The 143634-nt window shown below is 43.2% G+C and overlaps 2 protein-coding genes and 2 long non-coding RNA genes across 14 annotated transcripts in view; all 4 read left to right on the plus strand.

Moving 5' to 3' along the window:
- Positions 1–15200, plus strand: part of LOC136293035 (uncharacterized) — a 21757-nt gene extending 6557 nt beyond the window's left edge. Inside the window, exon 3 of the long non-coding RNA XR_010722069.1 lies at positions 15097–15200. This is a non-coding gene — a long non-coding RNA (uncharacterized lncRNA). The remainder of the gene's footprint in view (positions 1–15096) is intronic.
- Positions 15201–40174: 24974 nt separating this feature from the next.
- On the plus strand, positions 40175–78803 carry MRAS (muscle RAS oncogene homolog). Of its 3 annotated transcripts, XM_066190221.1 has the most exons (8): positions 42954–43048; positions 44373–44500; positions 44850–44975; positions 61196–61409; positions 70036–70189; positions 73365–73464; positions 74769–74848; positions 77853–78803. In XM_066190221.1, the coding sequence occupies exons 4-8, from the start codon at positions 61217–61219 to the stop codon at positions 77950–77952; spliced, it is 627 nt and encodes a 208-aa protein (XP_066046318.1). In that variant the 5' UTR covers positions 42954–43048; positions 44373–44500; positions 44850–44975; positions 61196–61216; the 3' UTR covers positions 77953–78803. The 3 variants fall into 3 exon arrangements, with proteins under 3 accessions (XP_066046316.1, XP_066046317.1, XP_066046318.1); XM_066190219.1 differs by lacking the exons at positions 42954–43048; positions 44373–44500; positions 44850–44975 and adding exons at positions 40175–40238; positions 40470–40639; XM_066190220.1 differs by lacking the exons at positions 42954–43048; positions 44373–44500; positions 44850–44975 and adding an exon at positions 40287–40639 and having other exon boundaries at positions 61199–61409.
- Positions 78804–82077: 3274 nt separating this feature from the next.
- Positions 82078–84759, plus strand: LOC136293001 (uncharacterized). The gene is made up of 3 exons (XR_010722041.1): positions 82078–82176; positions 82794–82883; positions 83303–84759. It is a non-coding gene; the product is annotated as an uncharacterized lncRNA (long non-coding RNA).
- Positions 84760–113053: 28294 nt separating this feature from the next.
- On the plus strand, positions 113054–125341 carry TMEM177 (transmembrane protein 177). Of its 9 annotated transcripts, none has more exons than XR_010722153.1 (3): positions 113054–113183; positions 114473–114544; positions 120899–121080. XR_010722153.1 is itself a non-coding variant. In XM_066190225.1 (3 exons), the coding sequence occupies exon 3, from the start codon at positions 124230–124232 to the stop codon at positions 125178–125180; it is 951 nt and encodes a 316-aa protein (XP_066046322.1). In that variant the 5' UTR covers positions 113054–113183; positions 114473–114544; positions 124216–124229; the 3' UTR covers positions 125181–125341. The 9 variants fall into 9 exon arrangements, 7 of the variants coding, with proteins under 7 accessions (XP_066046322.1, XP_066046320.1, XP_066046323.1 ...); XR_010722152.1 differs by lacking the exon at positions 120899–121080 and adding an exon at positions 118895–118943; XM_066190225.1 differs by lacking the exon at positions 120899–121080 and adding an exon at positions 124216–125341.
- The last annotated feature ends 18293 nt before the right edge of the window (positions 125342–143634 follow it).

Raw genomic sequence — 143634 nt, forward strand, 5'->3', positions numbered from 1 at the left:
AACAGATTAAAACTACAAATTAACACCATGTTGCTGTATTCCTGTGGTCTCAGACTTCTCCCTCAATATACAACAGCTCCTGCAAGTGTGTATTGAACTTTTTGTCTTTGTGCTCTCTCACCAGGTTTCTTGGCGTTATGCTTTTGCAGTAGAAAAGGCTTTGAAATCAATTGCTGAAATGTAGTTCAGTTTATGGTTCATAAAGGGCTTTGAGGAACCATTTTGTATAGAATGTGTAACATAAATAAAGGCAGCATATTCATTCCCTTTTCTTAGTTCTGAAATTATCCTATTAAGCTGGCAAACCTGTCAAATATGTAACTTAACTTACTGAAGCCCTACCTACCAAGAGCACTTAAGTGGATGCTTAAAATTAAGCATGTGATTTAATCCTGCCTTATATAGTTCTTAACCACAGGCATAAGTCTCACTGGAGTCAAGGCAAGCACATTGAAGCTAAGTGTGTGCTAAGCACTTTGTTAAATCAAGGCCTAACTCTGGTTATTTTCATATTCCTTTCTAAATCTGAAAAACAACTACTATGCTACAAGAGGCAGTGACATCTCAACTTCTGCCCCCATTAAATGAGTTAAAAAATCATGAATCCTAAAGCAATTGCATTGCCATCATACTACTTTTCTTTTATGATTAATCCAGAGTTTGATATTTCTTTCTATAGGATTAATATCTTAACAGCAAGGTAATAGGTAGTGTGACATTTAATCTCTTTGATTAAATTCCATACTAAAAATGTCCCATAAATAAAAGAAACAATTGAGGCAATCATAAATTACCTTCATGGTTGCAAAGTGATGGATTTACTGGTTACAGAGGGTAAAATCTCATGAGCTCATTAAAAGCTATAAGGGCTTTTTCCTTCCACAGCCCTAAAAGACGTTGTGGCCCAGGGCAGGTTTTCTCACATTGCTTTAATTTAATCAGTTGAAACCTTAAGAGGAAATAGGAAATGCTTCATATGTGTCCATTTCATCTTCTAGTAGAGATCACCAAATCAAAATAGGGTTTTCTATTTCAGGTGCCTCCTGTGGCCTCAGTACTGTGTGCCTAATGAGAGAGGGTGTATTTTTGAGTTAACAGTCAGAAGGAAATTGTTTCAAAATCTGAGTCTGCATTTCAACTCTGGCACTGACCTCCACTGTGACCTTGGGCAAGTCACAGAAGGCCAAGTATTCAAGAGCTCAGTATCAACCACCAGAGCCAGATCAAAATGTATAAACCACCCATACTGCCAAATTAACATGGTTTGGATGCAGCCCAGCAAGCTGCTCTTTTGACTACTTGCCTAAAAGCATCACAAGGGAGATGCTTATCTGAGTGTATCTGAAAATTCACATGCAGGTGAAGGTCCCAAACTTTTCAAGGCCCCACTGTACTACTTAAATGCACCTAGAGGATTAATTTCTCTCTTTCCAAAATTAGCAAAAGGTTGTACCCAACCAGAAGGGCTTACACTTAGCATAATAAGACATCATTTTCCTGTTCAATTAGAAACTTTTTACCATGAATACTAAGACAGCTTTTGCCTTTCTGATTGACTATGGCGGGTAAAAAAGTCAAGGGAGAAAAGCAATAAAGTGAAAAAGATTTTCATCCAAGTTGCTGGGGGTTTCAAGGGCTCTCATAAGAACTTTGCTAGCTCCTGAAATCCATGCTGTCCCTTTAATTCCCCACAATGAACTGTCATGGCATGAAACCCATCCTCCAACAAGAAGCACACAAATGCACTGACTGCACTGTGATGTCTCTGTTGAGCTTCAAGGTTAGGTATGGACAAGAGGCTTCTATACTCTCTCACAGTGTTGCTAAAGAAAAAAATAATTAAATGGGATTAAGGATTCAAATGAAAGGCTTTCTGTAAAGACGCATTTCTAATATAAAAGGCTGACAGTAGAGAAGGCCCCCATGGTGCAGTTTGTAGGATCTTCTAAGAGTTTAGCAAGATTAAGTTAATGTAAATTACTTGAGGAGTATCTGCATAACCCACAATGAGGTTGGTTTTGCTGCACATTTCACCAGATGAAATGCTGCATTTCAGAGTTAAACCTCGTTCAAGTACCCATGAAAACAGCACAGCTGACAGTGCTGGGAGCAGCAGGTTTCCTACTGGGGAATTACTGTGGGAAGTCTCAGAGCCCATGTCATGGGTGTTCTGCACTGGTGGGCCATGAGTGGTTTTGCTGTAGGTCTTTACCGTGAGCAGAGAGTGGGAAACTCCTAATTCTGCCTCAAAAGCAAATAAAGCAACAACAAAAAACACACCAAAAACCCCTAAGGACTAAACAAAACAAAACAAAACAAAAAAAAAAAAAAAAAAAAAAAAAAAAAAAAAAAAAAAAAAACCACAAACACACACACACAAGAAAAAACCCCTGCCCATACTGACCAAGAAATTTCTCATTACTATCTCAAGAGCTGCCTACAGGCTGTCTCTTAAATTGTGGGAGGCCTCTTTTAGCAAAGATTCATGGAGGGCAGAAGCTTGCTGACAGGCCCTGATAAATCAATCAGGTCTTGGATTGATTTTTAAAAACTTCAGCCTGTTTTTCTGAAATCTGTTATTAAGCATGCCCTGTTCTGACCAGTTCCTTTCACAGTGACCTCCAACATTGTTTTGTTGGAGAAGCTATAAAAGGGGAATGGACTTATGGCCAGGGACCCTTAAAAATGTCTAGAGAGGATGGCAGGGCCTTCAGATAGTGGAGGACAAGAGTGGCCCAGGATTACATAAAAAATTCCTGTTAGTGGAGATTTAATAATGTTTAAGGTGGATTAGCAGGGGATGCATCCCAAAGGGTCCAAAAAGGGAGGAAAACATTACTTAGCATCCCTGTGCTTTGATTTCCTTGTCTTTCTTTGTGTACCGCGATATTTTGACTGGTTTATCACAGACTGGGCCAGTGCAATCCTGGATTACTGTAGAAATCTCACAGCCAACCAGTTCTCTTCCATCACCCATGTCAATCAAGGAGTCACAGGCTGTGGCTGGGGATGGAGATGTTCTGCATTCCTTACAAGAACGTTTTTTAGATTTTCACACAGAAAAACATTTTCCACTATGACTGAATTTGATTCAAAACTCAACTGTCCATTGGGAGGGGAAATTCAGATTTTTCCCACCTCCTTTGTTATTAAGCTGATTGTGCTCCAGGCAAGAACTAATAGGATTTAGAGGGAACTGGTTGCTACCAGGGCAATTTCAGAAGTTTGTGACATGACCTGAAGAATTGATTGATTTACACTATCCCTTGGCAAGGAAGATAAGTCATGTGCAGGGAAAGAAGCAGCCAGGCATCTGAGGTCAATTGACCAGCAATCCTGCAGTGCAGAGATGGGGTGCAGAGCAAATGAAGCAGTTTCTTTAATAACAGGAATTCAGCTGTATTTTCTTTGAAGCTGAAAGAATTGTTTTCAATGCATTCTGATTTATATTATAAAGAAAGTACCCATCTCAGGAAGATGAGTTCCTTAATTCGGACTGAAATAAAACATTTCTGACAGTGTTAGTATTTGTTTGGAAGATAATAGTTTAGAATGAAACAGGCAATTTTTTGATACAACTAAATCTTAATGATTGTTGTTGTTGTATTCAGTTTGCATTTGTTCTAGTTCCTTTTTCCCAAAAAGACCACTTCACCTTTTGCTGGTAATCACAAATTAGCTGTAAGTGTAGTCCTTGCAGATAACACAGTATTCCTTTTCCATTACTCACCTTCACCCTCCCAGTGTACCTTTTAGAACCTCATGCCATATGTGGCCACTTTTTTGCCTACATGCATTTTAACAACCGAATTTCCAAAGTTTGTGTGGATGAATATTTTCAGGAGCTTCCTTGTCTTCCCTCACTCTCTGTACATCTCTTGAGCCTGGTGCTCTATATGTAGATATTTGTTCCTATAACATATTTCACGGAAGAAAACTGCCATAGTCATAAGGACTATCACTAGGGTCACCCTAAAGCAGAGGGTTGGTACTTTTTCTGGTAGACTCTGAATTTGTATTCATATTTAGGATTGATTTATAGGTTATTCTCTGTGGAGTTTTAGGGATTGGGTTTGGTTTTTTTTCTTCCCTTAAATACTGCAAAATGTATCTCAGGTTGGCCTGAAGAGCTATTCAAGGGATCACCCTGCATATTTATTTGATTTTTCTTCTAGAAGTCCACAGTTTAACTGTAGCAGATTTAAAAAATGAGCTGTAAAACAGAAATCAAAACAGGGAGTTCTGGCACTGCAAGCAGTGTCCTGAAGGAGGGTGAAAGCTGCAGATATGCTGCCACATACATTGGACAACTACTATGCAGAATGAGAATTCAAAAGAGGGATTGAGCTAGGGAGAAAAGGGATTTACTGGATGTATTTCAGTGGACCAGGATATCGGATTTGATGGCATCCTAGGATCGACCCCAGCACTGTAGACAGCCTTGAAGACAAACACAGTGTTTCTGTCATGTATTTACAAATACCCTGGAGCATTAGGCTCCAGTCACAGCCAGAGAGGTTCTTTTAGGGTTGACAATACATATTGATAATACTTTGCATTTACCTGCCAAGTTGAGAATTACTGGTGAAGGAATCTTTCTCTCTATAGTTAAGGAGAGAACAGAAGTAACACAGTCTGATTTCCCCAGCCTTTCACACCTTCACAATGAAGCCTGAACTTCTAATGCTCCTGGTCCCATTGCTGTGTAGGCTTTCTCTAAACTATCAAGTTCATATGATAAATAGGTTTGAGGAAATCTCTTCATTTCAGTGGATCCCATGAGCAAAAAAGTAGGACTCTATATATGAAATAAAGTATTAATTCTGAATTATTTACTCAGCTCCACTTACTTGCTCTCATTTCCTTCTTTTTTTACTTAAGCTAGATCATTCATCTTCTCTTCCTCCCCTAAAGATATTTCAAAGGTTTTTTAATCACTTTGCACATATCAAATGCTGTTAGATACCATGATCATAGTTCTGTTTGGGATGTCTACAAATAATATTATATACATTGAAGTAAATAAACCTCATTACCTTTATTAACTCCATTAATCACAGTTAAAAATGTTAAGGAAGCCTATTTTAACGTCACTGTCAGACATTTAGGACTAATTGATCTCATTATTAACTTTTGTGGAATTACAATCCTCTTCAAATTTATCCCTCAGTACTATCAAATTTTATGTGAGGTCAACATTTTCCTATGCGATTTTGAAACATAAATTCAATGAAAAACATTGATTTTGGGAGCATTTTGAAAGGTTTTGAGTCTGACAGCAAAAGGCCCTAAGAATTAGAAAGTGAAGAGGACTGGAAAGTGAAAGTACTCAGAGTCAAAGTTCTTTTCTTCACTTGCTACACTCGACCCTCCAAGTGACAGAGGTGCCACCTGAACAGCAGTGTCCCAAATCCCAAACAGGACTCAGTCACCCAGGAGCCAAGTATGACATAAAGATAATGACTTAGAGGCATAAAGGCCACTCCAATGATCTCCAGTGCACATGGACTTTACCTCACTATTCCCTCACAGGTTTTCTTGCACACATTTATGCACTTGGATCTCCATATCTGGGGGGTTGTAGGGGGTGTTAGCAGACGATGTATTAGCCTATTTATAGGCTGCACTAAAACAGTTTTATTTAGCAAATTGTACAGGCTTGACCTGATACAGTTAATTCTGTACAGAGCCACAGAAAAGATGATTTTCATTAAAATGTTGTTCCTTTTTTTGGTGAAAAGTTGACAAAACCAATATATTGCATTTCCTGAGTATTTTAAAATTTAAAGCAACACCTCTAATGTTACACTAATACTATTTTCTTCTTTTAATGCTTGTTTTTCCCCCATATATCTTCCATTCTGTTTTCTGGCATGGATTAGAATTGGCCGTATCTGAAATACCTTGAAAAATATGTCTTCCAATAAATCTTTGCAGTTGAAAGTAGGAATAACCAGTGATATAAAAGAGCCGGTTTTGCAGTTAGACTTGATAAGCATCTGTTCATATTAATACATACCAGCCTTCTGTATGAGGTACCCAAATCTTTCTCAAGCACAACAGCCTTTTCTTAGAGTTTTTCCCATTCCCACAGCATGAAAACAGATCAGTTGCTCATTTCAAAAGTGCTATTCTTAAATAAACATAGTTTCTATATTTCAGTCTCCTGTTATAAAATGTTAAATGTCTATGTTGGGCTTGAGGTCAATCAGTTTGAATTTTTTAAGAACGAAAGCCTGAAGTATCTCCATTGTGGCATTCCCTCAGTCAGGCAGCCTTAAATCCCTTCCCCACTCCTCATGCTTCACAAAAGAAGACATTTGAATTCCTATATAATTACCAGGCAGAAAGATTCAGGGAAAAAAAGGGCAGGGGGGATTGGTAGGAAAGAAACTTTAGAGCTCTATCTAGTGAACTGTCTGAGCCTTTCCATCAGTTCCCTTTAACTGCTCTGTGGTTAACTTCCCAAGTTACTTTCAGTGACTAATGCTGGATATTAGTTTAATGGGTCATAGTTACTGACTGGATCATAAATACAAAAATCTCACCACTGAAGCTTAAAAAAATCCCTCAGAGCTATTCAAGAGGAAAGTAAAACTCAGCAGAGCAACCCAATATAGTATGCAACTGTTGGCTTTCCTTTACCAAGAGAGCCTTTCCTGACCTTGCTGAACTTCCCCTGTGTGAAAAGGGTGCTTATTTCCTCAAGGAATACAGATTTTATAATATCTTAGGCCAAATTCTATTTCCCTTTTCTTTGGAAGGAAGGGGGATCAAGACTGAGGCTATGAGCCCAGGTCACTGGAATGACCAAGAATTTGTTTAGAATTATGAAGACCATCAGTTTTGCCAGGAGTCAGTGGCATTTCTGTTCTAGGGCAGTCTGGTGCAACTTCATTATTGCAGTGCTTTATTGAAGTCTTTGAGGGGTAACTAAGGAGCTGTTTACATTGACCTTTACAACAGTGGCCTGAGGCTCAGAACAACATGGCAATATTCATTGCCAGTATAGCTCTGCAGAGATACCTCACACTGCAGGAGGTAGGAAGGAGGCAGACTGTTACAGCAATGGCCTGAAAGTTTTCCAGGTACAACGACTCAGATGATTGATGTGCACAAGTGACTGGGGGCTGTTTTCAGCCCTACTTGCACACCTCGCTCCTGCTCTGCATAGATGCTGGACTGCCACATGCTGCAATGGAGACACCTGCTCATTTAAAGTCTTAAGAGTGACATTGAGGACCTTTGCCACATCTCACAGTCTCCAGGACTGCATTTTACTTTGATTTGTAACTTTTAGGTAGTATTTGATCATATTCGTACATCTTCCCTATAGAGCTGTAAAAATGAACTTTAAAAAAAAGTGAATACTGAAGCTCACTGAGCTCAAGAGTGGAGTCTTTAAAAGTATTTCAAGACTCAAAATCCAGAATGTGAGTAGTACCATCTGAGTTGGATTGTCAATGCTCTTTTTCTTTCACTTTAGATTCATTTTATCAGCTGCTTGCATCTGAGTTCCACCTTCAAGGAAATATGAATCTCTTAATGAAATATAATTTCCAGGGATAGGTCCCCTGTCCAGCATGTGTCAGGAGGGACAAACCAGAATGTGTATATTTTTACCACAATAACTCTTCTCAGGACTTTCTGGGAAGGAAAAAAATCCTTGCCTTTCTGACCAAAATCCTTGCCTTTCAGTCAGGTATAGACGCACATTAGAGGGATGCAGTGTAAAAGAAGCATGCTATCCATTTCTTTTAACTTTATTTAAAGCTTTATTTTCAACACAAAGTTTCAGGATGCTTTCCCATTCAGAATCTGAGCCAGCCATATTAGCTTTCAGACAGGTTCAGATGAGTTTTCATCCTGTTTAATAGAATGAAAAACCTGAGTATGATGTGAAGGGCTCAAGAACTCAAAATTAGTTCATTGTACTTTGGATGAAGCAAATTTCAGATTCAGGATGAAGACGCAAGTCCAATATAGCTTGACAAAGATTTGTACTCTTAACAGAAATGGGAGAGTAAAAGAACTTCCTGGATGACAAAGTTTAGTCCCCTGTTAATAACTGCATTATATCATCCCTTTCTTAAAAATAAATAAAGTATTTACTTTAAATAGAGTTTTATTAAAAAATAGAGTGGTACTTAGTAAAAAGAAAAAGACTGCATGTTTTTCAGTCCAGGCACAAATAGGTAGACAAGCCTTAAAGCAGAAAACAGCAACCTTAGTGATCTGTGTGAAATCAAGGTCACTGAGGAATTTAAGGAGTGCAAGGTGAGAGGATCAGTCACATGCCCAGCAGAAGCAGATAGGAGCTTCTGCTCTCTTTTATTCTAACTGGAGAGGAATACAGGCAGTGGCATAGGAAAAGACTGTCTGCAGTGATAAAGCATCCTGTAAACCTTGTAATTCTGTGCCTCCTGTGAAGTATGCCAGAGCTGCGGCAGAAGCAGCACAATCCAGAACTGACTGACACTTTGCCAAGGAAAGGCGCAAGCGCAGGAATGAAAGGGTTGCCATCCTCTCCTCACAGCTCAAATGTCACACAGAGATAAAGGTTACCATGAGTAACAAGTCTCATTTCCCAGGGAGAGAGCATACAGCACCACAGCTCTTCACATATGGAAAGTGGTAGTGGAGCAGTGAGCTGGGTACATACACAGGCTTCGAGATTAGCAGCAACAACAGAGCTGACTTCCCTGCTGTCACAGTGCCAGCTGCAGAAGTTTCATGCTGTTCCTAACTGATCTCTCAGTAAATCTTCAGGAACATGGAAAGAAAACTACCCGCTGAAAAATTATGCTCCCTATAAACAGGAACCCTTGCTGTGTCATTTCACAGTGCTTTGAAAATGCAAAAAGAGTAGGTTATAGGATCAAAAATAGTATTGGCTTTGCTGGGGGCCTAGGAGAATTTCTGAAGTCATAAGGTCATAAGAGCTCCGGTTGTCATCAGAATTTGCTTCAATCCCTTGTATCCACTTAATTAGATTGAAATTATCGAGAAACCATTGATTCTGAATCCAAATTTAACTTCCTGATGGAACATGAGTCCTTCACAAAAATTAAGCATGAAGTAAAAGATGCACTTCATTAAATGTTTAGAAGCTTCAGGAATAGATTATTACACTAGGCAGAATAAACAATCCTGCATTTTACTTAGTATTAAACATTTCACCTTGAGCATCTTATAATAATTGATATCTCGCTAACAATTAGCCAGCAAGGCCATCTTTGATGTGCAGAACTTGTCTCTAAGAAGTCAAGAACACTGAAGGTGATTTGATCATGTCAGGATTAGTGGGGAGGTAGGTGAAATTACTCATGTTGTTGCCTGATGCCCAGATATAAATCTAGCTGATGGCAGATGCCCTCTGCCCTTGCTCTCCACAAGTTTTAAAAAATCCATGAGTAAAAGGAAGAGCATTTCAAGACTTCCTTGCTGAACATTCTACATCTTTTTCTAATTATTTTTCCATAATTAATTTTCCTCACAGTAAATACTCTGGGGCTTTTTGATTTGTGCTGGTAACAGTGTTGAAATTTCAGGGATGTTTTTGTTCTTGCTGAGCAGCACTTGCAGAGAGTCAAGGCCTTTTCTGCTCCACACCCCACCCCACCAGTGAGGAGGTTGGGGGTACACAAGAAGTTGGGAGGGGACACAGACAGGATGGCTGATCCCAGCTGACCATAGGGATATCCCATCCCATATGGCATCATGCTTAGCACATGGAGCTCAGCGATGAAGGACAGGGAGATGTCCAGAGTGATGGAATTTGTATTCCCAATTCATCATTACGTGTGATGGAGCCTGGCTGTCCTGGGGATGCTGAACACCTCCCTACCCATGGGAACTGGTGTGTGAATTCCTTGGTTTGGTGTCCTCATGTGCATGGCCTTTGCTTTGCCTATTAACCTGTCTTTACTTTGACCCCGGAGTTTCCTCTCTTTCATTCTTCCAGTTCTGTCCCCCACCCCACTTAATTGCTGACAGGGGTTAAACCATGACAAATACCTGCACTTTTCTTCCTTTTTCTTTCTGTCTTTTTGTCTGTGTACCTATTAATAGACTGACAGGATTAGTGTAATGCTTGATTGACTGCTTGTTGTCAATCAAGCCTCTCTGCCTTAACAACCAGTCATTTGGGTAGCAAATTCTCTCATAAATAGGGGGTGTAATGGAGGGAAGGCTCGATTTAGCCTCCCAAGATTTGTCCTTATAAAAGAGGGCACAAAAGTGCTGCTTCTGAATTCAGCTTTGTTTTTGTTTTTTTAAATCCAGAATATTCCTGTTGGCCATTTGCGATGTGCAGTATAGTAGCTGATGCTTCTCACCTCTCCAACAGGCTTAGTGGTATTCTTCCTTTACCAGTTAGGAAAATTCAATTTCTTTCTGGTTTTCACCAGTCTTATCCCCTCAGTAGCCTAATAAACTCTGCAGCTGCAGCAGGGGAGGGGAGCAGGCGGTTTCCTTCCCTGCCTTAGCCGCTCTGCAGGAGGGGGCATCGCATTCGTGTGTGCGTTGTGCCATCGCGCGGTGGTGCTGCTGCACTGCCACTGCATCCCGGGGACCTGCTCCGAGCCCAGCCCTGCTGCGCGGACAATCCCCCATCAGTGCTGCCTCCCAGCCTGCCTTCGTCCCTGGGAACGGCTGCAGCTCCAAGGCTTCCCACAGACCAGCGCATTAAAAGCTCCTACGGACAAATTAGTGCGTGGCCAAGGAAGCAGGTGATGGGATCTGCCCGAAGGAGGACTCGTGCCTGTCCTGACCCCCAGAAGAGGCAAAATGGGGATTACATTTTTGTTCTACAGAGCTGTCTTCACTTGGATTTGGGAAAGATACAGGGAAACGTTTGGTTTTTAAGCTATTCTTTACACTATCGAGTGATAAGCCCTTGTCAGGTCCATTGACAACATCAGAGACGTAGGGCACACAGTTGTCTCCTGCACTGTGTCTTGGCTGGCTTGTGCTAAATTCTGAAAAACTTTTTCTAGTGCTTCTTGCCCCGTAAGTAATGGCAACATTCATGAGAAATGGCAACATTAGTAGAAAATACGTGTCTAATGGCATTCTAGTATGTTTTCTAAATTGCATTGTATTTTCCAGTAGATTCTGACAGGGAATCTGTTTCATTATCCTGATTTTCTGTAGCAGCAAAGTTTGCAGGACTGCAAGTATCTCTACCATTCTTTCCTTCAGTTTGAATTTCTTGGACACAGTGGAAGTTTCAAAGACCTGAAATTCCCATACATTTTGCAAAAATAAGAAAAGATCAGAGAGACTCTAGTAGAGCTTTTACCCAGAATAAAGAGTGGAGCATAAACTGACCCTTGATTAGACATTAAGGTATGCACTTGAGAGCAGCTGGAAGGCATAAGTCCACAGAATCACCGTCTCCTTTTGATATGCTACTTGCAAAATAACATGATATTCTCCCCTATATATGCAGAGACAAAGCAACATAAAGTGAACATCACAAGTGGTTCTCACACTGCTGCAATTTCCTAACAAGTCATTTTATAAGGTCATGGCAGTACTCTGAAATTGTTAAAATGGCATCTGGGCTGCCTTTTGATCTAGAAGATTCCATTATCATTCCTTTTATACAGTTTATTGTAGCAATAAAGCACAGACCCTGAAAATCTATAATCCAATGTTTGTTTCTCGGGAATATTTATATTCTTATTAATATACAAAGAAAGAACTCTTCCAGATAAATTATTTGTACTATAAAATTATTTCATGTAAGGTCAAATACAGATATCCATGTTTCTAGTGAGGTACAGCCTTCTGAGTGACTTGTCATGGTAAAGCAAACAAAGCAATTTTAGAACAAAAATTTCTCTTACCTATAGACAGTAGGAAAATCCTTAAATCAGTTCAGAAGAAAGTGTTCAAAAAGAGGGCATGAACAAAACCACACACCAGAAAGAGGTGGCATATTACCAGAAGATGGAAAAGGAGCCAACTGTATCGAATACTTCTGCACTGTTTTGATTACTCGTTTTTATATTCAGCTCTTTCGAATCATGTTTCTGAGACCCATGATACAGGAAGAGCATGCCCATGCTACATGCAAGCCAAATTAAGTTACACCTATACAGCTATACCTGTTCCCCTTGGCTCCTTTAAACTCTTCCTTCCTGCACTGATTGTCTTCATGAAGTTTTTCTTAGAGTCTCTGTTCTCTCTTTATTTTTTCCAAGTGATGAGGGGCTAAGGAGTCCATGACAAATGGCAATTCAGGCAAATCTATCTTAACTACTTTTCACTTTTGGCTTTATTTCATCTTCTCAATTTCATCTGCTTTTGACTCCCTGAAACAATTCAGTTTAGCTTGAAGATTTTCTCTTATTATTAATGCAATGGCTCATTAGATTAATCTCTGCTTAAGATTCATGTCCTTCTCTCTCACCTCTGAGAGACAACCACTTAAAAGTGGCCTCCTCTGATGTATGTTTACTGGCTGTTGAAGGTCACTTTCTGAAAAACCTATTTCCTTCCCCAAAAGTGTAAAGATTCAGGATGGATGTATAATAATCCATATCCTGTCCTCTTCCTTTATCGCTTCTTGTTTTAGATTTGAGGGTTTGGGGTTTTTTTCAATCAAAGAAGATTTAGAAATGCTTGCAGGAATTCAGTATTTGTTATTCAAATTGTCTGTGCCACTGTCTTGACAAAGCAGCTGTGCTCTGAAAATGATGACATTTCTACCCCTCTGGGCTAGAAAAGGAAACTTCTGTCCAGGCTACACAGATCTCTAGCAACATTAAAAGAGATTTTCATGAAGTGGAAGGCAAACACCACTAAAAGCTGTAATTTTTGCTCTTAAGAAATTATGCATATTTAACCAGATGTCTTTGAACTCATGCCACCTACATAAAAAAAACAGCAGCTTTTTTGAGAATTTGAGGATTATTTTACATGAGAATTTAATTTGTTTTAAAGGAAATGAATATGGATGAGGATATTTGAATAGGTTTAGTGTGTTTGTCAGTCACAATAGCCAAGCCGGGACTAATCTTGGTGATTAGTAAGGGTAGTGATAAAAAATATGCTTCTACCCAATGTGCCTCCTGATTGGCAGTTTATTGCTCTTAGAGGACCAGATGTCAAAAGCCATATGCTAATACTCAGCATAGAACAATCCTCTGGTTTACGCTTTAAAATGCACCATCATCATATGTCAACATTCAGCAGAGAACAATCCTCTGGTTTATGCTGTAAAATGCACCGTGGTTGTCACTGCTGAGCAGTGAGCAAGCAGTAGCCCTGAAAGACAAGAGCCCTTTCAGGCAAAAGCAGCATTTGCTGCAGCAGTTGGCAGAGGGGGAGAGGGGGCTATAGGGGCTGCTCCAGGCTCTGCTGCCGACTCCTGGCATCTTATGGTGACCATCAGGGAAGGGGACATGAAATATTTTACCTAAACTGCACTTCATACTTATTTAAACCAGGAATTATTTTGTCTTTACACAGCATCTGGCATAGTGTGGTTCGGCCTCATTACTGGAGGTGCAGCAATGGAGTTACTAAATCAGAATTTAAAAGTGTGTTACGTGAGAAGTGCATTAAAAAGAAGAAAAAACCTTTGGATATCAATGACTTAAAATGTCTGGTGTTTGTATAGGATTTGAGTTCACGATCTTGAGCAGGGGAAGTTTATATTTCACTGGAATGATGAGTTTTGAATACAGATTTAATAATGGAAAAAAAAAAAAAACAATCCAAATTAACTGTTTTCTTTAAAAATAGAAGTGCAAGCATGCAAGCAAAAGAAAAAGAGAAAAAAAAAAAAAAAAAAAAAAGCATGGAGGGAAAAATACACCCTTGAAACATTTCACTTACATAAAACCAAAGCCAGCTTCTGCCTGCAGTTAAATGTTCCAGCCCCAAAAATCAGTGATACAAAGTTGCATTGAAGGCAGGATTAGGATAGGTTTTTCTGGTACCATTTTCCTTATGCCAAATATATTAACCATGACAGTTCCAGATAATATTAGCCATAATGCCAAGGAAATAATTGCCACAGCCATCAGCATTTGCTGTCCATCCATTTAAATCACAGGGACAGCAACGGGCAGGTCTCTCTCAGGACAAACCAGGCTGTAGAAATGCAGAGAACCAACAAGATTTCCAGCAATAAGCAAACCCACCAAGACGTTGGAAACTGCTGCAGTTTCCTTAGGATTATTCTGAAGCTTCATTCCTTCTGATTTGATAGTTGCTGGAGAAAAAACAAAGATCAGTTGAGTTGAACAGCACTCACAATAGCTGGTCTTACAGGTTGTTAACCTCATTTGACATCCCATTCTCTTGTACAGAGACTGAAATGAGCACAGTTCTGTACTTGCATAATTCCATCTCCAAATGCATCTACAGCCACAGCCTAAATAGAAAGCATCTCTTTAAAATATCTCCATTCCAGCCTGTATTCTGATGCAAGATGAGAATTACAAAAGCCTTAAAAAAAAAAGATCACTTAAATTTTTTTCTTTAAGGAGAATACTCAGGTTTCAGTGTGTCAGAGCCAGAATTTCAAACTTTTGGAAAGTTCATCTGGAGTACATTTAAATTGGAGGAGAAGATACTCATTGATAGTCCTATTCCTGTACAGCTGTATTACATCTGGCATTAGCTTCCCCTTCACTCTGAGCTTTGGAGAGCTCTGTCTCATTCTAAAGGAGAACTGACAATATGCTCTGGGTGAAGGAGATACTAATCCAGTTTTTATGCTCTTCCACTCTCTTTTTTTTTTCTCAAAGCAGCAATATGGTGAGGTTATATGCTTCTCCATAATAATTGTCTCATTTGCACCATTTAATGAAATTCTTTTCACGAGTTGTGTAATCCACACTAATTAAAGAGGGCTTAATAGACCATTACATCTCCATTAACATCACCTTGTGTTCCTCTTGGAAGATGTCATACACAGGGAGGACTGAAGAGGAAGGAGCTCAATGGAAGTAAATGAGCTTCTGGAGGCAAATGGTCCTGTGTATCTGTAGGAGACAATGTTTGAGGACAAAGGTGTATGTTACATGCTCCATAGTATGTAAATTATGCCTATCTTAATGTTATTCCCTCTGTTTTTAGCTTTGTTGGGAGAGGATCTTTGCAGAACATGCTGGAAGACCCCAGGCTCCAGAGGATGCTGTTGGAGCAAGAGCATCACTGTGACAGTCCTGTTGGGATTGTGATGGCTGAGGTAAAAAAAAAAAAAAAAAAAAAAAAAAAATTTAAAAAAAAAAAAAAGAGAGACTTATAATAGCATCTTCAGAGAGTGCACACAGTGAGTTTACCTACACAAGTAAGTTTTAGAAAGTTGTTGACTCTATGGGCAGGGAATGATGCACAGATGGAGATCTTCTACAGGGCTTTGAACCAGAGCTGGTCTGGAGCCTGCCAGGTGCGAAATGCAGGCAGAGTTGGTATGCAAACCCTGAGCCCCAAATTATTGATATGCCCTGTAACACCTTAGTTTTAATGTATTTCTTGAGAGCTGTTTTAATATTTCACTCAAGGCTTTGATAAGGTGAAGCTTCAATAAATTTCAGAAAGACTCATCTGCTGTCTTAGTCTGGTGAGCAGAATGTGCTCTGAGATGCTCTGATGATTTGTAAAAACTGGTCTGGGGCTCCCTGAATTTTCCCAGTGTTTTTCAGTCTGATAGTTTTATTAACTGCTTTTCTAGTACTGTATTATAAATCCATTCATTTATTTGGTTCAGGCTGTAATACTGACTTGGTGAGTGGTGTTCTACGGTCCTGGCTTTTAAGAATAGAATCTTAAGAGTTTATTGAAAAGACTAACAAAACTACAATGGTTTGTTTATGGGCAACCAAACTTCTGTAAAGGATGTAGGCTAAAAAAAGGGGGGGGGGGGGGGGTTTCTCAATAAGTAGAATCACTTGTAGTTTGTTTTTTGTTTTACAAAGGGGGAGAAAAATTAGCCAGGATGAAATTTCATTATGGTTTTCCTGTCACATAAATGAGAAATGCTGAAGCCTTCTCCTATGTATTACTACTTCCTTAACAAAATTATTTATGGTTAGGATGATCTCTACACAGACATAGATATTTTTCTCGTGCACTTTGGTAAGGTGATTAAAATCAGTGACTTAAAATGTCCAGAGCATTGCATCTCAGGAGAGCCCTGAAAGTGGTTTACAAAGTCACGCACAATCTTGCTGTGAATCATAATTGATTAGCTGCTTTAAACACCAAAATATTTATAAGAATCTAGCTGAAAATCAGGAGCTGTCAAGATCTAAAGGGCTGAGGGACTTCTGAATTGGGTGCTTTAGATTGGATCAAACTTTTTTAAGAGTTGGGAATACAGGGAACAATTACTGCACACAGATAATTATCTCTAGGGATGTTAATTAATTTCTGCCTACTAAAAATCACTTGACTTTGGACTTAAAGATGAAACTTCCCTTTCATTTGTTACAACACCATATATTCTGAAGCATTAGCACTAATATAATATACATGTTTTATTTTTTCAGCATAAACTCTAAAAGGTCATGTAATTTTAAAGTTTCTGGTTACTCCAAACTTAATGATTCTGGGTAGAAAAATCTCTCAAGTTTGATTCACTAAGTCTTAACAAGTAAGGCAGATGCTACAACTCATGGTCTTGTAAGCCCTTAATTTAAAATTCTTTTGAAGCACACATTTTATATCTGAGTCACCTTGCCAGCAAGTGCACTTGGTGGAGGGAGGATGGTGCTCTCAGGGGGGTTATTCAGGCTCTGTTTGTTAAGCTGACTTAGGATGACCCTGGTATATGGCTGGGACTTTCAATATTTATTTGAAACCCCATTCTTTATTCTATATTAAACCCAGAGCAAATTTCGTAGTAGCTCATAACAAGGCTATGTGACTTTGAGGAGCCCAAAGGAGATCACTTTTTCAGGGGAACTGGGGAATCCCTCTGTCTGGAAGAGGCTCTGGGCAGGACACCATCTCCAGGTGCTCCAGATATGCCCTTGGCTGTGTCGAGCTGCCCAGGCCCCTGTGTGAAACACAGGCAGTGAGTAAAGACAAATTACACTGGGCAGGAAGGATGCTCAGGTTTGTGTGCTTTCATAGTCTTGTTTTTGATACTGAAAACAGCATTCCAATGTCCTGAGGGATGCCTACCCAGGGTAAAACTGAGAGTATGCCTGGATGTTGCTAGACTTGCCTTCTGAATGGGTTGTCCTGAAAAATCAATGCAGGCTGGACAGGATGTGGTCTCACTGTTTTCCTGACAGTCTGGTGGATTTTCACCTGAAGGACTTATTTCCTGATCCTGACAATATTCCTAGTGGGGTCTTTTGAAAAGCAGCTGTCATCTTGGCCTATTTTATGCCCTCTCTCTGTCTCAGGAAGCAGATGGAAGCTTTGGGCTTCTTCTCATTTTAGATATAGTATGTTAAGAACATAATGGCTTCTGTAGTCAAGGGTGGCTCCTGGCCAGACCAGAGGACAAAACATTTGTTTGCACCATATGTGGCCCAAGTGCTGAGCTTTAAGGAATGTCCAGCTGCTCAAAGTATGGGCATATGAAGAGTTTGTGCTCTGTAAGACAGGTGTGATGAGATGTTCCAGCTGCAGGTAAGTTCTGCGTGTAAAGAGGAAGCGGCTGCTGTAGGTGTCTCTTCAGTGCTTACTTCTCTCCAGGTACTCCACAGGGACCCTTGGCAAACTTGGCAGCACTTCATAACCTCTCTTCTGTTAATTTAGATCCAAATGTGTCATAAACTCAAACTCTTTCTTTTATCTTCTTCTGCTGAATTTATCATTTAGCCTCATAGTTTGCATATCCTAATTGTAACAGCAATTTTTTTTAAAATTGGAGGAAGGAGGACAAAGTTTATCAGCATGTTCATTTTGATTTCCAGAGTGTAACTGTAGACAATATTCTTCCAATCATAGCTCTTTGGGGGCTAAAGAAGTTAGAAGCACAGAAATATCACTAGAGCTCAACTGAATTACTACAGTGCTAGAAGAACCCTATGCTCCTGCAGGGCTATGCAAATCATTACACTTGCAGCTTTAATTTAGCAGTGTAAGTACTTTCTTCATCTCTCAATCCCTGCAAAGCTGTTTCTAAGGCAATTCCTGGAACTTTTGGACAGTCCAAATTGATCCCAGACTCAGAGCAGTCCTGAAATCCTTTACCGGTCCCCTTGACATCTGCTGTTCCCAAAACGGCTGGAGTGGCCATCTGTCAATTTTATGTCTACAAGTGTCAAGTAGCCAGGATGAAAACAACCAGGAGAAGGCTGCAAATTCTTTCCAGCTGTGTCTGTTGTCTCAGCAAAAAAAAAAGCCTTTCCCTGTTTATCTCATCTGTGAACTATCACCTTTGGTGTCCCCGATGTCCCTGTTCTCCTGGCTCTTCTGCCTCTTGTCTGTTCCAGGTCTGCCCACAGCAGAGCTGCCTGCTCCTAGATTCTTCTCTCCTAGTAAGGAAACAACAAGGAACCGAGTAGACAAGGGATTAAATTTTAATGCTTTCTGATGCCAGAGGCTCTCTCTAGCTCCGCTTAGGCTGTTTCATCCTGGCCGTGCTGGGAAGTGCTTGAATGTGAAGCACTCACACATTAGGTGGTGCTAAACTCCAATAAATGCGGGCAAAGTGATTTCTGGAGCTGTTTCCCATCTCACTTGCTGCCACTTGCCAAGGCTCTGCACTCGTCCTCGTGCTCTGAATGCTGCCCTGCACAGAAGCGATTGCCAGTTCAGAAGCTTGCCAGTTTGCTGCTAAACTTGCCATCAAATAATTTGAGATTAGAAGTTTCTTGAGTACTTCTTTTTCTTTCCCAAAAATTACACCAAATATTACCAAGCTTAGGAGCCTGAACTTAATGTTCTGGGACTTTCCTGCTCCTAGCTACATCTCTGTTGCATTTGAGGGGCAACATAATAGTGAATCTGGAGTATGGTATCTGATAAAGCTTGAGACACGCTGCAAAGTATGAGGAGAGAACGTTGTCTGTGGTCTTCCCTGTACGCTGCTGAGCACAATTTTGTCATGCTCTGCACACACCTCCAGACTTCATGAAAGGTCATGGGATGCAGCGAGAATTGGCATGGAGTACATGGAACTTGCAGACACTTATCAGAGTTTGCTTGTAAAACGTTTAAGACATACAGAAAGGTTCCTTTGTGTTCTGTTGCATGGGGAAAGCTTTGCATTAGGAGATCAGGGCCTTACAGGATAATCATGGACAATATTAGAAATGAAGGCACGTAAAATAACTGAACAGGTGCTTTGAAACAAACTGCCGAGTAATGAATAATCACAGGGAACTTAAATGAGACTCACAGTACAGCCTTTTGTTTCTTAAGGCAAGCTATGTCTCCTAGACTTCTTTTCCTCTCTGAGAACAAAAGGCAGAATCAATAAGCCAGTCAAAGAGACTACTGGAAATTACTTTGAAGTTGGTGATGAAAGAGAATTTTCCTTCCTGTTTGAATTGCAGATTCCTTAACACAAAACATAGCTAGATCACTTCCACCTCAACAAATCCACCCGAGGAGTCTAAGTTCTCATACCAACCTAGCACCCAGCCCTCCTGAGCACCCCTCCACCAAAGAAGTTCAATCAGCTGTAGTCTCTACTGCAGACATTGCCTTTCAAAACAGGACCTGAATCTGCTGTTTCACCACCACAGCTCTCAGGAAGTTTTGCTGTGGCTATTTTCAAGTTGTTACATATTATAGGGCAGGGTAGGGGGAGGTTGCTTCTCAAGCAGTCCTAAGCTCTTTAGCTTTTTGGTTTTTGCCTTTAGTTTGTGTTCATGGGTTGAGCGCTGCAAAAGTACCATAATCATTACCAGTAAAATGAGAGTTAAGTTATATTAACACGTAAATTAGTACTCGATAGTTCCAAACAGTTAAAGAACTATTGGTTGGAAACTGGTTGGACAAAAACCCACATAATTCCTTAAGATGAACCAGTCTGAGTGCTACAAATCATATCAGTCTTGCTTTCACCTTTTAAACATGTAGCACAATGAAGTTGGATCTCTTGACTTTCTAGCTCATATGTGAAGGACAACACCACTTTTTCCTGGCTGATTCTGGCAGCCACAGGATGTTTGTTCACTACTTGACTCCTACTTTACGGACACTCAGTTTCTCTTCTGCGGTGTCAGAACTGCTCAAAGGCAGGGCACCAATGGAATAACTGGTCATGGCTATCCAGGGACTATTACATTTTAATTTTACCATGCTTCTTATTCTTTGCTGCCATTATGAGCTCATAACCGTGACAGGGACATGGGTGGTCTTTATTAGCATGCAGTCATGCAATACAAGATTGTCCTTGGCCAGGGCAGTTTTATTTCAAATGTATCCCTGACAGGGATGGCTTCTACACTCTGAATGTTTGTAGCACCTGGTAATTTCCCTTCCATTGAGTCCCATTAATTAATATTTTACTCCATTCAAAGACGAGACCTAAAACATTAGGATAGCAACTTCCAGAGAGATGAGTAATTGGTAAAGCAGAATTTATGTAAGCTTTCTTAACCATAAAAATTATCTTGCTGACACTGGATGGTCTGTAAATTCCTCTTGCATCTTACCGCACAATCACTCAGCCTTCAGTTGTTGAACTAGAGCCTTTCAAGCCACCAGGACCTGCTTTCTCTCTGCAGAGGTTCATGCTGCTCACCTAGTGGGTCCCAGGAGACCTGTCCACTCCCATGTGGCAGCTCCCTGTAGGACCCTCTTGGGTCCTTCAATTAATCTCCTTCTAGGAGGGGAAATACAGAATGACAAAACTTGGTGCCTCATCTTACTGATGGCAAGATGGAAAGCAGGATGAAAAGCATTTCAGAGGCACAAGAGAAGACATTTCCACCTTCACTCAGATTCTCCCAAACACATTTCAAAAGACTAGGTGTGCTACAGACTTCAGTTGAAGACTTTAATGTCCCTGCCACTGCTTCACTGCTCACAGAAATCCCTGCTATCCCAGTCATTTCTGAAGGAAGTTCACCCAACAGAAGTGTTTTCATACTGCACTTAAACACTTGGATTCCTTCTGAGCTAAGGTAAAGTTGCAGGGAGATTTCTTCAAGTGAAGGGTGGGGAAGAAAAGGTTAAGCAGCTGACTGCTAAACCATTCCCTTTAACTGCAGGCAGGGAGGCATGCTGCATTTTTTATAGCTTGGGACAGAAAAGTGCACAGTATGGCATGGATGCAGAATAAATGTTTCATGAGTCTCCTAAGAGACTCCTCCCTGAGAGGAAGGAGCTGGCATGGTGGTGGCAGCCTCAGGGCCTGCAGGAGCAAGCCATGAAGTCTCTGGTAGCTGAGGCAGCTTTCTTAGAGGATCTTCCCCCTTGGACTTCCATTGCTTTTCATTAGATAAAACTTGGGCCCTTTCTTAGCAGAAGGGTGCTGTGCATCCAGCACACTGCACTGGACATAGAGCCAGGCAGTACTGGAGATGTGTTTGATGCAGCTCTGTGAGCCTGCCTGCCCTGTACTTGTGAGCACATGAATAATTTAATGTTCTGTCAGACCATGCTCTTATTTTTAGTAGCATTGTTGCAAATGCCCTATGTGCTACAGAGATCTCTTTCTGCAAAAAGAATGTCATTTGCAATCTAATTTCAACATGGTTAGCAGAGTTTGCAAACATGATAATAGCCTTGGGAAAATTTGTTTCTGTGACAGAAGAACCTTTGGTTTAGTCTGAGACTGTTATTATTCTATCTCTCATGCTATCTCTGTTCTTTGGCAGAAAGATTGCAGGGAATTTGTTTTATATTTGCAGTGAAAACAGATGGTGTGACAAAGGAGTCAAAAAACAGGGATAAGAAAATAGATTGTTATTAGATTAGATTATGTATATATCATTATCTAAGATACTTTGGCCAGTTCCTTAAAAAATGTCAGGCATCAGCTTTCTGGTGTCAAATATAGATGTCAGGTAGGTTTTTTCATAATATTTAAGTAAATTACTGCACATTCTTCTACAAAATCCCTTTGCTCGAGTTACTAGGGAACAATCTTTTCCCCCCTGACTGTTACAAATCCCAAGGTACTTTCATAGTCCCACCACAAGAAGGTGTCAAAAAAACCAATTTTCCCCAGCAACAGCATAATGATCCTCACCACCCATAAATGATGACACTCCACAAGTAAAGCAAACTAAAAAGTTTGTTCATCACTTCCCATGGTCAAGTAGGTGTTCAGTCATCTCCAGTGTAACAGCAACTGAAGAAAACAAACAGCATCACAATGAACACCCCCCTTTCCTTCTCCCCACAGCTTTATGCTGAGCATGTCGCCATGCAGGATTATCCCTGTGGCCAGTTGATGTCCTGTGTCCCAGCACTGTCTCTTTCCATCTTCTTGTATCCCCGCCCCAGCCTCCTCACTGGTGGGGCGGGGAGCAGAAAAGGCCTTGACTCTATGTAAGCACTGCTCAAGAGTGACAAAAGAGGTGTCGAAAGGTGTTTAAGAGGCATCTGGTGCTGGAGCTAGGAGATAAGGTTTAGTGGTGTTGGAGTTGCGATGATAGCGCTGGCTTGACGGTAGGGCTTGATGATCTAAAGGTGTCTTCCAATCTTCATGATTCTACGATTCCACGATTCCAGGAAAACATCCTGGAATCAGGATGTTTAATTATCAACACTACTGGCAGCACAAATCAAAACCATAGCCCATACCAGCTACCATGAAAAAATTAACTCTCAGCCAAAGCCAGCAGAGTCACACTGAATAAACTAAAATAACTGTCTGGATCACCAAGTTGGCACAAAGAAACAAGTCTGAGAGCATGGAAGACCAAGGGTTGTGATGCTCACACTGCCTGGCACAGGGACGAGGCTGTGTCATTTATACTATATAAAACTTCAGCAGTATCTCAGTGTGCACGTCTGGAGGCCAGTGGTGCCACTGCTACGTGTGTTAACATTTTGCTATTTTGGTCTGGCCACAGACAGCTCCAGTGACCACTAAAACCTCGGGTTTGCCCTGGCCTCCCGGCATGGGGAGCTACCCTGCGCCGTGAGCCGGCTGCAAGATGCTGTTTCGGGACTCTCCACTTCGTGTCCTCGCTCGCCTGCTTTTGGATCAATTAGGAAAAGGGAGGGCTCTGTTCCGGGAAGGACAGAGGCTGAAAAGCAAGAAGACCTGAGTTTACCCGCATTTTTTACGACAATAATTCATCTGAAAAATTCATTCCTCCCCAGGCTCTGACCGAGCACTTTGAGGTTGCAGCGTCTCTCCTGATGCCTCTTGGGTTTGAATGGCTTCAGGATGGGACCCACACTGTGTAGACATTGTAATCCACATTCAGGGGCTTGTCTTAGCTCCTCGAAGCCTGTGGAGTATGGCAGACTGACCTGTAGGGTCTGATATAGAGCTGAAAATCCCCGGGAATCCCTTCTGATCCAGAGTGTATGTCTGCCTCATCGTCGACAAGCAAGTGTGAACACTTTCACACCGTGCCTGCTAATTAGTTACTGGACAGACTGTATTGGCCTCATTTTGAGTCCTGATTCTGTAAAGCATCAGTGTGTGCTTCATGCTGAAGGTAATTCTTCCCTTGCACGTTCACTGAAAACTAAACAATCCAACTGGGAAACATCCCATAGACCTCTGTGTGTATTTCAGACTGGAGGAAAAACCTGAGTTTTCACAACTATCCCTGTTAAGCTCATATTACTACCTCTAAAGTTCAACTACCTTGTTAACAAAATCTCCTTTCTTGGATGTCTCAAGCTGGGGAGAATAAAGTCTGTACAGACCAGCTCACGTATTGCAGTCACCTGCACCTCACAGGACATGTGGAATTGCAGGAGAATCTGCATTTCCGCATCACACTTCCTCTTTACCCAGTTCCTCAAACCTGAAATGGATCTCTTCATAATGGAAATTATATTAGTAAATGTAATTAAAGAATTTATAAATAATTTTATAACTTTAGTACGATAACTATTGCTCAGCTTAAAGAAATTTCTTTGCAGCTTTTATATTATGACAACAAGGAGTGCACAGAACAATGCACCTGCTCCAAAAGTTTTCACTAGCTTGGACAGAGGAGGATTGAACCACATTGCTGAGCGGCCCTGGACTTTGCCATAATAATTGTTTCAGGAATCTTTTTCTACTTGGGAGTCTGCAGCCCTGAAAGCTTTAATTCTGTAGCTGGTAGAAGACAAAAACCTATTTCAAAACTGACGTCTTTCATGAAGGAATAACACTGTATTTCATATTATCCTCCTTTTACCAAGTTTCCTATTTTAAGGTGAAAACCTGTGGGTTTTTTTCAAATCTTTTCTCCATACAAAAGCACAAATGTGAGACAATCCAGCCTTTCCACCGGGGATTTGTTACAATGATGAAAACTATCTTGCCCTATTTCTTTTCTGAAATATTTCTAGCTTAAGTTTGCAGCAGGTTGTTCCAGTACTGCAAATCACTGCTAGGATAAACTTCAGAGGGACAAAATTTCCTGTTAATGGTAAATATTCAGGGCATCAATTCATAAGTTGGACTTTCAACCAGTTATTCCATCAACAGTTTAGGAGCATAATAAGAGGATTATCTCCTTCAGTTCCCATTCCTGTTCCCCAAACTCAATGCTCATCAGTCCAAAGTCTCTTAATTATTTTCTAGGGCTTCTGACTTTTGTCCAATTGAGGATTAACTTGAACAATTGTATCTGGCAATATTTTACATCTGTTTAAATCCAGCATAATTCTCCTTTGCCATATAATTCTTGATTCCTTTTCTTTGTCCTGACAAATATCAGGATAAGGGCCTCTAACCTGATCCTTTTCCTTGTGAATTGTTAGGACCCACCTTGAGGCTATTAGGAGGTGGATGGCAGAGCTGGTTTTGTTCTCAAGATCAAGGATAAAACTGAAAAAACAGAAGCATTTTTTTCTCCAAGGTGTAGACCTAGAGCAGCTGGAAGGTTTGGGCTGTCACTGATGTATTAGGTGTGAAATACCCACTATCTTTAACAAGGTGAATCTCTGACAGCAAAGCCTTTTATTCATGGCACCAGAGAGAACTGCATCCATGGGCCAGCTTTCTGTGCAGCTGAAAATAACGCTGTATTTCTTTACAAAAAATGCACTTTCTTTAAAGGAACTGATTCTATTTGGGTGAGTTGTACTGAAGGAATACTGCTGTTTTAAAAATAACTGTTATTGGTTTTAGGTTGATGTGGAATACAATAGAAACTAGGAATACAATAAAAATTATGCAGGGTTACTATAATTATTTTGAAAGCTCAGCATGGAAAATTTGTAACTGCTCATGTGCTCACATCAGGGATCATTTCAATTTTACCCTCATGAACAGTTGTTCATTCATTGCTGATTGCAACAATCTTTTAATCAAGAAAACAGTGTGGATATTTTACTCCAGCTAGTAACAGGGATTGAGGGAAATGGTGAGATTAATTTTACAAAATGAATTTGAGAACCAAATTCTTCAAAGTAGTAATTCTCACTAAATAGAAAGAAGTGGCTTTAAAGCTTCTTTAAAAGGAAAGACAGTGTCAAATTCAGCCTTTAAGCAGTGTGTTGCAAATGTTCTTGGACCCAAGAAACAGCAGTGGGAAGGTCTGTGTCACAGTCAGGCTACAAAGGGAGTTTTTCTCCATTGCTCTCCATGTGGCAGCAATGGGCAGCAGCTCTGGTTTGCTTCACCAGCAACAAATTATAAATCACTAAATGAATGAGACAACACACAACAAAACAGCTGGAAGCAAGGATCTTCCCTTCCGTTCTCCTCGACACTCCAATTACCTCATGCAGCGTTTATTTACTCTTCAGTGTCCAATCTCAGCATCTTTCTGACTACCCTAGAGCTGGTGTTATCTGACAGCAGTAAGGTGGACAGACACTGCTGTGCTTCACGGAGAGGCAAATTTAGGGAGGGGATAAGATAACAAGTCTTTTCTCTGTTCAAATCCCATACTCCTTGCATATTAGTCACCATCACAGCTGTCTGGAAAGCACCTTTCAATATTTTCCCTTTCTTAATGTGAAAGAGAGAAGAAAGCCAGGGGGATCTCTTTAGATGTTGTTGTTGTCAACTTTTGTGGCTTTTTACCTCTGGAAAATGTTGAGGTTAAAAGTGCTAGAGGTATCTAGTGAAAGCAGGAGAATGTTTGATGAAACCTGGTTTGAGGGTTCCCACCCAAACACACACACACACACATACACACAAAACTACACTTTTTGAACAGAAAATGATACTTCTGCAGGAAAGAACCCAAGCTTTTCTGACCACTGTTTGATCAGCTCTAGGATGATGACAAATCCTTCAGATTATGGTTATAGTCTGATGGAGTCCTACATCATCATTTTTAAGTAGAGCCCATCCAGATATTGCACAAGCAACAGTACTTGCATTGCAGAGTTCCCTTGAAGAAGGACACATTTGGGCATCATTTGCACCAAAACTGTTCCACTTCCGGTTGTTGCAGGGCTCAGTCGCCTGCTCTTACTGTTCTGGCTTGTGTCTGCTCTGTCTCTGCTGTTGAATCCTTTGGATCCATTCTTCCCGACAGGACACTGCTCCGAGAGCAGGATGCTAATTAGACTTCTCAGATGGCCCATCTGAGGAGACAAGAGCAAAGGAGAGTTTACTCCACAGACCTCACAACTGTTCTCAATGACCAGGTTTGGAAACATGTGAAGCAGATTCCCAAGATACAAGAATTTAATCTCAATTCAAGCTTGAGCAAATAGGCAGATATGGAGCCAGACAAACATCTGTTTTGCGCTCAGGAGATATGACAAAGTAATCTATGGGACACACTGCTTTTATAAGTGATCTTGTATTCGAGTAAGCAGAGGAAAAACTGCATCAAAGATGTACATTTTTAACAGTGAAGTGACAGTGCAAAGCTATATACAAGTTAGGTATACACTGGTTAGGTGTGTTGTTAGTATATGTTTTCACAGATTGCTCTCCAGAGTGATTTGGTTTAGGGGGTTGTTTTTTCTACTGGCTCTTCTGGAATCCTAATAGGGACTGGGACACTTGAACCTATTCAAATTGATCTCTTGATATTTCTCATTCATTTATGTATTGAGATTATTCCATAATGAGAAAATGTTTGGATTTTTCATACAGAATCAAGCTGCTTTGATATGCCATACTTTACTCCAGCCACTATCATCTACATAGAGGGAGTATAGATTGATCTCTGTCATGGTGATATTTTCCTTATCTTTTTAGCGGCATGAAAACTGGCAAGTAAATCTTCTATAGAAGCTCCCAGCACAAAACTGAAAATGAAATATTTAATCCCCATGGAAACAGCTTATCATGAAGGGAGGATTTCCCCCAAAATCAGATTGTGAGCTTCCAAGAACACATCCTGAAAATGGTGATTTCACATCAAAGCTGAAAAGACAAGTGGGAGGAGAGAGATTTGCAGGAGGAGGAGGGTGAACCTGACTGCTGGTGTTCACCAGGACTGTGCAGTCTCACCCTCCAACACCTAATGCCTTTGGATTTAGTGTACAAGTGAGCACTTCCATAGATTTTAAGCACTGCTGGCAGAAGTGCCATTGTTAGGTATTTAATCTGAAAGTAAAGATGATCATCTTTCTTCCTTTCAAATCTAAATCCCTTGTTGGCTTAATTTCTTAAGAGATTTTTTTTTCCCCAGTGCAATTGAGAGTCAGGCTTCTTTTCCATCCTTACTCCCAAAGAAAAGTTACAAAGGAATGCTTACTTTTATTTGTAGCTTTTTTTCTGATCACTTAAGTGCACGTGATATGTCAGCCCCTTAAATCCCTTTATTCTGTGTCTGAGTCTCCACTCTTCCAAGTATTTTCTTTTCAGTCTGCTGTGTCGCTTTCGATTTTCCTCAGAAGTTCTCCTTTTAACTGCAGCATTTTAAAACTCAGTAACCACATATCATCACACAACCACACCATCTTCTCTTAAGTTTTAGATATTCTACTCTACTTCTAGGAAATGATCAATGCACTTGATTGCTCATGCCATCTACCAGTGGTGGAAGAAAGGAAAATCTCTCATGAGTGGCCCAGGTCACTTTTAACAATCCATGGTTGAACTAGGTCCTTCTGCTCTTGTGTCCTGGAATTTATTTTCTTTCTGGAAGTCACTGAATTGTCTTCATATGCTTTTATGTTAATTCCTTAAGTGTCTCAAGTCATGGCACTTGGATTTCTCTTCTCTGTGGCTTCTCTGCTTTAGAAACAGTGCTCAGGCATTCAAGTTACTTAACTGTTCAAGATCTTTGCACAGCTGAGGGAGAGCCGATGGTTCCCACCTAGTAGCCCACTTCAGAACATTTTATTCTAATCTTGCTGATTTGGATCTTGGCTGATGTCTGAGTTAAAACTGACATTACTTGACAGCTGGTTTTGAAATGAACTGGCAGTTTCTATTTTCTAAAGGTATGTGGTTGATATGGAATACTGGAAATTTTGGTGACACATTCTTAACAGAGAAGAAGCCAAGGACGGAATTAGCATGCAGTCTGAATTACTGCAGCATGATGAAACATCTCTTCAGATCAAATTAACCTCTTGTCAGTGCAAACCACCCCCATGTATTCAAACTGTTTCGATTATTCCTTTGGAACCTGGACTGTAGCAGAATTCAAAAGATTGTGTTGTTGGATATAAAGACATGTGCAAGCAACAGCATCCTTTATCCAAATGGACTGTGGAGTGGCAAGATACTGAGGGTGAGGTGGAAGCTCAACACTGCGATAAACTTTGCAAGTGTCCACCCAACCATATTCAAGCAGAGGCTCTTTGAGCATTAGCGGTCTTCATCATCCACTGAAAGCCTGAAATGAGCTTTGCTTCTTGCAGAGAAGCTATGGAAATGTCTGGCCTTCCACAAACACCACCCAGTCCTGGTGAGTGAGGGGATGTGGGGGTGAAGGGCTTAGTCCTTCCTCACTCTGTCAACATATCATTAATTTCTTTCTGAATAGAAATAGTTCACTTTTATTAAAACTTGGCAGCAAATAGAAGTCTAAAGAGCAGCACAATCCCAGCAGAACCCCCATGAGGTCTCCATGTGGGGCATGGATGCTGGGCAAGCAGTGTCTCTTCAGGTTGAAATCATTACTCTGGCTTTGAAGCTGTTCCAAACTCAACTTCTCTTGAGGAGGCACTGAAGAAGAGTGGACTTGTACCAACCATTACGGCAATTTTAGTGACTTTTCATTTCAAGAATTTCATTTCAATTCTTTGAGTACGAATTTTCAGTTTGTTTGTGACCTGATCTAATGCCTGCCACATTCACTGAGTTTTAAGGCTGTCTCCTCAAATTTGCTTTGCTTGAAGGTTTTCCATCAACTGCCTGTAAAACAGTGGGGCAAAGAGCCTGTTTTCCCATTTCTCAGTGAGGCTTGTTTCACTGATGTTTGTAAAGCACATGGTAGTTTCTGCTTCAAAGATTTGTACTTCTGCCTAGTCTAAGTATCCTGACTTCAGCAAAGCTATGAACCAGATGAATATCTCCATCTTGTGCTAGTAACTCCTAACTGATCTTATTAAATCCTTTCCCGACCCAGATCAATATCTGAAATGTACTCTGTCCTGTAATTAATCTGATGAGCCATGCTAGCCTTGTTTATAAGTCTCTTCAGATTTTTCTTTAGAGATTTTTATTTTAAAATTAAACTGGCTTAGTAGAAGCAGGGTCATGATCTCTGTTTCTCAGTAGCTTTTTCATGCTGTTATTAAATCTCCTGTACTGAGTGCCTTCAGTAATTCAGTGATTCTTCCTGGTGAACAGGGTTGGACACCAGGTTCTTAGAGACCCTGCACAGGAGCACATTTTGCAGTCTGATGGCTCATATATAAAGGAATCAATTAGAACAACCTGACAGATTTGTGGATTTGTTCCATGTGATGAAGTGTGTGGAACTACACGAGTTAGAGCAGTGTCAGCAGTCCTGGCTCCTACCTCATGCAGCCATGTGTCCTCACCAATGTTCGGTCAGCTTCAGCTCTTGAGAACAGAGTCCACCTCTTGGCAAGGATGGTTTCCTGACACCTGGCTCTTTCAGAGTGAAGGGCTATTCAACAATCAGTGATGAGCCACTAATCAGTGATTAGTGCTACTAATTGATTAGGACATCAAACCACCAGCCTTTAGCTGCATTGCCCTCCAGAAAATGATCTTAATTCATTAATAGTATAGATGACAGCAGGACTTAGAAGTGAGCTTAGGAACAGAAGGAATGAACGAAACAATATCTTGATCCAATTCTGCTGCCATTGACCAACAGTCACATAGCTCACGTACACGAGAGTGCAGGAGTCAGCAATTAACACACTACTGTTGTGTGCAGGCTCAAACCCACAGCTGCTGGCCTAGTGTTGGCAGTAACTTCCAGTCTGAGGAGGAGGTTGGACTGCAGACCTCCACAAGTCCTTCCCAACAAGCCTTTCCAGGAGTCTGTGACCCTGCCCGAGAGTTCTGTCCTGTTGCACGACACAAATATTCACATTCTAGTGAGAAAGAAGGGGTCTAAGGATGGGGAGAAGATATTGCATATACCCACAGGGAATCATTAGAGATCTGGAAACAATGTTACGGTGTTGGTCTCTTTTCCTTCATCAGTCTTTAGTATTCTTCTTTGGATGGGACTCAGCTAATTGAAGACATCAAGGAGGTGCTGAAGAGGCTTATGGCAACAGGGGCAACAAGCAGGGCAAGGCTGAGACAAAACACTGAGATACTGGGTGGAGAGCAAAGCCACAGATATTACCTAGTCCCTACAGCTTTCTGTGGAAGTCTGAAGTTTTTCCCATTTAAAGAGTGGGACACACAAAGATTTTTGGCCTTAGATTTAAGGTTTCTCCATGAGACACAAAGAATATTGCACATTTCAAAATGCAGTATGTGAAATCACTGAGAAAGTGTCAGCTCTTGGACATTGCTGTTGCCCCTAATGGTGCTCAAAGGCCCTGTGAGGAGGTCCATGCCAACCCTTTTTATTATTTGAAGCTTATGTCATCATAGAATTGTTTAGGTTGAAAAAGAGCTTTAAGATCATTGAGTCAAACCAGCACTACCAAGGCCACCGCTAAACTATGTCCCCAGGTGCCACATTTACACATTGTTTATAAACCTCCAGGGACAGTGATTTAACAAACTTTTTTGGGCAGCCTATTCCAATGCTCAACAGTCCCTCCAGTGAAGAAATTTGTCCTAATATCATCTAAACCCTCCCTGTTGCAATTTCAGGCCATTTCCTCTGTTCTGTCACTTGTTACCTGGGAATGGTAAGGAGAGAAATGGGCCTTTTTGTCCCTCCTGTAGAGACTTAAGGCACTTAGCAACAGTTCAGCTAATGATTCAAGTTCAGCACAAGTCTAGACTCTTCTTGTGCCCAGTTCATTCATGTATCTTGTAGCTGATACATGTGCTCGGTTGGATTCAGAGCCCATTTAAGAACATCTTCCTTATCTCTGAGGGAATTTGCATGCCTCACTGTTCCCCTTGCACAATAAGGAAAGCCTGACCCTCCAGCTTGTGAAAATCACCCCACAGTTTGTGAAAATTACTCCACTTTTGCCAATCAAAATTACTGTCTGGGTCTAGTCACCCAGCCCTGACTGGGAGAGATAACTTGACCAGCCAGAACCGTGCTGGGCTGACAGGAAATTGGCAAGCTCAGTTCTCCAAAGAGCTGCTCAGCTGGGCTGCTGCTGCGTGGGATGCGAGGATAAGAAACCCTTCCGGGATGAGATCTGGGACACAGCACGGCCCTGCGTGTGGGTTTCACTACCAGGGTCACACAAGACCCCTGCTCCTCCAACAAAATTTTAGAAGAGTGCTCAGCATAGTTTGAATATCCTGGCGTGGGGTGGGGGTAAGGGAGCAGCTCGGGAGCTCTTCTTCTCGCCCTTCTTCCTCATGGGAATTAAACATGAGAGCTAAGTGCTCGCTTTTTTGAAGCTATTATTGGCAACCAATGCAAAATGTCCCTTTTCATGACAAGTAAATGACCTGCTAAGTACAAGCTATAAAAATTCAGGTCATGTTTTCTGTTTCATTAATATGCTGCCTGACAAAGCCTTTGCCTGCTGGGGCTCTCTGCTGGGGAATGGGAGTTAGAAAACCCTTAAGGATTTCTCACTGTCATTATGAGATAGAAAGGCAAACAGGCTTCTGAAGGAAAGACGGCTCCCAAAAGACAGGCTTTGTGTCCTGATCTCATGAACAACCACAGGAGGAGGCAAGTAACGCCATTTACACACACAGTCCCAGTAGTGTGGGGTTCGAATGCTTTTATGTTTCACTAATAGCTGTGCCTGACTGTCCCAGAAGTCAATAAGAAGGTTCTTTTGATTGCAACAGGCAGTGGACCAAAAATGCTATTTAGACACAGAAATGTTTGTTAAGTTGGCAAGGAGGGGGAGAAGAACAATATTAGTCAGAAAGGGAATTCAAGGGAGAGTCGCTAAAATGTTTTTCCACAAAAATCATAGAAGCGTTTACATTGGAAAAGTTCCCTAAGTCATCAAGTCCAGCCATTAACCCAGCACTGCCAAGGCCATCACTAAACCGTGTTCCTGAGTGCCACATCTAAACCTCTTTTAAATACCCCCAGAGCTGATGACTCCACCACTTCACGGGCAACCACTTCCAAGGCCTGACCACACTAACAGTGAATAATTCTTTTCTAACAAATATCTAATCTTAACCTTCCCTGGTGCAGTTTGAGGGTATTTTCTCTCATCCTGTCCCAGGCTGCCTGGGAGAACAGACTGACCCCACCTGGCTACAGCCTCCTTTCAGGGGAGTTGTAGAGAGCAATAAGGTCACCCCGGAGCCTCCTGTTCTCCAGGCCAAAAATCCCCAGCTTCCTCAAATGCTTCTCATAGGGCTTGTGCTCCAGACCCTTCACCAGCTTCCATGGCTACTGCAGTCTTTGGGTGAGTAGCATCAAGAATTTACTGGAGATTTTTTTAATGTGGTTGTTCTTTCCACATAAAACTGTCTCTCAGAAATCAGAGAACTGTCTCCCTGCAGGAGACATTCGAGGTGGATTAAGAGGGTGCATCACTTCTAGCTATAATTACAGGGATTTCCCATAAAGGATGTAGTGAGGCTGGACTTTCATTCACATCCATGGCTCCAGCTGGCTTAATCTAAAGCTGGGTTCTGGATGTAAAACCTTTTCCTGGTGTAGGGAGTTTAAGCTTGAAGGAATTTAAAGAGCATTAGGCTTTGCTCTTGGCAATATTGAGTAGGATGTGTTCTGCCTTCCTGAGTGTGTTCTCTGCACTTGCAGGGTGGTAACTGATGTGCTGTCCTGCCTAGGGCTGAGGTTTGACTTTCCACCTCCAGGTCAATTCCCATCTTCTCATCTGTCCTGCTTCCTCAACTACAGCTAATAAAGTGAGTTTCACATGGAGAGCATGGAGGCTGATATGTTGCAGGGGAGATCCAAAATGTAAGCTGACTGTCATTCAGAGGGTTATAAACATATAATTTATAAATAAAAATCACTGCCATTCAGAGGGCTATAAATATTTTTTTGAACCATCAGGTATTTTCAGGTTTGGCATCCAGGTGTCCTGATGAATTACTTCTTGCCAAAGGTAGGTTTTAGGGATCTGGCTGCTTTGTGTCCTTTGTGTGGTTCACTACCATATATTTTATTCTCTTCGGTGCTCTTGCCCAGAATGCCAATGTTTTGGAGCAGCACTATCAGTCTTATTCCAGGGATACTCAGCCTGCAATGAATGCATTGATTCATAGCTTATTTTCAAAGCCAGAAGGAATTGCAATGCTGATCTGCTCTGACCTCGAGCATTCAGTGGGCACAGGAATATTTATAGCTCTGTTTACAGCATTCTGCTCTGTATACAAGCAAGCAGGGACAAGAGAAGGTTCCCCGTCCCAGTGTAGGTTTGACAGCCACTACAAGTTCAACAGCTTTATTAAGGTATTGCCCTCAGTAACTGGCAGGGCAGATTAGCCCTGCCGATTCCAGAGCACGTGGGCAGGTCACCCACACACAGCACTTGTGCATACAGTTATGGTCTGTGCAGCACAAGCAGAAATAAGCTCCAGGTGCAAGGACAGAGATCTGGGAAATCATGAGCCTGTATTTCTTAGTCACCTTGCTAAGCCTGTCTTGTGTCTTGGGGGATCATCTGTCCTATGTTCTAACCATATGGAAGCAGCCCCAAAGACGCATAAGATCGTTGGATAAGATAACTGAAATGAGCTTAGGAATAAAAAAATAGTTTGTAGGGAGGTTCTAGAGAACAGCAGGACAGAGCCACAACCAACTGCAGCTGTTACAGCTCTCCCAGTCCAACATTTCTCAGAGTGTGTTCCCTGCTTTGTATTTGGAGTCACAGGCTAAGACACAGCATGTTCCAGAGCACACCACACTGCTGCATTCCAGATGGGGTGATGAACTGACCTGCCCCAAGCTCAAGCAGCCTCAGAAGATAAACTTGCTTCTATGTATGGAACTGAGACCATTAAAATGGAAAGTGCTACAAGTTACCTCAGTTTCCACTTGCCATGTCCTGTCTTCATGCCTTGCAGCAAACAGCCAGTCTGTGTGGACATTTGTCTTTCTCCTGCACTTATAATTGTGTTGCCTGAGCTCCTGGTGTGTGGTCAATGTCCAGCCAGAAACCTAAGCAACAACCAAATATATTCATTAGACAGATTAGGTAGTTTTTCTTGCTGTCCAAGGTCAGATTTCTGCAGCTTAATGCCCTGGAACTGCCAGTGCAACATAAGTCACCCTTTTCACTTTTTTTTCCAGTAAAATGGAATTTACTACATTCCTTAGAACATGATTTTCACAGCTAAATTTGCTAGAGTTCTGATTGACATGTGTCCTGTCAGTTCAAATTCCCCTGAGAGCCTGCCTTTTTCACCAAACTATATTTGTGAGTGAACACATAATTGACTAACATTGTACATCCCTCAGATGAAATCCCTAAGAGGAAAAGTAATTGCTTTTTTACATGCACAAATGGTAAAATCAGCTGGAGCTAATGCTCTGATAGCTGAGAGAAGCAGTTATTAATATTTCTGTGTGGAGGCAGCACAGCCACCAAGGCCCTTGCAACTGTGAATCTCACAGTCTTGCTCTTGGGCAAAGTATATGCAGTCATCTCTAATCTGTTCCATCTCTCCCCAAGCAGCTCACCCAGCAGTGTGAACAAATTGCCTGGAAATGTCGTCATCGGGCTTCATCTGGCACTATCTCTCCTTCTGTCTGGGTCATTGATTTCCTCATCTCCTCTGCCTTGAAACTCACATCATACATTAATTTGTGGCTCTCCAGTACTGAAGCAGCTGCACTGTGCCTTCGCTGCTCAACACCAGCAGCTTTCAGCCTCTGAAGTGTCCTTCACTGCTGCCCGAATGAAGACCTCCCAAATGTGTCTCAAGTGGCCTCCCTGCCTGCCACATAACAACATGTGCTCTGCCAGCTTTTGTTTCATCTAAGAGAGCCTTCAGCTCTTCTGCTTTTGGAAATTGAGTACGATTCAGTCTCCTTCCTACAATGACTCAGTGTGCTGCAGAAATTGCTCCTGCCTTGTACGAGCAGCTACTGTGGATCTTTCAGAGCTGTGCCAGTCTCTGCTAGCCACCAGCTGCCCTCTGGAAAGCAGAGCAAAGACCTGGGGCTGCTCCACGCTCTAGTCTTATGATTGCTAAATATAGTCCATTGATAAATAACATAAATGCATGAAGAGCACAAGAATCAACAGTTGTTGCAGTTGCTAATGCAGCTTTTTCCTCTGTTCTTTCACCCATGTCACTGATGCCTTTCAACATCACCCTTTGCATTTTGAGTAGGTATTGCAGCTTTGCACAGCTATTTCCAAGGATCCAATCTGGCCAGCAGAAACTCACTTCCCTTGTGTTTTATTAGGAGTAATAAAAGTCGCACCTTCCCTCAACACTCGTAAACTGAGTGCCTCTGACATGGAAGTAAGTGCAAGATGGTGAGACCTCAAATGTGAAGCCCTTACTCCTAAATTAATGGTGATCTTAATGGGGGTAGTTCCACTCAAAGGAAGTGTCAGATAAAATAAGTCTATTTCCTTAGGGAAGTGTGTTCTTTTATAAAGCTCTGCCAATCCTTGCCTTTTTAGAAACCAAATTGGCAGTCTCTTTGTTTCACTGCCAAATTCCTCATCCTAGGCCTGGAGTATGTCTGGAAAAACATTTCTAGAGAATCCCCTGTTATAAATAACTGGGAGGAGGGACGTATTCTTTGTATCCTTCCTAGAACAAAGAGCAGTAGGCTGTAAAAGGGCATGGAGAAAGGGCTGATCTCTTGTACTAGAGAAAAAAAAATCTTGATATCGAGACTGATGTTTGCAGCGTGTGCTCAGGATGAGTCACATGAAAGGCAAATTGAGATAAGAGCAAAGACTCCTGAAAGAAAATGACTGATTTTAGTCTCTGCATCCCAGCTCACAGGGTCTTTGCAGTAGAAATAAAAGCTCTGCACTCTCCTATAATGTCTCCTTAAAAGGTGCAGCACCACCAGTTCCCCTGAGCTTTCTACCTGTGCCCTCAAGGTATGTTCCCTAAGCCTCTCAGGAGGTTTTTCCTTTGTGACCCATTTATAGAGGGTGCTCATGGTCAGCCTGTGCCAGCCCTCCTGCAGCTGTCAAAGCCACACCATGTCCCATCTTCAGCCAGGCTGACTCTGAGGCAGTCATATGAGAACTTTTATCACGTTTATGTAGTTGCACGTGAGTATCACTAGATGTCCTCTAATGCTAAGTAGCTTCACCATGGTCTGTGCCCAATGCCAGAGAAATTTGGTGAAATCAATCTCAGTTGTTTAAACTGTTATAGCTTCATTGTTCCTAGCCCATAGAAGCAGAGCAATATTGTTCATCCATAGCCCCAAGGTGTGATCTGCTATCTCTGACCAGCTGGACTCATAGGGGCAGCAAAGCTACTGCATTGGTTTCATGCAGATTTGGAGTCAACTGGCAGTGTAAGAACACCTCAACTTTTTCCTATGCAGCTCATTTGAGACTGAGCCATCAGACAGGGTTTAGGCTGTGGTCTCCGTGTGCTCTTCTCCAAATTCAACACTGAGGGTCAAGCTCGTAGGGCTCTGCTCTAGCAAGATCTGATCTGGTACAGGATGGTGCATTCATCTCTGGAGGGTGGAGGCAGGTACAGCTCCCTGCTCCAGCACAATCTACTTGTCCTCTAGACAGTGATGCCAGCAGCACCTTGAGTTATTTCTTGGGAGGGCCACTGCATCCCCTCAAACCCCATCTCCATCCTCTGACTTCACTGAAGTGACATCTTATCCCTGGCTATGTGGCACCAACAGAAATTTGTACTGAAAAAAAATCTTACCCATTGCACTGTTCCTGCAGGGAAAATGTGGTGGTTTTTTTGTTTGTTTTGTTATTGTTTTTGTGCAAACAGTCCCTGCCTTGCTGTGGTGCTGTGCAAACCCTCGTGTTTGCAACCTCCTGCTGCAGAGCTTGGGCAAGGGAAGTGTCCCCAGCAGCCCAAAAGGCAGCTGCCAACAAAACAAGCCAAGAGGCTCATGCTGCACTAACCCACTCAGCTTTAATATGGGACAATAAACAGCCACATTCATCTAGACCTAATACTGAAATATTATGCTACATCCATAATGCATCCTCTGATTTAGTGAGAGTTTGCCTTAAGTATAATCTGACTTGAGGAGTTCAGAGGTTGTACAGTCACTTTAATCTATTCACTGAAGCTGAAACAGACTGGAAATGTCATGTGCTTAAATCTGTATGGGGGAAATGTTGGCTGAAATTTTATGGCACTCTTTTCTTTTAGCTTTGTATTTCGTTCCAGGGTTTGAAGTGTTGCCCATCCTACACTCACATCCCCCCAGGGAGGGATGGTAAAGGGGAGGTTCTTTATGCCACTGCCTCTGCTGTCAAACTGAACGTGATGTTTTGTTTGAGGGCTCCTTGGGGTGACTCAGCAGGATACAAAAATGCACTTAAATAGGAGTTGTACTGTATAAGCGCTCAGCCACAGCAGCAATTCCCCTTTAGCAATGTTGATAACTAATATGCACTACAAGAAATCTAATGCTGCTCCACATACTGGATGGAATGGAAAGAGGACTTTATGGCTTTCCTCTGTCCATAATTTTAGTATTTTTTATGGGTAGGAAGGCTACTGAGAACTGAGCAATAACCCGGATACCTGACATACAGGAGCCAGGCCACAGGCTTTTCCTGTCAAATGTTACTGACTTTGGTATGAAATGCATCAGAGATTTTCAGGTTCAGGGTCTGAATATTGGGCTTGGTTGGCAGCTATCTCCACAGAAGCAGAAATGTGCAGCTCTGAAGGGTAATCTGTTTAAGATGCCCAAACAGAAAGCTGGATGCTCAGATTTAAAGATCTAAACCTGACATCTTTGGCCTACCAGTTCCAGGACTGCTGTGTCCCCAGCATTGAGTGACAGCATTTCCACACCTCTGAGGGTGTGGAAATGACCTGCCGTGTGTAGCTTTGCCAATTCTGCCCTCGCTGGTGGCAAGATGTGCTGACAGCAAAAACCAGATTCCTCACAGCCAGTCACCTCCATCACTGCACTGCAGTCTGCTCTGGGAAGATGAGGAGACAGTTTTGTCCTAGAAGGAAAATTTGTAACCAACAGAGAAGCTGTTTCACACCAAATTCATGGTGTAAACATGTGACTTCTTTTGACAAATGCATGTCTTACACACCCAGCTGTCGATTCACGTGAACAAAACACGTCTGTCCCACGGTTTGGTTGGGAAAGCCTGTGGGGATCTTACTGATCCTCTCACCTCTTCCATGCTGCCGGACCAATGCAGATTTTGAGGTAGATACTCACATATCTTGTATGTAAAATGGCACTAGCTTCTCTCTGCCTCTTATATATGTGGGAAAGATAGCACGGAGGCTGTCTTGTTCTGTGCGTGCCGCAGCGCTGTGCCAGACTCCTTGGGTAGATCTTTCTGGGAACTACTGCAGTGTACGTAATGTTAATTCAGCACAGGAGGAGAGCTGGAACTGTTCACTTGGGTTTAAGAACCATTTCGAGTTCCTCTGCTTTGCACACCACCAGGGAGGTAAGCCCTGACCCAGCAAGGTAATTTACCAGGTGCCCAAATGTAGCCCCCTGAGATGCTGTGGGCACTCGGTATGTCCCTGAGCACCCTGCAGGGTTGTGCCCAAGGTGCTCCTGTGGTAGGACACATCCTTCCTGCCATGGATTATTTTCACACAGCCATTGCCAGCATCCTCTGTGAAGGCAGCATGTGTCAGTAAGTGTGTGTAGGTGCGGGAGCAGAGCTTTTGCTGGTGTCAGGTGCAAGGTGTGAGGTGGCAAAGGAGCCCGCAGGTGGCACGGGAAGCACTGTTTCGGATCTGCCTCCCAGTGTCAGCCAAGGGCACAAATGGGAGGTGAAGAAAGTAACCACTGCCCATGTGCTCGCACCCCGAGTGCTATACAGGGTGAGCTCTGGCGTGCTAAACGCGAATTCTCTTATTGGGATTAAAGTTGATGAGGCTTCCTCGTATTAAGCATGAATATTAGGGGGGGAGGGGGAGAAGGGGGGTTGTGTGCGCATAGTAGCTGGCTCTCAAAGGCTCGGTGTGAGCCGTGTTCATGTGGCGTGAACGGCGCTCGTACCAGTCCGTGCCCTCCGGCTGCCCGCCTCGTCCATCAGACAGAACCGGCAGTTTACTGTCCTTCTCCTCCTCCTCGCTTGCTGGCGGCAGCACAAACCCCGCGGCCGGAGGGTCGGTCCGCTCCCGTCCAGCCACAGCTCCGTGGGGCCCGGGGTGCCGGGCGGGGAGAGCCGGCCCGAGCGGTTTAAGGTGCCGCCGCCGCTGCCGCCCCGCTCCACCTTAACGCGCGGCGGCGGCGGACGGGCCCATTGCCGCGCCGGGGGTCGGCGGGCCCGGGCCCCCGGGAGCCGCGCCGCGGCCGCGCCCGCCGGACAGCGGCACCCACGCGCGTCCCCAGCGGCAAACGCGGCCGAGCCGCCGAGCCGCAGGTGACGGCGGGTCCCCACACCGCCGCGAATCCCCCTCCGGCGGCGCCCGGCCCGGCCCCCGGCGGCGGGGCCGGGCTATTTATAGCAGCCGCCGCGGCGATATAAGGGATGGCCGGGCGCGGGCTGCGCTGCCGCGGCCGCGGGGCCAGAGCGCGCGGGGGCCGCCGGCGCTGCCCGGCCGCGGGCGCTGAGGGCGCGGCCCCGCAGTCCGGGTGAGCGGGCGGGGAGCGGTGCCGCCGCCTTCTGTGAGCGGGGCGGGGGGGCTCACGGCCAAGCAAACAACAACCCGGGTGTGTTCCGTCCGTCCCCCGCGGGGCGCGGGACAGCGCCGCGCACTTTCGGCGCTCCACGCGTGACAAGCCCGCGGGAGGGGCGGGACCGCCGTGACACCCGGCGGTAACCGCGGCGGGGCTTCCCCCTCTGCTTCTTTCCTCTCTCCGCAGCGATTCCTGCTGAAATGCGGCGCCCCACGCTGGCATGAGCCCCCTCGTCGGGAGCAGCGCGCCCTGGGCACCGCCGCTTTCCCTGGGCGCAGTTCGGTGTCGGGAAGAAAGCGCTGTCGGCGCGGAGCCGCCGCTCGCAGCAGCGCCGGACGCCGGGCGCGGGACGGACGGTACGGGGGCTCCGGGCGGCGGGCGGGCTGCGGGGGGCGCGGGGTCCCGGCCCCGCCGAGCGCCAGGAAAAGGGAATGTATGGCGCAGTGGTCGGAACGCCGTGCGGTCCGTGCCTTGTCCGGGGTGTGCGCTAAGGAAAGGGATCGCTCTGAGTTACGCGGTGTAATGGAAGATCTTTGTAAATTGAGGGTTTGTTGGATTTTGCTTGTGTCAGGGGTTATACCTCCGCCCCCCGCCACGGATTCAGAGTCGCGGTAGTGTTTAAGTTTCCTACTCCGGCTGTGTTTGGATGTGATCTGGGTATGGCGAGTTTCTTATCTTGCATTAAAATTGCTCTTGGATCACTGAGTACTTTGTATAAGCTTCCATAACTTTTAGAAGGATAGAGATGCTATCTTCAGTTACAAAGAGAGAAGGAGGTACGGGTTTGGGTTGGGTGGTTGTTTTGTGAGGTTTGTTTTGGGTTTTAGGGGGTTTTTCCTGGTTTTACTTTACTTTTACTTTGTTTTTGACTCTCTGCTTTAAGAAACCAAACTGAACCACAGATAGGACAAAGATTTTTCAGACCTTGTGATTTGGATTGCTGGGGATTACATAGAAAACTTGTAGGGTTTTTGTTTGTTCATTTATTTTAATCAATGGCTCAAGAGCCCTAGAAACAACGTATAAAGCTCTGTTTCCTAGACAGAGAAACTAAGATAAAGCCACGCTGGCTGTAAGCTGAGGAGCAAGTTAAGTGTCAGTCCTCGGGGGGATGAGTGTCAAGCATCCTGCACTCCTCTGCTCCAGTGACCCTCCCTGTCGAGCTGATCACGTCGTGCAGCAAACTGGGACTTCTCTCCAGCAGGTCGGAGTGGAGGCAGGGCTTTTCTCTGAAGAGCAAAGTGCACAGGGGAGCCCTGACCCCGGCGTGAGGCTTTTTCCCAGCACAGGGAACTGCAGCACTGTCAGCTGGCACCGTTTTCCAGTAATGCCATGAAAATATGGAAATCTAAGCCACCAACTCCTCAGGTAGCTTAAATCATCTAAGTTCAGATTTTGTTGGCAGGCTTAACGGGATGTTATTGACTGGAAATGTTTATGTACATCTTACCTGGAAACTATTGTTCATTCAAGAGTTGATATTAAGAAAAGTGAATCAACTTTATAGTGGTATCAGCTATAGATGTGCTTTCTGAATTTTTGCTCTGAAATTATCTGGTTAGCTCATGCTCTTTCCGCACAAGAGAGATGCATTTCAAAGGCCTAAAATTGTCATTTTTCTTCATGAAAGGTACTTGTCTCTTGCTCTGAATCTGTTAAAAACAGATTTGCACAAACAGGGTCTATTAATTTAAGAAAGGCTAGAAGAAAGATAAGAGAAAGAGCAAGGGGTGTGGCAAGGAAATTATGAAGTAATAGCTTTAAAGAAAAATACCTCTCTAGTAGAGCTGTGGGCTCCCTAAGAGAGGTAAGATTTCTTTCCAGATATTTGAGTGTGAAAATACCAAGCTGACGGCATCTCCTTAAAAATAATAATGTATTTAGAAAATAGGTATGACTAGCTTCGTATCATAGTTCTGCAGCAATTTGTCTTTGATTTTGCTCATCCATTCCAGGAGGAATTCCAATTTGATAGAGTGTATACCCAGATTGCAGAAGGCCAAACACCCACCAAGCGTCCCTCCTGAACCAGAGCAGCTGCACTAGGGTCAGAGCTGGCTCAGCACCTCTTTTCAGGAATTATGTGAGAAGCAGTTCTATTTACTGAAGTTTTTGGTGGGTATTTTTACAAGCTCAAAATTTTTTGGAGGTGCTGAGAACTGCAGAAACTTACCTTGACCTTGCCTTCTTCATGGGAGGAGCTTTTGGTATGTGTGGCATTGGATGTTTTTTTCTTAACCTGGGACTGAGGCTAACCCTAGGGAGGAATAACATTGTATCAGCAGGTGGTTAGAGAAGACTTTCTTCGCTCTCTCCACACATTTTTTTGGCACTGGCGAAGACATGGCATTTGGGGACTGGAAGGAGGAGCATGAGTCCTGCACATGAGCTGGTGTTGTCATTGGTAAAGGCAATGTATGGCAGATGGATATAAGAAAAATGGATGTGTTGATCCATTATTGTTGACCTTGTGCTGAGGTTTCTTAGGCTGTTCTTTAACCAGCAGTGTCCTGAGTCCTCCCTGGCCCATGAGCTGCACCATGTGCTCCTTGGGGTGTTTCAGGGCTGACAACATTGGAGCAGAAACTCTACTCCCTTCTCTTAATTCTGGAAGGCTCCTTGAGCAAAACTGTTCAGCTTCATTCATTTCTGCCCTTTGATTTTTATCTTCCTTCTTTGGATGTGAAGTCCTTTTTGTAGCTGGATTGAAGCCAAGAACCTCTACCCACAGCTGCCTGGCATTCCTACTGACCTGCTGGCTCCAGGTGAGTCAGTTCATTAGGATGAATCAGTATGCCCTGTAAAAATTTTAGGCTCCAGACTTCAGCTTGGCCACTCTTAATAATTTGGTTTTGCCTGGGTTATTTGTCACTCATTCAGTTAAGCTGTCACTTCTGGTGGCTTCTCGCTTCGGACTTGCTCAGCTTTTGGAGCCATGCAGGGCCTTCAGTGCAGTGCCCCTACACTTTGTGGAGCTGCTTTTGCCTCAGCATTGTAACTTCTCCATGGCTGCTCATCCCTTCACCTCTCTTACCTGCACAGGTGGAGCTAGGAGGGATTGCCCCTCAGCATGGGAATGTGCAGCTCTCAATGCAGGGAGTACTTCAGACCCTGGAGGTGGAGAATATTAACATGAATCCACCAGAATGAAGAGAGGAGTGTTTTGGTATGGTGGTGGTGTTTGCAAAAGCTTTTACTGCCATAAATAAGTAGATTGGGATTCAAGGGACAGATTCAATGTGAAAAATGGGGAATTAATTTTCAGGCTTCCAAGGCAGGGCTGAGGAAGAGAAGCGATGTTAAAAGATATGGAAATGTGCCTTGAAAGTGACCTTTCAAAGATGGATGACATTATTTTTGTTGTGTGAAGCACCCAAGTTTAATGAAGTACAAAGCAGAAGGGGCTGGGAGGATTTGGTCCAAGTGCAAACAGAATGAGCGTGGGACTGGCAGATGGGAGGAACATTAGCCCACTCCTTGGAGGAGTTGTTGCTTCTTTCTCCTGTTGTTGCTTACAGGAGTGCTTGAGAGAAGATACTTACTGGGGAGGGGAGATAAGCCTTCCTGTTCTACTTGAATGTCACTGGCTGTATTTTTCTCCATGGGCAAACAAAGTTCCAGCGCTCCAGTGGGTCACATCCTGAGTGTTTGTATCCATAGTAAATCTAGAGCAACACCATCTATTTCAATAACATCTGCAATAAGCCACAACTGGCTCTTTCTGAACAGAGAGGAGAAATGAACAGCTGTAACTTCAGATGCTGAATTTTTTGGCGTACTCATTTTTTTGAGGTTTATGGCTCTTTTATTCTCTGTTTGAGAATGTAGTGGAGTAATTGCTGATCCATGCATGGGTATGTGTGAGAAAATGTCAGCGGAGGAGTAATATATATGGAAATCTTGCATAGAGATAGAACAGGCAGCCAGTTTGCCATTAGATAATGAAATGATTGTACAAAAATTTGTCTCCTGAAATAACAATGGAGGGAATGGGTAGGGACAGGGTTGAGGGAGGTTAACAATATTTTTAAATAGTTTGCTCTACTTATAGTACTCGTGACTGACTCTCCTGCAATGTTACTGCTTCAGACACTGCTTTTCCAGTGAGTGGTGCTTAGTGTTGCATAGCAGATAAGTTTCATCTGAAAGACTAGCCCAATTGCTGGAGCTCGGTGAAGAGATGGAAAACTGCCCCCAAGGACTTTCTCTGGCCAAAGGTGGGTAGGCTATGGTCAGCAACTCTCACAGGTACCAATGAACCTGCCTCTCACTGAGGCCACTTTTCTTCTTTCTAAAATGGGGTAGTGGAAGTTACTTCTCTGTGGGATGTGTTGGGAGCATAAATATAGCTGAGATACTTTAGAAGGCATCTAAGTATCTGAGACAGTTTTGGATGGGATTCCCCTTCCTGGTACTTCTCTTCTGGCCAGAACTGACCAGCAGAAATGTTCAGTGTCTGCTCAATTTACATATTAATTTTTGGCTAAAATTTGTTAACCTTGGAATTTGTTTGATGTTGATAGGCTCAAGGGTAAAATCTTTAACTACTTTCTTCTTCTATTGTAGGGCAGCTTAAAAAGGTTCTGGCACTGCTTCACCTCCCAAATAACACAATGCCTGCCCTGTCTTCTCTTTGAGAAGGTCTACTTCTGCAAAGAATAATGTACCAAGTATATAACTTTATGCAGGGTGGTAAGAATGGCTTATTCTTTCTTCATCCCAGCTCTTGACTGCATCTGCCTAGTTCTTGGTCTAGAGATGAATGTCACTGAGGACTGTTTGGGGACAATTTTGCATCTGAACGGTGACTTGCAATGATTCAGGTAATAGGCCAGACCACTGTTTTATGTAGTGACTGGTGCTAGTCCACTGAAGTCCAAACAGCTGCTCCAAGTTTCCATCATCTCCAGTGAAAACAAGTACAACAGCATCAGCTTGCAGTGAGTTTACAGTAGACCTGCTCTCTGGGCTGTGGGTTAACCTCCTTAAATGTCCCTTGTGGTCAGGTCTGTTACTCTTGTATGTGAAAATAAGTCTTGGTGTGCTTTCTGATTTACTGGAGTGTAAATAAACCAAGAAGGTCTTTCACGTTCAAGGCTCTCTCATCAGCATATATTAGTAACGCTCATCAGCTTTTGACTGGAACTTTGATGGCATAATTACTCTGAAAGGGTAACATATTCAAAACTACCTGTGTGACTTTGGGAGTTAGATTCCTCAGAGTCTTAGTCATTATTTTAAATAGGAATTAGCTTTTCAAGCTACACACACTCCTGGAAGTTTTAAGCAAAGACTTCTGTTTAGCTTGTCTTTAAAATGCCAGTTTCTAGGATGAGAGTGGCAGCTCTGCCACTCCACTCATTTCAGATATGAAATAAGAATGTTAGAGAAACAATTAGATAAATACTGTGGTGAATAAATTCTCACGGGTAATCTTACTAGAGAGGGCCAAGAGGTAAAAATGTAGTTTTCAGTCACCTGACAGCAGGATGAATATGGGCATGCATTTTCAGCTATATCTTTAAGACAGCTGAGAGGATGACTGATGTTTCAGCTGTTGTTGTAGACAGAGCAAAGCATATATTTCTCAGATAGGATTTGGTGCACTTAAACAGCTTGTGACTAGAACAGTTCAAGTCGCTGGGGCAAACGTGGTTATCAGAAGAAACAGATAAACTAAGAAAACAGTCTTGCATACTCTAATGCCTGTTTAGGTAAGATTTTAATTTGCTATCAGTCCTAGGGTTCTTTTTGAGCAGTGATGGATTAGTCTTTATACTTATGCAAGTTTTAAACATTCCTGTAACACTTGTAATGCAAAATCTATTTATTTTGCAACATACCTGTGAGATAGGGACCTGCTCTTTATCTCATTTGTACAACTAGGAAACTGAAGTATTCAGTAAAGCTAAATACAGGATGAAGGATTGATTGCACAAGAAAGTCTGTAGCAGGACAGACAGGAGGGTGCTGAAACTGGGTCTCAATTCCCATGGAAATGAACAAGCTCTGGTCCATACTTTTCCCATCTGGTTCTTTCTCAGTGCTTCTGAAGCAGCTTGTGGCATTTGCTTGGCTAGACAATGTGGGTTTGGCTTTTCCAAGGAAGAAAGCTTAAGCCTGGTGATGGAGGGAGGGAGCTGATGTATGTCTGGGGAAAGATGAAGAGTGGGGAGCATCCCCCAGCTAGAGATGCCTCCACTGCCACTTCTTCAATGAGTGGCTTCCCCAAGGCTGGCAAAGGCTGCTTTTCAGCTACTGAAACTATGTTCTTCTCTGGAAAATCCCTGCTCTTCCTGTACCCAGAGCCAGCTCTGCTCTTCTTAATAAAGGTGATATGAGTGGCAGGGTTGATGATGGAGCTTTCTGCCCAGCTCCACTTCTGCTGCCACAGTGCTGAGTCCCTGTGCTGCCTGGGGTCCCTGATGGAGCAGAGCCTTCACTACTCCATCTCAGCTGTGTGAGGGTCACCATGTTTGGGGTTTGGTGGAGGCAGCAGTCCAAAGCTGGCAAGAGGAATTTTTCATTATGGTTGCATGATGAACAGTAACAATGTGAGTTTTATTGCTCAGAATGTATCCACGTTTATAGGATGCTATATTTAAAAAGGAGAAAAAATGAGTCACGGGGAGCTATGTTAGTGGTAAGTATTTATGTCTACCTCGTGTGAGGCTGAAGGCAGTGGGAGTTGGGCAGCATTCTTGTGAAGTGTCTAGAGGATTTACAGATCAAACTAAAGTCTGCTGAAGTCAGCTGCAAGTCATGCTGTGCCTTGCTTGGGGCCCATGTCATGTACAGTGTGTGGGTTACAGTGCAATATTCCTCTTGGGGAAACCCAGGAGTGCTCAGTGCTGCCAACTTCCCTGGGCTCAGGCAGGAGCTTGACTTGCCTCTGGAAAGTCACTCCAGGGTCGCTCCAAGGCAGGGATGTTGCTGTGCCTCCCAGGCCGTGCCTGCAGCACCACAGGAGTGGGTACCTGCACGCTGAGTGGGAGCAGGCAGAGCCTGGCATGTCCTGGCTTCTCCTGCTCCTCCGCAGGAGCTGCAGTCCCAAGGAGATGTAATGTTGGGGTCTGCTGTGGTACAAGCTGCTGGAGCTTTCCTTTCAGAGCTGCATAGGGACACAGGGATGCCAGGGCTTGGATACTTTCACTTATGGCATGTCTTGACACTAATTCAGTTGCCTTCCACTTAATTATGAAGTGCAAATGTTGGAGTTTGTTTTATTTAAAAGTTCTTTAATGAAATTGCGATCTGATTGAGAGCACCAGTGAATTCAGCTTTCCAAACGTCTGCTTGCCAGCATGCCTCAGCTCCTGTCACAGCTACAAGGAAGGACTGGGATCAGGATTTCACTGCTGGGTGAGCCAACAATGGAGTATAGAGAGGGACTCTGTGAACAAACCCTGACAGCACCATGTGCCCAAAAAATGCAGATTTGGCAACAGCAAGAGGCTCCACAGTTTCTCTGTTTTATCCACTTATTGGAAGGAGGAGGTTTTGAAGTGAGCAAAAAATAATTATTAAAGTGAAATCTTCTTTTTTTTATTTGTTTTCTTGTGATTTGCTTTGGGGTTTTTTTGTTGTTTGTTTGGTTTTTTGGGGTTTTTTTCTGGTTTTGTTTTTTTTGTTTGTTTGTTTTGGTGTGTTTTTTTGTTTTTTTTTTTTTTTAGAATTGGTCATATCAGTTTGAAAATAAATGTGTGTCAACTTCCTTCAATACAGTTTTGAGTGGTACACTATTGCAGCCTGTTCCATTTTCCAGTGCAAGGCATACTCTGGTTTATGGAATCAAATACTTGTTCATTTTGCAAATATAAGAGAGGTTGAAAAGCTTTTGAATAGGGTTCTGCCCTTTGCATTGCTGGAAGCACTAAGCCTCATGGTGAGTCTGATAGGCAACAGCTGGAACAAAGACCCACCCAGCCCAGATTAAAAGGATGTTAATGGACGTCAATGTAGTGGGAATGACATCCAATTTTTTTCTTGAACCGGCCTTCCCACTTAAAGAAGTACTAAAACGCCCACTGTAGCACATCTTCAGGTGACTTTGAAAAAGCATTTAAAGGGTTTTTTCCTATTAATCTGTGATCCTGTGATACAAGCTCTTTGCCAGTTGGTTGTTGAAACACAGACTCTGAAGGGGTACTGAATGACAAAAGTAACAGGATGGAGATGGAATTTAATCTCTTGGACACATCCAGACTGTTATCGGGTCTGTCATCTGTACTTAGCATACCCAGATAGCTCTTGAGTGGTCTGCATATACAGCTGGCAGTTTAGTGGAGATTGTGATCTTCAGAAAATATGTAGCTGATGTCTTGTGTAATACTTGCTATGGAAGTATTGGTGTCACCAACCAACACTTGCTGGGTGGGGAACATAGATTTATAAAGCAGGACTCTTTGGAAGAAGTTATTTAGTACCAAGCACTCAATCCCAGAAAGAGTCGTGAAGGGCATCCACAGAGCTTGTGCTGCAGGGTGATGAACTGGGAGTGGGGAGATCACTGAAGGAATCCCTTTGGCTCAATAGTGCTTGCTGAGCTTCAGTTGCAGACTGAGGCTGGTTTGGTGGCTGCTGATGTTTTGCGGGGACAAGAATCCCTAACTAACCTTGGAACAGGAGGAGACATGCCCCAGTGCTCTGGAAAAACCCTCAGCTGTTGTGAATTGTTTTTGTGCAACAGTGCAAGGTCAAACACTGCTGTTGTAGCTCTCAGAATAGTTCATGATCTCGCTGTTAAGGTGCCTGCCTGCATCTGACACAGCTGCCCTTGGAGAACAAGGCAGGTATTGCCTGAGCCCACTCTGTGCACTTCACTGCCACTTCAAGAGACCTTGGTGGTAGCTGGAAGGATCATAGCTTGGAACTAGCAAGTCCAGAGGTTGTGATCAGCTGTAGCAATGAGGTGGACTTGAAGGAGTACTTGCAGCACTTCCCCAAGAAAATATTCTGTAGCTCAAGGGCAGAGTGCTCTGAGAGACTTCTGTTTCCTCCACATGCTGTGGATGCTTTCAGATCTAATCTGCAGAGAATATGTCAGGCATGAGGAACTGTGCAGACCATTTGCTTTTCTTGAGCTTTGGGCAGGTCTGAAGAGATACTGAATGCTCTGTTAAGATCCTTGGCTGGGCATCGCTTCCTCTGTGCATCCTGCAAAAGAACTCCATGAAGCACGAAGATGCTGACAAGCTGCTGCATCACCCTAGTCCTGAGAGCAGCAAGAGTTTTGTTAGATGAGATTTACTTGTGGAGTATTAAGTCTGTGTTCAAAAGTTTGACTTGGACCAAATGCCTGTGGAGCATGAAAAGACTTTCATGTTAACCCACAAAGTTAGCTAAGAGAATATTTAATTCCTTATTCTTTTTGCAATGTAGCAAGCCTGTTTAATTAGGCAACTGGGATTTGAATTATTAAATAACAGAACACTTTCAGTCTACTTTTCTGTTGGTAAAGATCTCCAGCAACCCCGTTTTTATTCCGTGGATTTTTAAATTATGAGTTTCAGAAACTCTTTGAACCTCAGGGGGGTGACTTACTGGATCCAGGAGGACAGAGAAATAGGACTCTTATTTTAAGGTCTCCTGAGCACAGCAAGTTATTCTCTGTTGTTTACATACTAACCTCACAAGAATATGGAAATAAATGCTAGGCTGTCGAGGCAAAGCAGAAAAATTATGTTTTTGGGCATATCCTGTGTCAAAGCATCTGTTTGGTTTTGTGCAGCCTAAGAATAAATCCTTCTACTGCACAAAACACTGGGAGCAGTTCTCTGGTTTGGAGGAAAAGAGAATAGAGCAAAGTAACAGGAGCTGCTGCAGTTCACGTGGGCTTGGGAAGACTCGTGAAGGTGGACTGGCATGGCTGAGAGGTGGGAAGGGACAAAGAGGAGCTGCCTCAGCCAGAGCAATGAAGAATTGCTAAACTTGGACAGTGATTGGAGGTCTGCCACCTTCAAGACAATGACAGAAAGGCTGAGGAAATGCCTGCTAGTGTCCATGGTTGGGGCAGACATGCCAGCAGCCCTGGGCAGGGTGTCCTCATGGGCAGCAGGAGGTGAGGGACTTGCTAACAAAGCCACTTGGCCCCAAAAAACTCCTTAAATATCTCCCAACTTCAGGCTCCTCAAGCCCTCCTGACCCCAGGCTAATGTATTCTGGTTCCTGTTTGGGACTGGTGCACTTCAAAAGCCTTGTTGAGTGGAGGGGTGGGTGGACACCGTGGGTGGAACTGGTGACCCAAAATACCATTTCCCCTTCCTAAGGCTGGGCGTATACCAAACTTGTGTCTCTGTGTGGTAAAAGAATATGAACCAAAAGTGCTGAGAGATGCAGTGGTTAAATTGAAACATGCTGTGGCAGGATGAAAGTAATCTTGTCCCTTACAAGGCCTTAATGCTTTCAGGCTTTATTTATTTAATTTTTTTTCAAGTGGCTGTCATCCATGCTGTCTCTATCTGTGCTTTTAATAGATATTTTTATATGCAGAGATGGGTCAAGATGCCATCAGGGTAAATCACCCCATGTTGTATTATCACTCACTTTTGAGTTAAAGTAAGTGATAAAAAAAAACCCTTGATATAAAAAACAATATCTATAGTTGTGTTTTATTTAAAATTTTAAGTCTGAAATGTCATTGAAGATGCTGAATATAAGAGGATAACTCCATGTAAGGGTCTGTGTCCCTTGCAGAGAACCCTGCAGTACAAAGAAGGGTCAAATCCAAATTTTTTGCTGTTTACTGAGTCTAGTATGTAAAATATGATGCAAATGAGAGATTTACCTGGTTTGCCAAGATTAAGGCTAATCCATAATCTCTTTGCTTGGTGTTTAAAAATAATGGCACTGTACTTGCATAGGAACGGCATGAGATCTACCCTAAGGCTAGAGCAACATAATGCTGCCCACTGGTTTTGAGAAGGGACCTTGGTGTATTGACTTGGCTACAACTTTGCAGCAGGGTATCTGTACTTCAGAGCTGTGTGGTGGATGGAAGTTAAAAATGGGTCTTATTGCAGAACCCAAACATTTCTTTGGAATTTCTCAGCCAAGGTGTCTAGGAGATTGCACATCTTTCCTTGCTCAGATTCTTCTGAGTTTCAAATGGGAAAAGGAGAGCAGAGTAATTGAACCAAAGCAATGATCTGGAAGAGCTAATCAAAGACCAGGGATTCTTTGAAGGTAGCTCTCGATTTACCTGAATAGTCTAGACTCAGAAACTTTGTCCAGTTACTTTGCCTTATTTGATTCATGCATGGTCTTAGCTGTGAAGTGACCCTTCCCACTGCTCAGGTAAAGCACAAGTGCTGTACACTTGTAGGAGCTCTGTACCACTCAGGTACAGGTGCAGTGTACAGTGACACTGTAGTACCACCCACAGGTAAGGAAAGGTGAGTGTGGTCCCCAGAAAATGACAAGCAGTGTGGCAATACCTGTGTTTAACTGATGCTTTATCCTCTTGTCCCATCAAAGGGCCTTACCTGCCTCTGCCGAGACTCAGTGGTGTGTTCACTGCCTGTATTGCTCTGTAGCCCAGCGCATCTCATTCCCTCCGGGACAGCATCCTCTCAGGGAATCTGACTGTGCAATTTCTGCAAATCTGTCAGTGTCAGCCTGATGATAAGACAGAAGGAGGCATCACACTGGGTGTGGGGTGCTGCGTACCTTGAAAGCTGACTTCTGAAATGAGTATAACAAGTGTGGTGTGTTTCTCCCATGTGAAAACAGTTTATAGGGCAAAAGCAGATGTTACTGTTTGGTCTGTGTGAAAGATGCTTTGTGGCAGAAGCGGGTGTGCCTCTCTTTTCCTTTAACTGGCAAGAGAATCCGCTGTTGCTTTCTTCTTTTCTTTTTCTTTTTTTTTTTTTTTCCCCTCCAAATGGTAATTGAGTTTTGAAGGGGTTTATCTTCCCCAGAAGTTGTGGGTGAATTTCTGATGTGATTGCACAGTGTAGTGGTGGTTGGAGCCCTGCTGTTGCCTTGTTCATCGGAGCTGCTTCACGAGAGTGCAAAACACTTTTGAGGTATGATTTCCCATAGCATGCTAATCCAGTGAAGTGCTGTAGGTTTGCTTGCTGGCACTGTTTAAATCCATAATGCAGCACCACCTGCCAAACCACAGGGCATAATGGAAGTGTTAATGAATGTACATGTATACCCTCCCACACGGCTGCAAGTTGAATGATTTAAGAGTCAAGGCTAAGAATTTAGGCTGAGTGAAGAAGGAACCAGAATTAGGGTATCCTGATGCAGATCTCTGCTGAAGCTGGGGTTGAGGAGTGGCCACAGGGGTCTAAAGTTGGGTCAGCTGACTTAGAGGGTGCTTTTAAAGATGCTTGGATTTTCAGTTGCTGCTCTATGGATTCATTCACTCATGACACATGAGATGTAACTTGGGCACTTAACAACAAAGTGCAGGTACTGAGCAGCACCTGCTGGGGCCCTGGTACCTCTCTTCCGAGGGGATATTCTCAGGGGATGCTTCTCTCCAGTGCTGGCAGGGTGAAGGCACATGATAGGAGAGTGGACTTGAGTCATGCAAGGCTAAATTCTGTTCCTCAGGGGTGGTTTGACCAGTTGCCCACTGGTTTGAGTGTCAAGATGTGTGTTTGCCACCAGGCTGGCACAGAACAGAAGGAGCAGGGAAGGGAGTTGACAGCCAAGGGGTTTGCCAAAGAGAGGGGCCAGGAAGAGACAGCAGAGCTGGCCTGGGACATGGCTGGGATGCTGGCAGTGTACACGCACCCTGTTCTCAGGCAGGTTCAGTGGAATGCTGTGGCTTTGCAAAACCCTGCATCACCATGTGTGAGGCAGAGAAGGGGCCTGTGCATCCACCCCTCATCCCACTCCTCATCCCTGTACCCAGCCCCGAGTTCCGCCCACCCTCCTCTTTGAGACAAGCAGTTGGATTTGCCAAGTATGGAGTCACCTCTCCAGCATGCTGTACGTAAATAAGAGGCTTATGCTCTTGGCAGACACTGTAATGAGCCTGGAAAAAATTACTCTTATGGGTCCTGGCCCAGTGATGAGATCTTGGAGTCTTCGAAGTGACAGAGTAATGACATGGACCTGGGAAATGCCTGGAATAGCCTTCCACACAGTTCTGGGATTTAGCGTCATTAAATTCTAACTAAAATAGGCCATGTGCCTGTTTGGGTAAATTTGGAAGGTAGCTGTTCCTTCATCTTCTGAAGTCCATGCTGGTGAAGCTCTACTAAATCTCCAGCATTACAGACCAGCATACTCTCTGTTCTTCTGTACCTGTGAGTATTAGATGCGTTGTGGGGAACTGGGAGGGCTGTCCTGGATCCAAGACCCTGGGAAAATTTATAAAGAGCTCTACAAGCGTGCCCTGTGCCTTGGGGTGTAGAACTATTGCAGAAACATCAGTGCTGCCCCATAGCTCACAGATAATGTCACGGAACATTGTGATGCAAAGTGAACAGGCTATGTGTCTTTTTTTCCATAGGGTATGTACAACAATAGTCTTTTTACCTAGGAAGGACATATACATGAGTCAAGTTTTGGAAAAGATTTGCAGGTAGAGGACAGATTTTGGAAATACCCTCGCAATCCCCACTCTCCTCACCTTCCTTCATCTGTCCCTTGGACTTGATAGGATTCACCCATCCCCTATGCTATTACCAGGGAACTTTACAGCCTTCAGCTCTTTGCAGCTGTCTAAGAGATGCAAAGTGTGTTTGCCAGGAGGGAAGGGAGTCTTTAAAAAGCCATTTACATCCTGAAAGACATCCGGTAGCAACACTGGAGATGTAAAAAGCATTAAATACTGAATTGAGCCTGACTGGAAGACAAGCTTGGAGCCAAATGCATTGATTGATTTGCAGGAGGGTGACTGGAATGAGGTGGCCCTGTACCCTTTCTATCCATTAATCATCTCCAAAGCATCCATAGGTGCCATGAAGTCTGTGCCTTGGCTCAGCCATGTGTGGACAGCATGGTGCCCTTAAGGCAGCAGTGCAATGACCCATCAAGGAGCTGGGCAGAGGGGTGAATGCACCCCTTGTTTTGGCAGGGGCTTTGGGACTGATGTGGGGAAGGCAGGGTGGAGCTGTGAGGAGGTCCATGCCAGGCAGTCCTTGGTGCTGCTTAGGATCCTCTCACAGCTCCATGCTGCAGGACAGGAGTTCACTGCCTGGACCGCTTCCACCTGCCCAAGGTGATGCTGGTTGAGGCTGGAAGGGCTGTGCCATGCACATCTGGCTGTGCCGTGCATTGCTAGCATCAGGGCTGCATGCAGGCAGCAGAACATCTGGGCTGCAAACAGGGTGTTGCTGAAGCACTGGGCTGTTGCTTCAGAAACCTCACTGAGCAGTATTAAGAGCAGCAAAACCACACAGGGCAGTGAATTTGGGGTCTTTTCTATTGGTGTGTCAGCAGGCTGGGATGTGTAGGAGGGAAGCTGCCCATTTCCAGGGATTGTGTGAGCAGGAAGGGCAGCTATTGGAATTCGAAGCCGCTTCCTCCACTAAATTCTTGCTGTGTTATCTCTGCCTGGGCAGGGCAGGGGAACATCTTGGCTATCTGCTTTTTTGCTACAGTATGTTTAGGTCAGCTTCATTGGTTCCATGATAACATAGGAGAGGCCTTCCTGGCCTCATTAGCAAAGAATTTGCAAGGGTAATACAGGAATCTGCCATCCCCTGATGTCTCCTGAGAGCTTTGGAAATAAATGGGTAAGGAAAGGGATGATGGATTTAAACACACAAGAAGTAATGGAAGTAAGAATAGCTGAGCCTGGCCCCAGTTACTGAGTAGGGTGCTCTCATTTCATACCTTGGCAAAAGGCTTGGATCAGCCTCCAGTGGACACCCCTAAACTGGCAGTCATACAGTTTTATTTGAGGTCTTAGAGATACAGGAATGGATCCTGTGTAGCTGCTTTCTGGTCGCATAACTGTATTCTTCTACAGAACTGGTTGTGGCAGAGCTGTAACTACAAATGACCCAAATCTGACGGAAGTGCTGTTTTTAATAATAGTAATGAAAAAAACCAATTTGGATTCTGCACCTGACTGGTGGCTTGTCAGAGTGACAGAACTCTTCTTATTTTGAAAAGGGCACTACATCACCGAGGGAAACAGGCTGAAGATTAATGGAGTTGTTGTAGGAGGTGGAGGAGGAGTTGGGAGAGGGAGCAGAGTTGGTTTTGGATGACATTTGTCAGTATGATTGACTCATGCTGTGCTGCACTTACGTACAGACTGGGACACCGACAAGCACGTGCTTCCCAGTAAAAACAAGTGAGTCCCTGAAGCCAGCCTGGCCACAGGAAAGCTGCTGCTCAGTTCTACAGCAAGGGCTTCTCCTTACATCACTTAGGGATTCGCAGAGGGGGAAGGTGGGGGGGCCGCCTACTACCTAAGCCATTTCCAGTGACGTGGCTTTTTATTATTATTATTTGTTCAGGCTATAATTTCGTGTTTCCTGAAATAACTACCAAATATTCATCAGGTAGCTACTGCCTTTAGCTGCCTTTTGTGTGAATCTCAAGTGCTTCATTACTCCCCCGGTGCGTTTTCTTTCTCTTACAGTAAATCTGAGCAGCATCTGTGTGGTGGGGGAGGTGATGCAATTTTGGGTTGAAAGGGAGAAAAGGTCTGGCTGGCACAGGAAGCCAGTGAGCAGTTCAGGGAACACAACTCTTGGGGTTCAGCATCTTTTTGCACAGGAGGAGAATTGAAGAGGCCACTTTCAGGACCCACAGTTACATCCCCCCACATTCAAAGCCCAGGCAGTTTCAGCTCTTTATTGCTTGGTAGAGGATTTTATTTTAAATGACAGTTGGTTTTAGGCTTCCTTTTTTTTTTTTTTCTCCCTTTTAGTAGCAATCTGATATTGCTTTGATCACTGCTCCAAAAGGAAATCCCTGTAATTTCCTGTGTAGGTCTCACCAGGTGCTGGGCTCCATCAGATCCAGAAGCTGATGGGAGTTGGGAGCACCTGTTAGAATCCGCCTTCTTAGAAAACCTCAGAGACTTGAAATTTCACTTGTGTTTTGAAAAACTTAGTGCCAGAACTACAAAGGGCATCAGACTCTGGCTTCCCACATGACAGATCTGTTCCATGCTGACTTCCCACTGAAGACTGCAATACGGTCCAGCTTTTGTTCAGTGTGTCCTTTTGGAGGCATTGACTGGGAAGGTAATCTGACAGGCTGGAGAAAACTTGGCTAAGAGTTAATAATCTTTATTTAATAATAATTGGCAGTGGTTTTTCATACACCTACAAGTCCTTTGGCTCTTGAAGGCTTGGGACATGGTCATGCCTACTTGAGGGAGAAATTCCTGAAGTTCATTCAGTCCTGATCAGCATGACTCAAGGGAAGCAGCAGCCTCCTAAAAGGGCATGTCCTGTCTTTCAAGGATTCTTAGTAGTTCCCAGCCCAAGGGATTGCCTACAACACATTGGGCTATTTTGGTACCTGGCTGGCGTCTCTGGGTGTGTCATGATGATTCTGTGGCTGCAGCCAGCAGTCTGCAAGAGGAGCAGAGGGAAGTGTTCCGATTTTGCAGAGTTTCAGCCCTGCAGGCACTGCGTGGAGCTGCTAATGCTTACAAAGTGGCCAGGTAAAAGGGTGTAATCGAGTGAGCTGTGGGTAGAGTTCTTAATTGCAGCCGTGGGAGTAGTTGGCAGCCTCAGTGGCTGATAGTCGTCCTCAGGTGAGATTGGCGTCCTCAGCTATGCAGAGCTCTGGCAGGCCGTGGGTGAAGAGCCGTGGACCAAAACAAGCAGATGATAGGAAAATTGTCTTGGCCATGGGTTGATGGAATCATCAGCATCCATGCTTATACATTAGTGTGTGCTAAATCATACCCTATTGCTGAAGTGGACCTAGGCTCCCTGAAGTTGTCTGCTTTGGAGAGCTGCAGCAGAGGAGGAGGGAGCTTGGTAGTTCCTACACAGGCCCTGCTGTAGCTTTTTCTGGAGGTTTCATAACAGAATTAAGCAATTTGTGTTGCACGTTGCCATGGAGACTGTAAATCACTGTCATGCTGGTCTTTTCAGTCAGGGAGCCAGTGTCTTTAATTGCACTAACCTCTGCTACAAATCCAGGGCTTGGTTCTGAGCTTGCTGACCTTCTGTAAAGGCCTCGCCTGGGGAGCTCAGCCTCCAGGACAGCAGAGCAGGAACCAGGGAAAGGGATGCCAGCACATCAAATATAAACTATCTGGGGTCCATTTTATTTTTTATTAGGGTCTTATGTGGCCACAACTCTTCTCAGAAGCTGTGCTCAGACCCACTTGCATTCAGGGCAAGTTTTTTGTAATGAGAGTGGGGATTAGATACACTACCTACATTTTGTGGGGCAGTCATACAACCTAAGCTGAATTTGGTGGTTTGACATTACTTGGCTGCTCCAAGGGGATAGCTCAGCCCTTTCACTCCATCTCCATGTCCAGACAGGTAAATGGGGTTTTATGCAGTTTATTCTGCCTCCTAAAAAAAAAAAACAAAAAAACCTTTTTGCTGAGGAGGCTCAGCCTCAGTGATGGCCTTGGATCAATGTTTCTTTTTTCTTCCCATCCACCTACCCCAGAAGTAGCCACACTTTTGACTGTCTCGGCATTACTGGTATGTGCTGTCAGTCCACCAGTTTTGCCAGTGTGTATGAAGATGTTTGTATAAATCAGCCTCCTACCAGTGACTAAACCAGAGCCCTGACAGCATTTGTCAGTGTAGGGTATGGATCCTTCTCTTGGCTCCTTAAAAATAAATAACTATATAAATTGTAAGATGGTTATCATCAGAGCTTATTAGTGTATTACCACATGCCGCTTTGTATTCAGACAATAGATAAAAACATTTGTGCTTCACTTTTCCCAGTTAGATCTACAGCAGACATGCTTATTCTTGCTCCCATCTGAGGAGGACTGTGTCAGTACTCTTGCCAAAAACACATGAAAATCAGCCCAAGTGTTTTGCACTTGCCTGTAGCTCTGTGCACCTTTGGGAGTGTTTAGTCTTTTCCAGGAAATGATATATGTTGTTTTAAAGGTTTGACTCATGAGCCGGTTAAGTTTATAATCTTGTCAAGGCATGGGTTGTCTTCTTGCTTTGGTTATCAGGGCAGGTGGAGGGGTAGAGGGACTGAAGTGCTTGACTTTCGGAAGGTTTTATGTACGTGCGTGGCTGGAGCATGGGACCTGCCATTTCAGCAGCAAGAGGAGTGTTTCCATGAGCAGTAGAAACAATCCTGCATGAACATCTAAACTTGCTGCCTTTTGACACTCTGAAGTTTTCATCTGTTGTGCTAGGATCACCTAAAATTTGGGGACTTGTGCTCAACAAACCAGTCTACAGTTCTTGATGGGTTTTTTTCAATTTTTTTTTTCCAGTTCAGTTCTTGCTGTTTTCCCCAGGCTATGTAACACTTAGTCTGGTGGTTCAGACACACAGCATGACCAAACCGCTGGTCATGCCGATTCAGCTGATAAGCATGCTGGGCAGAGACACAGTTTGTACAATGGGCTAAACATTATCCTAGTACTTTGGGGAGCATTTCATGCAAGATAAGCTTGAGGCTTCTTAGGAGCGGGTTAAAGGGCTGGCACAAAATGTCAGTGAAAATGTAATGCTTGTTGCCAAGCAGCAGCTTGTGGTTTTGTGAGGAGGTCAGAAATCGTGCACAAACGGAGTATGTTTTTCACATCCACAGACTGTCCCCCACCATGTCAGTAACAATCAGTCTTTCATTCTGCCTGGCTGGAGCTGCTCTGCTGTGTAAAGAAGGATGGGGTGAAATCTTGGCCATGGGCAAAGCAAAAAATAGTCATTAAATGCGTTGGAAGGAGGAGCAGAGCTTTAGCCAGGGTCTGTGTCTCAAAAAGCCTGTGAGGATCATCTGTCCCAAGAAGGATTACACAGAAATAAAACCCGGTCTTTCAAGCAAAAATAAGGCATTTAGTTGAAATTCATAGGTTTTACTGCAGCCCAGCCTGCTCTGTATTGATGTGTGGTCTCACAAATATGAGAAAGGGGCTTACTCAAAAATAGGGCTAAGAAACTTTTCCTTGGGGTTGTTGTGAGGAAATGCAGTAAGACTGTTTGAAACCTCAGCTGGTTTAGTCTTCTCCCCATCCAGCAGCTGTTGCTTGCAGTGGAAATTCTTGCTGTTCTCAAGAATTTCCTCCAAGGGTGGTTTAGGAACAAGCAGACTTGATCATGCTTCTTCTTGCTCTGAAAATGTTGGTTTGTCTCAACTGTCGGCAGCAAAGGACAAAAGTCCTTTGCTGTTCTTAGACTCAGCAATCTCATCCTCTGTCTCTTTATGGGCTTTTCTTTTTAGAGGTGGTGTGGGGTCTCCAGGGTACTGAAAGAACATGAGACCCCCAAGTTTGCCAGGTGAAAAATGCTTTTATGGTTCAATATTTTGGATTAAATTGAAGTAATGATTTTGGAGAAAGGGACTAGAGAAATCAGAAACTAACCTGGATTAGGGGATTATGTGCTTGTGTTATGACAAGAACACAGTCAGTTTCTGTGGCACAGAGCATATCAGCCTTGCTTTATGGTTTCTGAGAATGAAAAAGTTAAAGTTGTCTTTTTAATGAAAAAGAATTCCCTAGGGTTATTGGGAAAGCCTCCAAAAGGTTGTGTGGGTTGGTAGGGATACAGGTTGGGAGCCAACAGTTTATGGAGGCTCCCTCAGAGCACTGGTCCCACCTCAGCTGAGCCCAGCCAGCACCTGCAGCCCAAAGGGCACCAGCAAAAACCAGAATGTTTGGGAGCAGGTGTCCGCAGAAAGTGTCACCACAACTGCTGCTGCACTGAACAGTATTTTCAAGAAAACCAATACCAAGAAAATCAACTGCCTTGTCTTCAGCCTTATCATTATGATGGATTTTTTAAAAAATTATTTTCTCTTTAAGTGTGTGAAAGACTTCCCAGAAAATGCAATGGTCATTCAGATCTGGGAGATAGCCACCTGTTTCCTCTGTGATCTGAGTCAGCATTACTACTGCCCATGGGTGGGTGGAGGGCACTTACAAGTACAGAACCTCCTGCCTGGCTTCTCCTTAAATGCACAGTCTTTGGTGCTGAGTGTTGAAATGGATCAGCCAGCAACAGTTGGCTCTTCTCCTTTCTCCACATACCTGTGCTGTTGCCCAGTTTCAGCCAGGGAATTTTTTAATCTTTCTTTTAGGAGGCAGCTCTGAAATGAGGGGAGTAGTGTGACCATACTGCCGGGAAGCTGCTCTCCTGGCTGGGTCACAGCCACAGGCACCAGCCTTCCTGCCACAGCAGGGTTGAGGGTTTGTTTTTTTTAAAAAAAAGCCAAAACAAAAACCACCTGTTGTTCCTGGCCTGCTGCCTTCTTGTTTTTTATTTCTCAGACTTGAAAGTGAGAGAGAAGAAAGCCGCTAAGTGCATTTTTGTCTGCTGGCAGAGCCAGGATTGGACCTTTAACTCCAGTTTCATCCATCACCATCAGTTCTGCCTGCAGATCTGGCCCTGGGATGTAACACAGCATTTAATGTTTGCTATACCTTGGGTTAAGCAGTGAGGAATAGCACAGCTCTGACTTATCAATGAGATTTGATCACTGGCAACGGGAAACTGTTGGGAGCCTGACAGGGGCACTGAGCCAGGGTCATTTTTGTCATTGCCATTCGGACCCAGCTCCTGTAGGAAAGCTATTAAATGACAAAGGTGTTTTGCATGTGCATTTGGTGACAATTAGCAATGCTTGTAGACAAGGCAGGAGTAAACAAGGCACAGTTGTCTGCACTTGCAAGTGCTGGGTCTGAGTGCTGTTGCTTCTGTCCAAAAGGATTTTGGATGCCAGAGCTGCTTTCATTCTCTCTTAGGCAGCAGGTAAAAGCTGCCTTGTGCATATTGCCCTCTTTTCATTGCTGCTGAGTGACTGGAGATGATCTCTTTCTCCAGCAGGTTCAGCACACTGGAAGCATGGCTACAAGTGCCGTTCCCAGCGAAAACCTCCCCACGTACAAGCTGGTGGTTGTTGGAGATGGTGGTGTGGGGAAGAGTGCTCTCACTATTCAGTTTTTCCAGAAGATTTTTGTGCCAGACTATGACCCAACTATTGAAGACTCCTACCTGAAGCACACGGAAATAGATGGGCAGTGGGCAATTCTTGATGGTAAGCAAGCTACTCTCACAATCCCCTTTCCCTTCTAGCTGAGCATAATTGTAAATAGACCTCAGTGCCCCCCACAGCATGTTGTGTCCCTCCTGCTCTGCTGTGGGCTGGCAGGAACTGGAGCTGCAGTGCATAGTCTGCAGCTGGTCTCCAGCAAAGCTTCTGCTTCCAGTTGCATGTTCCAGTTCTGCACAGAAATGTTTCTTGCAGGCCTGTGAAAAGCTACAGATTCTCATTGACATTTGGAGTAGGCTTCTGCAGCAGGTGAATTACAGCACTGCCAGGTGGCTATTGCTAATGATACTTCATTGTGGTTGAGCTCATCCCCTGGGAAATAACAGTGGGTGGGTAACTGAGCGAGGGTTGTAACCAGAAAGAACATTTAATCAGAATTGTTGTCCACTGATGGTGAAGAATTATTACAGCTCTTAACTCCAGTTATTCAGGTGTGATGTTTTTATATTTAATTACCTGTTTCATTTAAATATGGGAAGGATACCAGCCTGGAGAACTGTTGTAACCAAGAATTTTCAGTTCTTTGAAGAAAACCTGCTTTTTTAAAAAATAAAACAGCAAGCGTGAAACACACCGACTGAACGCCGCCCCCGCAAAAAAAAAAAAAAAAAAAAAAAAAAAATCCAAAAAACCCCCGAAAAAACCCACCCAAATGAAAGTGACTTGATTAGGAGGTGAGGAGAAAACCCTGTGTTACCTAAAGCTGCAGCTTGTTCATTTGTGCTGCATGAGGTAGACTAACCACAGCTACAAAGGGAATCTTGCTCTTAAATATAAGGTTTTGTTTTGCTTTATACAACAAATATGTAATGCATAAAAGCAAGCATTTTGTGCCTTAATTACCCAAGTTCATGTATGTGGCCACTAACATAACCCAACTAAATTTAGCTTCACTTGTGCTGAATTCTACCCTCACCCTCTTGTCAAGAAGGCTCAAGATCTTTGGTGTCTCTGCATAAGTATCATTGGTGTGTGGGAACAGAAAGCTGGGGGATTGTCATGAGTGGTGGAATGTGGATGCTGGTGGGGTTTGCTGTGAAGACTGTTAGCTTGGTCTGGAAACTGGAGATCCTTAGTTGCGCTCTTAAGGATTTATCAGGTATAATTTAATGAGTACAAGTGGCCACAAAGTCCTTAAAAGAACAGCTTTTATTCGGTATTAAAAAGTTAAAACCAGCAAACAACAAAACAAGTTAATCTTGCCAACATTTGTTCATTTGAATTTGTTAATTGTTGATATGAGGGAATATTTGTGAAATTGGTGCTGAAATGTCTCTTCTTGTCATCTGCATTAGAGATATCTGCTCCCACTTAATCATCTCATAATGTATACATGCACCCTTATTTTTAAAATGCCAGTCCTGTATAAAAGAAAATAAAGAGAATCCAGCCCTCTAAAATGAGCAACCTTTATCTTCACTGGTATGCCCCATGTTCTGCTATAACAGCTGCTGTAACCTGTTGGTGTTGGCTGAAACAGCCGTGGTTTTGCAAATTATTGAAAAGTAGAAATAGCATCTTTTACTGAATATTTGGAATTTTTGTTTAGGAAAACAAAAACAAAACAGCAATAAAAAACCCAACCAAACTGATCTGAGTGGGAGTGGTGAAAGAAATTGTTTTCCAACAAGCAGAAACTTAACCCTTTGTTTTAATGACAAAGCCTTTCTTTTGCTCAGATGGAGCTTAATGGCTGTACTTGGGTTGAACTGAATTCAGCTGTGGCCTTGAATGGCATGTTGGGAATCCCTGACTTCCAGGGCTTGTGTGCCCAGGGATGCTTCACTGCCAGAGGAGTGAAACTGCAGCTGCTTCTCTTTCCTACCACTTGAGATTTTGAACAATCACAATTTTGGAAGAAAGTCAATATTTTTTCCTGAAAAAGATGTGACCCTTTTCCGTCTGCCCAGCAGAAACAGGGCACCAAAACTGACTTACACTCATGTCATTTGCCTCAGCTCTCTGTCACAGGCTTTGGATCTAGGCCATTCTCAGAGGTCACCATATACTCGGACAGCTGCTCTTGTTGTGGCTACATGAATCACTTACAGTATAAAATTAGGGACAAACATGATAGGTAGGGTAAAGATGCCTCATGATAAATCCTGGACTTTCCAGTTGTTCTTTATGACCAAAGCCTTTACAAGCTGAGGTTTCACGCAGAGCTTGGTGGGCAGAAGCAGCTGCCCACCCCCAAAATAGGAACTAGTTTTGGAATGTGAACAACCAAGTGAGGATATAGTGTGAGGGGCTCTATAAGTTTTGAAATTTTCAAAACAGTCATTATTTTAAAAAAACCGAATATATAGACATCCAACAACTTAAAAAAAAAAAAGGGAAACAGCTCACCCTTTTCCAGGCTGTTGCCTGAGCAGTTCTGTACAAAGCATCTCAGGCATTTTCTAACTGCACCAGCATTATGTTGTAAAAAAAACCCTTCTGCTAGCCAGCTTGCATAGAACATTTGGCTTCCCTCCATGAAGACCTTCACCCACATTTATTCAACAGCACTAACTGGTTGCATGATGAAATGTTCGCATTCTTTTTCCTTTGCTGAAATCTCTCACTGAAAGTAGACTGAAAAGGAATAGGGCTTTATCTTAAATCTTAGAGCAAAAGCTACATTCAGTATCTTCTTTTACCTGTTTGTTCTTTGGCTTGGGCACATCTCTATTTTTCTCACCAGAGACTTGTCTGTGATAGTTCCCTGCCTTCCAGAAGATTGTGGGACCTGTGTTGGTAGTGCTCATATTCCACACTACACAAAACCACTTTATTGTTGACCTTATGCCAGCTTTAGAAGAGCATTGATGCGGTGTTTGGAAGACAAGTGTTATAGAGTGGAAGAGGGCACTTAACCTGAATCAAGGATGCACAGGCAATTTGTGGCTAGCCCATTTTTTGGTTGATGCCATTCTAATGAGGCTTTAGGATCAGCCTCCAATTTTCTCTGCATATGTTATCTTGGTTTATTCCCTGCTGATTGTGCTGAAATCAGCACAGCGCAGTGCTCAGTGAAATGCACTCACACACAGGTGCTGTACGGACATGAGGTCAGAATTAAGTGGGGGCCAGGGTTAATGTGCTTTGATTAGCTCTTCCTCCAATTGCATTGCTGTGATTAATTTTGCACACTCCTTTCTATGTGCAGGCTAACTTAGCAAGTAGCAGAGGATTTCTTTGGTGTGGCTGCAAAATGCCAGTCTGGAATTATTAATCTGGGCATGAAGCCAAAACTGTAATACCTTAATATGGCAAAAAATTCCCTATGGTTCAGAATTCCTTATGGCTCATACACCACACAGAGATAAAAAGCTGGCAAGCAAAGGGAGATGAAGAGATCACCACAAGTACATGGCTTGGTCTTGTTGGGGAATTGGGCTGAACTCTTAGCTGTCAGTAGGGTTGTGCCAGTTGGTACCGGCCAAACAAGGAATTGTGTTGGATGAAAGGAAGCTGTGGTCTCCCTTCTCTTCCCTTTCCTTTCTCTAATATGATTTTGATGAAATTCTCACAGCCTGGAAGTTGTCTCTCTGCTCCTGAGCTTCAGTTTCTCTTCTAGTTCTCTTCCCAAGACCTCCTCCCAATCCTGGGGTGCCCTTGTGCTGGGCTGGACCTGCAGAGCCTGCTGTGCACCCCTGTGAAGTCACACCATGCTCCATTCCTTCCCCAACACTCTCTCTGCCCTTCTCACCTGTGTATCCCTTGCAACCCTTTTGATGAGGGTTTTTGCTGCTAGTCATCCCCCGGGCACACTCTCTGCTTTTCTTCTTGGGAAACTTGAGATCAACTCAGCCATGAGGCCAGAGGGAGATCAAAGATCACTTCAGATTTGCAGGCAGAAGGGTTGGTTTGTGGCTCACTTTCCACTCATTTTTGTTAATTTAGACTTTCAGTAGCATCACTGAGAGCATTAAAATTCAAGTTAAATTTGTACTTTCATTTTTTTTATTTGTGTGTACAGTATTTCCCCTCCCTTAATTGCTGGGATTTTGCAACCATGAAAGAGGGGTTTTTGTCTTGGATTGTGGGGATTCTTTTCCTGCCAGGAAAATTTTGATGTTGCAAGATGGAAAACACAAGGCTTTGAATACTTGGCCTTTGTTAGAGAAAGAGCTCCTTTAAGGGCTTGCATCTTTATTCTGTTTATTGATGTGGAAGCCTTTCTCCTGAAGACTTCTCTCTTCTTTTTGCTTAAAGAAAGGGCAAGAATTCAAGTACTTGAGTTTTCCATGTTATAACATCTGTGTATTTAGCTAGGGCACAGTAGAAGGGCTCATAAAAGCCCCCAGTGTTTTCCTATCGTGTTTTTTTGTTGAAGAAAGCTGTCATGCTGGGGCAGCATGGCTGTGTCTGAGAAGGAGCAGAAGCATCAGAGTGACTGAGTGAAGCATCTGCCTTGCCTTGCACATGGCATGGGCACCTCATACCTCTTCAAGGTGACTTGGGGTGTGGATGTACAGAATAGGAGCTGTGACCCACAGCTGTGCCTACAGAATAGGCACCCCACCTGCGCAGTGCCCAGAATACCAATTCTCAGCTGAAGCCAGTGGCTGATAGGAGTGCCCTCTCCCACGGTGCTGCTGATGGGAGAAGTCAGAGTCTGTGGAAGTGGCTTTCCTCAGACTGAGGCTCGTTAGTTTGACTTGGCAATTCAAGTTAAATTTTCCCATGAGCTTAGGTACCAAGCTGCAGGGCAGTGAAACCCAAAGGCTGAAGGACAGAAAATGGGTTAATGTGCCTGTCAGTTCATCTTTATCCCCTCTAGATGCCACGGACAGTGGAGAAACTCTTGAGGTGACCTATACACTCAGCTGCATGTCAATGTAAAGGTAAAGATGCAGGAGGAAGTTTTGCCTGGATATGAAAAGAGAAGAACTCAGCTGCACAACCAGATCTGAGCTCCTCGAAGGTTGGGAATGCTGTGTTTGAACTGAATCCAGCCTAGGCTCCAGAAAAAGCAATGCCATGGTTGACTTAGAGTTCACAGTGTGTCTCTGCCCTTGGTTTAGATTCACGAAGTGCCTTGGTCTCTGGACGGGCACTCGGAGCACTGTCAGTTGCAGAGATACTGCCACATGATACACCTTGAAGCACTAAGGGCTTCTATTTTGGACCACAAATTCCCGTGTATTCCTGGGCTCCTGTGCCTGCTCAGAAGTGCTCTCTAGGCAGCTGCACTCTTGCATAACCCATCAGGATTCACTGGAAAATGGTGTGGAGAGCTCTAAAGGGGCAGGATTCAATTAGCAAGGAGTTCATCACAACAGCTGGGGGTCACATCCACTGGAAAGTGAAAAAGGCCATCTCTTCACTCAGCAACCTCTTACCTGCAAAGCGGGAGACCTCCCTGCTGGGCGCTCACAGCCTAATTGCTCTTAGTTTAGTCTCCAGCTGGTCTCATGATAGCTGAAAATGGCTTTGCCCTCTGGTCGTCTGTTCCTACATCAGACATCGTCCTCGGCTTCTCCCTCCTTCAGCTTAACCAAATGCTTTCATAATTGCTCCTCCATGCTTCTTTGGTCTAAATTGTGAGAACTTCACCAAGTTTTCTGTTGGAAGTCCCTGACAATGAATGCACTGTGCAGCCTATGAGTCTGATTTCAGTTCTTGGAAAAATGAGGTAGGAGAAACCCACTGTGCTTTGGTCCAGCCTTGTTTATATGCTGCCAGTGGCATACATAAACTGGTGGTTTAAAGTGTACCAGCTCACAGTTCTTAACTCACGGTTATTTCTGTCTTCTGGCATCCTGTCTGTAGAAACAGGAATTTTACATGCAGGTGAATGCTGGCTAACATGCTGAATCTCCTTATCCCTTTGGGAAGCCAGTCATCTTCTGAGTTCCCCCTTCCCAGGGTTTCTCCTTGCTACTTTCCCATTTCTGTAGGCAGGAATTTTCTTGAAGCTCTTATGTAACAAGATAACACCACAAGCAAAAGGCACTTAAATCTGGCCTGTTTTTGGTGCTGGTGCTTCTCAAGTGGTCCTGTCCTGCCTACAAAGGATCCAGATCACTCTCCTCTGTTGTTTACAGCCCACAGAGCACAGAAGTGTTAAGCTGGGGCTTTTACCTTGATGAAGAGCATGTTTAAAGTTAAGACAAGGACTTTCTCTGGCCGTCTACAAGATGGTTAACTTTGTATAAAACCCATCTGAGATTAATCTTAACATCCACTGCTCTGTGTCTTTTACTTGCACTTTCAAATTGCCATTTTAAATGCTGCCTGAACTTGCTCACCTTTTTATCAATGCTGCAAGTGAATTCCCTTTAAATAGCAGCTGCTGACACAGCAGCTCTGCCTGTGATTAATGTGATGGCCAAGATCCAGGCAAGGTAGGAGAGCCCCATGCAGTGGGGTATCCCCACAGCCCCCACCAGGGCTTGCCCCTCTCCCAGGGGATGCAGAGCTTTGGAGGGGCAACAGCTGGGGTTGGGTTGATAGGTGCAAAGGCAGAGCTGGATGCTTCTTATGTGTTTCATGGGAAGTTTGCAAATGTGCCAGAGCAAGGGGGAGTCCCTAAGCAAATTACCATGCAGGATATAGCACATTCATCTCCATCTTCCCGCTCAGAGCTTGTGCAGGGGCACCTGCCCTGTCTTGGGGAGGGAGGGCAGGAGGGCTTGGCTCTCCATGGAGAACTCTCCCACTCCACCCCAGGCTGGGTTTTTGTGCTGGTTGTCAGCTCTCAGCCCTGCCCTGACACTCTGTCTAGCTACTGCAGGAGTCAGATGAGGGCAGCCCAGCCTCTCCATACAGGTTGGGCAGGTAGGAGAGATTAATTTCCTCTTCTGTCCCAGCTCCAGAGTTCTGGGCTTATTCCATGGTAGCAGTTCTGCCCAGGGCATAGAAATTTACCAGCACATGCAGTCTCTTTGGGTTGTTTTTCTATTTCCTCTTTTTTTTTTTTTTCCTTTTTTTTTTTTTTTTTTGGTACAGTCCTTAAGAATAGCCTAGATGCCTTTGCGCTGAGACCCTTGTTTCTTAGATTTAGAGGGGAGAAGCAGGATACAAGGCTATGAAGGGACTCAGGTGACTTTCCAACAATCTTGGCAAATAAGCCTAAATCTCAGGGTCTTTGCAAGAGCCTAGAAGCTCTTTTTACCTTAAGAGGTAAAACAGACATTCAACACCAGTTAAGGCAGGAGAACGAATGAGGCTGAAGGTTTTAAAGGGCCTACCATCACCGAGGAAGGTCTCCGGGTCTTCCAGGGTAGCTGTCTCTCCTCCAGACATGCAGTGGAGGTGTGTGGCTGGCTCATGGGCTGTGCTGTGATGTGCAGCGTGTCCACCTGTGCCCACCTGTACTGATGCAGCAAAGTGGTCTTTATCATGGTCCCATCTGGAAACTGGGGCAGCCTGAGCTCTTACCCGTACAGGGAGCACCTTGCTGGGTCTGTGGGCCCGTTCAGACTAGACAAACCTGTATCAAGCCCTGCTGCTCTGTCAGCAGTATGTTCCTGCCACAGTCTCCATCCACAGCTGCCCTGGGCTTTCCCCATCACTTGTGGGCAGCAGATGTTTACTCCGTGGCTGTACAGCAGAGGCAAAGCAGTTTTCCCACTCAGCCCAGTTGACTGGGACTGTGAAAATGTTCCCAGTCATCATGAAGGTCCCACATTTGCCTCTGTGGTGCAATGATGCATTAGGACTAGTACTTCTGAGCAGCTGATGCACTTCGAGTGCACCCCATGTTTGTACTGGCACAGGCTAAACTGATGAACTGTTGTACTCTCCTCCTGCCAGTCAAAATCCTGGCTGTGCACAAAGCTGGGGCTCAGGAACTAGCATTGATGTGTGCATGTTTGTGGTATTTACCCAGAAGGCTGGGGTAGCTTGTTCCACAGGTGATGGGACCCCCTGTGAGACAGATCCATTGGAGAACCAGTGAGTTATGATGCCATTAAGTTTAATCTAGTGGGGAACAGCATCTGGGTGGCTGTCATAACTGAGGTGCTTTAGGGGATTTAAGCATGGATTTATTCACAGAAATGTGAACACTGTATTGGATATGCAATGCACTTAAAGCTTTTTCCTCTGTTTTAGTTACCTCCTTAGTATCAGAACACCATTTGGGACTGAATATTTAAGGGGAGTTCCCCAAGGCTCATTCTGAAAGGACAAAAATGTCTAGAAATAATATCCAGCTGTTGAGAAAAGGAAAGTGCTTGTAGCTATTACTTTGGGTTGTCTCCCAGCTCTGCTTCACCATGCTTTTTGTATGTTATCCCTGATATTTAAACTGGCTTTTAGCTAGTCTTCCAGTCTTGAGTTTTCTTTGCTGGGAGAGGGAAAAGTTGGGAGGGCTGTGAAATACTTTGAGCCATATTTGGCTAGAGGAGCAACTCCCCAAATTCAGTGATCAGTATTTGGCACTGGAAAATGAAAATGAAATCCACATAGTTATCTTCCCTTCCATCTGCTCCCAGCTTAGGCACACAAGGATGAGTGAGGCCTAGGACAGAAACCCCCTTGTCCATCCAACTTGATTTCATCAGATCTTAGTCTTAGAGCAAGCCCTGCAGAGGCAGAGAGGCCACAGGACACACAGTGGTGCCAGCAGCTACAGGCCCCTCACAATGACTAAAAGCCTTTGTCTCTTCTGTCCTAGTTCTGGATACAGCAGGCCAAGAGGAGTTCAGTGCAATGCGGGAGCAGTACATGAGGACTGGAGATGGATTCCTTATCGTCTACTCAGTGACAGACAAGGCCAGCTTCGAGCACGTGGACCGGTTCCACCAGCTGATCCTCAGGGTCAAGGACAGGTGGGTGTCACTGGCCGGGCACTGCCTGACCCGCCAGGCTCTCACCGTGCCCCGACTATCCCGGGGGCATGGTTGCCATCTCACCCCAGCTTCTGCCTTCTGGGGGTCCTGAGACAAACCCTTATGTGGGATTTGTGGACCTCAGTGTGGTGAATAAGAAGTGGTGTACTTCTTCTGATAAACATGAAGCACTTTCAGTGTGGAAAGGGTCAGTAGTGTTACAATGGAGTGAAAATGCGTGTGAAAGGGAGAAACTTCTGCCAGAGTGGTCTGGCAGAGCAGTGTGAGAAAGAGAGATCGGATACCTCTGAAGGTAACTAGCTCAGCTCTGAAGAGGGGGAAGGATGCTCTGTGCAGGCACTTTGGGATCACCAGCAGGGAGTCAGCCAAGGATTTGGCCCTAATTATTTTGTGTGTGCTGGCACCATCTTCCTTTCCCTGGCTTGTGCCAAACACAGCTTCAAAGGCCCTGCGTAATTTGGGGATGTGAGCAAGTGTCTTGAAGGGGAAAAAACTCGTGCTGGAAGGAACTGTATTTCTTACCACAGGTGTAATATAGTTAATGTACTTTGCTCTGCAGCAAAAAGTTGCACAGAATAAAACTTCTGTCTGTGCCTGGGGAGACAGCAAGACAGGTCGCCTCTCTCCTCCTTGCATGTGCAGGGGAGAAGGTAGCATGGGAGTTTAATCATGGTAAATAAATGTGTCCTGGCAGAGGGTGGGGAAGTTGCTGGTTTATCTCCAAGATAACTCCCTCCTCCCATCCTGGTTCAAGAGGCAATAGATCCATCCTCACTGAGTGGGGTGTGAATTAAGCCCTTATATGTCTGCAGCTTTGAAACACTTAGTTTTTCCGTTCATAATGGTTTTTAATTATGGAAGTCATCAAGAAAAGTCACCAGAGGGTTTGGGCCTCGTTGCTGGCTTCCTTTCACAGCTCTGAATAACTTCCCCACAGGAAGGGTGGACTCGTATCATGTGAGGTTCACAGCTGACAGCTCTTCCAGTAAAGCATCTGAAGTGTAGCCCACAAGAGTGAAAAGTAAAGGAAAAACCACCCTTTGATTTCATTTAAATGAAGAAGACTGTCAGTCAGCCTCTCAGATCACAGCAGTCTAAGCACTGCTGGCTTAGCTTGGGGCAAAGGAAATCTGTTTCTAAAAGCCGAAGGAGACAGGACAGAATTTCCTGTAACCTGCCCCAATCTGATGCTGATTTTATCTAATTTTACTTGGTGAAAATAAGATGTGGTGTTCACTGTTTGCTCTGGACTGAAACTTTTACCCTCCACACACCGTGCAAATGCTGCAGCAGCATGTGAGAGGCAGGAAGTGAAACAGGCTGCTGAGGTTGTTTGTGTTTCCCCGCTCAGCGCCACTCCGAGCGTGAGGAGCGTATCAATGCTTCATCCAAAACCTGAGCGTGGTCAGAAAATCACAGCAGTGGGAGCAGAACGAGTAAAAAAAACCTGCCAAACCCACAGGTAGCTGGGAGCAGAGCACCACTCTGGTTTTCAGTCTGGCAGGCAGTTTTGGCAACTTAAAATCCAAAAGAATTGCAGACTGCTGTGTTAGAAGGGCTGTTCAAAGCCTTCCTCCCATTTCTTTCCGCAACCTTCATTATAGTAAAATGTCCAACTGTAGCAGCTTTGTTCAGCTAGCAGTTGTACAGCTTACAATAGGGAACAAAGTCCCCATAGAGTTTTATGCCTGATGTAAACATGGCAAATGAAACACCATCCAAAAATAATCCCTTTCTAATCAATGTGGTGCAAGCCAAAAAGCAATCAAATAATCCAGACAAGGAAATATTTTGCTCCAGAAGGATCAGAGTCAAGATATATCAATGCTCAGGTATTAACATTAAATCACAGTCACATTATCAGAATGAATAACTCTAAGACTCATTTAAAATGCAGAGTGCAGTACAGTATTTTTCCAGCCAGAGCAATGGGGCAACATGCCAAAGGGAAGATGGAGCTCTTATCATCTCGATGAAAAATGACCCAGAAAGGCTGTTGAAAAATCCAGAGTTACCCAGAGAAGTGTTTTATATAGAAATGAGTATGGCCAGCTGCTCCTTACCCCAGTAAAATCAGTTCTGTTACAGCAGAGAACACTGGGATCGTTTAGGAGGGTTTAAAGTTAAATATAAGACAACAATACTGCTGTAACTGTCAGTGATCAGAAAGGACCTCCTCCCTCCCAGCAGTGGCTAAGAGGCCCTGCAGCAGCTGATGGCTCTGTTTCATGAAACCAGAGGAGAGAGTGGCACTGCCAACACTTCGCATTCCCACTTCCCACAAGGCTCCCAACCTTGGTTCTGATTATCACTGGAACAGTGGAGCTTTCTGCAGGGGGAGAGAGGGAGAGCCTTGCACAGGACATGCTGTGAATAGATGGATCTCTTCTTAGGTGGTGGCTGAAGACAGGCACTTACATGCCTGGTAGTTAAGGAAATACTGAGTATTATTACAGAGGGAGATGGGTTTGGTATTTTTTTCTGGGATTAGAAACAGGAGATGGTAGGAAATACTGGAGGCTTAGCAAATCTCTTTGGTTCCCTCCAGCCTCCTTCCAGCTACCACTGCCAAGTTCATTTTGTGTTGAGGTAACATCTGATGGGCATCTTTTTGCTCCACTCATTTTCTCCACCATTTGATGCCCCTCTAAGCACCAGCTCCCAGAGTCCATCTTTCCTTCCCCCACAGTTGCTCTCAGTGGATGACCAGGAATGAAATTACTCCAATTCTTCCATCATCCCTCAGTATCTTGCCAAGATATGCAGTTACTAGATGCCTTAACTGCTACAAAAGAGTCACAGTTTCCTGTCCAAGATCTGTCTTTATGTCTCAGTTGATTTTCTGGCTAATTCTCTAGATCTTTCTTCACCTAGTTGGGTCTTCAGGCTTAGTTATCATCAGGCATTGCAAAAATGGTGACCATAAGTTCCTGAAGTCCCTACAAATAACAATGAATGTGTGCATGCATTCAGCTTGTCAAGTAAATTTTTCCAATATGAACAGATGTATAGCACAGCCTGGGGGTTTTCTTTCTGTTTCTTTACACATGTGCGGTATGTCTGTAGCTGAAAATGTTAGATGATGTTAGCATCAAAAAGTGAAATTTATGTTGTAGTCTGCTAATAATTGGGTGGTGGTTTTGATTTTTTCCAGGGAGTCTTTTCCAATGATTTTGGTGGCAAACAAAGTTGATCTAATGCACTTACGGAAAATTACGAGAGAACAGGGGAGAGAAATGGCGACAAAACATAACGTAAGTTTGCGGGATTATTTAATAGGTTATTGAAAGTCCTGTTACAGGCATTCAGAATTGAAATCTGCGCTCATTAGGAGCTGAATTAAGGCTTACAATTAAACATTTGTAAATACATTTTTGACTACTATGAAGTAGCAACTATGCAGTTTCCTTTCAGTGGGGCCAATTCATCACTGAAACCAGAACTCTGCTGTTCAGGCTGTAGCAGAGCTGTGGCCATCACTAAGACTTACGTACAACATGTCTGAAAGTGGTGAGAAGTGTTCAGGATGAGGGAAGAAAGTGCACTTTCCTGGAGTGAAATGGCAGAGTCAGCCATTAGGAGGTACATCCAGGTGCCTGAGCTTGTTAAAGATAATGAAGTTAACAGAGTTGTTAAACCTATATAAATCTGGCCCACCATCTTAGCTCTGCATTATTCATGCTGTTAGTTTAGCCTGAGAAATTGGTCTTAGATGGGTGTATATCACATGCTGCTCCACTAATCACCTCTAAATGTCAGCAGCCTTGAATACCCAGAGTCGTCTCCCTTAGGAGGTGGAACTGAATAGAAAGGTTAAAGGCAAACAAACCTGAGACTTCTTGGCAGCTTGCTGTGCCTAAAGGACAAGCTGTGTGGTGGTTTCTGAGCAAACCACGATGGTAGTTTGGCAGGGCAGGTTCACTCCCCCCTTCCCCAAGGAATCTGGTTTCTGTCAGAGCCAGGACACCTAAAATGCAGCACAGCATGTTGTATCCATCTGCATACATACGCCTTGGAAAAGGCCCTGCATGAAAATACCTTATCAGAGGCAGTTTTATAAATCTGCCAGTGTGCTGGACAAGCACTCTAGGAGGCCCCATCTGGCTGTCAGACTTTGAAGGGGAAGATCATTTTACACTGAAGGGGAATTGTAGTCATGAAATATTCATGCAGTAGTCCCAATAAAATGTGGCAAACAAGAATTTTTGGCAAGTGCTGGTCTTTCAACAACCTTCGGCTATTTTCATGTCTGTGAGCACAGCTCAGGGGGGGAGAACATCTGACGACATAAAGTCTGGGATTATTCTCCCCCAAACCCAGAGCTCCAATAGCAGCTGTTTAGCCTAGTGCTTATTCCGGACCTTTTGTAAGCACTCGCTGACCTTGCTGCAAGCGTGAGGGTGTTGATAGCAGTGTCATGGCAACCTTTTATTTACCTGTATTTCCGTGGTATTAGCAGCCCATTTCTCCAGCCTTTAGACTTTTCATTTTGAAACTGGTGTTATCCCAACACGTAGGCTGTTACCGATCTCTTTTATGATAAACGTCTCTCCTCCAGATTCCCTATATAGAAACGAGTGCCAAGGACCCACCTCTGAACGTGGACAAGGCCTTCCACGATCTCGTGAGGGTAATAAGGTAAGCTGCAAAGTCCTCTCTTCCTTACTGCCCATGGATGGGACGTGCAGGAGTCTCTCTGTGGCCCAGAGAGTCAGGAGCCAATTTCTGGGCAGACAGGTTTTCTTGGGGGTGGGATATTTCTGGTATTTATTAACTTTCTTGTCCTGTATCTGCTTAGGTATGTTACTAGCACTTAGCTACCTGTGCAGGACATCAGTACCAGGCACAGTAAGAAGTAGCTGTTGCCATAATGAAATCTTTTTATTCAATGAACAGTGCTAAGCCTACTATAATGATCAGCTCTAAAAGGCTGGCATTGAAAGCTCCAGACCAGTAATTTGGGTTTTCATAGTTTTGTCCTCTCAGGGTCTTGCCTTGCCAGAAGTTACGAAGGACTGGCAAAAAAAATCTACAAAATTCTAATGTTGTAGGTGACTTCTAACATTTTCTGCTCGCTAAATGGAAAAAATTAGGCCATTTTGTATGAGAAACTGCATGACCTAATGGCTGAGCCCCAGGTTTCCTCAGACTGCAGAGGTTCATTCCCAGTTTTGGCAAATGCGCGCTCTTCAGGCAAGCCCTGCTCCGGCTGCCAGCAGGGAGGGACTGCCTTCCCAAACCCCAGCTCCCCTGCAGGAAAAGAGCTGCACACACATCCCAGCATCTCAGCTGATAACCTCAGTTCTCTCTGAGATTTGTTTTTCTGGCACTAGTCTGCCAGATTTTCTAGGCCCTCATTTTTCATGTTTTGGGAGGGCGCTGAGCTGAAATCGTGCTCCTCCCTGCCGTGCAGTCAAAGTGCCTCGCCCGGCAATTAAACCACAAGGCATTTATTCACAGCATATCTGTACTTGTGAATATCCTAGCACAGCCTCAAGCCAGCCTCCATCAAAAGCAGATGGTACTGCCCACTCTTCCCTCATGTCTCAAAAGCAGAGGGCAGAAAGTCTTTGGAGAACTGAGTTGGAAATGTCCCAAGCTCTTTCCCAACTGTTCTGTAACTCAGTATTAGCTGGCTAGATATTACTTTTGTGTTGCAGCAAGCTCCTACCACCATCTATTCTGCTCTGCAGGAAAGGAAAACAGCCAAAATAAGATGGAAAGGCTTTGTTTGCTTTTTCTACATAACACAACTCCAGACAGTCTGAAAGGAGTATTGTAATGAGGCATTACTAATATCGAGCCCTGAAAATGCTCTCCATAACCTCAAAAATAAGTGGTACACCTCAGTTTCCTGAGTAGCTACTGTGAAAGTCCTTGCCAGCCAGGTGAAACTCTCTATGATGTCAAGTCCACCAGAAATGTTCACAAGAGCTGGAACTCGGGTCAAGTCAGAGAACAGGGAGATGCTGTGTGATCTGGCTGGTCATTGGCCACAAAGCAGCTTTGGTGGTTTTTGGATGTCACAAACTGTCCACAGTCAAGGGTAGCATCACCCATCAGGTATTGTTTTCCTGGTTCTCAAGTGAGCTTTTTCAAATAAAATGTAAATTTCAGCTCCCTGATAACTGTCATTGACGGAGTGCTTTGCAAATGAAGGGCTTCCTCAGAGCCCTTGTGAGCTTTCAGGGTGAGGATGCTTGTTCAGGGTTGCACTGTTTGTGCTCCCTGCACTTGATTCCCAGTTTATTTAGCTTCATGCAAGAAACTGTTGTCTGGAAGTAATCCAGAAAGGAGTGGGGTGATTGAGTCCACCTGATAGATGTTTCAAATTTACCCTTTTATGCTGCAGCAGTGCACACACAGGAACTGTCACAGCAGAAGCCTTGAGCAGGCCCAGGGTGTGGTTTCTGGATCTCTAAAACAGATCCAGAAGAGTGTGAACAGCTTGTGGTCAGTGTTTATCCAGATATAAAGTATTTTCTGAATTTCATCTTTCTAGTTTTGAGCTTTAAAGTTTCATGTTTTTCATGCCTCCAGCTTTCATATTCACTGAGGAAAAGTCTTACTAGTCAAGACTGAGTTTTTCAGGTGGTTGCAAGAATTTGGAAGCTGAGGCTGTAAGAGAAACACCAGCTAAAGCCACAGTAATTTAGTAAGCCCAGTGATGTCTCATCCTGGTCCGGATTACTTGGTATGAACACTTAGTTTAATGCCTGGCATATTACATGACGAAGAGGCTGCTTTTGAACTGTTCAGACTCTCAGGTTTGAATCTACCGAAGCTGCCGATGTTTTTATGTTTTATCTTGCACTAAAATCTACATCTACAGGCTGCCTATGGGGTGTTTGAGCTGCAGAGCCTTCTGCTGGATTTGCACTGCTGGGCTGGCAGAGTAGCTGCTGCAGTTGGGTACAGTTGCAAACAGGCATTTGGGCCTCATCTTACTGGACAGGGAGAAGCCCTCAACAGAATGCTTGAGAGGCTGCTCACAGCTCCAGGGCACAGTGCAGCTGTGTGCTCCTGGTGGCTGTGACTTCAGACAGCCAGGGACATCTTTCTGGGGTCAGCTCATTCTCTGTTCTCAGGTGCTCTTCACAACTTCAGAGGACGCCAGATGCTGCCCCATCGGCAGCAAGCTCTGGGTTTGGATTATTATTTTTTAGCCTTCCTCCATCACCAAGTCTGCATCAGTGCAGCTGGCTAAGGGCACTGCCAGCTGAAAGGCAGAAGAGTGTATTTCTCTGTGCTTTCTGTATCTCTCTCATCCTCCTCCCTGCTCTGTCAGCAGCAGTGTAATGGATGACAGTTGCATTGCTTAGAGCACCCCTGTTTCCCAGAGCAGCCCCTGTGGCAGGGGAGGAGGCAGCAGTTCACCCTGGGCAACTGGAGGCATAGTGCCCTGGCAGGACATGCATCCCTGCCATTAGCCTTAATGGCTTCTTTCCTCCTTCCTGAAGGATGCAGGCAGTTCTCAGCTGTGTGGCATGAAAAGCCATGCAGTGCTGGAAGGGTGTATGGAGATGTGTATGCAAATATGCACATGCCCGCCAAGATGCTGCTCTGCAGGCTGCCCAGGGCTCCGGATCCAAGCCAGCCTTATGTCTCACCTGCCTGCTTTCTTCTCTGTCTCCCAAAACAGGCAACAGATCCCAGAGAAAAGCCAGAAGAAGAAGAAAAAGACCAAATGGCGAGGGGACAGAGCCACAGGCTCCCATAAACTCCAGTGTGTGATTTTGTGACGGGACACCCTGGGAGTGCCTGGGATGCCTCCCTCCTCCCCTCTTGACCCAGGGCCAGCCCAGGCCAGGATCCACAGCCCGATGCTGATGCCCACAGGCCCTGTGGCCCCTCGGGCTCCCTGCGGCGGCTCGGACTCAGAGGAGGCGGCTCAAAGGGTCGGGACCCCCGGAGAGGGGCTGCTCATCAGGGCCAGTGTGGGAGCTGTGCCAGTGGGAGGCAGAAGGGATCAGCAGGACCTCAACTCTCAAAAACCCCTAGCACCTTCCAGGGGCCTCCATGATGTTTATTAAAAAAACAAAAACAAACAAACAAACAAGGCAGAAGTTAAAAAGTGTTGGTTTTATCTGCAAACATTACTCTTTGTGACCCATTTCCGAACAGCCTTGAATAGCCCCCCTGTTTGGTACAGTTGTTTGTGTATGTGTGGGGGAAGGGAAAGGTTTTTCTTTCTCTTATTTTTTTTTTTTTTTTGTCCTCTTCTTCCTTTTTGTTGTTTGCTCAGCGAGTGTTGGGTTGCAAAGAAACAACGGCCAGGCTTAGATTTTTTGCACTGAACTCTCTCTTGGGCGGCAGTGCCAAAACGCAACTTCATATGAAAGTGCATAGATTTGGAGGAAGAAAATTAATTCCAGCTGCTCTGGGTGCTCCAGACATTGTGTCAGACTCTGGAGAGTCGCCAGCTCACAGACCATAAACTCCAGCTTAGGAAAGGAGGTTTGGGCTTGGATTTTTTTTTTTTTCTTACCCTTTGTCAAGAGGTTTTGTTTCTGTTTTGTAACTTTGGACGTGTCAAACTTAAGACATTTTGTTAACCTGGAAGTATTTAAATTAAAGTAATTTACAAATGGAAGGGTATGTCATTTTTGGGGAGAGGGGTGGAGGGGAAGGGAGAAAGGAAGTAAAATCTGATCTGAACTTGTTATTTGGGAGTTGAATTTCTCCCTCATAAATGCATGTAAAGTGGTGCGATCTAAATCACTCTCTGTTATTCCTTAACCTTTCCCTGCAAAGCCACTCATGGGTAGATTAATTGTTTTGCTTTTCCCAGGCTCATCTCACACACAGGAAAAAATCTGTTTATGGACTTTGGCTCAATGTTTCTACTTCTCCCTCCTTCACCAAGTTGGTGACTTGAAAGGAAGAGGTGTTTTTAAAATTATTCAAGTGGGATGTGTCTCTTCATAAGCTGACTCTATCTAAAATGTCTCCCTGAAAACAGCAAGGACTAAATATGCCTTATGAAAAGACAAGGCAAAAAACCTGCAAGCATTCAAACTGCCATCTGTAGCACCAGAAATATGGCTGTGCACATCCTGGAGGGTCCACGTGTTCTTTCACACCTTTCGTGGCAGTAAGAACTGCAGTGGCAAATTTGTCTTTAATGGAATGTCATCTGCTGGATTCAATCCATTGGCTCCATTCACATGGTCACTAAACCTGTTTAAAAGTAGCAACTTGCTTTTCATCAGCTTGAATCTTATTCAAATATGCTTTCTGGGCATGACTTAAAATATTGGCAGAGTACGAATGCCTGAGATTTATGTGTCTGAGCACAGAAAATCCTGGTATTGGATACTGAAGATCCATCCAAGAGGATGGATTATCACAACCTTAGTTGTCCATACTCATTTGCCACCAGATTTCATTTCTTGACCCTTTGCCAGGCCACTTTTTAGAAGTGAGTTGGCTACTGATTATTTTTCAGGTGAATGAATGAGGCTAATGGAAACATGTTCCTAATTTGTCCAGTCTTCAACACAGCCAGAAGATGGCAAAAGCCTGCGGCTGGCTCAGCAAGCTGCTTAGGGTAATGCTGGCTCTGCTGCCTCTGTCCCCTTTCGTGTGGTGACAGATGCTGGGGATGGATTAAGCAGGGGGATATTGGAAAGAAGTGTCTGTCACAGTCTCTTAGGTTGGATGTGGGCCATACACTTCAGAGAAGTAGCAACGTGCTGTGTCAGCTGAGATGTGACTCCCAACCATCACAACATTTCTCCAAGTACTGGCTGAACAGAACTGCAGCAACTGAAGCCATCCACTTCAAATTCTGGTCCTTGAGACTTGCCTCTGCCTTCTGGAGGAAGATCTCCCTGTAGGCATTTCATTTTCCTGCTTTGAAAACCTCTAGTAAATCAGAAATTATCTGACCTTTGCAACCACCCCATTTCACCCTCACCCCTGTAACCACTTCCCTACCAGAATCCCTGTCTAGCCTGACTGCTGGCTTAATAGTTTTAATTATACACTACTAATGCTATGGGATCCCACACACAAGAAGATGATGGCATTTTCAGGGAGCTCTTTTAATACCCCCTAGAGCCCTGCCACTTAAAAATAACTTGATTCCCGCTGAAACACCTCATCCTTATTATTTTTATCTAAACCCTTGGGAATGCTTGCCTGAAAACAGCGTGTGTGTCTCTTGAGTCACATCTGCTGCGTACTCAGCACTGCAGAAGAAATTATCTGCTTTTTCTAAAGCTTCTTAATTGTTTCTTCAGTTCCTTCAGCAACCAACAGCTATTGCAGAATAACAGAGGGGAGGAGGAGGGAAAAGGAGCAGATTAACAACAGAATATGGAGTAGTGGCCAATGGGGAAAACATGGCTGTTTTCTTCTACGGTCATCAACTTGTTTATAGCAAGGAGTGTTTTCCAGCAAGGACTGTGTGTCTCTGACATATCCTAGGGTGCTGAAAATAGCAAGGTATACAAAGCCTTCTGCTACCTAAGCCACCCTGTCATATTCAGGACTGTTGGGAAATGGAGAGCACCTTCCCTGTCATGTGCAGCACCTACAGACCTGGGTAGGAGACACCAGTTGGTGACAACAACTGCAGAGAGCAACACCTGTGCTGTGGGTGGCTTGTATTTTTCAATGGAGCATCCAGTGGATAGGGACATTTCTGCTGCGGTCAGGGGCAGTATGGAGAAGGATCCTGTAAGGGCATACATGGGACTCGTTTTCAAAGAGCACGTGGTGTAAATGACCTAACATCATCTTCAGCCCCTGGGTAAATCAGCATTTTCTTGTCTCAGAGCAATCTGGTTCCTCTTCTGTTAAACAGGAATTGGCAAGGTAGAGTTGGACATAGAGGTGACCTTGCTTTCAACACACAGTTTCAAATAAAATAAAAAGAGGGGCAAAACCTTGCAGATTTATAGGTATTAAATAGCCAAATAACCTCCTTTTTCTATTTTAGACACTGGATAATATTTGTAGAACAACAAACAAAAAGTATTAAGCCACCTAAGTTTTGGCTTTGCAAAGGTGCCATCACCTCCCCAACCTGGGATCACATAGCAGCAGTACCACTGCTTTCAGGTAAATCATGTTGCTGTTTCCTCTCTCTGGTCCTGCCTATAAGACAGCCACTGGTTTAGTTTTCTTACCAATTTCTGAGGTGCATGACATTTACTGTACGAGCCAAGTCACCTGTTTGCCTGTCGACCTCACATCTCTCAAAACGAGGGTGGGAAGGAAGAAAAGGAGAAGTACCTGGTTGAAATAAATACACGTTCCTTTGGCATGAGTAGAGTTTAATTGTCCCTCTCTGCCTGCCAGCTCTAAATGGCACAAAAGCCTGATAACAGCAAAACCAAACAATGCCACCCCACACCTGAGGAGGCCTGCTTGTGGTGGCCACCTACAAACCTGCTTTGTTGGCTAGCTAAGGCCAGTGCTGTCACTGGCAAAGCTGCTCTGTGATAGCTGGGGTACATTTGAATAAACCACGTTCAGATGATGGTGCTCAGCAGCAGAGCACTGGGGATGGTGAATAAGAGAAGCAAGTATTTAACAAGGGGCTGAAATTGCTTGGTTTGGATCAGATGTTTCAGTTTAACAAGAGCCCATTGGCGTATGTTGCTCGGTTCCTTAATCTGTAATAATTAATTTTGGCTGGCTCTTTTAACCTACAGCTGTACTAGAATTTGCAAATTAGGACAGGCTGAGGGGTTTAGACATAGATGGTGTGTCTTGTCTGGAGAGGAAATGAGCATTATTGGGCTCAGAGAGGACAGCATTGTAACACTGGTTCAGATTTTTTGTTTTAGCTTGTTACCATCCTCAGGCCAAAATGGACTGCCCAGAGCCTTATTCAGCTCCAGTGATTTCAAGGGATGGTCCCTAAATGCTGCCAAAGTGCTTGGGAAGGAGATGATCCCCCTCAAAGCTCTCCTAAAAGCAGAATATAAAGGGGAATACAGAGGATACTTTAAGAGGTGAAATTTACGGTCTACTCCAGATGTCAGAGTTCAGATATTTATTGATGAGGAAGAGAGAGGGCTTGAGAGAAGTTTGGCATTAGGGAAATAGACAAGGCTCTGTGACAACTGCCACATCAACCTGTGTACCTTGGAATGGACAGAAAAGCTCTGTATTTGGAAATCTGCTTTCTGTAAGGCAACCTATTTTATCTGCTGTAGGCTGGGCAGGAAGGGGGAGCTTTAGTGCATTTATTAAGGACTGCATTAGAGTGCACAGCAAACATGACAGTGAAAAGGAGAGGAAGGATGCTGTGGCATGGGAAGTGGATATTTCAAGTGTCTGTGGATACCCTAGTTCTTCTCCTACAAAGTGATGTCACCTGTGTTTTAGGGACTCACTGATGCATCTAGACAAAGTCGAAGTCACCAATTTTGTGAAATGTATTAATTGCCTTTTGCATCCTAGGCAATCTCATGAGCATCAGTTGCACAATTAGGCTGTAAATAATTCAATATTTGGCTATCAGGGATTCCATCAATATTATGCAGGCCTTTTGCTTCCTTTTCTCTTGCATGCAAGGGAAATAAATATTTCATAGATGATCTCACAGATGGTTTCTGGGATGACACAGGACTTGCTTGCAGCAGAAGAGAGCAGGGAGAGAGATGACTGCGTCTGCTGGATCCCATGATGGGGAGGCACAAGGAGTTACAGTACAGAGGTAGGCTCTGGTTTGAGGGGGTTTCCCACCACTGTGGCAAACCACTGCTGCTTCTCTCCAGCTCCAAGAAGTCACTCATGAGTGGCCAGCAGGTCAGGCAGGTCAAGATTTCCCGAGCTGTGCCAAAGGGAGGGGCCAGGCAAGGAAGGCTCACACCCAGCAGGTGAGACCTGCCAGCTGGGTGGGTGCAGGGGTTACTGCTAACGACAGGAGAGGGGTGTTCAGCAGTGCTGAATGTGGAGTAGAGACAGCCAAAATCCCCTAATCCTGGCAGTTCTGGGACAGCTTTTTTAATTCTTTTGAATTCAGGGTTCCCTTTGCCAAATCCTGGGGGAGCAGCAACATCATGCCAAGCCAAACACAGCAGTCTGACTTGCCACAAGCATTACTACTCCTCTGGTTTCCATCCCTCCTCCCAGGTCTCTCCCATGCAGACCAGGACATGTACAACACTGTCTGAGAGCTCAGACTGGGCATCGGGTCAGATCCAGGAGCCAGAGGGACTCGGGCAACACCCTGGATTTGGTCAAAAAGAGAGCAGGAGTAAGAGGCCAAGGAAGGAGCTTTGTGAATCAGGACCCTGTTCCATAAAGCCAAATCCTCTGCAAATCTGGGCAAGAGACATGGTACAGCTCGTGATTAAGACAATCTCTGCTGAGAAGTCAGCCCAGCCGAACAAGTCACGAGCTGCTCCTTGGGCTGCCGCACACAGAGGTGGTTATCATGTGGCTCCTGTGACAGCGGCTCCTCACTACAGAAGTCAAGCCAAACCAGCCCAGACCTGGACAGAGACTGGGCATGCCTCTTTGCAACTCAATAGCGCATCTCCCCATAAAGCAGGGAGTTCTTTCTGCAAGCTCCATAATAAGAGCTGTGTTTCAAACAACAGTCCCTGAGATGGAGCCAGACAGAAAGCAGGAAATGCGAAGTTAAGGCTGATGCTCCGGGCTTTGCTCACGCAATTGTTGAGGTCGAACAAAGCACAATGATGTGAGCTGGGGACAGGGTGCCACTCACCCTCCCCAGGGAGCTTCCTGCCTTGCCTTGTCTCATCCCAGTCTCCAAACTTTCATAAGAGCTTCTGCTGGTTTCTGGCATTGAGCTTCCCACAGAGCTGGTCACAAATTTTCATTCCCTTTTTTTTTTTTTTTTTTTTTTTTTTTTGCTTGCTTTTGTGAAGTCTCTTTATCTCCCCCAGCACCCTCTGGGCAGCAGGGTTAGTGTGGCAATGGGGGTGTCTGGGCAGCCTTTGGCAGAAGGTGTCTTGTGGGGAAGAGGAGGTTCAGCAGGAGATGGGGAAAACAAAGCAGTCACACCATCAGCATAGAACACTTAAAGGCAGAGGAGGCACTCTGCTAGGTTTTTGTTGGTTTTACTTTAGCATATAAAAATTATTCTGGGAAAATTCAGGTGACACCTTCTACCATAAAAGAATAAAGAATAGAGAACTAGAACTAATGAAAGAAGTAGAGAACTAATGATTTTTTACTTCAGGATCTTAAAGCATTCAAGAAACAATCCAATCTCTCTCAGTCAGGACACTTAGAAGTGTCAGATCCTGTTCCATTGGCTGAAGAAACAAGAGCACAGACATCTGAAATGTAGACAGAGAACAGGGGCTGGTGAGATGCCCAAACATCAAACACTGCTGGGACTTGTGACCAGTTTGCTTCAAGCTGTGAAACCGTAATTAACATAGACTTAGCTGAAGATAAATATTAAATGCAAAATGAAGAGGTCTAAGGCCAGCTATCCCGAGAGCTTCAGTCCCTGATAAAATCTGTAAATACCTACTAGATATAGGCTGCTTCCATAAGTGGCATTTTCTCAGGACTTTCAATTGATTTTTCCCCCTAAGCAATCTATCTCCTTCCTAATCTTATCACATCATACAGATAAACTAAAAATGGAAAAGGTCAGAAGTTCTATTTGATTTAGGGAAAAAATTACCCTTTGTTAAATGTCTTTGGACTTATTTACATGACTGCTTTTGTTTCTCTTAGATCACAAAAGCTTGACTCCTGCTTGTCCCATGGACTCAGTGACTGGATCAGGGATGGACTGACTGAGGAAATCAAACCTGTGAGCACCACGTGGAAGCCTTGTGAGCCCACAGATAAGTTGCTGGTTTAGGTTTCCAAGGGTTGGAGGCTAGTGCTTAATTTTAAAATGACAGGTCCTTTGGCAATGTTGTCCTAAGACAGCAACAAAGAAGTGGCACTATCTAATGCCAGTGACTGTTCCTCCCAGCACCCAGAGGGCCACCAGACCTGGCCATGTAAATAATGGCACTGATGCCTGTGTGGAAAAAACTGCCTCTGCTTCTTGAGACAGGTGTTAGCACCAGCCTGACCAATGCTCCGCACTGCTGCCTATTTGTTTATGTTTTATTGCCAACTAATGCCAAACTGCAGGCTTAATCAGGTCTACCAACAGTCTAAGTTGGATTTCCCCTTACTGTGACCAGTATGGGACTAGTAGCATTGCAAAGCCTGTCCAGCCACAGCACAACATTTTGTTACTACCCAGCTGCCTATTGTCTGCAACAGCCTTTTACCACAGGCTCTGTAAAGGTGGGACAGAGCTGCTGCTGCTCCCTGGAGAGAGGTAAGTGCTTTGAATTTGATTGTGTGGGCCTGGGCTTGTGTCTTAGCATCTCTTTGGGGCAATTTGGCTGTTTACAATGAATTATCTGCATTGACCAGCTGAGGGCAGGAACAATTTGTCTGTGTTTTCAGGTGGTATCAGAATTAGGTGGTTTATATATGGACTAAACCCCAGGAGAGCATCTGTGATGACAGATGACCTTACCTGCCATGTGGACTGGCCTTGTCCCAGCCCAGTCTCTGTCAGTCACGTGCCCCTTGCAAAAATGTCCAGCACCAAACACACATGGGGTGGGTGGCATCTGGCATGAGCAGGGAAGTCCATACAGCCCAGGACACCTCTGTGTGTGTGCAGGGCAGGTGCTCAGCACCACTGGGGATGCACTGGGGTTTTTAGTAAGGGCACATCATGTTTTTCCAGATCAGTCCTGCCCCCCTCCCTTGCCTATTGGTGCAGAAAACAACCCAAAGAGCAACTAAACAGCAGACAAAGCTCCTCTAACATCTTAGTCTTTGTGTCCCTTGAGGACAAAAAGGGACTGGGAGTAAAACTGTCCCAGAAGGAATGGTTAAAAAAATGCTGAAGGGGGAAAGTGTAAAAGGGAAACTACAATGTGCACTTGCACTGGTGGTGGATGGTTTTTATTACTGTTATTGGCTATTCAAACACTTACCCAAAGAAAGAAAAGAAGAAGTGGAGACAGCAGCCTCAAATCAAACAGATTTCAAACAGTTCACAAACTTTTTCTAAATATATTAATCTTCCAAAGACTCTTTAGCCTGTTAGTTAGATTTAAATAATCATGACCTAGTACTTACTAAATAACTAAAATCTTTTGAGAGTTCACATTTATAGTCCAGATCACTGTAAAACAAAGGGCAGAAAGAAATCCCATTTGGATGTGAATATTTAATACGGCATTTGGAAAGCTGCTGCACTGACACTAATTTGAGCAGATAATCAAGTAAGTATTAAAACAAACAATTATGCAGACATATAATTAGAACAGGAAAAGGTTCTAAGTTAAGCCAATAGAAAATGGTTTATAAAAACAATTTGATCATGGCCTTTCAAACAGAACTGGAACAAAACACCAAAGCTGTTACTTTATATTCAGGATTATAGATCAGTGGAGGTACCAGTAGTACCTGGTAGGTAAATACAGGATTGATACCCTGGGGTCTGTTCCTTAGGGACCCACTTCAGAGCCTGTCAGTGTTAACTGGAGCCTTTCTGTTATGTCAAACAGGCTTTGGGTCAGGATCCATCACCTTCTGATGAGGGAGTCCCACAATTCCTTTATTTGGCAGCTTGCAGGAGAAGCAGAAGTAAAACATATTGCAAAAGCCAAGCTCCAACAGGAGTTCTGTTCAATTATGTCTTAACATTAAACTGTAGCTAATGTGCTTTTACCAGATGTCCTGATGAAATACTATTACAAGCTGGTGCATTGCATTAATTAAAGTGAAATTTCATAATGAATTCTTTTTTCAAGGCAGCAGGGATGAATTGATGACCTACATAACCTCCCTTCCCTCTAAAATAGCTTTCCAAACTAATGAAATGAATCCCCCTGGTTGTGGCAGGGGAGCGGAGCAAGCTGTGCTTTGCATCCCAGCTACACACTGCGACAGGAAAAAATCTGGGCACTCTCCACAGAGATTATGGCTTGCCTTTCATTGTGTGCAGCAACAAGAGGGAACTTTCAGAGGCAGGAGGACTCTCCATTAAGGCACCTTGCATAACGGGAGGCTTTTGAAAGCTCCATTAAAATTCTTGGACAGTGCCCTCACAGAGAAGCTGGGGGATAAGCTGGCTGACCCTCTTCCTTATAAACTGGCACAAATGCACAGACAGTTAAATGTACATTTGTTCAAGTTTAAGAGGCTTAGGGTATGTCATTAAAATATAATCCACAACGGACAACAAACATGCCCACAGCTGGCAGGCTCAGACCCGTCTCTGCGGCGAGCGTGTCAGGAGAGAAGCGAGAGGATCAGCATCACACAGCCCGTGTGTGTGGGGAGCTGACAGGAGGAGGGGAGGCCTCTGTTCCCAGGCATATGTTTTTAAAAGAGAAAATATGCCAGTGAATTTTGATTATGCCCGTGTTAGTACATTTTGATCCATGGTGGTTTGAGATTAAAAGCGATTTATGGTGTTGCTAAGTCTCAGCAGTCTACATTTCACTAAGCTATTGCAGTGCAATCAAAACAGTGCCTGTACCAGTGCGGGATTGTGCCAGTGAGTCCTAATTGCCTGAAAGATAATGGTGTCATTAAAGTCTCTTGCCCCTGTGAGCCTTGTACTCCTCGACAGAAAAGATGCTTTTATTGTTGGTTTCAAAGGAGCCCTCAGTCACTGCTGAAGCACATTGTCCATTCAGAGGTACTGGGATGCTCTATTCTGTAGCTGCTTTATTTCTCAGCTTCTCCCTTCATAAGCAGTGGGCAGGCAAAAGCAATGGAGAGAAATGCAGAAAAAATATTGACTTTTCAACAAGCAAGACAAAATATAAATCAGATATAATTCAGTTAGATATCATAAGGGAAAGAAGTGTCTGAGACCTTGCACTGGTTTAGGCTTCTAGCAACAGAAATGCAGAATGCTTCTGTATAAGGAGACACACTGCACAAAAATGCCAACTTCTCCAATAATTTTCAAGTCAGTAATCATTTTGACAGAAGAGCTGTGACCAGCTTCTTTACTCATACAAAAGGCATGTGGCCCCACAATTACACCTTAACTCATGGCCATTCTTCTTTCTGGACAATTTCAATTAAGAAATTACCTCTCCGTAAGACATTCAATTCTGTTACAAGATTTATTTCTGTCTTCATCTGGTAACATCTTCCTGAAAAGCAGAAAGACACTTATGCAGGTAAATTTATCCCTTGCCTATTTATGAGTGTGAGTTTTCTTAGACAGAAGGGGGTTCTACTATTATTATTTGCCTGTACTCTGAATCTTGCTATTTCGTGTGCCTTGAGAATCACCTTTCTGTTTGCTTTGCACAGTGCCCTGCTCACTCAAGGAGCCTGTCTTCAGTGGGTCAGCAATACCAGACCACAGACATATGACAGTGACATGCAGAGGTAGCCTATAACAAGAGGTTTCTGCATTTGTGGCATCCAAAACTGAACAGAGATGTATTTAATCTCTTAGACCACAGCAATGTCAGGACAAGTAGTATCTGCTGAGTACAGTAAGAAGCTTGATTTGCAGAGGGGCTGTAGTCCACCCAACCTGCTACCCTCATAAAACCTTTACAGTTAAATAAATACACACTCCGTTACACTTAAGAGACTTAGGGCAGGCCATTACAACATAATCCAGAGTGCTCACCAATGCATGCATTACACAAAAAATGCTGGGCATTGCTGGTGCAGAGTACTTTCAAGCGGAGAAGAGCCTCCACAAATCAGCACTCAGATAATTTTCCTTTCATACTTTCCTTCTCCTTATCTGCCTTTCTCTTAGCTGTTGCTTTTACTCCTCCATCCAGCTGTTACCTTTCCATCTTCTATCCATATTATCCATCATGGTGGGTATAAGAGCCTTTCTTCATTGCATCACACTTCTGGAGTATTTTTAAGTAGTATGTTGTAGTTTTGCCACTGATTCTCCATTTGTTTAAGACTTACTGGCATTTAGTGTTTTTTCTTTGCTGAAGCCTTCTGAATGTAGCTTCTAAATTGCAGTTCTGCTGCTCAGGGCTGTGCCTGTAAGGTGGCACCAGAGCAGGGGCTTTTTCTGAAGGCAAGAGGGGTCTCAGTCAGCTGGATGAGTTAGAGGGGCCTTTCACATGGAGGGCAGACAGTAATTACACAGACGAACTTAATGCTTCTTGCCTGAAATATAAGTGGCGGAGGGAGATTGTTTAAACCCCAAAAACAAATTTGGAGGCCCTCCTGTTCATACAATGCAGCACCCTGGAAAGGGCCAGAGAGGTCACTGATGACCACACCAGAAAGCCCAGGGCAGTTCAAACCCCTTTGTGCACACCAGGCCCTGCCAGGGACTTATTCTGATGCCCAAACCCTGCAAAATGTGAACTCAGATCTTAATCTTGTGTATTGAAAATTGACAGAGTTTTACTTGTTTTTACAAAGAACCAGAGCACGAATGGCAGTAAACCCATGAGCCTTTTGGCTTAATCCCATTTCAGACACAAAAAAGAAACTCCTGCCTGACAGCCACAACCTCTCTGGGAAAAGTCGACTCTTCCTCTGTTTCCCTAACTATATTTACTCTGCCATGTGCTGTCATCCCCCAATCCTCCTTGAGTGTCACTTGAAGAAAAAAAATCTGTAGTGAATTATAATGACAATACGTTGAAGATGGCTTACAGCAGAGAATGGCACTTCATAGCAGCCGGCTGTGACAAATCTGGGTTGGGAGAGAACATTGTGTATGTCCCAGAGAGTAGAGCTTTTAAAATAAAAACCTCATTCTTGTTCCCTGGAGCTTTTTGATGAATTGCCACATGCAACAATGCCTTAAACGAAGCATTGGTGATTATCCATCTAAATGTGGCTCAGTGATTACAAAATAAAAGAACAGGCAGCACCCTGAAAACTCTAAACCTACTTGAGGAGCTCTACTGATGCTAAGGACAGTCCCATTTTGAAGGCAGAGAAGTAGAGGTCACCAAAGGAGCAAAAAACTTTAGAGAGGTGGTACGTGTTACTAGGGATAACACTTCTCAGCAGGATGAAACTCCCACCTCTGAGCCATGGACCAGTTGTAGCACACACAGACTGAGGGTCATAAGTGCCAGTCAGATCCCAGGATGATTCAAACACCTGACTATATGAAAAATATGTTTTACTCTTCTGGCAAGAGTTAGGACAAGGCCAGGAGCAGCAGTCCTGCTGATGTGACCTGGAGGGCAGTGGTTCTTGTTGGACCATGAGGATACAGTCCAGTGAGGGTTACAGGTTTTACATCAAGGACAAAGAATGTCCTGTCCCATCCAGATATCTGCTTAAACACATAAACACTATGGCTTTTCCCTCTTGGACAGACATGCTGGTCACAGCATTTAACTCTGCATCTGGTTTAGATGTGCATGGGAAGAGTCCAAACTACCATGGCTCCCTCTGCAGTTGCTGGGTGAGATGGGCTCTTCTCCCATGTAACACAGGCTCTGCTGCAGATCATGCTGCAGGGAAGTCTACCACCCTCCAAGGAATGCTCTGGAGACCACAGTCCAAAATCAGACACCTCATTTAAATGCCTCAGCTTGGGCTGTGCAAATACACATCACAGCACCAAGTACTAGCAGAGACCTCCAGCTCTCTTGTCCATCTTTAACCCCTTTTCCAATGCTGTGCACTGGCCCTCTGGGGCTCTCCCAGTCCTACATAGCCTGTCCAACCCTAACCAGTCCTTTGGGGCCAGAAGTATGTTTTAAAGCATCCCAAACTAGATTGCTCTGAATAGCCTCTGCACACATAGAAGGTGGCTGATGCATCCCAATGCATGGGGCTTGCTGCACATGGGACACCGTGTCCCTCTGCATTTCCCAGGATTTCTGGATGCCCAGCAGCCCACCTGGCAGATATCCAGATATCTACTAGCTCATTGCTTGTGCCACTGTGGAGCTGGCAGGTCCACACACTTCCTCAACACTCGCCCTGCATTCATTTTCTGTTGCTCCTGGGCTTGGCAGCTTCCAGGGTAAATCTGGGTCAACATCCTTCCATAGGATTTCTGTTCCCTTCCTGCCATGGCTGGCAGAAGGGGATGTGCCAGGACAGTACTGAAGAGCCATTGACTGATGAGGAAGGACAGGCAGGGAATGGGGGTTTTTGGTTTAACTATGTCAAAGCTGTGCACAAACACAGACCCACAGGCATTGCAAGCAAATGTCAGTAAAAGTCAGAGGGTGAGGTACAAAAATCCCTTGTTGTCTCCAAAAATTGCAGAGATTCATTTCAAGACAGTGGGAAATTCAGTGTTAGCTTTTTTACTGTGATTAATAGCTATTCAGCTTTTCAAAATTTTAAGCCTTTATTCCTAGCAAATATAACAAAGTAACTTTAAAACCTTAGACCACTTCAGCTCTGAATGTTGGGAAACCCACAGGAACAAACAGTCTCAGCCCTATTTCAGTAAATGTGCAGGAGGATCAGTATGAGTAAAAGCTCTTGTTAGTTCTCTTATGCTTTGCTCTTAGTAATTGGTTGATATTTTAGGGATGGAATAATCTGTGGAAGTTGCTTTCTGTAGCATGTGCTGCTAAACCTCTTTTTTTTTTCCCTGTCAGAAAATCCTTTTGAAATTAAACCCAACTCCTGGAATCAACCCAGACACTGACTTTCAAGCCAGAAGCATATGTATAAGCATCATCAATCATGCCACTGACTCTTATCACTGCTTTATATTCACTTACTACCTGGTTTGAATTCCTAATTGGCCCTGCTGAGCAACTTAGAGCCCTGAAGAAATTGGTGGAAGGGAGGTGGGAGAGAGTGTGACTTTCCAGCTGGAGCTGGGAGGGTTTCCTGCAAATTACACTGATAAAGCCTGTTTCCTGGAGAAAATAGACAAGAAGCAGTTGGCAACAGGGTGAGTAAGAGTCGGATGTGATGGGGTATGATGTACAAAAGTGTACAACTGGCTCAATTATCATCTGAGCAGTTGGCCTGGCAGCTGTTTATATCATGTGTTTCAGACTCGTGTACTGCAACGCAAGCACATGAGGAGTCATTTGGACAGGAATGGAGTAGATAATTCAGGAGACAAGGCTGTTTTTCTGATTTAAGTACAGGAGAAGCTCTGAAAAATGCAGGTGATTTCCTGTGCCATCTAGAGCAGGTTTCTCTTTCTCTGCTTAGGAAACCACCAATGTTCTCCCCATCCTCTAGCTCTCATTTATAGAAATCTCTTCCTCACAGTGACATTGTCCCAAGCTGCCTAAAACAATGTAAATTGAATGGGAGCACCCTCAGGGACTGGTGACCCAGGACATGATGATGGCTCTGGGCTGTGCCAGGGAATGGGCTGCCTCCTCAGGCAGGGATGGTGGGTCTCAGGTACAGCTAACCCAAATGGGGATTTGAGCTACCTCTCCACCTCAGGTGCAGAGTAAGCACAAATAGTACACACTCAGAATATTTATTTCATTGCTTTGCCCCCCTTGCTGCCCCCCACCCTCTTCCCATTAAACAGTCACACATGCTGCTGAAAGCCAGGGCAGCTGTATTCATCTATCAAAGCCTGTCAGCTTGAGAGCATAGGCTCTTCCCATTAATTAAGCAAATGTAATGTGATTAGCTAAGGCTGTAAATGTTTCTAGGCCCATTTAGAAAGCTGCAAAACACTGAGCATCACAGTCTCTTATTTCCATGTGCTCGTGCTATGTGGGATGCTCCTCTGGGGATGAGAGTTTAGTTTTAAAATTTCTGTGTGTGAGAAAAAATAGGGAGATGTAATAGAAAGCACTGAAAATGGGTCATGTAGTTCTAAAACTACTGTTTGAAGCTGAAGAAAAAATTAGTTTCTGCACTTACAAAAAACTTTTGCCTACACTCTTTCCATTCAATGGATGTAACAAGAAATGCTGAAAGCTCAATTTTTGGTAAGAATCTATATACCTCATTTAAGTTCCCTACTTGCTTTGATGAAATATATATATTACTTAGCAGCTAAGTATTTAAACTGGGGTGCTTTAGGCTGTCAACTTGAAAGCAAATGGAACAGTCAGTGGGAAGTTGCACACAGAATAAGAAAATTCTTGAAGTAAATTTGAGTGTTATGAACTAGAGCTACTTAAGGATTTAAACCTGAGGTGGGATGCGGATGCCTAAATCTAATACTGTGATGCTGAATGCAGCCTGTGCCAGACTTTCAGTGTGTATGAACTCCAAAGGTTTAAAGCTCCTCAGATATTTACAGTCATTTTGATCTCTGGGTCTCAAAAGTGCTTCCACCCCATCCAAGCTGAGCTACTCAGGAATGTCATGTGCACCTATAGCTCTTTGGGATCCAGAAATTTAGCATTTCTTTCCCTAATTCCTTGCACAGGCTCAGCCTGGCAGGCATGCACTAACAATACCACAGACAAAAGGGCTGTACCTCCCCCAGCAGCTCAGGCCACCCTTGATCTCCTACAAGAACTCCCTAGAGGTTGCATCCACACATGGACACAGCAAGTGAAGCCCAGTGCCTGATGTCTCACCCTCGGTGGGTTCTGTGCCAGCTCTTGGGATCAAAGTCTTGGCACATCGCATATCTTCATGTCGATATAAAAAAGCCCTCAGGACTCAAATCATGAGAGTCATTTCCTGAAGCTGAATTCATTTAAATGAACCATTCCATCAGACCCTGACATCCTCTCTGCAATCTTTTAGATTGATCCAAATTCCCAACTTTGTTTTCAGAAATCTGGGGCTTTTCCTGTATGGCTGAGGAAGAAGCTACCATCATGGCAGGCAAGGCAAGAACAAGGATGAATGCCTGGTAAGTTCTTTTCTGGCAAGGCAAAAAGCTTTAGGGAGCCTGGGATGAGAAGGTGCTCCCTAAAGTCCTTATCTCACTGCTCTCACTGATGCCTTGGGAAGGCTGACCTGCCACAGAGACTGGACAGAGCTAGAGAATAAAGAAGGTATTTATTGACAGGCCTCTAAGATACACCTTAGGCAGGACAAGAGCCTGACCAGGGCTGCATCCAAGGTGGACTTGGAATGGTCACAAAATGGACAACCAGTCACGAGGTCTCACACTTTTATAAGTTTTGGTCCATTTGCATTTTGGGGTTTAATTGTCCAGTTACAGCTTCAGGTTTTGAGGTCTCATCCTTCTTGTTTCTCTCTTGGGTCCACTGTTGTTTATGCTTTTGGGCCTGAAAGTTGTATTCCTTGTCCTTGGTCTTCAGCAGGAAAAGGATTTGTTTTGACTACCTGCTCTGGGAAGAGAGTTCACTAGTACTTAATATGAGGCTCAGAGCTACACCCCTAGGCAGCACAGAATCTGGAAAACATGAAAGCTAAAATTTAAGGCATCATCACAAACATCCTGGGGGACAAAGGGAGGAAAATGCTCCTTGAAAGCACTCTAACACCTTCCCTGAAATGGGACAGCACTGCAAAGAGCTGCTGCTCTCACCAGTCAGGGCCAACAGAGAGCATATGGGATGAGTTTCATCAGTCACACTTCACAGCCTGGTGCTTTCTGAGGGATTGCTCCTTTGACTGCCCCAGCCTCTTCCCAGGGAGCACTTCTTACTGCTGAGGTAGAAATGGAGGGGGGAAGAGGGCTGTTGTCCCAGTTATCCTCTCATCTACACAAACGTGTGATTAGATGTGAGGTTTGCCCTTATGGTGGGTCTGTGGTGCTTGAGACCAAGATTACGCTCAAGCCCAACCCCTGTCAGGACCTGTTTGTGCAGCTGGGGCCACAAACATGCCTGGGCCCTTCTCTTACAACACATAGTGCAGTTGCTAGAAAGGCAGCAGCAATGGCACATTTTGTACAGTTTCCTAATACTGGGATCAGCAAGAAGCAGGATTCAAAGGAGATTCAAAGACCTTTCATCAGACAGTTCCCTGCTCCAGGCTCATAGGAGTTTTTGAGCGGGGAAATTTCCCATCTCTCCTGGACCAAAAGCAGAGAAAAGGACTATCAGGCCTATATGGCCAAGGAGCACTTACAGAATAGGATACATTGCTGGAGCTTCATGTTTTGGGCCTTCACCTGGTTGTTAGCATAACTGAGAATAAACAGATCTGTTGAAATACTGCAGCATCTCCTAGCAATTGCTGCAGATGTTTCAAACCCACCTAAGGGGCACAGGTTATCTTCTTTATGCTGTTAGACCCAGGCCATCAAAGGTACTTCTAGTGAGTGTAAGATACCAAAACATCTCCGTGAAGGAGCCTGTGACTTATTAGCTTTCAAAGAAAAACAGGTTATCAATCTGATTTCTGGGGGTGTGTTAGCACTGGAAGCAACGTGGGGAAACCTAAGTGGCGTTCTGACAAGGTACCCTTGGGTCTCCAGGCCTGGTAAAAACCATGGGAGCATTATAAATGGGATACTGTGAAACTCTATTAGGTGTCACTCTCCTTCTTCAGGCAAGGTCCCCTGGAGTGTTACAATGCCCTTAAATATCAGTGGTGGTTCAATGGCTAAAAGCTTGCAGAAATCTGGCCTCCACCTTTCTCAGAAATTTTCCCTATGATTTATGCTATTGAGGTGTAGCCTCAGACAATAAGAGTAGAAATCTAAATATTTTACTCAGAGGACTCAGAGAGCCTTTTTCATACCTCAGTTTGAGGCTGGCATTCAGTTAATGTTGATGTAATGTCTTTTTGAAAAAAAACCCCTATAATTAAATTTACCAACATAGTCACAAAAGAGCCATTTATAAATCGTATATATAGTTGCAATTCAGCATCTGTTGTGACTATTTCATTGGGTTAGTCCTAACATCACAAACTAATAATACTGAAAACAGGGATATGGGTAATTCACAAAGGACACTGTACTGAGTATATAGCTAACAGTGATTAAGTAGTCTCTGCTTTCAGAAGAAAGATAAGGGCAAAAAAGAATAGGTCCCTCGATAATATCAGGTAATTCTTATATATGGTCCTTCATGACACAGGCATAAATCACAATAAAACCCATCTGCAGATCTAAGGGGTGAAACCATAAATCCTGCTTTATAAATGAAACCTGCACATCTGATAGTGTACATCGCTCCAGATTTACAGCAGCTGTAATGATGTACTAAGGTTCACAAACCCATTTGCACTCCCTGGCTGGGAAGAAGGGAGGTGAGATTTTACTGGGGAGGAGAATATATTGGAAGATGCAATGAGAGAGACCATATGGATGGGTGTGTATGTGTGTGCACGTGCAAGTGAGGAATGTGTATTTTACACAGACTTGCCATATCTTGACTTTACATTTGAGACTCCTTGCTCTGTCCCCAGTTTCTATAAATTCATGGCACTGTGTTATGTCTTCCCATTCACTCCATGTCTGATAGGGTAAATGTAGGTGATGGGGCCAAATGCTCAGCATTTGCTGGTCACTGGAACAAACTGGTCTCAAATAAAACCTTTCATGCTGGCCAGGAGCCTGTGCCTTTTTTCAGGCTGCAGCTTTGCCTGAAGCAGGTGAAACCCAAGTGATCATTTAAGCAAGTGCAGGGTGATGATGACCCAGCACCTTTCCTGGGTTATGGCCCATCATCTGGACAAAGCTGGCCAACTTCTCCACCTGCTCCTCCTCTGGGCATCTCCCCTGGAACCTCCACCTTACCCTGACCACAGAGGAAGTAACCTCTTATCAGTAACACCCGAGTCCCCTTGAGGCCACTTGCCACTGCACCCACAATACGAAACATCTGCTGAAGCTGCTCCCAGGATGGCAGGTTCAGGTTTTTGGCTTGCCCAGTTCCTTGTGTCACTGTACCTTTCCCGTGACTGCATGTGCAGTGCTTGTCTTTTCTGTTGGCAGCACAAGACATTATTTGCCTGGTGTTCTTCTGTGGTTTGACAATGCTGAGCACGGGGTAGAGGCTGACTGGGCACATTTTCTCACCGGTGGCATGTTGTTATTTGGGCCCTGCTCTCCTTCACACGGATGCCTCTGCGGGGGCTAACAAGGGGTAAAGTACCTGTGCCTGCACTTCCCTCACACTGTGCTTCAGCTCAGCCAGTTAAACCCAGGCATGATCCATAACACATGACTGATTATTTAATTTTCATTGTTGGGACTGGGACCTTGGAAATGTCCTGGGTTTCCTGTAACATTTGTATTTCACATTCATTAGGATGTTTTCCCAATGGCACTCTCAGAGTTTGGCATCACACAACCAAAGAAAGGTGGCCTTCCTCACACAGGTTTTTGCCACATAAGTCTTCTGTAACTTTCATTTTTAGCACTTTACTGTGAAATTCCAGTACGCTTTGCAGCCGAGGTTAGTGCTATCCAGCAGTGCTAACTTCTCTCCCTGTTTTGGTATTACTGCCATCCCAAATTTACATTTCTAAATAATTGAACCCAGCAGTGTTGCTTCTTTCAGAGCAGCTGGAGCTCCCAGGCGTGTGCTCTGTGTTTCCAAATGTCATCTATGTAAAGTTCAGTACCTCCTGAACAATCAAATACATTCCTGTGTTTTCCTGTAAAATGCTTCAGGGAATGAATGTAACCAAAATGTCAGTCTGAGGAAGAAGTGTCTCCCAAAGAGTGAACAGAGCATGTAGAAATATGGACTTTGTTTCTCTAGGGGCACCTACCAGACATCAGACAAAGCATATAAAGCTATTTACTATCTGTCAGCTCCCCAGAAATCTTTCTTTTGAAGCTACTAAAGACTGCTTTATTTTATTACCAATTCATTTTTTTTTTCTTTCAGTCATACATAGATATAACATTCTAGCTTTTTAACACAGTTCCCTAAGACAACTGTATCCATGCAATCCCTCTGCCTGTTTCTCTGTCTGCCTGCGTGTAGTGGTTTGAAAGCAAAACAAATGAGAGGCTCCAAGTCAGAGATACAATTTAACAGGAAGAAAGGAAAGAAAGTAAAATAAAATAGATGCAGTAATACAAAAGACCACTGACAGAGTCAGAATACTACCTGAGTAGAGTGATGGGAGCAGTCTAGATGAGGTGGTCTTCCTGAAGCAGTGATCCTGTAGCAAGGTCTGGTAGCTCTGTTCCTCTAGGAATCCAGTGGGTAAGGGCCCCCTGTACTGTCCCAAACCCCAGATTATATCCAGGTGGGAATGCTTGGTTCCTCCCCCTGGGCGGAGCATCTCACAATGGGATGATGGGTCATGCAGGGGGTCCTTGATGGCCCATTAAACAGAGAGAGCTCCTGGAGGGAGTTATCTGTGAGTCATGGGCAAGGCATCTGATGGACCATTAACAGAAGATAATGGCCCAGAGGGAGGGGTTCTGGGAAAACACTGCCCCACCTGGATTCAACAGTTCATGAAGATGGTGATAGAATACTTTGTGCACATCCTACACTACAAACCCAGATCACTGTGGTGATCTGAATTTCTTGTCTGTATAAACAAATTAGGCAGACAAATGGAGGCTTCCAAGAGAAGTTTCCGTAAGCTCAATGTAGAAATCTATGGCTGGAGAGAAGATAAAATTATTAATGCCTCTACTGAGGGAAAATTGAGGGCCATCCCTCTGCTTGCTGATGACTGATTGCCAGCTAGCCCTGTGTAGCTTCAGGTCAGCCAAATCCCATAATGCTTTTTGACATGGCAAGAAGCAAAATACATGGTGGAGGGCAAGGAGGCAGCTGGGAAGTTGGCTTAGAAGCCGTATCATGGAGTGAAAGACACAAACAAATGGGAAAAGGGAGAGAAAAACATGGGAAAAATATCACAGAGAAGTGTGAGGAGCAGGGTGTGCTCTTTGGGATGCCCCAGGGAGCAGCAACAAAGAGATGGACTTTTGCAGGGGGACAGTGCAGGGGCATGGACCATGAACTCCCAGTGAGCTGGTTTCTTGTGGAAGACATTTCAGTGGTGGTGGACCTCTGTTTCCATTGCCTCATTAGCCTCTACCTGGGCTCAAAGCCCAGAAACCAGCAATGTGCCAGCTGCTTTTAGGCAAACTGTTTCTGAAACCCTGTCTGTGGCTCCTGGAAGGAATTCCTGAGTGCTACCAGTGCTTCTCAGACTCCTCTGCCCTGCTGTGGGCACCTGCTTGACATCTGAAAAAGGTTGTGAAAATGATGGTAGGTTTTTTTTCATTCAGGTTTATAATTGTCACCTTTTCACAATGCCTTATCTCACTTCAGTGTTGCTGTAGTGTCCATAGCTTTCCCCTTTGTCCAAGTCAGCTGAAAGCTATTAGAATTGTCAAGCAATTCAGAACCAATTACTGTTACACACAAAGCTGCTTTCCCACTGCTGTCTTCAGCAGTTTTGCTGACATTTGCAGCTAATGGGGACAGAACAACAGAGAGTCTAAATCAGTTGTCTTCCATATTTCCAGGGTTTAAAATACAGGAGGGCTATTAAATACCCCTTTGTGTAACTTTAATTATTATTTTATTCCACTTTATTTCATTCTATTTCATTAATTTTATTAGCAAGCACTCCAAATGGCTTGCTCTAGGCCAGCAGTTGTGGTCAAGGTTTGCCTTACTGCCTGAGCCAATTAGCCCCCTTCAAGACAAACCTTTGCCCTCAGCTTGCTTGCTGCAGTGTCTCTGAAAGGTCCCATTCTTGGGAACAACCTTAATGCTTTCAAGACAATATCTGATCGACTAGTGTTGCCCATGGTTCCCCAGCTGGAATACAGGAGCAGCAGAGCTGGTACAAACGCTGTGGTGAATGCTTGTGGGGCAGCAAGTGCAGTGGGGTGGCTCTGATGAGTTAAGTCTCACTGATATTTCTAGTAGATGTTTGTCATGGTTCCTAGGGGGTAAAGGGGGCAGAAGAAGTGCCCTGTGTTTTAGAAAACATGAGAAGCAAGAAGGAAGACTCCACAACTAGCTGAAGTGGCAGCTGGCAGGGCACAGGGCAGGTGCTGGTTGCGTGCCCGGGAGCGGCGCTGCCCCGAGTCACTGCCAGGGACTGTTTGTGTAAGTTGTAGTTCGAAGTTGGCTGAGGGAAGCTGCAGGCAAAGCTCTTTTGTTTAGATGCTGGCTCAAGGTCTGCTTGGACCAGAGCTGAGGAAAGAGATTTAACCCCTCCAACAGGCCACCACCTACAGCCAAGAGGAATCACCAGTGCTCTTCTAGGCTATAAAGCAGGGGGAGAGTGGGCTCTGTGGCCCTAAGGGAGCTGTTAATTCCCATGGGTGCTCACCTGAACTCCTCTTGCTAGAAATCCAGAGGATAGGTTCTTTAAGGGCCTCTTATTATTGAAACTTGAAGAGCAGTGCTTCTTGTTTGTCCCTGCTGCAGAGACAACTCAGCTTGGCACCTCTTGGGACTTTTTCACATGAACATTAAGCACATGGTTTAGGACTGCCTCACCTCCCAACCTCTCCTTCCATCCACACACAGTTTGCTGGAGGGAGCAGCTGCTCATGTCCCCCAGCTAGCAAAGGACAGTTGGAGGTGAGTTCTGTTATAGTTTCAGATTATAATTGATCTTTAAAGTGCACATTTAATGCTGATAATCCACTTCAAAGAGAAGCAGTACCTTCCAACCATCCTCCTCCATAACATCTGACAGCTTTCCTGCACTGTTATTTCCCCTTAAGATTTGTTCCACAGCCTTATAGATGCGCTGAGCATCTTAACCTTCCTGGATTTTCAGAGTCTCCCATTTCAAGAAATCAGCTGCCCGATTTCAACAGCCTGACCTTTGTTGGCTTGTCTCTGTACTCTGCTTTGATGGATCAGCTCAGCTTGTCCCTGATGGCTTGGATACAGTGGTTCTTCCTAATGTTAGGAGCTGGCCAGGATGGGAGCACTGGACCTGACAGCTGTGGGCACTGTGGCCATGAAGGAGCAAACAAAGGCTTTTCTGTTTTGGGGGCTGCCAGGCTGTCAGTCTTCAGGCAGGGAAAGGATCGCTTGCTGTTCCCTTCCTCTCCTCTTCCTTAAAAGAATACAATTCTCCATTTTAAACATGTAAAACTCACCTTCCCCCACTACAACCGAGCATCTGGGAACTTAAAACGGACTCCACTAGTAAATAAAAAGAAGCAGCTTGATTAGTTTTATAGTAGTAAAAGTGGGTTAATCACTAACACTGCTTCTGCTGCCATGGTTCAGATAAATGGGTTTATCACAGCAAGCAGCCGAGGGCATGCATTAGTGGCTCCTTCTGCAGCAGAGGAGGAGTGTGCTCAGCCCACCAGCCCTCTGAGGCACCAGCCCTCTACCTGTGAAGATGGTGGCAGACTTCCTGCTGACTTCAGTGGAGCTGAAATCGTGCTGCAAATAAATATATCTGCTTCCAAAGGGTACAAGAGACAGATCAAACATGACTGAGATTTTCTTGTATCTAGTATGATCTTTTTCCTCTGTTTCCTCCATGGATTTACACAGCATTAAAGTTTCATTAAAAAGAAAGTGATTTAAAAATTGCATTTACCTAGAGCCTCCGACCATATGCAGCCATATTGCCACATAAAATGCATGTGTAGTCTCAGCTGCTATTGGGAAAAAAAAGCTATCTGGGCTTCAGTTGTGGCATCTATGGGCACCTGGGCACAGCAATACCCATTCTGACTCTACCTGTGCGAGCCCTAGATCAAAAGCACCAGCAATTGGTAGCCAGCACCAGCTGACTGTTTGCAGCCTAGAGGCAAAAATAATTCAGGATAATTTTGTTAGTCTGGATGCAGGACTTGGAATATGTTAAATGAGCGGCTGCAGTCTGCAATTGTTCACACAGCAGTTGGAGCAGGGAATGTGAAGCCAAGGAGGAAAATAGGTATCACGTCCCAGGCAGGAAGGAAAATGCATAAAGGCTTAGTGTAATCATTGGAACCTAGAGTCTGGCTAAAACTTTAGGGGGGAAACTTTGAAATATAAAACATGAGCTTTTTTTTAAATGTCCAACCTGTTGTTGGCATTAGGTAAAGCTGTTGGTAAATTACTGGTAACCAAATTTTGGAAGTATTGTATTAATGTTATCTATTAACGTATTGCTACAAACTCTCCAAAAGCAGTTTTATGGGATAGAGAGAATATGAAAGATAGATTTCCATTTTTGGAGTGAATAACTACAACAACTCCTCCAGAATAAATACTTGCATAGATGGATAAAGGATCTAATTTCTGACATTTCATGTGCAGCAGTGGCATTCACTCCTGCACAGCAGACTCACTGTTCACGTGTCTTATAAAGACAGCAGAAACTCATCATGTCTTGGTACTTATTGTCTTTGGTACTGGCTTTTTACTGTTACGTTATTTCTCCATTGTTCTGGCAAACTCTCACCTAAAACCCATTAAGATGCAAGAAATTATTAAGCTGTGATTCTCATCACTTGTCAGTTCACCACTGAGACAGTCACCACCAGCCCATTTCTTACAGCATGCTGCTCACTTGAGAGGCTTTCCAACTAACCCTGAGGATCTCACCAAATCTGCACAAGGTGGCTGTCAGACAGCCATACCACCCTCCCCTTCTTCACAGAAAGCAGTAAATGAAATCTCTACTTATTGACTGTAGCATACAAGCCATTTCAGGTATGCATGTGGAAGAGAGGAGCCATTTGGTGGGTTTTCACTTCAGCAAAAAGCTCTCACACCAGCTGCAACCCTCAGCTCTCCTCCCAAGCCCTGCACAACTCTTCCCTCATCCCCTCCTCTCACAGTGCCAGTGCTGAGCAGGGAGATGCTGTGTGTATCTGCTGTCAGAGCAGCTCTCCAGACTGGTGGGAACTGACAGATGGTTGCTCTGAGATATTTCCAAAAGAGGGAAAAAACAGGAGCCTCTCAACCCACTGCAAGTCCCTGGTTCTGGCTGCATTGGTAAGGCAACGTGCTTAAACGAACCAGGGAAAGCAAATGAAGTAAGCGAAAGGGTTAGGTTAAAGTAGGTCTCAAATCAGAGTCCTCAAGGCAAATTTTTTGCGTAATCTAAGCTTCCATTCTCTTCCCCATTGCTCAGCTGTTGCTCAGTTTATGAGGGGAGTAGACCCAAGCAAACAAGAATCAGAAAAGTCTTAGGAATTTTTCTCGGAATCGATGTTTCTCTTTCAGCCATGGCATTCAGATTTCTTATTTCTTTATTTGCCATTCAGTTGAAAGGAGTAAACATGTCCCAGCAACTGGCACTGAAACGGGGAAGGCCTTGTCTCTGTGCTTGGATTTCACACTGTTTATTGCAGGAACACTGGTAACACTGTCAGATGCCCAGGGGGATGTCAGAGCTGCTCTCTTTCAGGGTTGGTATTGCTGCTTTCGTGGTGAGGCACCCTTACCCTGTCCACACTGCTGCTGCTTTCCCCTTCTCTGTGCTGTGGCTTTTCCATGTACTCAAGACTCCCCCAGTTTGTGTCCTCCCAGCACTTTCCCCGGCCTCATGCTAACCCTTTGCACTGCCAGGATCCCTAGATTGCTGATGGAGGAGGAGCTTTAAAGACTCCATGTCCCTACTGAGTGCTTTGCCTTCCAGTAGGTCTCAACTAATTTGGATATGGAGCTATTATAGCCCAGAAAAAAAGGTTGTTAGCAGAGAAGGGGAGTTGAAGGACAAAATATCAAAACATGTGCCTTTCTAGCCCTGGGAAATACAGAGATGTCACAACTCTTTGGGAACAGTATTATGCCACTGACAAAAGCTATTTGAGCTTCTCTTTCTAATTTTTTAATGATATTAAATAGCATTCACTCTTTCTCCTCGGGGTATATTCGGGATAATTCGTATCTTACTGTAAACCAAAAGCATTTCCACTAATCTCAGCAAAGACTGACTCAGTGGAAAGTAGGATTTTTGACCAGATAATTAGGGCATGAAAAATAGTGTGCTTGTCAGGCTTCAAAATTTTTCTCCAATATTTTTTGCAATAATCTCTCTGCAAAGGTGAACATGTAGCAAGGGAACCTGCTTTAATAATTAACTCAACCCTTCCCTATGTAAAAACTATGCTGATATCTAAATTAAACAACCAAAAGTCACACTTAAAATGGCTACTTTGTTACACTGATATTTGTGATGATAAAATCACTGTCAATTTCAACACCTTGTAGTGCTCCTCATTGGCAGAGATTTGATGGTGCCTTTTTATAATTACCAATACAAAACACCAGACTGCTCAGTTTTTAGCCACGTTACCATTTGAAAACAGTCTTATGCAACAACACTGTCACCCACTTCTTCTCCCAGTCCTATCACCATCAGCTGAATCAGGGGAGGAAAACAGAATCTGAAATGTATTGAGTGCCCACATATTTCATTAAATGAGGGGAGCAGACAAATGCTATTAAGGACCTCCTGGCTGCACAGGGTGAAAGGAAGGCTGGGATGGAGATGACCCTTCCTAGATCCAGGAGGGTCCATGCTGGAACTCTGCCTGTACATGAACCCACAGGAACAACATGTCTGTGGTTTCATCACTCAGGCTTTGATGTCTCTGTGCATGGCTTTCTTCCCATTCCATTTAATGTTTTTGTTGAGGAGGCATCCTCCTAATGTGGGCTATAATCTCTACTGTTCCCACAGATCACTGACGGGACCATGAACAACTTGGTGTGTTCATCTGGATTTCTGCACCTCCGCTTTCCTCCCCTGCCTGCAGTAACAACTCTTCCCTCCTTTTCCTACCCCAGAGAAGCATGTACACTGTGAACATTGTGAGCCACCCTCATTTACCACCTCTGTTCACTCCAATCCCAAATATATTTCTATGCTTACAAGAGATATACTCCAAATACTCATTCACTGCAGGCCCCCTCCTACAAGATAAAGTATCTGAACAAGTGTGTGCATCCTTGCACAGACCATGTTGTCTAAGCAGGTACATGCATTTGCTATGGGCCTTTGGGGACTTATCCTTTACAGAGCAATTGCATTTTATATGATGTTTACACATCAGCACTTCACACTTCCTCCCCCCCCCCCATTAGTTAGCTCAGGTTGGTAATTCACCATTGCTTTGACATCTGGCACTACAATGAAAGCACGATCTCACTGAGGCTGCAAGGCAAGTACATACGTGTTTCCCTACAGCTTTGTCACCTCATCAGGTTTCACAGCAGAAGTTCATTGCTGCCCCTGTAACAAGGCTCTTCTGCTACTGAGAGGATGGTTTTCCCATCAGGATTGCACTGGCAGTAAAGCCTGTCCAAGAAGTCTGTCTGAGTTCAAGCCCGCACCTACAGGCGCTTCACCCCATTCAGGTGTGCTAACTTCACTTTTTTTCCTGTTGCTATGCCCTCAAACTTTTTTTAAGTGGATTTGCTTCTGGGAAACTGAAATGTAGCATGTCACAGAGATCCAACTACTCTTGCCAAGCAAGTAACAGCTCCTTTTACACTATGCTATAAAATACTAATGCACACACAGTGAAGCCTGGACTTTAAAAATAATTACCATCACCACTACCACCAAAAAAAAAAAAAATTAATATTAATGTAATTTAGTATATTTTGGATGGAAGAGAGGCTGATCAAACTTCTAATAAATTAGGGTTTATTCTTATGTTGCTATTAAATTAGGGTTTATTCCTATGTTGCTACTAAATTAGGGTTTATTCCTGTGCTTCTTACTCTATAATAAACTGTATTTATTTCCAGACCAGAATGTGCACACAGGAACTTACTCTGCCAAGCACAGAATGAATGAGAGGGGTATGAGAGGATCTAAGAAGGACTCAGCTCAACTTTTCCCACTGTGCCCGTTCATAACTGCATTCAGTGGCACTGTCACAAGACACAGTTGTCCATCAGCAGCACTCCCACACCTGACCCTGCCCCAGGAGCTCTGTGGTCAGTGCCCCCAAACAAGACAAATCCTTCGCAGAAGTACAAGGAAGTCGGTGGGGGAATGAGGGCACACGTAAAGCAGTTCTGTATCTGAAATGTGATTTGTTGAGATCTGTCATCTCTTTTGTTGGAAATTAAATTATTATTTCAGCAATAGCTGCTCTATCATACTGTATGAAAAAAAAAAACACCAAAACCTAACAAAACCCAAAACCTAGAAATTGTATCAGAAAACAAAGCTAGAAAAATTTTAAATTTTCACCATTACCAGTCTCTCTTGGGATCTAGCTGATTGTATTTCCTTCATCTTCCCGAACCATGCTATGTATTATTTCAGTCAATTTGATGTTGAGCAGTGTGGTATTTCCACTACAGGGTAGGAGCAGGCTCTTATATTTGCTTTATAATTGTCTGTTGCCGGTCTATGTTTTTGCCACTTTTCATATTATCTTCTGCTCATGTTTTGGATTTCTTTCCCTCCCTTTGTTCCCAAATGCTGCAAGTACAAACCAGGGATATGCAAATTTACAGTCATTCTTTCATTTACAGAGCAGGCACCAACACATCTCTGAAATCTGTCTGCAAGCATCCAAGGAAAAATCAATTCCAGACATACTGTATCAATTTCAGCAAGACGTAGGAACTGGCAGAGTTTAAATATCTTAGCTTTGTATGTCTTGAATCAACTCTGCCTTTCTCTTGCATAGATACAAAGGCAGAATAATCTTCCTAACTTTGAGAGAGCTTAATTAAAGGGTGCATTTGTCTAAAGAAATTAAATAAATGTGTTTCTCTCAATTCATATGTTTTCTGAGGAAGGGGGAAGATGGAATCACTTGATTTTGATACTTCTAGTGACCACCAGCTAATTTTACCTTAGTCCCACATTCTCTGAAGGAATCACAATGGAGTAAAGGCTTAATCTTGTTCTCATTCAAGTCAATAAAAAAATTCCCATTGGTTTAAATTAGAGCATGAGTGATCCTAAAATATGAGTCAGAATTGCACAACCCAATTTTCATTGGGCTAGGCTTAAATCATCTCTCTTAAACCACATACTCACTCAAGTTCCTTGTGTGCAAAACTACTGGTTTACCAAATGGGGCCCCAAACCCTGACTCACATGTTCCTTAACTGAACTCCCACTGCAGTACTGTAAATATTACCTAAGGAGTTAGAGATTTGTTCTTTTGCTCCAATAGCACCATCACTTTTTTACTTCCCTAAGTCTTCTCCTCCCCAAGACCCTACACTTTGCCCTGTGCTTTTACAGAAACAGGAAAAGCAATAAACTTTTGTTTCCCTCTACAAACATTATGGAACTGCTTAATTATTAAAATGTCTGTGTTGTTTCACTGGAGGGAAAAAGTCAAGTTCTGTGTGTTTTAATTGTTTGTTTTTGTCTCAGCTTCCTTGGGATGGGTTTCTTTGTTTTTATAAAAGCTTAAGCAAACATTTTTCCAGATTCAGCACTCAAAAAGTTCCTGGTGAATTAAACCAGTTGAAACTCACCAACCTGAATCTTTCAATGCAGACATGACGAGGGGCCGTGATTTCATTTTATGGTACGATGTCTGCAGGACATCTACAAACCTCTGGAAGTGGAAGAATACAGCTGGCCTTTTAAACCCAAAGAGTTACAGTCAAAAACCTTCTTGAACCTGTAGCTGAGCTACAGCCAGTGTATTGCAGAAGGTTTTTTCTAGTCAAGACATAGCTGATGCTGTAATAAATTGTAGTTCATGAGATCTTTGTGGCTGCCAAGCCCTCACACGGGGCATTCAGAGAGGCTGTGCAGGCAGGGCTGCCTCCCCTGCCTTACCACGAGCACAGCAGTGAGGGAGGACACGGCTCCTGTCAAAGAGCTCAGGATCTACCTCTTGCCCCAATTCACTCCTGCCATGCTGGGAGCTGCCTGCAGGAGTGCTGCCTGCATCATTCTCTTGATGAAAATTGTCATCACTAAGGTTTAAGCTCCCTTTCTCTTTGACTTTTCAAGGCCCCTCAGGCTCTGCTCCAGCAGATGGGCAGCACAAACATGGTGATTCCAGCATATCTGAAGCCAGCATATGCAGGGGATTTGAGTGTGCTTCATGGCTCCAGTCCAAGTGCCAGCCAGCCTGGGAGGAGTTCCAGCTACAAATGAGTTCAGGACAAATGGCCCAAGCCTTTTTTCAGCCTGGAGAAAGTTGGCTTTGTGAAACATGCCCAGTGAAACCTGGACATATGGTAACTTTAGCTGCAGAGGACTTCATGTGCATAATCTGCCTTCCCGCACTTCTGTCGGTGACAGCTGGGAGGTCACTATAATTATCCTGAGTTTGGATGCTGAGCGGCACTGAGCACTTGTCTGTTTAGGGGAAGAGAGAAAATCTGTTTGCAAACGGCTTGTAGCTTAATGTCTTCAAAGCGTGTCTGCCCCTTCTTGCTTATAAGGACAGTGCACTGGGAGATCAGGCAGAGGATTAATGAAGTGGATACTCATCCACTCGAGGTTTTGTTAAAGCTGAGTCAGTAAACCCGATTAGTTGTTGGGATCTCCAGGCAGGATTAATTTGGGATTGAAAAGAGGCTGGTAAAGAAATGCTGGGTGTGTTTCTCCTCCTCCCCCTCTGTCAGTGCTGTGAGAAGGTTTCCTGCATGTGGGATGTGGTGTGATCAAGTGGCTAGTCCATGAGGGAGGTTCTCAGCAGCAAGTGGAATGAGATATGTTACTCTCTAGGCTGCAAGGAAAAACAGAAGGGAGGTCACTTCGTTCTCTCTTTGCAATGTTTACCTGCTATTTTATCAGAACTGCAGAACTCTGCTCTGTTAAAAAATTATCTGTACTCTATCTTAGACTTCTGATGAAACTGGGAAATTTTTAATCATAGAGAGATATACTTAAGGGGTATACAGTTTCTCAAATTTTTTCATGAGAGCTAAATCCAGTTCAGTCAGTTCAGTTATTTATTAAGTAATACCCAAAAGGTACTAAAAGAAGCCCAGAAGGATCCAAATTTAAGGCCAAGAAGACAGCAGAATTGTCCTGATCCTCCATACTACAGACAGAGCACATCATCCTGTGTGCACTACTCAGGTTATACCAATACAAATCTCTCAGGATCAAGAATCTTTTGGGACGGTGGCAATCAGAGTGGGATGCACACAGTGTGCACTTCTAAGTATGTTCCTCAAAACCACATTTTTGTGTCAGTCCTTCCCTTGGAGGTCAGTAGGCTGGAGGACCTAAGGGGATGGACACTACAGGTCAGAAGCACCATGGTGTTTCACAAGCAACTCCCAGCGTGGCAATTTGTAGAAGGACCTCCTGCACCCAGGACTTTCTCCAAATAACAACTGGACTTTCCAAGAAAGTACACACAAAAGCACATGATGGAAATGATGTTGTGACTTCTGTGAGGGAACATGGCACTCTCTGCTTCAGAATTTGTCCTTAAAATGTACAGTGCCTTCAAACAAAGAGAACTGGGGCTTCATGCCTGTGTTTAACTCTGCTCCTATGCATAGTTACTGAATGTCCTTCAAAGTGGATAACGTTACGTGCTCTCAGCTAGGCAGGTGTACTGTGCAAGCAGGGAACTGTAACACGGAGCAGCAGGATGGCATAGAGAGGAGAGGGGTTTGATTTTTGACTTGTTCATGACCCATACAGCTAATTTAAATGATTTGCATAATTGTGTTTAGACAGAATGTGTTGATGTTTTGCTCTCTTAAACCCAGAGGGCGTTTTTAGGATATCTAATATGCTCTTCCAATGCTTTCTACACTAGTTCTTGAATGAACTATCTGATCATAGAATCATTGAATGGTTTGAATTGAAAGAGACCTTAAAGATCATATTTCCAACCCCTCCACCTTCTACTAGACCAGGCTGCTCAGAGCCCCATCCAGCCTGGCCTTGAATACTTCCAGGGATGGGGCATCCACAGCTTCTCTGGGCAACCTGCTCCACTGCCTCACCACTCTCACAATGAAGAATTTCTTCCTTATATCTAATTTAAACTTGTGTTCTTTTGGCTTCCAGTCATTATCCCAGAGTAAAGATAATTACTCCCAGAGTACTGTGCAAAATCAGAAGAATCCCCTACAAACCATTTACCATCATCTGTCAAATAGAGGTATTTACCATAACATCTAAAGGGGTAAAGAACTGATTTAGAGTGAGATATTGTTTGTACTTGGGAGGAGAGGAGACTTTCTGGGTTAGCACAAAGCTTTAGAAAACAGAGGCCTGAAACACAGCTCTCTGCTCTGATGTCTTCCTGCAACAGCCCCTGGAGGAAAGTATCATTTATGAAGCATTGAGCTTGCAAGTTAAATGAGCCATGTTGTGTGATCTGTGCATTCAAGAAGGGGCTCACTTCTTACATGATTTGTGTGACGCCGCAGGCTGCTCTTAGAGAAGCAAGTGACACTCCTGGACCAAGATGATTCAGTGTTTCTGCTTTCCAGGTCTTGCTATTGTGAGGATATTAAAAGATGGAAGAGGCACAGGATACAGTGTTTATTGTGCACTGCAGTGAATCTCTTCCCAGTCACACAGCCAAGTTTGAAGCTAAATTCAAATGAAAATAATTCATTTCAATGAAGATAAATTAAAGTTTGCAAAAGATACTATTTCCTAGAGAGTGCAGCTGAGACAGATGATTTCCTCATCATCTTTGGAAGGAGAAGGTCATTTGGGAACAGGTGAGTGAAAATTAGTCAAGAGTGCCTGTCCAACAGCCCTGCCCAGGGAACTGGACCAGATTCAGCTTTGGTGGATGAAAAATAGCAAAAGATGGGCATTCTGTCAGCTGCCCTTTCTCCCTCCCTGCCATCAGGGGATTTTCTGGTACCAAGCTTAAGCCTTTCTTCTAAGAATAATTATCAGGTAGAAAACCCTAAGGACTCCTCCAAATGCCTTAATTCTTTCAGTGCATAAGGTGCTGTTACTGGGGGTGACAAGATGAAACCACCCCTGGAGAACTGACAGGGCTAAGCCCATGCTGTTTTCTGCCAGCTTGTGACCCACTGCTTGTGATCTGCTCTCTCATCACATGCACCAGTCAATGTCTACGCCAAGGCAGACAAACGCCCCTCACTCACTGGCTGGGAAGTGTAGGGACACCTTTTCTGTTGTCTGGACCATAAAGCACCAGGAAATGTACCAAGGATGACCTGATCTCCGGTGCTTTTTCTAGCAGTGCCATATGAAACCCTCCAAGCTGTGGAAGGTAAGAATGACCTCTTGAAACTGCTGCCTGTTTTTGGAAGAGTGGTGCCCAGGGCTGGCTGGCAGCTGATGGAAATGGGCATGAGTGGTAGAGAGCCCAGCAGAAGGTGCTGCAGGGAAGGAGCCACTTGTGCAGGGGACAGGTAAAATGCCCAGGGGTTGGTTGGAAGAGTGAGGTGGCCACGTGTGCATTAAGGGGTTAGAGAAGTGGGAGAACTTTTCAAATCATCATAAGGCATTTCCCCTTGCAAAGAAGTTCCTCATTAAGCAGAGGAAATGGAGATGGAATTCGGGATGAGTTTTGAAACCATTCTTGTCCCTAATAATGCAACAATAACCAATAATCCTATTACTTGTGCTTCCCTCCATGGTGATCTTACTTGGCACACTGACTTTTTGGAGCCCTGTGTCCAACATTATCTAAATAGTTATATCTAATAATATCTAAATGCGTTTAGGGCTCTAAACATATTCGGTTGTTGCATGAAGTCTCCATCTACTTTAAACTAGTATTAATTCAAGACCAGCATGGGGAAGAACAGAAGACAGTCTGTTTTTCAAAAGAAAAAAATCTCTTGGACAAGTCTAAGCAGATCACTCTTCTGCTTAGAAAAAGAGAGTAAACCCCGGATTGAACCCCTGAAGAGCACATGCAGCCCTAGTGACCTCCTGGGAAAGATTGTGAATTGGCACTCAGCTGTGTGTTGTTTATCCAGAAGTGATTATGTCAACAAAAATGCACTTATTTTTCTCCACTGCTTTTCTGAAAATCTCTTATAATTACCTTGGTTTGAGATAGCATCTAGCAGCTGAACAACCCTGATTGGCACCTCTGATTACAAGAGACTAGACAGGGTGGGAAACCTGAAGTTTTGCTTTATTTGCTTTAGAGCATTTATTCTTTCTATGCTTGATCCAAAACCCACCGGAGTCCAAATGAAAGTTTTCATTTCTTTACATTTTAGTTCAATACCTTTGCCAATAGTCGTTTAGTCACAGCCTGACTATTAGCATATGGAATCAAAGCAAGTCTTACAGCAAGATGTTAAATAGTGTTTGTGGACAGCAGGGGCACAGCACACACTTTCACGCTGGAGAAAGAGGCTGTCTAGGTCACTTCCAAGGTACTTTGGCAGGATAAAGAGTAGAACCATGAGTGATCAAATGGTGTTGTCCATCTGGCACAATTTGGCCAGACAGATTGATTCTTCAATGACCTGAATGCAGCAAACTTCCCCCTGATTCTGTTGTTTCATGTCTGGACCCAGAATAACTTGGGAATGCAGACTGTTAGAGTTCAAACATGTAGTCTCTGAAAAACAGAAACCTGCAGGCAGGTTTTGTTACAGCCATTTTAATGGATTAACTCCATACAGACAAAGTTGGTTACTCTATTTATTTCCCCCTGCCCAGTTTTCATGCATCTTATCTTACTTCCTGCAATCCCAGTGGCATAGAAATCAAGCATCTCCTCATTAAAATTCAGAGTTAATAATTTTGGCATCCTCTGTGCAATAAGCAGCTTTATTTCAGATTGCACATAGACTACATTTTGTACCATAGACAGCTTTACAGAGTAAAGCAAAATATATAGTGGCCAAATACAAGATGAAAGGAGCAGGTTGAACCTTTCAGGCACAGGGATTTTTTGGCCAGAAGGTCTACCAGGACTACATTGTCCTTGTGGTCATTAACAGAACAGGAGTTTTAGGTTTGGAGTTTTTATTAGACTTTCCCAATGCTAACAACAGTATACAGACAATTGAGATCTTGATTTTTGTGTAAAATGGCTAACTAACTAGCACTGTTTACATCTTTAGAATTGGTCCTTAATGTTTATAAATTTTCAGGTTAGAAAGGAAATAAGACTCAGGTGGCCTGGATCATGAGATGAGTCAATTAACCTGGGGTACATTTGAGGGGGAAAGAAAAATTGCTAGTAAATTAGTCTGTTTTGGAAGAAAGGGTGTTTTTGTTTGTTTCTTATATTGAGGTTTTTGTTTTCTCCCTATGTTGCTGGTTGTTGTGCAAATGAAGCTTTTCATTCTGCCCCTGACCTGCTGCATTACTCAGGATAGGCTTGGAGGACAATCAGGTTTGTTAATTTTTCTTTTATTTTTTAAATTTTTCTTGTCTGCACTATGGTTTCTGTGTGTGTGTTTCCATGTAAATTATTCCTTCCAGTTCTTCCTTTACATGGAGCAAAACCAAGTACCTGAATGGTCTCCAGGAATACTCAGGCATGGTCTTCCTGTCCTGTAACTCTTCTGTGGATGGAATGTTGACATCTGTGTGCAGAAAATCATGGTATCAGAGGGATCTGTGAGCTGCAGTCAGCTCTTGCTGGTTACAGTGCTGTTTTGAAAGTTCTTCTAAGCTTATATCTGTTAACTTTGCATAAGAAAATCATGTGACAGAAATAGATCCATTTATTAAATTTTTTTTCTCTTTTTGAGCTGTGGACACCATGACTCCTTCTCACCTGATTCTTAGATGCTGTCCCTCACCTGTGAAGTTGCTGTCTGAAAACCACTTTGGCTATCTGTAGCACTTGATATGGCTGCTCCTGACTTTGTTTTTAGCGCTAAATTACCTATGACAAGCTATCCAGTAAATAGTTATCATAATACATGTTAAGTTTTCCTTTGTTTTTATGGGTAATGTAGACTGCCCCTTCAAATGCAGCTCCCACCCTTTTTGATTGACTCTCCAGTTTGCCGGGTCCCATGTGATTCTCCAGATGCAATTGTGCGATCAGTCACTGTTATCAGCTCCAGATTAGCAGGGAGACTGGTTTGCATTCATCAGAAGTATTTTTAGCATTTACCAACTTGTGTTTCAGAATGTGGATTATCAGTTATCCCTGTGTCTTCCCTTGTCACTTGTGGCATACAAACGTAAACTTTGGTGTTAACAGCCTTTTGCAGGTGTGGTCTAACAATCTCAGGTCCCTGACTTGCATATTCTTTGTCACAGGGTTTTATCCTTGTTTATCTGCACCTAGCATTTTATCCTCACCACAGTCCACTGACTTTCCCAGTCCGTTGTTTAGATTTTAGCATGGAGGATACCTTCAGTTGGGGAAAAACAGTGGTTTCTACTTTGGGTTTTATTAACAAGTTGTGAGGAGGTTTGAAGAGGATTTTACACCACTGATACAAACAACAGACTCTCTGAAACAAAACTGGTTTCTGCAAACTAATGTACATTCCCCTTCATAGGATGCTGGTTGGGTTGAAGTTTGTCTCTGACTTTTCATGGTTATTTCTCCTCGTGTAGAGTTATTTGTAGGATGTGAAAAAATCCAGGAGGGTTATTGTTTTATACTATGAACATGCTTTATCACTTTAAATGACACTGAACCTGTGGTCCTTCACTTTTCAGTACTGAGATCTGCATGACTTTCGTTTTGGACAACTCTTGGAAGACAACATAAAAATTTATCCTGGTGTGACTGTAAGTGGCAACTACATAAGCTGTGGAGGTCTCCAATGCTTATTTTAAAAGGCACTCACAACATCTTTCTTTAGAGCTTACCTTCACAGACTGGGATGCTTATGCTGCAAGCCAGTTATAGGAAATTGTATGTAACCCCAACCTCATCAGGTATCACCAGCAGTATATAACTGGAGTGCCAGTAGGTGTATAAATGAACTTTATACACCTATATATATGGTATATATTATATATTATGGTATCCAGATTTCACTTTAGTAACTATCCTGAAAAGGTATTGACTTGGAAAGCTAGTATTTGATTAAAGAGATTGTTTACATAAGCCACGTAAACAAACATATCTCTTTCAAACCAAATTTACTGCTTAAACAGGAATGAGTCTCTCTAGGTGATACTGCTTTCTTTAGACATTTAGCTGAGAGGGGATCTCTTCAAAACTTAGTTAATTTGCAAGCACACATGAGTTGATCCAGTCATATATAAAGCTGCAAGATGTGCAGTCTCAGAGATCTGTGTAGTCTGAAGAACAGCTCAGAAAGTTTCTTAAAGTACTGGAAGATTCTTAAATGACTGATGCAATAGAAACATGGACTGTTCAGTGGCCAAACACGTTTTCCCAAGAAGAGAGTGTGAGATCAGACCCCTCCCCTCCTACACACAGACATACCGCAGTGCCAAAGCAGACAGATTTCACCTGGTTTGCAGAGCGGTTGGTTTATGGAGAACAGCTTTGGTTTACTGTAGCTGCTCTCTGCTTCACACACTCTGTGTAAGACTAGATCAGCTCCCACTCAGAAGCTGTTATTTTTCTCCTGTTACTCATGCTGTCCAAGAAAAAAGCTGTGTGTTACAGCTATACATGATCCCATCCTCTCATTATGACCTTTCCTAAGTATTTTAAAGTAAGACCTCTGACTGAGAAAAAAACTAGATGCCACTTTGAGAGAGGGGAAAGAAACTGTAGCGAAGTATCTTTGAATTAGAAACTCAACAGGTTGGGCCTGAGTCTCCAGCTCCCCAGCAAAGCTCTGGGCAAACTGGCAATCAGTAGGGTAACATAAAAAAAGTGATTTGTGCATTAAAAGAATGTGTCCTTTGTTACTATTATCAGCATGAGTCTCCTTTTCCTAGACAGTAAAGATGTGTATCTGAGCTTTGGTAATAACACGGAATAAGGCAAGTCTTAAACAGATTGAATTAATAGGAATCAAATGTTCCAAATAGATCTCACTTTAACATTCATCTTGCATTTTCTCATAATCTAATTCTGTTATTTCTAGTGATAGCTCTTCCCTAGAACTGGGATGTCTTTTCAACTGACTTGAGGCAGAGTGGAATCTCTGGTCTGTTGCTACAGTAGAATGTACTGGTTTTCAGAATAGTCGGTATTCTGTTTCTAGCTTCCACAGCTTTTAATGAGACAGGAAAAATTACCCTTATCTGAAGTGATAAGGACCTCCTCCTCAGGTCACAGCATTTGTGGAGTACTCCCACCATGGAGCAGTGCTCAGTGACCACCAAGGCTGATTGACTCAGTGAAAAGCCCCAATTTCTACTTTCTTTCAAGTATCATTTCCTTTGCAGTAACTTTAGGTAGTCCCAAGGTTACACAGTGTGATTAATCTGTTAAATATTATAGCATTGCCTATAAGAATTGGCATCCTCCCCTTCCCAAGACACACTTCTTCTAATTCTGTAGAGAAATGGTGCTAATTAGCTGTATTATGAAGATATGACATCTTAATTCACTACAGTACCTTCCTTTTAGGAGAGCTAGCTAATTGCAGGACCAGAGCCCTTACAAATGAAGGTTCTATTAGTTATAGACAGTGAACAATCATCCTGATTAACAGCTTGGCGTGTGCACTGCCAAGAAATCCCAGGCTAGGCAATGAACTTATGTTTGTCAGTTTTCTTTTGATTTCATCAAATGACGTCACAATCGTGTCTGTAATATAACTAATGCAATGTGGTATAGGGTCTGTCTGCACAATGTGGATACACCTGAAGCAGTTTTAAATAGCAGTAAACTACTTGCAGAACCACGGACTTCAGCATGAATTGATTTGACCAGAATCTGCAAGTGGTTTTGCTTCTCAGCTCTCTGCTGCAGGTATCCAGATTTTCCACTAGCACCCATGTACACCTGGATATCACAGAATCAAGGTTGGAACAGATCTTCACAACCATCTAGTCCAACCACCAATGCAACACCACCATAGTCACCCCTAAAGAAAGTGAATGAGTGTCTATTAGCAGAGATTGCAAAACACATTCAGATCAAGAATTTTTTGATGATTATACTCAAAGGAGTCCTGCTTGAGGGAAGGATTTTCTTTTACTTCACAAGGTGCGCATTCTTTATCAGCTTCTGGTACATCCAGATAGAGGTGAGGAAGCCTGAACAATTAGCCCCCAGATCTGAAAATGCAGTAACAAAGAGATAAAAACCTGTGTATTTTCCCTTTTCCATGTCTGCTACCACAGAAGCAGTCTGCTGCCTGTCTGAGGTTTAGGCAGGTCTGGATCAGCAGATCAATACTTTAAAGACTCTGGAAAGAAAAGTCAGTCCCATAGTTGTATAGTCATCCAAATGGCTTGCAGCCTCTTTATGGCTTCTAAAACACTAGTTTTTCATCCCTGATCAGTTCCAAGATGTGATAAATTAGGAAGAAACTATCATATCTTCCCAGCTCCTCTAAAGACTCTCTGCTTTACTGTGATCTATATACGTGCCAATACCAACAACAAAATTAGTCATCTTCTTAATCCTTCTTGGATACTGGGGGTTGAAGGTTTGATTTGAGACCAGAAATAGAATTACCTCTTCTCTTCCCATGGCTGTGTTTCTGAATGTTTATCCTTTATTATGCTTGTCTGCATCACCCATCTTCAGAAGAAACACAAGGTATCTAATAACATGCACACACCCCAGGAATAAGACAAATAGTTGTGAATAGTTCATCTTTTTCAACAGAAGAGGTTTAACAATGCGACAGGAACTTTTTTTTTTCCTTTCCTATTACTTCTTACACATGGCTTTGATTATCAGCATAAGAATGTCATTTCAGCCAAACCTCATCCGTAAGCCCAATACAGAAATGAAAATGTGGTTTCTAACCTCTACTGACTGAGCCAATAGCAAAATTCGCAGTTGTATTCCCCATCAGCTGGTGAGTGTGAACGTTCCATGGGTGGAACATGGGACTATAAGAGGTGCAGTGGGAATGGGCAAGGATATATTATCAACATTGGCTGCTATCTTCCCTTTCCAACAACAGAAACTGCTGAGATCTGAAGAGCTGCACCTTCATGCTTTTACTCAAAGCTGTGTACACTTCAATCCCACTGTCACTCTACTATTTGCTGCAATTTGGAGATGGGCAACTTGCTCAGAATGACAGGCTGAAAAGCCCATCTTGCCACAAGCTCTTCTTCCCCTTCAGCGCAGTAAGATGACTAAAGTACGAACAGGCTCAACCTTTTGGCACCTGTCAAGAACGTTAAAGGTCACTTAATACAGCAATTTTCAATGCATTTTCCGCTGAGTTGGAAGTAGTTCCAACACAGGGCATTGTAAATCACCTTAGTACAGGTACTTTCTAGGCATATGTTTTGCTTCTGAGCATTGCACTGATTCTGTGTGTTCATTACTGAAACACTACACTCAGCAATATTGAAAAATGGGCCAGGGAACTGCACCTAACAGCAGGCTCATAAGTCATAACCTTCCTTCACAGCAAGATCTTCTCCAGAGCAGCCAACACATCTCACTCCAGGATCTTCTTGCCCTCTAACATTTCCTCTGTTCTTCATCAGACTTCTCTGTCTTCACGTCTTGTAAAACCCTCTAATGTCCACACTCCAGTTCCCTGGTTTTCCTGATTGCATCCACAGGTAACTGGTGGATGATCTGTGTCCTGCAGACTTTGAAATCTCTCTCCTCCTGCTTTCAGTGCAACTCTAAGACATACACAGTTCCTAACTTCCTAATCCCAGGCTCCTGCAACGTCTCCTTCATCAGACACTTGGGACATGCAGTGTTGCATAAATTTGTGCCAAAATTATAAGGTTCTTACTACCCTATATTAAAGCTCATATCTAGAGGATGGATTATGGAAAAACTTGCAAAAAAGAGCAGATAAATCAGATAAACAGACTCCATAGAGGAAAAAGATGTCGAGGGGAGACATGTCTATATCTTAGGCTGGTGGACAATCACTGACTGACATTCACATTTCCACTTTGGAAATCACATGAGCAAAATAGACTGCAAGACCACATAAATCGTTAAGCAAACGGAGTGATTTTCAGTTCTGTATTTAAATGTCATCCTTTTTCCTAATGTAGCAACGAGGCTTCACATATACAGATTGCAAGTGAGAGAAGCAGATGATGGTAGGTACCTCTGTCTTATGGTAAAATATGCAAGAGAACTGGAACATATTCCTGACGGAGTAAGGCAGAGCGTGTCCTACAGCACCACCTAGCAGGCTAATTTAGAAGTGGTCCATGCCCCTGGACCCCTGACTACAACGATGTGTATGCGCATCAAAATCAGGGTGCACGTCAGCCTTGTCTCACCTTCCCTGGTGTAACAGCTGCTTCCTGAAACCAGAACCGTGCCAACGTGGTGATTGGTAAAGCTGGGGTGTCTTTTTTTCCCAATCGTATTTATTATAAATCTCTTAAGGGAAACCATAGTAAAAATGCAACACCAGATTTTTGAGGTTTAGAGTAAGAAATCCTTGTTTTCTAGATCTCTCCAGCTGGTTCAGAGGAACCTCTCAAAAGCAGATTTCACAAACCCACCCAACCCTCTCTCCATATTCACCAGTAGGATAAGTCTTAGTGTGATGAGAAATTTTAAAAGCCTGAGAGTTCTGTGTGTTTCAGTTAGTGGGTATCTGTTGTCTGTCATCCCCTACATACACTTTCTCTTTGTACATGTGCATGAAGTATGAATATCAATGCCAATTTGCAAACCGTAAGTTTTGGCAGATGACAAATCTCCATGCTGAAGCTGCAGACCAAAAATATAAAGAGGGAACTGAAGCTCTTTCTTTTTTCTTTTTTTTCCGTTTTTGTTTGTTTGTTTGTTTGTTTTTTTCCTGGCTGTCTCACACCTTGTTAAAGCCTTGGCACTTCTCAGAGTTTTCAGTGCTCCCATTTTGCTTGTTGACCTAGCAGAAAATTATGCCCTTTTGTCTGTTTCTGTTTTCTGCCAGTAGTGAGATAATTGTGGTGCCTAAGAGAGGGTCTGATGGATGACAGAGCTGGCAAAAAGTGGCTCAGAGGGGGACAGGTGAAAAAGGTGGGATCTTTCCTCTGACTTCTCCCTTTGGGTGGCAGCAAACTATTCATCTGCCTTGCCATACTGCATAAAACCATAACCTAAGGGTAAAATTGTGCCCTGTCATGAAGGAGTGTGTTTTCTTAGCAAACAGCAACCTGTTTATTGGAAGTTAAAACCAAGGTCATCATTACCAGCTTCTGTTCACAACAGGCTATGCTTAGCCAGGCCTGTTTAGCACTAGCATTTCTAAAAATCAGATCACCTAGTAGGAAAAACATAGGATAAATATCTTTATTAGAATACTTCCATGAAAGTCCTAAAAACCCCCATTAATTTGAATTAGAACTCTTAAGTATTCAGTTTATGATCTTAATCCTTTCATGTGAACTGAAATGTCACGCTAAAATGTCTGGGAACTAAACCTTTACTGGTAAGAAATGCTTCAATCAGGGGCTGCTACAAAGAAAGCAAGATCTGTCAAAATTAATCATAAGCAGAAAGTAAGAACAGCTCACTTTTACATCTATTCTGTTGCCTTTCAACCCACTACCCAGCATAATTTCCATTCGGATAGTGAACAATTATTACCTTATGACTGCCTGGTGTGAAGGGACACTTAATAATCATCCAGCACCAGTGCAAACTTCCTATGAATGAGACAACCCAACCTTTTACTATCCCCTACCCAAATAAAATCCCAACCTAGCCAAATCTTCTGTACTCTTGTTTGGCAAGGACAGCACATCCCAGGGGCAAGGCTGGACTTCCCAGAGCTCTGCCCTCGGATGCCAGTGCTTCCAAGGCCACCCACCTCCTGCATTTCCCGTCTTCCCAGGGCTCTCCGAGTGCCCAGGCTGTGGAACAAATGCACGCGGGCTTATGGAGAAACTACACTGGCCATCTGCTTTGAGCAAAGAGTAACTGCAAAGCTAAAAAAACAAAACAAAACAAAAAAACCACAAACAAACAAACAAACAAACAAACAAAAAAACAAAAAAAAAGGAGAAAAAAAAAACACAAAAAAAACCCCCACCCTGCATGTCTTATTTTCCCATTAGGAATGACAGAGAAAACAAAGCCTACACGACGGAGGCCAGCTCTGCCACTTGCTGCCTTCCCGGCAAGCATTCCTGCCCTGCAGCGGAGAGGGCTGTATTAATAATACAGATGTGAAGTATTTTGCAGGAAGAACACCGAGAGTTACAGCACAGAACACAAGCGCACAGAATTAATTTATGAGGCGGACAGAGAGCGGCACTCCCCGCCTCCTGCGGCGGCTGCCCTCTGAGGGCTGCGGGTGCGCGTCTCTCGCCATCCGCCTGCACGGGCAGCGGGCCGGGGCTCTCAATGACAGCGCCCCGGCCCGCTCGCCCGAGGCCGGGCTCAGGCACGGCCAGCGCAGCACACGCGGCTCCCTGAGGGGAACCACGCCCGCCGCCATGGCGCCTCCGCCCGCCCCTTCCGCCCGCAGCCCCGCCTCGGCCCGGGACCCGCGGTAGGTGCTGGGCGGCCGCGGGGCGGGGGGCCGGGCGCTTCCCGCAGCGGGCCGCGGGGGTGTGGACTTGTGCCGTGGGCTTGTGCCGCCCGCCTCTGCTGTGTTTTTAATTTTCGTGAAAGCCCGAGTTCTAGAGGTGGGTCCGGCCCGCGCCCCGTTTTCCGACTGACCGCGCTTTTAAGCTGGGCATTCCCCTCGACTGCGTGTGATTTTTAAGGCAATAAATTCAGTAACACGCGTGTTTGGGCCAAACCTGCCTAGATATCCCCCATCTGAACCTCAGCTGTTACCGTTCTCTGAGTTCAGTGAGAATTAAATGCCTGTGACACCAGAGAGAAAGTACTTCAGCATTGCGGGGAGGCCGCAGTAAGCGTGGTGGTGGCTTCATGGTTACTAAACGATTAAATTTGCAGGATATGGGCCATATAAATGGCCTTGCAGTTTCCGGTTGCTTTCCTCATACATAAATTGCACAAAGTTCATGAATAAAGATGCCATACACGGTTAGGGTTGCAGTGGGATATCTGCAGGAGCTGAGCATCTGCGCTGAGTCTTTGGGAAGGTTTGTTAAAGCATAAATGCTAAAATGTATTGTGGGCAGTTTTCCTCTTACTTTCCTGAGTACTTACTGTCTGTGGCATTTCCTGCTTGCTTTTGCATTTGACGTGCAAGATCACATTTGATCGTGCAAGAAAGGAGTGTTCATTTGGTAACGCAAGAAAGGAGAGTAGAGTTTTCCGTGTGGTCTGCCCTATCCCACACGGGTGTGGATGTGAGCTGAAGAGGGACTTTTTTCCTTGCAGCATTTCTAATGTTAAAACGATGTTAGCCACCTCCAATGAGGGGGCATTCTCTGACAGGAGAAACCTGTAAAGTTCCTGCCTCAGCATCACATGAGGATCAAGTGACAGGCTCCCTACAATCATCCCCTTAGAAGTGCTTCCCCCTGCACTGTAAGTGACGTGACCTTTTAAATCAGATCTAGACTACCGGATGTGCTGAGAGGTCATAAACTTCAAAATAGTCATTTGAGTTTAAGTATTACCATTTTCTGGTTTTTAGTTCTATTATCAAGGAGATTTTCTCCTGAAATTTTATTTCTTCCAAGCTTTTGGCTCTTTAGCATGTTTTTCTTAAATCATATTGTCAAAAACCTCACCACCTGTCTTCAGCAGAATGTAACAATACCACTAGTTATCACACTAAGAAATACATATTAAATTACTGTATGATCACATACATCATTGTTTTTATTAGGCACTCAGTATGTGTTCAGTGCAGCATAAACATTAAACAAGATTATTCTTCCCCTGGTGAATTTACAGTCTGAGAGATCTTCATAGGAAGGAGTAGTAATAACATATCATTAAAACATCACCTTTAAATTAATCTCTTTTTGTTTCCCTGTGGTTAACACTCATTTGCTGTTGCTCATGACTGGTGTATCCTGGCATGTCCTGTAGTGCTGTTTGATGATGTTACAGACCCCAGTTGTCCACTCTACCCCTCTGGGAGAAGTTCTTGTTCAGCATATGTCCCTGCTTCTGCTGCTGCCATACAAAGCCCAGCAGCAGAGCTGAGACCCACCTTTGATGGTACTCTACCCTAGGACTTTGGTTGTTGTATCAAAGCACAATTTCCTTCCGCCACCTCAGCTTCCTGTGAGGACAGCTGGAAACACTCATGTCTTTAACAGCTGCAGCAAGATTCTGTGACGCTCGTGTGTTAAAGAGAGAAGAGACTCTGCAAATGGAGAGAGTGGCGTCCAGTTTTCGCTGATTTCTGTTGGATTTAGGTGCCTAATTCACTTTTATACCTTCATAGCAGCATAATTCCAGGTGGGAATTCTGTAGCCAATAGATTTTTTTTTTTTTAAAGAGATTGGAGCTTTCCTGGGCAGAGCATGTAATATGGCTTGGATCATAAAAAGAACTGATGCTTCCCAAGGGAAGCAGGACTCTTGAACTGAATGAGTTGGCAGGTTTGAAAGTTTTTAAGTTTATTTGCTTATTTAGAGAGTCGTAACATAGGCCCTGAAACAATTTATGTCCCAGTTTCTGCTCTAGATTGAACATGGTATTTGTCAGGGAAATTATTGCAGAGACAAATTTTTAAAAGTAGCTGCTGAAAGCATGCTGCCTTCTGAAAATAGCTTTTTGCTGAGTAAGCTAGAACCACTGCCTGGAAGTTGAAATCTGAAAGAAAAGAAAAAAAACAGTGTAGAAAAAAGCCACATACTGGTTCTTTTTGTTGTTTGGGGGTTTTTTAATCATGAGCTTGACTATCCATCAGAACAAACTCCTAAAGGAAAATTCTGTCTCCTGAAATTTTTCAAATCAAAATGTGATCCTGTTTTGAAAGTTGTAGTCAAACTCAGCTTATTGAATTTAGTATTCAGGTTACTGATTAAAATTTTTGCAGCTGTACTGTAGAGGAGGTTGGCACAGACTGATCTAATTATTGGCTCTTTCTGACCTCAATACCTGTAGACTGTAGAGTGGAAGGCAAGAGTGGCATTGTGCTAGCAAGGACTAGACAAGTATGTTGGGTAAATACAGGGTGTGTATTGATTGCTGGGGGAGGAGGAAGTGTGGTGGCTTTAGTATTGTCTTTATTGTGGTAAATTGATTTACTGGAGGAAAGGGAGAAGTTAATTCTTCATATCAATCGTCCCGTGTTGCAAGGCCCAAAAATTATTGCGTATCTCTTCCTCTGCAAAGATGTTTTGTGTTTTGTTAATGAAAAAAAAATGTTTCTTTGATTATTGTGCTCTGCTTCTTCTCATGTTTTTTGCTTTAGTTGTTTGGGGTTTTTTTAGTGCTAGAGAGATGACAGACCTATCTATGCACACTTTAATTCCTGATTTTGTGTTACGAACAGGTTAGGATTTGGCTATGGCAGTGTGGTTCCTGCGGAAGGCATCTGTGTGGTTAAAGAAGCACAGGATCACGGTGCTGGCCGTTTCTTGCATGGGACTGCTTGGCACTAACCTTTCCTATCATGTGTTTCCTGAGCAGACGTTCAAACTGTTGCACCAGTGCTGGTCAGAGGGGCAGCCAGCTGAGCTTTCAGAGACGCTCTGTGCTGTGTTTCAGGATGTCCTTCAAGATACTGGTGTGAAGTCCACTGACTCCTACAGAGCCTTTGCAGCTTCTGGCTTCCACCCTGTGAGCGCTGGAATTCCCTGGCTGCCCGCAGGCTCTTTGGTGGGCATCCCGCCTAACTTTGATAGCACAGCTGAGGATAAAAAAGGAATAGTCAACCATGTTGTTGTAATAAATGGCAAGGAAGTAGACTGGGAGAGCAGTGAAGGCATGGCTTTGAAGGAAGCTCTCACATTTTCCCTTAAAGCTCAGAAGTTTGCCATTGCCAGAGAAGTTACGTACTTGCAGAGTGGCAGCCCTTTAGCAAGCGCAGTTTTGGCTCCGGCTTGCTTGGCTGGGACGTTTGTCTGTGGGAGTGCTCTAAAGCTGCTTCTGGGGTTATCCACGGCCCCCATGATCCTTCGTGGCCTCTGTAACCTTGTCACTGCCATGGGAGGACTGCTCTGCTACTCTGTCTCTTCTGATGCCGTCACCTACCACCTGGACTGCAGGGCCGACAGGAAGGCAGCCAGGCTTTCCCAGGACTACGCCAGAGGTGGCCTTGAGTTTTATGATAAAATCTTGTCCCGCAACAGGATTTTTCGTGGTCTGATGGGCAAACAAGGGATGAAAATGTATGCCCCGAGTGGTAACCTTTTCCCAAGGCACTGGTTCAGAATAAAGTATACCCCATACACTTACCGGAGAACTTTGATTCTTAATATTTTAAGAGAGCTCCAGGCATCAGATGAGAGTGCTTGAATTTTAAACTTGTGAATTATGTATTTTGGAACACCGCTGTACTGCTGCTGCTTTTTTTCCTTCTGTATCTTCATTAGAATTTTGGGGTTTATTTTTGCATATAGTTCGGGAAGAGTTATTGCACGTTTCTTGAATAAAGAATTCTCTTTTAAAATATTAAAGACTTGTTTCCAAAGTGCTCAGTTCTGTGTGCATCTCAAATCACAAGACTGCTGAGAAGGGAAACTTTTCAGGCACTGGTTTGGAAGTTCTGCTGTGCTGCTTTGCCTTCCTGCCATTTCAGTCTGGCAATTGGGAGGGGCAAGTTTTGGGATCATTATCATTTAAACTGGGGTGTTTGCTGTCTCTCGTCTGAAACAACACAAAGATATTTTTAAAAATGGGCAGTCTGTGTTGTGTGGTTACATAAATATCAAGACACGGAGTGTTTCTGTTCTATGTAAGTTCTTGTGTTGTGTATGTTCTTATGCTGCAATCACCATTTTTCAGTAGGAGACATTAGTTATGCTACAATTCCTACCAGTATGGACAGATTATTACAGCACATGCATCATTTGCTTAAATCTAGTTCTGCTCTCTCCAGGACATGGTGAGTGCAGCATCACCGTGAATGTTTCCCAGGAGTGGGAGTATGTAACAGGACTGTCCTGGGTTGGTTGTTTTCTCACAAGTGGGATAAGTATGTTGAAAAAAGGTTTTCCTGCTTGCTTTGGTGTTGTTTTTTTGTTTCATTTAAAAATACATGTCACCTCTTATGTTAGTGAAGGCAAGGTATGAGACATAAGTCTGGCATTTGGTGCAGAAACCGGTGAGGTCTTTGATGAAGAGTTGCCAAAGGAAGTTATTCTCCTGTATCCAGCTGGTCTAAGATTTTTTTCCGGCAGGCCAAGCTTTGTCCAGGATTGCTAATCTTCTGGATTACTAATCTTACTGCATGGGCAGTAGGGTTTCCACTATAGCCTCACCTTGATTTTCAAGATGATAGTTCTCAAACGTCATGGGTTCCCTCTTTTCTATGTTCCTATTGCTGTTCCAGTAGCTCTCCCTGGTGACATCAGAGTAGTTCTCCTCACCCCTGTTGTCAACATTCTTACCAGCAACTTGTATTATTTTGTGTCTTCTCAGTCAGAGATGTGCTCTGAGCATCCTCTCTGCCCTGGCTTTGTCCTTTTCCATCTGCTACAGTAAGAACTGTCATGCCTGCATTTGCTCAAAGCATTACTGAGTTCTGTTTTCCTTTTGAATCACACAGTGACATAAAATTGATATTCTGGCTGCTGAAGTACTGCTGTTGCTTTCCATTGCTGAAGCCATACGTGTGAGATGTTTGAGTTTCTGCTGAAGTAATCTGTGCCATTTGCTTCTGAAACATCACCTATTGCTTGCACTTGTCCTCGTCTCATCAGGTCATGAGATGCCTCTGGTGCTTTTCTGACTGTAAGGCATAAAGCTATTGTTTTTGTGTCCTTTGTGAAAGAGTTTGATAAAATTTCCTGGTCTGTGGAATAAAAAGAGACTTTACCTTTAGGCAGGAGTCTTTAAAAGCTTTGGGCTATTTCTTACTGGTCTTCCAGATACATCCAATATAAAATGTCACAGAAGTTTATTAGTAGTGTGACCCAGTGACTCAAGACTGGAATATAATTTCTGGTTTATATAGCCTGTGAGTTCAGTTCACCCTCCTGTCACTCCTTCAGACATATCTAAACTCCACGAAATATTCTCAGAGAGAACTTGGCCCACTTGGTTTATGTGGTTGAAGGAGCTGCTGCTACATATAAAGAGTGCAGAGGGGAAATCAAGGCCTTCTTGGAGATTAACAACAAGTAGCAGTTTAAACAAAATGAAAGTAATCTACTTGTCTTTTATCGCTCCTTACTATTGCTTTTCATCAAGATGCCTGCAGCTAGTGGGGTTGACATTCTCAGGGTGTAAAGCCCCAGTGATGCTAATGGGTTTTGCAGTTGTGCACTTTACTTGACTCTTACTGCAAGGTTCTCCATGAAGTTCACATATCTATAAATCTATAAAGAGATGACACACCTATCTACATTTACCTTTCTTCGTGCTTGCTGTGGCGCAGTGGTGTTGGTGAGGAAGGGCTGGCTAGCACCAAGACACACACCCCTCTTTCAAAGACAGATTCTTGCCAAGGGCTTACACACCTCCATCTCTATATAGCTGAGCAGTGTCATACTGTCAATCTAGGGAAAACAGGAATTGCAATCACAACTGCTGAGTAAGATTTCCCTGAATTTTGGGAATGTGAAGGTTGTCCTGGAAAAGATTTGTGTGTGTGTGTGTTGCCAGGTAATTGTTGCTTGCAGGATCACCCATGGCTATTTGGCAAGTAAGAATAGCACAACTCAAATACATGGCCATGACAGTACTCATGAAAAGCCTTTTGTTATACTGCAGATGTTCTTCTGTAGGGTAGAACTATCACTGAAATCAAACATGAACTCCACACACTGGTGGTAAAAATGGTCTGGTTTTGAGAGTTCACTAGAAGTTAAGGACCCCAGAATTAAAGGTGGAAATGCTCCATACTAAGAATGGTCTGCTGTGGAAAAGCAAGTTCATTCAGCGGCCCAGAAAAGACCAAACAAATTGGTTTGTAAATCATGCCAGTGAATGGCCTCCCCCATCTCTGAAGCTGAAAATCTGAGGAATGTGAAGAACTTGTTTTAGTATTAACTGTCTTGTCTTTTGCTGCTTAGACAAGACAGACTTTGTACAATATTTTTGTGTAGAAAAGCAACAAAAAATGTTAAACTAAAAGGAATTGCTAGGAGATGTGAATAAAAAAAGGTATATGTCTAGAAACTAAAAGCAGAGGTGGCACTGAAATAATGGGCTCTCATAAAAATGGATACTATCTAGAGATATGAAGCTCTCTGTCAGGTAAAGTGATTAAAGGATAACTATGAGTAGCAAATGACCAAAATGAGTTGTTAGTTCAAATTTAGATAAAATCTAGTTTAAAGAGGGATTTGCTTGACTGGTTTATTTGTGTTATAATCCTGAATGTTCTAGGTAACAAAAAAGAAAATGATCCTTGTAACTTCTTTTTTATATAAATGTAATTCTTGTTGCTCCATAAAGCTCTAGTGGGTGATGCTGTAAGAGATGAGGGTCACCAAGTGCTTTCCTCAGAATTCCCACTGGAGTGCAAGAAATGTACTCCAGGGCCTGACTCACATATTTCTTTATCCTAGAAATTGCAGTTTCTCATTGTGAAGATACCTTAGGCTTGTTTAATGGTCAAAAACATGAAGTTGTGAGAAAAGAGCAAGACTGAGAGCTAGACAGTTTTCTTGAAGACAAGCTGTGGAAGTTACCTGATCACAGCAATTCCTGAATCAGCTGCTATGAGTATCTGGCTTCTCTAGAACTTTACAGGAAGCAGGAGCTTCAGAGTGAGGGAAATCTCCACCCAGGTGGCATGTGAGTAAAGCATGTGGATTTGCCCAGAGGGGTTCAGTTGATGTGTAGTGTTCCTTTAGAAAACAGCTTTTTTTAAATTACAGTAGAGCCACCCCTTTTCACATTATGGTGGTTTCCAGAATTTGACAGATGAGAGAGCTGACTGCAGAGCTGTGGAGCTTCTTGCCCTGCAAGAGGTGGTGTTGGGAGAGGTGATGCTGGGAAGAGCCTACTGCTGTCACTTTGCCCTTGGCTGTAGCAGTTGTGAAACAACCACAGGGACAAAGTGTGGCTTGCATGGGTGGGGTGTGAATTTGACTGTATGAATCAGATCACCATTACTGAAACACAGGTGGCTTTCACCAGAGGAACAAATGCAGAGGATCCATTAAGGAGTGAGTACTGCTATGTGCAGTATGTGGGCTGTATCCTGCAACTGTTCATTATCTGTTCTATGTAGCAGGTGTCATTACATTAATATAAAAATAAGTAAGTTGCAGACAATCTGCTATCCATGCATCCAGTCTCTCCTTGATTTCACTCACCTCAGCTGGAAGTGTATATTATTGCCTTTCAAGCAGAAGAATGCTAATGTAGGAAAACGTACTTAGAGTTTCAGAATAAGGAGGACACCTTCAGGAAGAGAGAAATTTGGTAGTTGTCAAAACGAGACTTAAGAACAGAGAAACAATGTCATTCTCCAGGTATTGGTATGTTAGACAAATCAAACTGAAGGCACTGAAAAATGGCGTATGGATGTTTTGCTGGGCATATTTTTCACTGAGAATATATCGGTTTGTTAAGCTGAAGTGAGTATATTCAGGCTGCTTAAACTGCCAAATCCATAAAGTGGAGAAAATTACTAAAATTTGGCCAGAAACGAGTCTGGTTTTCCCATCTGAAAAAGCACAAGCCAAACGCTTAAGCTTCATAGCCAGAAATGAACACTGAAATATCTCTGCAGTTGGAAGTTTTTACTCTCCTCAGTAAGACCAAGTTTGCTGGAATCTATCCGGGTCTGAAATTTTGAGAGAAAGAGTGGTCTTAAAAACTCAGCTTTGTGTCCAAAAATTCACTTTGATAAACAAAGCCAACCCAGGGGTATGGCTTTTTGACTCCTACCTTAGTTTTTCCATAGAAAAAAACATACTGCCAGAAGAATTTGTGGTGTTCTCTGCTTGTTTAAAAAAAATAAGTGTCCCCCAAATCATGCTTACAGGAGAACTTTCTCCTGTTTAGGTGGTTTTTTTCTCTCCCGTGGTTGAATTTCCATCATCTGGAAAGTTGGTCCCTTCTCCAGTCCAGACCTGGATTCTCAGAATCACTTTCTACTTTGGTCTGCCGGGAGCATTACCTTGTTAATGTGCTCAAGGTGTTAACAGCTTCTTTCAATATAAATGAGTAACTGGTGAAGCTGAAGCTGTGTCCTCCTTTGTGTATGGCAAAACTACTTCTGTAGAAGTCTTGCAAAACAGCAGATCTCATTAGGGTGACTAAGAGTACTTAGAAAACATAAGACATTGTGAGCCTGATCCCAGGTTCACAGTTCCAGCAGTTCTTGTGGAGTGAATATGAAGAAAGGAAATGCAGTATCCAAACAACTTTTATCCAGTATCTGTTTAGTGGTTTAGTGCAGACCTGCTGACCTCTGGAAGCTTTATTTCTCTCATATGCTGGAAATTTTCCAGTGGGAATGTTGTTGTTTCTTCATTCTCTGTTTCATTTCCCCTTGCTCTGTTACTCTAATTGCCTCTTCTGCCTGCTGACTCATCTTACAAGCTGCTTTAGCTTGCTCAAGCAAGATTTGTGAACTTCTGCTTGCACTTGCACTTTCATTTGCACCTCCTACTTTTTCCTACAGTACTTACCTGCCAAAGACCACAGCAGCTTCAATTCTCCTGTGTTTTACTACATTTTGCCTACATGTTTTTTCAGGGAAAAATGCTTTTGACTACATGAAAAATAGGCATCGTGGTTAAAACCTTTCCTATTTTGCCACAAGAAAAGCATTTAATGTTACTTTTGAAATTTCCATTTAGCATTACTTTTTAAAAGATGTATTCTTATTTGCTGTCAATGGCACCCACTCCACTTTTGATCTTATTTTGCCTTCATCACTTTTAAGATGCTACTATTCCCTTTAAGCCCTTAGAAACTTTGTTTCCTGTTCCTGAAAATTGTAGGGCATTTCATATACTTCTGGCTAGGTGAGGTGTTGTGAGTTGAGAAATTATAACTAATGTGGTGCTATTAGCTGCTTGTAGTTTGTTGACTTAGCTCAGGCACATCCATGTGCTGGCTTTGAGAATTGTGGGTTCTTATGTTGCTTATATTGCCAGTTACACTGAGCACTTTATAGATGCAGCAGCAGAGGGTTCTGTTGGGTTTTGTCTGCTGAAAAGAACACTTTTGACAAAATATTTTGGATGAGTCTTGCAGTGATGAGAGGTTTGGAATGAGGAAGAAAAGTGTAGGCAAAACCAAGGAAAATAATCCCACGTTCCTTACGTACTCTAAGTCTTGATGTTGCTACAGAGATGTGTACTGCCCAAGAATTGCAATACACTTCTGTAACCAATGGCATCTGATTTCTGGGTTATCTGCTCAGTGCATCCTTAAGTAGCACCTTTAACATCCCTTCCCAGCTCCTTGTATGCAGGCCTGTTCCAGGTACTCTGGGTAACACAAAGCCTCTGCTTCCCTTATCCAAACCAATTCCTCTTGAGCACTCCTTTGCCCTGGATGCAGTTGCTGCTCTGCCACTGCACATTTCACTGGAGCAGACCCCGATTTAAAGGAGCTGAAAACTCAGTGTGATGGTTCCCTCTCCAACCTGCACTAAGCAACTTGTGGCAGTTCAATACCACACTAGCTCTGCCAGGTATGCTGATCCAAAAGGTCCATGCTACTGCTTATTTCCAGCCAGAGGAAATGGAATTTTGCAGAGTTCTGTTACCACAAATATAATTGTCAATATCAATGTGAATTGGTTAAGACTGAAGCCATAATTTGTGATACAAAAATCAGAAGTGGAATTTTAGAAGTGAAAGCTAGTAAATTTCACCACTGTAGCTATTAAGAGATTTAACTTATGTGGAAGTAAAGATAAAACTATAATCTGCATTACTGCTTTAAAGCTACATTGATTCTTAAATTAATTACTATGCAATGAAATATTGGATCAATTTCTCAGGGAAGACTGAAAATTAAGATCAAGCCATGTTGTAAATAACAAGCCTGGTTTTGAAAAAAACCACTTTTCCCCCCATTTTTTTTATTCTTCTATTCTGACTAAACTGGAGGCATCTATATAAATATTTCAGATAACAAAGCAGGGTAAGAATTACTCTGTAGAAAGTTTTTCTTGTAAGATCTTTTCTCATTTGGGATGAGTTTCACTGCCTCAGTGACCGTGTTTTAAAAGCGTGTTATATAATTCTCTGTAGATATCCATAGACAGATGTATTTATGGTTTTTGGAAACTTCATGTGATTTAGCCTTAAAATTTGAAGTGTGTTTTATAGTTTCTCATTAATAATAGTTGAGAATTATGCTCATCTAAGGCAGCACACATAAGTTCTTAATGTTCAGACATTCATTATATGCCTGTGATGGTTAGAAGTTGCCATAGAAAAATAAAAGCCAGTGATCTCAAAGATTATTATTTATATATATTCTTTTAATCAATTTGGAAAATTATGTTCATCCCCTAACAGTTATTTCCCTTTGATTTCCACATTCTTCTTTTTAACCTAAAGATACTGTACTGATATTCAAAAAATCAAATCAGGAACCAAAAAAACTTTTTGTTGAAGTTTTCATTAAGCATGGCAGCACCTTATAAAAGGAAATGCTGAATCCATCATTTTATGGAAGCTATAAATTCAGGTAGATTTTTGCAATCACAATTTAGAAATCCTAATAGTGTTTGCTTGTATCATTTTTGAAGACAGCTGTGGCACAGTTGCAGATGGCTGGATGAAAACTTGCCGTGTGTATGATGGCTTTACACTTGTGAAGCAGGTGAAAAGGCAAAGGTTTTTTTCTTGTTTTTCTGGCCAGAATATAGTTTATGTGTTGCGAATTGAAGTCATGCTTTAGCAATTGCAAATTGAACTGTAAAAACGTTTCTTTCATTTTTTTTTCTTACTTTCCAGCAGCAGAACTGGATATGTAGAGTCATAGAAATTATCTGAGAGCTGAATGAGAAGAGTAATTGGGATTTTCTACATATTAGATATTTCTTTCATTTAGTATTAAAGAAAAAATCTCTGCTGAAGCATCACAATAGATGAATCAAAAAAGGTACATTTTCTTCTAGAGTCACATGGTGACCAGATCTTTTTTTCTGCTTATGCAGTGAGCCAAAAAAAAGTAACCAAACATGGTGCCATGTTCTGAACAAGCCGTTCAGCTGGCATGCATATTTATTATTTCCTTCATCGAGATAAAAAATTTGCTTGCATTGGAGAAGTGTTATGTGGAAATACCAAAGGGAAGTTTACCTGTAGCACAGATTTCCTAAATTTTACCATTGTTGTCTCTGAAGTTTCTTTTATTCTGAGGCTGGAAGAAGATTTGCTGCAGCTTTGAGCTCTGCAAAAATGTGTGTGTGCATGTTCCAGGATCAGACATGTCCAAATTTTTTTCTCCTTTTACTGAACATCGTCGCCTTGGACTTTCCAGTCTGAAGTCTGGTGTGAAATAATTGTTCCTTAGGTGGTTTTTATGAGTGTTGGATGCATGTTGGCTTCAGCTGAAACTATGAAAGCTTCTGGAAAAGAACAGACCTACTATGCACTAGTTTTCTTTCATGGTGTTGCTCTGGTTTTAATCTTAAAGATTTTCTACTGAACTTTGTTTTGAATGGTACAGAGCAAGCCAATATTGATGGCCAAATCCAACAGAGGTGCTTGCCTAAAGCCAGCAGGAGGCATGGCTGATGTTGTGATACAAATTGGAAGTTAGGAAAGGTTCATCAGCCCAGCACAAGCACCTCTGCTGACTTGGCAGGCAGAACACAGTGAGGTCTGGAAATGACCCAGTCGTGCTGCTGCTGACCAGTGAAGATTCCTGCTCAGCCCCTGGGTCACTGCTGCTGCGTCTGTGGAGGGGATCAGACAGTGCTCTGTGCCACCCAAAGCTTCACTGCTAGGATCAAACCCATTACCACTGGGATCTGGGGTATCCTTTTAACACATGGCTGGAGGAGGTGACATTGTGCCCACTATGTTGTGTAACATGCTAGCGTGCATGATGAGGATATAGAACTGTGCTAAACCGTCTCTTCAGGCTTATGATTTGTAGATTTAAACCATAATCTCCTGGAGATTATATGAAAGAGGGGGCTGCAGGCACGAATGGATGAAGGGGATCCCTGTGTCATGGTGCAGGAGGAAATTTAGGAATTGTGGCTCTGGAAGAGGAAGAAACAGAGGGAATAATATGGTAGATTATACAGAATGGGGACTGAGATACTTATATCATGCAATCCAAGGAACATTTGCATGACATTCATTATAGCTAATGTGGAAAGTGTTTAACTGCTTGGGAAATAAGGGACTGAAACCAAGTAATCCCACAAGGTGGATGACCTAACCACAAAGCACTAATCGGGTTTTCCTTGGACAGATTATTTTCAGCAGTGTGGAACAGTGTCCCCTCTGCCTCCTTCTTGAGTCTTATTTTGCCTTGGATTTTCTTTTTATGTTGGCTTCCTAGAAAAGAAAAAAAAAATCAACATTTTCATTGCTACTAAATGGGTTATGGCGAGCAAAAAGACTGCTAAATTTTTTCAATATGATCAAAAAAACCCTTTCTATGGCCTTTGGCACAGAAATATTATCACCTCATGTGTCTTTTACAATTTTCCATCTTTACAGTACCTTTTAGTGCTTTGTAATTTCCTTTAGGTTAGTTTCTATTCAGACTATCAAAGAGCATGCAATAGAAATTTCTTATTGCATGAACAGGTTCCATGAAATGCAATGTGTAAAATACAGATCATGTTGTAGCTGTTTTATTTTCTTGGCGTTTAATGTGTGCATCCATCACGCCATCATAAACTCATCGTGCGTTTTGTAACTCAGCTATTAAAAGTTTTCCACCCTGCAGTTGGTGGATGGGTTCACAGGCTGTCAGCTATGAAACAGTGATTCCCTAGCTTAAAAATTACTCTGTTCTGCTCAATGTCCCTATAAATAATTTAGGGAAAATCACAAATTCAGAACTTTTCCCCTGCCCTGTTTCTGATGATAATAAATAATATTGTGGACCAAAGAGCAGTGGTTTGCCAGGCAGAGAACATCCGGGGTCAGCCTCTGTGTGTCAGATGTGCACTTTGTGTCCCTCTTGGCAGGCAGGCAGTCACACGAGCACTGGCAGCAAATCAGTGATGAGCATATGTGCTTGAGTAACTCCTGCCCAGTGGGAATAACACTTGACATTCTCTCTGAAAGAGAACTTTTTTTAGAAATTCAGCAAAGCACAAAGACTTTGAGGACATGGCTGCTTTTCCTGGAATTAAGGAAGGCTGAATTGAGTTGCAGGCTGAGATTCTTTGGTTCACCTAATGTTACATCTGCCATGTATAATCCTGGGTTTTTAGGTGCCAAGGCCATGCTGGTAGGAAAACTGGTATCTAGCTTGAGCGCTTGATTAATGAGAGTCAAACCAAGGGGAAGGGAGACTGGCCCAAGGTTGCTGTCATCTATTAATAAGACCAAAATGAAGTCTCCACACTGTGGCAACTCTGAATTATTTAGTTACCACAGATGGACAGGATGCCATTTGAGTCAAGAGGGTTTGGCTAGAAACTGCTGTCAGAGATCTGGCTTTGCTTAAAGCCTGGTGTAAGGCATATGCAGCAGGTGTCTTGTCTTGCCAGCTGAGCCATTTTCTTCTTGTCATGGGGCTTTGGCCCTTTAGCAGCATGCTGGTCCCTCAGAAAGAACTGAGTGACCCTCTTCTAAGAGGCAAGACTTGTATTTATGCCAAGTTTGCCACTCAAAAAATAGAGTAGTTCCAAGGTGCCTACCATGTTCTGTCCCTAAAATTTTCTGTTTGGTCAATAATGGGAAAAAACGATCAGCACAGCATTGCTATGTCTCTGTGGTATCTGTTGGCCAAGCAAATGGTACCATAGGCTTGGTGTGTACTATCTTCAGGCAGCTCTCAGTTTGTGCTTACTCTGCATCATTTTGAAAAAAATAGGGGTTTTACCACTTGCTACAGAAGTTGCCTATAACAGAGGAGATCTCGGTGGTTTATGGTTTTGGTGAGGAGCACATAAGAAAGACAAGAAAATATCTGAGCAACCTGATACCTTGATCAATCTGGTAATGCTTAGGTTGACCCAGTGCCTTCATCCAGGCTGTGGTGGGTATATCTGCAGCCTCTGGAGAGCAGAGCCTGCTGGCTTCCCTGCTCAGATACAAATGCAATCCTGCAGGATTTTTAAACCTGTATTGTGGGTGAATACCCCCCTTCAGGTCTCCAGGGTGTTTCAATACACATCGTTATGGGGATTTTCATCAACACACCCACTCTCTAGTTTTGTCAAATTCTACTTGAGGGGTTTTTTTCTCATCTTTTTCCTGCTTAAAAAATGATTATTTTCTCTACTCTCTCATTACTCATTCATTAATAAACTTAGCAAAACAGATTGATTTTATTATGGTACGTAGGAGTATTTTGCAATCAAGCTTATGTGATGTAGAAAAATTACCAAATACTTCCATTTTTTGTTTTCTGTCTCTGAACCAGCTTCTCATTGATTGCCATCCCTTGATCACTTACTCTTCAAAAGCAGCTTTTTGCTAGGAGAATATAAATTTCCATTAAAATGATTATATTCATTTTCTGATCATTGTTTTGTTTACTAATTTAAGAAATCACAGCAAAGCATCACTTTTTGTAGAAAAGCCTTCTTGTATAACCCCAGCCACAAGCACTATGTTTTTGAAATCTTTAGGTGATTAAAATTAGCATGATTGTACTATTTGTGGTGGAATAATACTAATGTGTGAGAATCTCTATTGGCAGTCACCATAAATGGGTAGGAGTTAGCTAAGAAGTGAGGCAGGGGCATCAGAAGGGACAGGTGGTTCTGGTGCATGGTAAAATTGAACATCTGCTTTTTCCCGACAGTTTTCTTCTATGGACATAGATTTAACATTTTCTGTTTCTTATTGATTCTCTGAGAACAGCAGCTTCATATTGGGAAAATAATTTTTTTGGTTCAGATTTCCCACAATCAGTTAATTATTTGGTTTTTGAGAACTCTGATATTTCATAACCAAAATTATAGGGTAGCAGTGAAGAGAAGTCAGAATACATGGTGCCACAGCTCATGTAAACTTAGGTATTATAAAAAGGAAGATTTAGTTGAAAATAATGCAATATCAATTCACTTGTTTTGCACATTTATTGTGTGTCTGTAGGGCATAAATCACATGTAATATTTATTTTCCAGTAAAATAATGACATTACAACATTTCCACGTGTGTGTGTATGTTAGAAGCAAGTCACAGTTTTTAATTATGAACTAGAAATTCAGTTCATCTAAACTGAATTGGCAGTCACCATTCCAGTCCCCCCGACCTCAAAGCAGAATGGGTTTTGTGCACCATCAGCCTAAAGATCCCGTATTTGGTCTGGTTTGTTTGGTGACTGGTGTTAACAAAAAATAGTGTTATAGGAAAAAGCATTTTGTCCACTTAAATATTCGTCACCAAACTGGTTGCTGCCATCCAAATTTCCAAGTATCTCATGTAACTTCACTCCTATGTGAGGACGAGGATGTCTTCTATTTGGAGATGTTTGTCTGATGTTTGTCCAGCTTATTTCATCTTTCTTGTCTTAATCTTTCAGAGGACCACTAACATGATATAGTTTTCTGGACAGACAGAATCCACTTTCCATATGCAAGTGTGTTATTTGGAGTCAACAAGAAGTAGAATGGTTGCACTGGAAAAGGGCTGCTAGCTTGAGAGCTCAGAGACAAAAGGGTTTTGCTGCAGAACAGTAAGAGAGCTTGAGACTGTCTGAAACTATAATCTTTTAATATGCTAAATCTCAGTTCCCTAAACTCATAGTCTTTTTCTATTATGGTAAGCTTGTCATAACTTGCAGATGTAGGCTGGTAAATAGTGTATCTTATATTTAGCAAATAGGAAAAGAAAATTAAATTTTTCCTGTCAATTTTTTTCTACTTAAACTTACTGGAAAAATGCAAGGTGGCATGAACTGTGAAATACCAAGACAGCAAATTTAGTTCAGCTTTTTCCTGGGCATGAATACTCAAGAACACTGAAGCCTTTCTGCTTCAATTCTGAAAAAGATGCAGACAAAGTAAATACTAGGTTTGTAGTCATTTCTTTTCTTTAAACATCAGGTATCAAGGCTCTTGCCAGTTTTTATTTTGGCAAGCCCAATTACCAGGTTTGCTTGCCAAGGCTGTAGAGAAACATCATCTGTTGGCAAGATGGACTAGATGACATAATGTTCATGGTTGTTCCTTGCTGCAGCTTCTTTACTTCTGCTGAAGATTGCAGCACTGTTGTTTTGAGGTTTTGTTATTGCTGTTGTTTCTTGACCACTGAAGTTAAAGCTACTTACTTATAACAAAATAAAGTACATTGTATATGAAAAATATGAGCATTCATCAAAGCTCTATTCACAGGGTTTGGGTGTCTGTGGGCCACATGTTCAAAGGTGCCTAAAAACATAATAAACATGTAGAGAAACATGAAGTGACTGAGAGGCTAAATGATAGTTTGCTCTTTGAACCCAGTCTCCTGGTAATGAATGTTCCTCTATTGAGCAAAAAGATTTGGAAGAACAGATTTCCACCTATTTTACCATGTGAGAAAAATCTATTAATCTCTCTTCCCTCTGCAGGAGTGCTATAAATGCACCAAACCATGAAGTTAAGTGGTTTTATACCTTGTAATGATAAATTGTCCATGTTACTGTTCTTCTTTTAAAAGCAGGGACTATATAAGGCACTTCTTCAGGAAATTGGCTCTCTCCTCATTAAGCTAATCTTTTGCCCCAGAACACAGAGTATTCCACATGTTCCCAATCGCTAAAACATGCTCTCAGCATTTAGTTGTTAATGAAGGTACCTAAATAAGAGATACCATTACAGTCATTACCTAGTGACAAGATATAAAATTTTTCTGACACCTCATCTCTTAGGCTGAATTCTGTTCTCACTTGGAGTTTCATTATCAAGATAGGAATTAAAATAATAAAGTCAGGGTTTAGCAAGTTTGTTTCTGATCTTGAAGCCACATGGTCCTGTTTCATGATGGTAACTGCTGTAGCCTTCATCTGTAAGCAGAAGGGTGGCAGTAAATAAAAATGTTAAATAATTCCTATGGTTATTGTTCTAAAAGACATGACATAGATGAATGGAAAATTGCCTGAACTAGATGATCACCATTTACTTTGGCTGTCACTGGACCACAGGATCCTATCCTAATCTCCTCTCTCTCTACATCACCTGGGATTTAGATCTGGCCAGAACCTGTGCTGCTATTATCTTTTCTTTCTCGACACACCAGTGTTTTCTTTTAAAAGGAACTACGAATTACATTTTTCTACGTTCAAAAATTACAAAGTCCTAAATATCTGACTCTCATCTGGCTGATCAGAGGTCACAACAGACTTTTAAGTAACTGGCAGAGTAGACAGAGACCCTGTTCTGTGAATTTGCTCTCTGTTTTTCTTATTCATTTTGAGGACAATGCAGTAATGTGCATTATATTTAAGTAATGTGTGCATGCATTCAGTGTGTTTATTTTGCTTCAGCTGCAGTGATCAGCAAATGCAAGTGCAAAGCTGAGAACAGGTAAATTGTAATGCTAGTAAATGGTTTGCTAAAGCCTCATTAGTGGGAGGAAGCAGTAATGCCAATTTGCAGTTAGAAGCATTTTTAAAGTAGCATTTCATTCTAGCAGAAGGGAGCTTGATCTGCGGCAGGAGAGTAACATCTGTGCACACACTGTAGGGTGCACCTGCAGCATTTCAGTTTGGCTCAGGAGCATGATTTTGAAATGTCTCTCTCTCTAGACTATTTTGAATAGTCTCTCCCAACTCTGCTGGGTCTGACTCCCCCATCACCTTGGCTGGTTATCCAGTGTCACCCCAGAACCCCCATGTTGCTGCATACCCCAGGCCAGGCCAGCAGCATGACCTGTAAAAGCCTTGCTCCAGAGGGCTGCAGCACAGCCACCATGATATTCCACACGGTGCATTTGAAAAAAGCCAGCTCCTTGTTGTTGGCATTACCATAGTAGCAGTAATAACAGTAATAAGGATAGTAATGATGATGTCTCACAATGAGAAGGGCCATCCTGTAATGCGTGTGTGACCTTTCTTTGAAGGGAGGGAGCCCTGATCATTATGGACAAGCCAGCCTGTGCCTCCAGGAGCTACGAATCACTGGCCACATTTTACCTCACAGTATGCATGTCTTGTCTATAATTTATAAGAAATACTTTCCCTGAAACTTAGGAAGTGCAGGCTGTCCACAAGGTTTTACACCACAAAATGCTACGGCTGTCCAGTTTTGGCCACTGATGACAAAGGTGAATTTTGTTCACAGTGATGGTGTGTTTATATTTGAAATTTTAAGGAAAGGAGAAAAAACAAACACCTACATACCTTGGAGTTAAGTCTTATTTGCCATTATTTGCATGGCTGGAGAATTATTTATAGAGTTTGTGTATTTACAGTCTTGCAAGAGCAACATTTGATCAGAAATTGGGGACTAATAGCAAACATATAAATTGGTCAATCTTTAAAAAACAGACAAGAAAATACAAGATTGAGTGTATTCAGACATTAAAGGAAGAAAAGGGCAGAAAGATCAAAACCAACATAAAGAATGACAGTCAATGGAATAAGGGCATATCAACTGATATATATGCAATGACTTCCTATTTTGAACTTTTGAGTCACTTTCCCTTGGTTTCCTGTGTTTCTTTTATCTCCATGTTGATGCCAGAAATATTGTGATAGCATAGAGATCCACTGGTGTCCAAGAGCTTGCATGTTTGAAGCTGAAATTACAAGTGGTTGGGGGCTAACACCAAGTCTGTTTATTAGCCTAGAGAGGAACAAGCTCCATGAATACCATTTATTCATTTTAAATGAATAAATAACACAAAGGAAATTGATTTGGAAATAAGTATTCAAAGGAAGAAAGTGCTAATATTTCAGTGCAACATTTGCATGAAGAATTATTTGCAAAGTGTTATTCAAACATATATCAAGGTACTGAAGAAGGAAAATATTTATCCATAATAAGGATTTGATAAAAATGTTGCCCAGCTTTGCAATGAATAATTCAGTTTGCATTAGTAGGACGTGCATGACTCTGCACATTATTCATATCTTTTTAAATGCTGTGGTAAATTGCTATAGGTTAATAGATACTTATATCTTTTTCTGTGTAGAATGCTATTATGTCCAATTTCTCAAAGGAGTTGAGCCACCCAGAAGTTAAAATATGAAAATGAGCCTCAGATACTAAATCTGTGTGTAAATCAGGCCATGGCAATGTTAGTCACAGGGAGGCTGTTTGGCACTGGTATGGAAGGATAATGCAGCAGCCCAAAATAGGGACATGTTCTGTAGGGCTCTGTGTGTATTCATTTCACCCTAAACATCCTTTTCTTATCAATACAAAAGGCGTGTTTTAAATGGATACACTTTAGTGTTTTAAAGCTGATTAGAATCTGAACAGATTGTTGACGGGAAATACCAAAAGATGGATAAGACTGATTACTGGACACCGTGATGAAAGATGACAAACCCTTGTGAAAAACAAGACACAATAAAAGAAAGCTCAGTCAAAAAATCTCCCCACCATGTTTCTACTTCTGTTTCATTATAATTGACATTTAGGCAGGCAGTGGGAGTCAAGCAATGTAAATAGCTGTGAATCTGCCATCCTGTTGTTAGGCCCTGGACAGGCAGTGAACAAACCAATGTTCCAAGGCACAGAGATGTATATGAGGTACGTGTAAGAGAAAAAATAAAAATAGATTGTGTAACACTAATAACATTTCCTTTAGATTTAGCTTTTTTAAAAGCTCATCATTTTAAAGCAAACTGCAGTTGCTTGATTCCAAAAACTGTGTGCTTTCTGAGAGGATTTAAAGTTAAGCTGGTTCAATTATTCACCCTCTGACTTCAAAGAGCTCTCTAGACTGTGTCAACCAATATGCCTGGTTAAAAGTTTGCGTCTGTTGTAAAGCCGTTTTGATAACACAGCAGTCATATTGCTATAATGAAGATATATTAATAATAGAACATTAAGAAAGTGTTGTATCTATTTAAATCTCTCTGCCTATTTTATGCACATCCTAACAGACCATCTTTCTGTACATTGAACTATCCAGTGACCTCAGAGTGGGGATGCACACATTGTGCTAGTGAAACATGAGTTATTTTACCAGGAAGCCAGGCCTTGAAGTTCACTGAAGAAAAGCAGGACAATACAGTGCAGGCCACCAAGGAAAACGATGTCAGCAGGGCCTTGAAGGCACAGGACATTACCAGAAGCTGTAAATACACATCACAAGTAGTAAATTACTTTTCTCATGAGAAATGAAATCTTGAGAGCTGGGTGAAACCAGTTTTAGGGCCTAACTGGGACATGTGTTGTGTAACAGCCTATTGCAGCTGGCTGGCAGCACAGGTGGAGGCTCCTGTAGATGGAACAAAAGATTGCAACAAAACCAACTAGTCTCACAGGAATCTTATTTCAGAATTGGATATGCAAATTGATCACTCTGATATCCTTTATGGATGCATATGTAAAATTATTTCATCATTGTATTTTCTCTAGTGATGTATTGCTTTTGTTTGGTTTGAGGCTTTGGTTTGATTTGGGTGCAGAAAGCTGTACATTTTGGTTTTTCTTGGGAAACAAACATCTAACTGCTGTGTTGCTTCAAATACCTTTGTTTCATACAAAGCTTGCAGGCCTTCATCATCCCCGATGATGCCATTCCATATGTCCAATTCTAGCATAATTGGCATTGTAAATCACTGCAAAAGACTGCAAGAAGCAGATATGTTTAGACATAAAATATGGGTTTACAGCCTATATGGTCTTTGTAGGAACAAGATTGTTGTGACTGATTTTTAAGGTAGAGAAAATTCATGTGCCTTTTCTGCCTGCTTTTATTTTGTGCTGACGTAGGCTAACAGAGCAAATTAATAAGTAATGTTTACACAAAGCTGTACTAGAATCATGTAGGTTTTAGAGCATGGTCACACCTGAACAGCTTGATGATGCTGAGTATGTAAATTAAAGATGTTCTTGCTGCATAAAAAGATGCTGCGTGTTGTAAGTGACAAAGCTGAAACACTGACTTACAAATTAGCCATGCCATCCGGTGAGCTTGTTAAGCAGCATCCCCTCAGGAGACAGCAGTAAATGTGAATGATCAGCCATGAATCCACTTAGTGGATATCCTGTAAGGATTCATTTTAAGCCCTCATTTTTTATCTGTAGACAGTTCTGCAAAACAGTATCTGTGAAATGATTCTTTAGTGCAGACGTTTGGTACAGGGTTGATGTTACAACTCCAGAACCACCTTTTTCTGAAAGTAATAATAAAAGATTTGACTAAGAAATAACATCAGCAAGATTCTGATTCACCAGAAGTTGACAGTGCATGTCAGCTGTGGGTAACGGGCAGCCAGCCTCCCTTGGGATCACACAGGATGCTGTGTTAAGAAGGCAAATCTGCTTTACTCCTCCCTTGAGACAGAAGTTTCAACCTGCAGAAACAGCCCAGCTTCACACTTCAGCTCTTATTGACCCCTCATTGCTAGAGGCATTACTCTTTCATTTTGAGACCCTTTTGCCGCTTTTCCAGATTTGACCTGCTTTTTCTACTCCTTTTCTTTTTGAGAGCTAGTGTTACATGATATTCTAAATGAGAGAGTTACTCTTAAACACTCTCTGAGAGATGCCTTCTCAGCTGTTTGGGGTTTTTCCCTGCGT

This window comes from Chamaea fasciata, unplaced genomic scaffold (assembly GCF_029207755.1).
Source record: "Chamaea fasciata isolate MVZ Bird 193981 ecotype frontalis unplaced genomic scaffold, bChaFas1.0.hap1 SCAF_8, whole genome shotgun sequence".
Taxonomy (NCBI): Eukaryota; Metazoa; Chordata; class Aves; order Passeriformes; family Sylviidae; genus Chamaea; species Chamaea fasciata.

Coding starts and splice junctions, on each gene's coding strand:
- MRAS (XM_066190219.1), top strand. CDS start 61,217: ATGGCTACAAGTGCCGTTCCCAGCGAAAACCTCCCCACGTACAAGCTG. Junction 61,410..70,035: donor GCAGTGGGCAATTCTTGATG/GTAAGCAAGCTA, acceptor CTTCTGTCCTAG/TTCTGGATACAGCAGGCCAA. Junction 70,190..73,364: donor ATCCTCAGGGTCAAGGACAG/GTGGGTGTCACT, acceptor GATTTTTTCCAG/GGAGTCTTTTCCAATGATTT.
- TMEM177 (XM_066190225.1), top strand. CDS start 124,230: ATGGCAGTGTGGTTCCTGCGGAAGGCATCTGTGTGGTTAAAGAAGCAC.